This window comes from Candoia aspera, chromosome 3, assembly GCF_035149785.1.
Source record: "Candoia aspera isolate rCanAsp1 chromosome 3, rCanAsp1.hap2, whole genome shotgun sequence".
Classification (NCBI taxonomy): domain Eukaryota; kingdom Metazoa; phylum Chordata; class Lepidosauria; order Squamata; family Boidae; genus Candoia; species Candoia aspera.
In genome coordinates this window covers 54555866-54700044 of record NC_086155.1, presented here as the reverse complement: position 1 = coordinate 54700044, position 144179 = coordinate 54555866, and the positions used below count along the sequence as shown (strand labels likewise).

Below are 144179 nucleotides of genomic sequence, written 5' to 3'. Positions count from 1 at the left end.
TTTGCACCCCTAAAGTCTCTGACTATGGTCTGGCATCTCTAAGGGACCAAACAAGAATTCTGCCTAAAACCATGGAAAGCCACTGATAGCCATGGTAGGATCAAAGCTGATCTTCACAGATCATTGGTCTGACTTGGTACTAAACATCTTGTGAAGGGCATTTGTAGAAGATATATAGATTGTCATTACCATTAGATTTAAATGTGCCATTTTGCACAGATACTGTGCCTTTAAGAGCTCCATCCCAGATGGAAGTCTAGCAGAAGTCTAATAGGGCACTATTTTAGGTATGCTATTTCCCTAGCATACTTTCTAAGTACCTGTTTGGTTGTTTCTGGAGGTCCTGGAACCAATTGTTCAGGACAGAAAGAATATTGACACTTCTGAACTTTGGTGTTGGAGAAGACTCCTGAGAATACCATGGTCATCCAAGAAAACAAACAAATGGATTATTGAGCAAATCAACCCCAAGTTCTCACTTGAGGCACAAACTCACATTCTACCCCCACCCCTCCCAGTACTTTCTCCTATTGTTGGACAGCATAATGAAAATAATTCTTTATGGTTACAGCATTTTAGCTATGATTGTATGTGCTAGAGTTTGGTAAATTGCTAGCAGTTGTGGTGTACGTAGTTCTCTCTCCTTCTCTCTCCGTCCATATTTTCCAATAACTCTGTCAGGTAGTCTGGGATGAAGGATAGGGTAGATGTTCGTGCACGTACCCACACCTGCTTGTGCATGTGCACAAGCAACTGAATACAGTTGTTTACCAGAAGTCAAATTACTTTTGTAACTAATTTGATAATTAACTTAAACGGGGGAAGGAGGGAATTTCCCAAGGCATTTCACATTTTCTCCCTAGTCATCATGGTAACAGATGTTTTTAAGGCAATGGAGCTTACTGAAAAATTTCAGGCAGTGCTTGATTTGCTAATATAACTTTTCCAGAGTGTCATGTGATATATTCTTTGGGACACACAGTACTTTCTGCAATGCTATTTAAACAGGACACATACTTTATGTCATAAATGAGCATGCAGAACACTTCCTATTCAGTGGCATTGAATCTTTAGCTACTATGTTAAGCTGTACCTTCTTTTTATAAAATAAAAGTTGTGTTTCTCAGGAATCCAAATTCTTTAGAATCTGCAGTTTAAAAAATAGCTGGAACTTTGGAATATGAGTACTACTGGCAATATTTTATTTAGATGCTTAAGTCACTCTCCTGCGAGGAAGCTCCGTATTAAAGTTTCAAAAGACAAGTAGAGATCAGTGAGGTCTGGACCAGATCCAGTTCTGGAGCCCTGCCTATTGAAAAGAGCAAGAAACCTATGCACCTTTTTCCCCGGACTGTCACAAACTCACATTGCCCATCCTTCTCTGTCTTTGTCTGCCATATACTTGTACACAAATAATGCTGAGACACAGATCATACCAACACCTTCTCCACCCCTTCAGAAGAGCTGCTTTAGGTCCAGGATTTCCAGGGAAGAAATGGTGACTGAAGACCGCTCCACTAAAAGCAGAGCCAATGACTGCAGCAGAATGAAAGCTGGCGAGTAGACCACCTCTTCATAATTCCTCTCCGGACAAGGAGATGGCTTGAGATCACCCACAAGTGCTCCAGACAGCTGCTCCTTGCATGGAGACCGCAAGACAGCAGTCTCTGGTAGGTTTAGAGCTCTGGGAGATGAGGAAATAGCCATGTTTTTGCTCACACCGTGGTTGGCGCCTTCGAAAGGACACTAGGTTCACATACCTCCTTTTTAAATCGCTTTTGGAAATTGCTTATTAACTATTCTTCAGCTATTAGGAACCTCTGGATTGATAAGTTTTACAGCACTGGGTGAGTTTCCTTCAATCCTTAGTGAAGGAAGTTTTAAATACAAGTTTAAGGACTTAATTTTTTTTTCTTTTGGAATAAACACCAAAAGGGTGATTCAAACTTTGATTCTGGAAAGTTACAAATGGACTAAAGGTCTAGATGGATTTGAAATAAGATTCTGGAATTAATTATAAGGATCCTTCCTGTGGGAAAATGCTTTTGTTTTGAATTCTCTTCTTAAAAAAAAATGATAGGATGGGACTTTGAAGGTTGGACACTAGAGGGAACCAGAAGGAACTAAAGGTTACAATTAAAGGAGAAGAACACTTAAATTTGACTTCCTAATACAGAATGAAGCAAAATATTTAACACTGAACATATTGAAGGATATTTTTGAACAATGAACCAGAAGTTAATTTTAAGAGTGTCTGCCTCTATAGATAGACTGTGTTTAAAAGATGTTATACAAGAGGAACAAGTTTTAATGGACAAGACTGAGATTGATCTGAAAGTGCATTTAAAAATGACAGGTTACAAGAATGATAGGGAAAAAGATACCGCACTGGATATACAAATGAAACCAGCTTTTTTTTTTTTTTTAATTGTATGGCATAGCAGTTCAGTGTTCATGCTGCTTTTTCTTGCTGGGAATCCAGCTGATGTCTTGTTAATTAAAAGGGGTATACAAATAACAAACCAAAAGAGTGACCTGGATAACTTTCCTATGTTGGATTTACAAAAGAGGCGTGTTAATAATTTGAAGAATTTTTTGAGAATGGACAAAGAAAAAATGAAAAGAAATCAAATTCTAGGACATTATTTGAAGAGACTAAAGATCAAGGTTGTTAAAAGTAAAAGGAAGGAATATAAAGTTGGTTTATTTGATCAAAGTTAAAATGGATATGTTATTATCTCTAGTAACCCTTAATAGACTTTTGCTGATCAGGACTGAATGACAAGGCTTTAAGGATTTGTTTATAGATAAGAGATGGGATATGGGAAGAAGAGATCATTTGTTGTATTTTAAGAGAAGGTGATAAGTTACTAAAATTGTTTATGCTTGTTGTGATGAAGGTGAGAAGTCATTTCTTTATATATTTCTTTTCTTTTTCTTTACTATAGTCTTATTTTTTCTTTCTTTTCTATTTTTCTTTCCATTTTTTCTGCACTTTCCATTTTTTTCTTTTTTTTCTTTTTTTAGTTGGTATTGTAATTTTTAATAAAATTACTATTAAAAAAAAGAAGAGCTGCTGTAGGTTCAGACCCCTTGGGGTTTAAAATACAAAAATTTAAGTGCTTGTGTGCACCCCTATACTTCTCTGAAGGAGTTAATGCTGCTCTGTACTGCAGCTGCCACTGCAGTCAGCAATGTTCAGGAATGTTCTTCCCTTTGGTCTCAGCAGTAGAAGCCCTGCCACCTGCTCAGAATAAAATGCAAAGTCATGGTTTCAGCAGGAGGTATTGTCTTCCCATGAAAAAAAGAGGTGCATAGATAAGGTTGTATGATAACATCAAGATGAACAAACAATGACAAGATGCTTTACACCATTTGCTTTCCACTGTGGCCAATCTAGGATAATCTTTGCCATTGTGAGAATGGTCCCAGTGCATATTTTACACACTGTACATTTTAAAAAGCTTTAAATGCATTGTCACTCTCTGTTCTTTCCAAGGATCCTTGCCAGTTAGCTGTTGTTTATTTTTCCTCCCCTTTCCACCCATACATTGATGTAGGAGGAAGGAAAGGATGCATCTCAAGAAAGGGATTCTAAAAGCTCTTACCAGAATATTGCATTAGTCCAGCTTTTCCAGTCTGGTGCCCTCCAGAGGTGTTGGGACTGCAACTTCCAGGAAATATTAAGAAAACACCAGGGTGAGAAAGGCAGCTCAAATACTACAAATTGCTTTGTCTTTTGTGGCAACCAACTTGAATGGAGATCTTGATGAAAGCTGTAATATTAAGACTACCTTAGGAAAGATTTACTGTAATGTAGGCTTACATCCCCAACATCTCTTATATTAAAAATTGATTTCCTGCCCTTTTAAAATTTGCTTAAGATTAGTCAGGCAGGCTTTGCACGCCCAGCAAAATTTAGGAATGAAATCTTTTCTGTGCCAGAGGACATTCATGTGATTGCAGAGAATTTACCTTACACAATTCATCATCTATGGCTCCTTGTCACCAGCCTCTAGCAGAGACGTGACTGCTACATCCTATGTACATAACCTGTTTAATAGGTGTGATTTGTTTTGACTATAGCCTTACAGATTCCTTTGGATGTTCTCCTTTAGAATTCATGTACTTAGCACAACCTTGCCAACATTTTGCTTTCTGGCTTTTCATAGTTCTAATCCCTTGTTAAAATGGCAATACTGTACGCCCAGTCACACCGTCAGAAGTAGCAAAAGAAACTCACCTGATATAGGTAGTCATTCAGCTGGGCAAGGCGACTGAGAAAACACAAGAGGTGGTAGGTTGAATGATGAAAATTTGGATATCCAGGAAACCAAGGTACTCTGCAGCCAACAATCAAAGTGATCCAATGGATCAAAGAGATCCACCTCAGTTTTCAGGACAATTGCAGCACACGGTACAACTGATCCCCATAAAGACAGAACTTAAAAGCTGCACTAAATTAATAGCCAAATAAAATTGTTCATTTCTGAAGAATTTCAAAGATCATCTTCTGAATCAATGGTTGACCTGAAAGGATGCTTGAAGAACTGATCTTATACTGTACATAAATCAGAGAGCAAACCCCATTCCCTTCTAGCACTGAAGATGTTGCCTGGTCAGACAACAAAATGTCTGCAAGCAAACCACCAAGCTCAGAGAGCACCAGAGACTCCACATTTGAACCCTGAGCTACAGATATTCTCTTTATCTGTGAGCAAGTAATATTTTAGAACATAACACTGTGCAATTTGTGGGATTCTGGATTGTGGGAACAGGGAAATCTCTTTTATTGCAAGGACCAAAGAGACTCACACCAAGGTTCTTATTCTCCAATAGCAGCTTCTGAACAGATGCGTTCAGATCTCAGATATTTTCCTGAGGACTTCTTTATTACACTGTTCCAGCAACCAGTAGATTAATACAGTGCACATCCTTATCTGAAAAATTACATTTTTGAACATTTCATTCAATAATGAAATGAAATCCAATAAAGAAATAACATATTTACACATTATATTTCAGTGATTCAAATACAGCCCAAAAAGCAGAGCAGAAATTAGTGCAGTTTTTAATTTTAAAAGCAAAGTGCTTTCCTGATGCCAGTCATTCTGTTGCCCCATCCCAGTGCAAATCAGCGGAGGCTGTGAGCAAACCATTTGGTCTATGCCAAATATATCCTTTGTAAGCATTCCACATTAATGCATAAACATAAGAAAATACTGATACACCATAGGAGACATTATGGTCCTCCAGAGCCCATTTCTCATTGATCCAAGAAACTGCAAATAATTTGTGAAGTGCATCACCATCCCAAAAATATTGCTCTCTTTCTTCCTCTCTTCCCCCTCCCCAAACTTTTCAATTTAGGGCTAAAATAGATGTTCCACAAGCAAATAAAAATACCATAATAAATTCAGGCATCAGCAAGATATGCCTCTGTTTATGCCAGCTCTTGTTTACAGGCAATTAAGGTAACCAATCTGGAGGTCATTTATTGGTAAAGAAAGATGGGATTGCCTTTAATCAATTCTAATATAAGCCATAAGAACATTGACTGATATATGACCCAGATTGCCAATGGCAACTTGCAGCATACAGTATATTATATAAGAATATATGTCTTAATTTATGTGCTACCTGGCAGACAGATACAATGGTTGCTAGTTGCTTCAAACAGCCATCAAAAGTAGGATTTTTTAGTTGGGCAGGGGTGGGGTGAAAAAAATCACTACATCCCTTTCCTGTATTATTTTTTCCTAATAATAGCCATACTTTCCAAACTATCTTTCCACTCAGTAGGAAAAACAGAAACAAAGCATCCAAAGAGTATAGTTTTGAGCCGAAAAAATGGCTAGAGGCTTCCTACTACTCCATTTATGAAATGTGCAGCTTCCTGCAGCTGCATTTCCTTTCAATGTACAAATGCAGGTCATCTGTAACACCCATCTAGTGTGTCTTTTACTTTTATCATTGTCAGTTGGGATGGTTTTCAAACTCTGTTCTTAAAAAAATGAGCAAAATTAGGATCAAATCACATTGCACACATTTCCTTTCCTCCATTCTAGCAGATGACCTCTTGTAGTGAATATAGAGGATGGCCTTGAAGGACAGAGGAAAGATCTGTTACCAAGGCAACTATCAGATAAACAAGGCTTGAGGCCAGGCCAAGAAAGTGGTTCACAAAACCTTCAGACAGCATCTACCCCCATTCACATGAAGATAAAAGAGGGAAGAAGGGAAGCACATTCAGACTTGCAGGATTCTATTATTATAGCCGTTCTAATAAAAGTAGCTTTAGGTCTGCACGGTGTCTGTTTCTTAGTCTGGCCTACCTTATAGGGCTGATACATCTTGATTAGTTGTATTATTTCACCCAGCAGAGAGCTGGCACATTTGTAAATGTTTCTTGGTTTGCACTTATTTTAAACAAAATAGAGGATACAACAGCCATGATGCAGAACCCCCATTCACAAATATGTTCCAAGCTGCAGCTGTTCATCTTCTTCTAATAATGAAATAGGACCTGATGATCAGAAGGATACAACTCACAGAGGATTCCAGGAGCTGGGCTTGATGAACATACTGTAAAAAGGAAGGGAAGTTAACTGCTGCTATGCCTAATAATTAAATTTAGCCATTGAGAATGTCATTGGCCAGATCCCTTTAGGCAACTGGTATCCAACAGATTTCCATGAAGCAGCAGCTGCCCAAAAAAGTAGATACAAATGTAAGAAATAAACAATTTGTGAAAAGTTAATTTTTCTTTTTTCTTTTTAATGGTGAAAAACAAAAACTTACCACCACCAAGAATTTTCCTATTTCATTCAGGGCCTTGTTGGCTGGGCATCTGAGGAGCTGCAAACTAACACGTGTGAAGGGCACCAGTTTGAGGAAGCCTAGCTAGATTAATGGAGCTTGTGCAATCCTGCACCTTGTGCAAAGCTGCAGGGCAGATGAGGAGAAGAAGCTGAGGCCTAAGGGCTCTATTCAGCCCATGCAAGCCTACCCTGAAAGTTGTGTCAACGTATGACTTTTTTAATAGAAGATAAAAATGATTAGCCAGGTAGGTTCATAATGCATGCAACCATAGGCCGTTATGCAATGTATACACAGTGTAAGATATAAAACTGCCAAATTAATCTTCATCGATTGATATAGTACATTCTGCATATTAAGTCAGAGAATTTCCTCTACAATTAATTGCCGTACTTTGAGAGTTCTGGCCAGCATAATGAAATCCACAAGAAGTGATCAGCCTATAACATGTGTTTCATTAATTTAAGTTTAATTTAAGATCAATGTCAATTTAATCAAATTTAGTTTTTGTCCTGGCCCCTCCTAATTTGGGAAAGTGGCCACTGATACTAGGTTTAAAGGCAGAAGCGTCACCTTCTTCCCCCAAAACATTGTACATCCTGCAGTATGCTGTTGGCTGGGAAAGCGGTAGTACTACACCTCCACAAATCCCAGCTCTTCTAGTCAGCGAACCACAGCAGATGAACCATTCTCATGCTGAGAATGGAGTACACCTCTTTGCAGCTGGGGACAAATCGCTTGTAACCATTTCTATCCCCTGCTTGTAAGTGGAGGACTCTTATTCCCCTGTCTCAATATCCTACCTCAATAGCATTATTCTCCATCTGTTAGGGGGAATTCTCTAAATCCCAAGATTAGCTGTCTTCAGAAAACTGATCATAAGTTTCCTTCTTTCTCTATTTATTTTCTTTCTGTAATCTATAAGAGGCTTTTCTAATTTAGACAAAGAACCACTAATGTAACCAATAAATGAAAGAGAATTCCAGAACAGCTTTAAGTGCTCAGAGGAGCTGCTCAAGGTAGCAGTCCAAATTTTCATCCTTCTTCTTCTTCTTCTTTTTTTTTCTGTGTCTGGGTCTGTGGTTAAGACTAGTCCAGTGGATGATTTAAAACATATCCTATATATAAAAGGGTGAGTAGAAAATAGATCAAGGTCTAATGTTACGTCTGGGTGACCTGCAGAAGTTTTGACTCCAGTTGTTTAACAATAGCAGCAATGAAGTAAGGACAGTTAAGGCTAACCCTTGGCTATGAAAGGGTTATGAGTTCCATTCTGTTTTGATGGACATATAAATACATTTGCTCAGATTATGCTAGAAGGTACTAGGGCTAGTTAATTCTAAGCATATGCCTTTTGCATTAGCATCAACTTACACCTATGATCTTACTATTAAAATATGGTGTTTCTCTTGCAGAAATACAAATACAAATATTTGCATCTGCCATAAACAAGGCAAAAATCATATACAACAGTCTTGAAAGCATTAGACCGTAGGGTAAAAAAATCATGATGCTAAATCTATGGTATGCAGCATATGAATGAACTCATCCACAGAATTATAGAGCTGAAAAAATGAACTGAATTCTTGGTTAAATTCTAGCCAGAGGCAGGCTGTTGGAGAATCTTATGCAATGGTATGGTTGCCATTTTTTGAAATGTTGCAACATTCTGAACCACTTACCTGACTTCTCATGCAAGAACATTAAAATCTCATGAAAATTGGTGGTCTTGTGTGATTTGGACCTTTTAAAAATTAACTTACTTAATGTGGGCTTCTGAGGTGCAATCTAGGGGTATCACAGATATTCTAAGAACCTGTTCAGACCCTAGGGATGTAATTTTCCTAACAAAGTTTACATTAAAATCAGGATACCACTATATTCAAGCAGCAGCCTGGCTCTTTTAAAATTACTTAGACATCATTGGCACTTTGAATTCTTTCCATGTGACCTGCCCCAGAGGCTGGCATGAAGAGGCATCTGTTGTGGCTTACATCACTGCAAGGGGCTCCTGGCTAGCCCCCTGGACCATACTGCTCATCCTCACAGCTGCTGCCACAAAGCTTCCAAACAGAGGCAAATGTCGGGAGAGGGAAGTCACATCCATCACTTGCCTTGTTTTCCCCCACTGGATAATTATGTAGTTTTGCAGGAATAAATTTTATATTTTTAACGTAATGATTATTATATTTTTCTTTTAGCCCTAATATTGCAACCTCAGCTACATCTTATGGAAGAGCCCACAGACAATATATGTTCATTTTTACAGGAGTGGTTTTGCCAAGGCATTCAAGCTCTCTTTAGCATCATGCAGTTGATACCAGCCCCATTTATAAAAAAGTCTTCAAGAACACTGGTGCTTTAGTCAGTTTTTTCAGTCTTTGATTGATGCCCTTGAGATATTTCGTCTTTGTCTTTGGTGAATTAAGGAAGTCAGGCTCCTATTGATGTTTCTCTTTAGAACAGACCTTTCAATATGAGTCAAATTCCTTGGAATTCATCTGTTTTCCCAGCACTAATCCTCACCTCTTTCTTTTCTCCTTTTCCAGTATGTAATTGCTCAATAAGCCTCAAATATTTCATGCGTCAAACATTTATTACCTTTGGTCCTTCTCTTTCCATAGATATGTCACCGTAGCCTCTTGTTGCCATGTTCACTAGGGTCAAAGAATGTCAATAAAAATGCCCATTGTGCCTCATTTTAGTCCATATGAAGCCAGAGCAGTAGGAAAGCTTGCTAGGAACTTAGTCTTATATTTGCAAAAGAAACTGGAGCTGCATATATTTTATTAAAGAGAAGATAATCAGACATGAGGAAGCAGCAGTACTACTATGTTACAAAGAGAGGGCTCAAGTATAAATAACTGGAACATGAAAATATAAAACAAGGTTGTCACAGGGATTTGTAGGCAGCAGAATCTACTCCCTCCAGATATGAACCAGCCCCTTTATGAGACAGTTAGGTACCAGGTGAAGTTATTCCAAGCAAGGAACTTGGAATCTTCAGAGACACAGCACCTGTCAAGCCACTGCCCCAGGAATGCTGATTCGGTTTGGCGTGACTGATTCATTGATAACTCTCTTCCAGCCCAGATACCTTATCTTTCAGAAGATTTAATCCAGCAGAATGGGAAATCTGTTGCTCTCTAGTCTCAGGATGGGACTCTTAAGAGGAAGAAGAAGACAGCTCCTGGGACAGTGATTTTGCCAAGGACGTTATGCTCACTTCTGGGATTGTATGCATTGTCTGTGCATTTCCAAGCCAATCCCCAGTGTGGGGAAGGTTGCTGCTGGTGTCATTCTGGGCCTGTAGTTCTTCTTTTTCCTCTTTTTCCTCTTCTGTGCCATTTCTCCTGGCTAGGTTATGGTTATGTCCATTCCATTTGGACAAGAGATAAGTGCAATCTTGTGATATGGTTGTAATTTCTAACTTCAGATATATAGACAACAAAAGTACAAATAGGCATTATTACAAGGGAGAGTCATACCCTTCAGTTCTGCTTAGTTTTCTGAGATCAGCCAAGGCTGGCTAGGTACTGTCAAGCTGGGCTAGACCTGATTATTTGTTAAATTTTTTAAAGACATTTATATCTCACTTTCCATTAAAAATCTCAAAGCAGTTGGTACTAAGATGGGAGACCACCAAGAAATAGCAACGATGTAGGTTTGCAAAAATATCTTAGAAGAAAGAAGAAAGAAGTTTGTTATAAACCACTTCCATTTTGTGGCCAAACAAAACATATAGGAGTGAAGTTTGAGGATTGCTTTGTTAGTTTGGGCTTGAAAAATTATGTCATCACTGAGCTGACTCTCACTTTTCTTATCCATAATTCTATGTTGGGTTTTTTCCCCCCTGTGCTCTTTCTCTATATTGATGATACACTTAGCTCCAGCTCCATTCAGCAGGAATGGCAATTGGTGATCTTATAGCATACGGAAAATACAATATTGGGAGCATCCTTCCTTTGAGCCAGACTGAAGTGCAATGCACATTATAAATTCCTGAAAGTATTTCTTCTGTTGGGAAATAGGTTGTCCATCTCATCAGGCTGTGAAAAGTTTTGAAGGGACACTTACGTTAATGATTCCTTAAATGATGCCCTCCTTGGAAACTGTTCTGCAAAGCAACACAGTTTCCCTCTTCTGAACAGCAAAACAAAGCTTCCATATTGCTCTGCTTCATGTTGCACCAACTGCTTCTTATTGCTGGATATGCTGGAGGAGGAAGGTGGTGAGATAAAAAGCATTTCTGATGAAGTGAATAGCCGCACCTCTATCGTGCAACACGAATCGCTGGAGTGAACTGTAACCGCTTTGCACAAGCCAACCATTCCTTAACCTACTTTGAAATTATTATTATTATGTGCCATCCCATCTGTACTCTTGTGATGCATGTGTCATCTTATATGACATTTTATTCCTTCTTGCAGATGATCTAAAATTCATCCAAACTGCATCATTCCTACCTACTGAGGAAGTACAACCTAGTTATTCTAAACCAGTGAATTTATTTAGTAATTCTGCTGAGCAAGATTAGCCAGGATTCTAGGATAGGAATCCACCCTGCTAAAATAAAATTGCCAATGTCAAGATAAAAGGAAAGGTATGAATAATTCAACTCTCAGTCTTTTTTACTCAGCCCTGCTCTAAATATTTTAATAGTTCTGTGCTAGGGCATAGCTAGTTATTTGCTCAGGCACAGATACACAATCTATAAGTAAATGGAGAGAAAGGAATCTTCTAACACAATATGATGGAAGCAGCAACCTTTTCCATTAAGTTATGCCACAGACCTAATCTGAGAGAAATTTGAAAATAATGGACCTGGGGCAAAAACATAATTGCCAGCTCTAACAATTGTTCTAGTAGTGATCTATTGCATTTCTTGGTCTGCCCATGGTATTTTATGTTAAGAAGACCAAAAAAAAAAAAAAGGGGGGGGGGCACACTTAAAAACATTCATCGGATTCTATCTTGACCAATGCTTAAGTAGAAGTTTTCTTCTACGTGGCACCCTCCAGATATGCTGGACTTTAATTCCCAGAATTTCTCCCCAGAAGTTCAAGAGGCCAGGATGAGGGGGTGAAATGGTTCTCCTCTGTGACCCCACAGTATTGTTTTTATTCCTTCTTCCTCTGGTTTCTGTGGGGGAGTTAATCATGCCAGCTTCAGTCTAGAATAATTGAAGGGCTTCATCCTTGATTCTTGAAGGTCTTTCCTTCAGTGTCCTGAGTTTCTTGGTTGTGAATATTGCCACCCCCGGTAAAGGATCTGTCCATCAGAGGATGTAGCACTGCCATTTTATCCAATCTCAATCCAAGAACTGTGAATCTAGATTGCTCTATTTTTCTTCATCATGATGAGAATGTAACAAGAGAGGTTAGGTGTGTGTATATACCAGTGCAGAGACTACTTCTTTTCACTCATGAAATAGATCATTAGAACTACTTTGATTGCACTGTCATAAATAACACAATAAGAATGAATAAAGGTTATGTGTTTATTGCATTGCCTTAATGCTCTTATATGAAAAAACAGCATCACACATAGAGGTAATTACTTTCACACACACAGTTTGCATGCATCTGCTACTTACTACTAATAATCACAATTTTACAATGAAAAATCTTTGGTGATACATTCTTCTTTGTGATCAAAATATGATTTCATCCTTCTTTTGCAGAATCTGGAAAAGAAATACAAGTTTTGCATACATTCAGAACATCAGTACTTCTCCATTTTTCCAAAATCCACATCTATACTTTAAAAGGAAAAAAAAATCAAACCCTAGGAAGCTCAGACATGGTAAAATAATTTTTCATTATTTTGTGCCATTTTTTTATAAATTTCAGGCTTGAAAAGAAGATGCTTCTTTATGAACCAGAGTTGCAGTTAAGTATATTTCTATTTTTCCCTGTGTTATTCAAGGATAATTCAGGATCAGCATAGCTGTCATTAAGACATAAAATTGTGTATGTTTACAGATTGAGTTTTAGGTTCAGAACAGAATGTTGACTTTATGAAAGAGGAGCAACCTGACAGGAATCGTCAGGCAGAAGAAAATGGAAGATCATTAGCTTATGAATGTATTGCCAAGCTTCAATGAATTAAGTCAAATTGATAAACATCCAGTGAAAAGAAACATGGAAGATAATGCATATCACACCTCTTTATAGCAATGGTGCTTGGCATGACATAGTCATGGACAGTGAACATTTACATTTACTGGAATCATCACTAAAGACAGAGGAACCTTGTGCTGAGATGTACTGCATTGATTCTGAAACCATTATTATTTTTCTCCATATGCACATTAGGATGCCATCCTCTGTTCTTTGCTTTCTCAGCTTATTTCCTCTTTTTTGGCAATGTGTAAGGGGCCAACCCAGCTCAAAATTTAAAGTAATATTTTTCTGTATTGAAAAAAAAAATACAGAAAGAGGTCTCACCTAGGAGCTCCAGCAGCCTGGCTTTTGATGAATATGGCACTTTTCCCACACTGGCCACTATTAACATTTAAAAATCAACAAACACCACTCGACATGCTGTGTGCAGTGTAATGCTTAATCTGTACTTTGCCTTTTTCCACTCTGAAATTAAACCAATTCTTTTTTGCTTAGTGGAATTGAGACTTTTGTGTTGCCCATTGATATGTAGCCCTCCTAGTGAAATTAATGAGACTGAAGCAGCAGGTGGGATGGTGAATGACTTGCTGGATTTACTGGATTATATGATTGCAGGTGGTAAATTGGGTTCCATGTGAAAGTCTTGCAGAATGAGAAGATAAGGATAGAAAGGAGGTGGCTGTGGAGGGTGGGTGACCTAAAGGGAGATTTGGAGCTACAGGAAAATCTTGCTTAATAGAAGTTGCAAAATGGCTCCCACCATCCAATATTATACTGCTAAAATCTCCTGCTTAGGGTAGTCTTTATACAGAAAGTCGGGTCTGTTCAACTCTATTACTTGGACCAAGTTCCTGGGATCAAAATGTCTTAACCTTAAGCATATTTTGTCAATGGATCTTACATATCTAATAAAAAATAAAATAGATCTCACAAATCTAAAATCTGCTCATCCTTGGAACTAAGCTAATGCTCTACTTCTTTATATTTAATTTTTTATGCAATGTGCGGTAAAGTAGAACCATAACTTTTTTACTTTACTTCCTGTAAATATTGAGATGATAAAAGGAAACCAAATTTTCTACATAGCCTTTTTTTTTTTCTCTCTCTCCATTTTCAGAATCTGTTCTTTATACATTTGCCTGCTTGAGAGGCTGTTCTTTAGTCAGAGATCTAGAAAAAAAACCTGTGCTGAAAGCAGAGTCTGCAAAACTGTGTTATGGCTTTATTTGACATGGTAGCAAATACACACAAACACACACACACACACACAGTGTTAAGAGGAGGGGTTTTAAAAACAAAACACTAACTGGACTCTTGCATAAATGAAAAAAGAAATATTCTCAAACCTTAAAAAAAAGAAAAAACCACACAGTGGCACACATACAAAAGAGGTAGGGCTTTGATCACAAGGTTTGATCAATATCTTGTGGACCTGTGTTTGTTCCTGAAATCACATATGTCTGTGAGCTCCCACTTTGGCCATTCTGGCTGGGAATAAATGGGAGCTGAAATCCAAGCCATGTGGAAAACTTCAGATTAGCCTGTATCATGCTTTTCAGGGTGTTTTGTCTCCTGACACTGAAGTTCCCATCAAGGCTGCTATCAACTGAAAACAAAGGCAGATCAAACTTTGACCATCTTATTTTAGATTGCAACTGTGTCAATGAAATCTCAAGATGAAAGAATGAAACCAAATGAATCAAATACCATGAAGCCAAAAGTGCTTCCTTGTATCCTGGGTTGAGGTCTCATTGTTCTCTGTTGTCATCATTTGTCATTCTGCCAGGTAACAAACCAAAAGATCACCAGCAGATCAGAATGCAAAGGCCCATCCTGGTGATTCACAACAGTAAGCAAAGGTGCAGGAGACCTGAAATTAATTTGGACACTGACAGAGGGGAAGAAATATTATTTAACACAAGTCTTTAAAACGTTGCCTCTTGAGAACTGACAGAGGTGATAGTCCAAGAGTAATATGCTATTTATTCATGACGGTGATAGATTTGATTGGGAAATTAAGTTAAATTCACATGCCATGATGCCCATTGGACTGTGACAATGAGATTTGTTCAGGTTTAGATTATGAGCCACTTAATGGCATCATTTTCTTTCTGCCCCACTTTTCACACATGCCCTAGTGTGGCACCAGTGGCTGGTGTTTGGCTTTAAGAGGTGTAAATGGAATTTTTAAAGGGAGGGAGGGAGGGAGGGAGAGTTTGGAAATTATAGATTCGAATTATTTGAGTACCAACACACTTGTCTTTGTCTTTCAAATGTGTTGGGATTTCAACATCCCAAATTCATAGTTCATAATACCCACTCCCAGTGGAAGACAAGGACTGCAACACATCTGCAAGAGGCCAAGTTGGAGAAAAGTCTCCTAGTCAGTGTTTCCTTTTGGCTGCAGTGTACTTTATTTCTTGCTCTTGCAATTTACATTTTCAGTCCAACTTTTGACTGATTGTGTACCATCAAGTTTGTGTTGACACATAGATAGACCTTCTTGTCACAGTGTGACTGACGGTACTTTGATGGCTGTGGGTGGGTGAGTAGAACAATTGCTTCTCAGAGACAGAGATCATGGAAGCTTTTTTGTTTCTTTAATATGTGGAGGTATATATATAGGCATTAGGGGGAAAAACTGAACAATATACATCAGTGTGTCCAAACTTCCCAGTAGAAAGTCTCTTTCTCTCTCCTGTTTCGCCAAAGGCACTAACTTTCTCTACCTCTTTCCCAGGGCTACCTGCTAGCAATCATCCACTCTGTTTTTTAGCTACCATTTCCCCCCCACCCACTTTCTCCTTCTCCCTCCCCCCGCCCCCAAACCTTTGCATTAAGACAGTGTTTCTCAGCTTCAGCAACTTTAAAATGTATGGACTTCGACTCCCAGAATTCCCCAGCCAGCATAGTCCACACATCTGAAAGTGGCCAAGGTTGAGAAACACTGTTCTAGGGCCAGAAGATGGCAACTGCCCAGCACCTTCACAGCAACGTCTTTCTCCAGCCACCAATTTCCTGCACAGTCATTCTGAAAGCGCTTACTGCCTCGATGCCTCAGAGTGGCACAGGCTCAAAACTTGGCAACATGTCTCTCCTTTCTTCTCTCTCCCTCCATATGGTTCAGACCTGCAGCATTTCCCACAGCAGCTGAGGAGCTGGGTTCCCCTCCCCCCACCCCAGGGCTTTAAAACTCCAAGACCTGTATCCTAGGTTTGGCCAATGAGAATCTTGCCTCCATCTGCCCTACAACAGTCCTGGCGAACAGCCAGGGCAGCTCATCTGTTCTCCTAACAGCACAGCTGCCCTCCAAGGTCCTACCTGACCCGCTTCTCCCTAATTTTTTCCCCCTCTCCTGACTCATGCCAGCAAAGCAGCAGCCAGCCTGGCCACAAAAGCCATAGGCCACACTTCTCCAGGATATCTGACTCTACCCTGACCCTTCAGGTCACACCCATCACCACTGTAATTGAGTCTAGCCACTTGCTGCAGATTGTCTTCATCTTTTCCTTCCTTCCACCCTTCCCAGCCTTATGGACTTCTCAAGGGAGGTCAGTCTTTGCATAATGTATCCAAAATGTGTTAATTTGAGCTTGGTCATTTGTGCCTTGAGTGAGAAATCTGGACTGATTTGTTCTATGATCCATTGTTTGTTTGCTTGGCAATCTATGGTATTCTCAAGAGTCTTCTCCAACACCCTAACTTCCTAAAGTGTCAATATCTTTCTATCCTGCTTCTTCAAAGTCCAACTTTTGCTTCCATAGAGCTTCACAGGGAAAGCCACTGCCTGCACAATTCTGATCTTTTAGGTATAGACACGGCATTGCATCTCAATATCTTTTTCAAGGCCTTCATGGTTACTCCGCCAAGTGCTAGTCTGCAGCATATTTCTTGACTGTTGGTTCCTTTATTATTGATGTTGATCCTACAGTAAAAGGCAGAAACTCTCCACCACTTCAATGTCTTTTTTGTCAGTTCTAAGGCTGGTTGTTCTATCTGTTGTCATCCATTTGGTCTTCTTTATATTTAATTGTAGTCCCATATATTTCATTGTGCCCCTTGAGCAAGTTATTGATGTTTCTTCCTTCCATTTTAAAACCATATTCATTTTCTTCCAACACAGCCTCTCTCAATATATATTTACCATACAGGTTGAATAAATAATGAGAACGTTTACACCCTTGTTTCTGTCCTTTATTGGATAATATGCAATGGCAGATATTCACAAGCAAGCATGTGCAGGTTATTTTACAACGACTGAATTTCTTTTTCTCTGTTTCTGCACAATATGGAAATTCACAGACAACTAAACGAGAAACAGCTCTTGTATGAGTTAAGGAGAATTGCATTTTCTCTTCTGGTCAACAGATATGCCGCTAGAGGTCGCCATACATTCAGCTAACTCAGATAGCATGCCTGGCGTTTAGTTTAAGAACTAGCCTGAAATCATTCGAGAGGATTCAAAGCTCATGCTAGCTACTTATACTTTTGAAATTGATTGGCTTTTTAAACAAAAAGTCCCAATTTAAAAAAAAATCCATCCTAATTATTCTGAACAACCCCTTTGCTAGAGGTCTTCAAACCGGCTGGATCCTCCACTGGATCCAGCACTGAGCAGTGGGATGAACTAGATGATCTCTGAAGTCCCTCCCAACTCTGTGATTCAACGATACTAAATCCGGATGTAATGGAAACGCAGTTAAATGCACGCTCCTACAATCTGGATGTAGGAATATGCTGCCTGGCTCTGGCCCATTTGCTGACTGTCCTTGGCACTCCATGGCCATTGCCCATACTTGTGTGGCTAAGAAGGAGCAACCTGGTCTTGATTTTATGATGACTTTAAGGACTGAATTAAACTTATATTGATGCTAAATTGACCCTGTATGGATCTTCCGTTTTTTCGTTAGTTCTTTTTTTTTCCTATAATGTATGCACATTTTCCTATAATGTACAGTCAATAGCATTGTTTCTTGCTGTAGTATGTGCTTGTACTAGTGTGGTTAAAAAAGGTGTTTCAGTAATTCTTTTTTCAAAGAAAGGACAAAGAAAACCCCTGTTTTTCATAATATGTGGATATGATATTTTGCATGTATCAATGCAAATTTTAAAACAACGTCTATAGTTATATTGAAATAGAAATGCAGTTCGTCATGGCATCGTGGAGAAACACTCAGTCTAGATGACAAAGTGTGCCTGCTGGTCTAGCTGTAAGGTGGGCTGCCCTGAGGCCATCCCGTCTTTTGAGTTTAGACCTAGCAATTGTGTTACTCTATCGTGTGTTCTCCGGCCATTTGTTTCAGAATTGTTCAGGCACCAGTGGGCCCTCACCAGCATCCTATCCTGCATCCCTTGGATTTCATCCTCATTTTTTATCTCTGTCTATCTATCAGTCAATCAACATGGGGTGGAAATGAGTTATGGGTTGCTACTGCTTCTACGCTGAATCAAGTTCTTTTACTTCTTTAAGCCATGGGTGACATATATGTTGGCGATAGAAAATCTGATATTTTTTCCCCATAACTTCGGAGGCTGAGGTTCTAGCTTCCTCAAGAGCTGTAAATATAAAACATGATGAAAATAGTAGCATAAATACAGACTGATCTTTTTCCAAATCAGTAGGTTTTGCCCATCCCTAGTGGATGTTAATTTGCAAGAACTCAGGAATAAAGTTTTTGATTAACCAATGATAACAAATCAGTGGTTAAGACTCTTAAAGAACATTAGGTATATTTCTTGTGAATTAAGATGAGATTAATACAATAGATGAGAGCCACTTTGGTGTAGTGGTTAAGGCACCAGGCTAGAAATCAGGAGATCCTGAGTTCTAGTTCTGCCTTAGACACAAAGCCAGCTGGGTGACCTTGGGCCGGTCACTCTCTCTCAGCTCTAGGAAGGAGGCAGTGGGAAACCACTCCTGAACTCTTGCCAAGAAAACTGCAGGGTTTTGACCAGACAGTCACCATGAGTCAAGACTGACTCAAAGGCATCTCCCCACCACAAATGCAGCAATGAAGCGGCAAACCGACTAAGGTATGATTTCTTCTAAGTAACATAGTATGTCCTTCCTTCCTTCCTTCCTTCCTTCCTTCCTTCCTTCCTTCCTTCCTTCCTTCCTTCCTTCCTTCCTTCCTTCCTTCCTTCCTTTCCTTCCTTCCTTCCTGTGTCTTCAAGCTGTGTGGCCTTTTCTGTGGTGTATCGGGAATGCCTTTTCTTCTCTTTCCTCTACTCAAAAGGCCTTCTTCCTGAAGTTCTTTTGGAGATGGTTGTTTTTCTTTTTTCTCTTTCTGACTTTTGAATGAGTATTTTGGATTTAAGTCCTTTTGAAGGTGCTGATGCTGTGTTTGATATGATTTTTTCCCCATTGGTTGTAAGATTTTTTTTAAAATTATTATTATTATGGCGCATACACAATCCTGAGAACTAACCATAAAGAAACAACACTTTAAAAATAAGCTCATTTCAAGGGGCATAGAGTTTGGATCCAGGACAGTGTAAATTGTTAAGCAGAGGTGTGCATATGGCCTTTGTATGACTTGTTAGGGAACAATAAGGAGATGGAGCCTTAAGGGAAAAAATGAATAGAATTTAATGTAATGAATTTTATACATTCCTTAATAAAAGGAAAAATAGGGCAGGCAAAGAACGCCCCCCCCCCCGAAAAAAAGTGTCGGTGGGGGATGGGGGGACAGAGAATATCAGAAAGTGCCAGTAAGAAATATTTTATTGTACAGAATCCCAAAGCATTTTGGAAAGTTCAGAGGGATTACAGAACAAAACCTTATAAACAGCTTGGATAATTTTATTCATATATAAATACTTACAGTATATCTGAAATGAGATAGGATATAGCCAACAATTAACACACTTTCAACATTTTATCATTCTACTCATTTTATCTCTAAAATACTAAAACAAACATGTAAATACACCCAGAGGGTGAGGGGAAGGGGGGATAGTGCAGTCTTCAAAAATCAAATCGTAAGTCTTCATTTGATCTTTTGCACATTAAGCTATTTAGTGACAACATCCATTTCTTTTCTTTCCTTAATAAAGGTGTTTCCTTAGTACAGTTCCTAAGTAGGCCTAAATTGTAGCCCTAAACTGTGATGTATTTTTTCCCAATCAAATATTTTCCTAAAGAGGCTGGTACTCTCTGGGAACTTTATGCAGAGCAGGGCTGGCCCAAATCAACCTTGATTGTTTAATGAAGTACTTAAAAACTGACATTAGACATCCCTTCAACTGAATTGATTGCACTAGGATGGGAATTACTTTTCTAAACTGTGGCATTGTAGGCTGGATGACTTCATTTATGACATCATTTAAACAAGCACCAAACGTTAATGTTATCTGTTCAGTCAGAATCTCTTTATGAATTAGTAGCACCAATGTGAAGCCCAAATAACGTTCATTGGCAGAGATCTGCAAATGTCCAGAAGGTGGGCAAATCTTTTTTCCCAGAATCACATCTGCAAATATGTATAAAGAGGAAACTGAACTGATGTTGTAATGCATTTTTACAATATAGAGGGTTGCCTTTGAAGGGTAGCAATGCTGCAGTGGCCAGGATGCTGATGATGCTGATAGCAAATCATGTGACAAAGCTTCTCTGTCTGCTGGCTCCATTCTAAAATTTGGTCTTCACCTTTAAAACCCTAAAGCCAGTAAAATGTTGGCTAGGTCAAGGGAGATCCAGATTCAAGTTAATCATGGAGCAAATTGAGTAAGTTTTGGTCAGTTAATATCTCTCTGTCTGTTGTGAAGGTGAACTGAAACAACACACCCTTTTGTGCTGCATTGCACTTCTATCCAGATAATAAAGGGAAGGATCGATAGGTGAACTGGTTGGGACCATGCCTATATCCAGCCAAACTGCCCAAGTTTTAAGATCTGCCTCAGGAACTTTACTGTTTGGACTCTTCACAACAGAAATTGGAATGGGATAATGCCAGCAGGGCCTTTGGGGCAATAGGCTCTGTTTCTCCAATATCCTTTTCTAGGATATACATCCCTCCTTATTACCCTCTAAGTAGAACCTCTGGAATGGAATGGTTGCGTTTCAGTCTGACTTTGGTCAAAGTAAGCTTCATTCATTCATTCATTCATTCATTCATTCATTCATTCATTCATTCTGCCTTTATTATTTTTACAAATAACTCAAGGTGGGAAACATACCCAATACTCCTTCCTCCTCCTATTTTCCCCACAACAACCCTGTGAGGTGGTTTGGGCTGAGAGAGAGTGACTGGCCCAAGGTCACCCAGCCGGCTTTCATGCCTAAGGCAGGACTAGAACTCACAGACTCCTGGTTTTGAGCCTGGAGCCTTAACCACTAGACCAAACTGGCTCTCTTTTGTGTGGGTGTGTGCTCAAATCTTTTTTCCCTTAAATTTGGCTAGCATCTGAATTTGCTTTGATTTCTTAATAGTCATGATGATGACTGCTCTTAATATTTAATGCTACTTTGGATAGTTGTATTTGTTTCTATAGTTTTTGCTTTATTGTGTAAACCTTTTTAGGGAAAAATATTTTGAAAAGCAGCCTGAGTCTTACATGTCTGAGAAAATAGTATTACTCCTCCTCCATTTTGGAAAAGGCTGATACAGTAATATTTTATTGTAGCTCCCATTTGTCATTTTCTAATATCACTTGGTAAGGAGGGTATATAAACCACTGCATCTCAAATCTATGTAATTAGTTTAGAAAGCTCTGTGATAGTCAAAAGCCATTGATTCTTCTTTCATTTTCATTTCACTTTTCTGTTTTTTCAAAATAATTATTTCAGCATTAAACAACTTGTATAAGATATCCCTCATCTGCAAATCTCATTCTGCACCTTCTCCACTGGACTTCTCTTCTTCCAAACAATAATAATAAAAAAGGATCCTGTAAATAAGAGAAAAGGGTTTCTCATTACTGATATGGAAAAGCTTAACAATGTCCAGGCGGCTCTGCCCCACAATCTTACTGTGTTGGAAACTGGAATGACGTAGGAAGATTATGATGGCCCTTCAGGAAGAAGAGTGTAATTATTAATGGCACCATATCAATTTGAGGAGAGATGGTTTCCCTTCAGGGTCACAGCTGAGTTTGGTATTAATTACTATATTTTGAAATGAAGAGGAGAAGGAGAAGAGGAGAGAAGGTTTAGTTTCCCTGGTGACACTAAGCTGGGAGGATAGCATCGCAGATCTTGTAGACTAAGAAGTAAGACTGAAATGAAGCTTCAAAGAGATTGTCTGTCCCTATCAAGATGAGGCCCAGTAAACAGGGCCGGCTCTAGACATTTTGGCACCCTAGGCAAATCATATCCTGGTGCCCCCTGTGCGTATGGCAATAACTATATTTATTTAAAATTATAAATAAATTATGGTTAACCCTCAAGTGGGTGAGCTGGCATCCAGAGTGCACTGTTACCACTTTTCCAAGTGTAACTTCTATAAGCTGATAGTCACATGACTTGCTTGCTCAGTACCTTCCTATCAGATCTTGGCCTTGCTTCAGTAATATTATCAGCTTCTTGAGATCCACAGCTGTAATAATTCTTTTTCATGACTTGCAACATCTGTTAGAGTGCTGTCCGCTATCACTCTGCCGAGTTTTGGGGTAAATGCTTTTGAAAAGTGTAGAAAGAAAAAATTCTAAAGCAATGAGGAGAGATGATCAGATTTTATACTCATATTGTGTATTTCAGAAGTCTTTTCAATTTTGGTGCCCCCTAAAGCCATCTGGGTGACTTTGGGCCAGTCACTCTCTCTCAGCCCTAGGAAGGAGGGAATGGCAAACCACTTCTGAAAAACCTTGCCAAGAAAACTGCAGGGACTTGTCCAGGCAGTCTCTGAGAATTGGACACGACTTAACGGATTAAAAAAAAATTGGCACCCCCTAGGTCTGCAGGAAGAATGAAGGCTATGGGCTTATCCACACTGCCAGGTAGCCCCGTCACAAGTGCAGGACACCAACCTTTTCTGGAAGGCAGAAACAGATACTATGGTGCTCTATTCACTTCTAGCCCTCTATTCACCACTGTGAATACAATCTCTGCCCATGTTGTACTGCTCCCTGTTAAAACTAGTGTTTTCCAGCTTCTGTCAGCTCAAGTATCACAATCTGCTTTGTCTGCTGTACTTTATTTTTTTCTAAGCAAAGCCCTATATTTTGACTGGCTCCTGCACAGACTTTTTCCATGCCAAGCCAAGAAATGGCCACTGAGCCTGGATTCAAACCAAATCTTTTGGTGAGTTTGTAAACAGGATGATTGTCAATGGTCAATGGTCGCCACCCTGCAGGCTCTCTAAATCTCAGCTGCAGCTGCTATTACCAATACAACTGCTATTATTCCAGTAGTGCAGTGGAACTACATTTGCCTGGCATAAACTAGACTTAATAAGCATGGAGTTTGCCACATTAGGGTGCTTTGTAATTTGATATACATAACCTTCTACATAGTAACATTTTATACTCTACACCCATCTAATGCTCCTACCTCTTCCTTTAGATTCTCACTTTTTATATACAGGTAGTCCTCATTTAGTGACCACAGTTGGAACTGGCAACTCTGTTGCTAAGTGTCATGGTCGCTAAGCAAAACATCACATGACCATGACTTGAGATTTTACCTCTGCCTCCTCTTTTAACTCTGTTTGTCACAAGCCAGTTGAGAAGCATACAAATGGCAATCACACGACCATGGGACGCTGCGATGGTCATAAATGTGAGGATTGGTTGCAAAGCTATTTTTTTACAGTATCGCAACTTTGAAAAGTCATTAAATGAGGCAGTTGGTAAGCGTGGACCACCTGCATATACTTCTAGTTTTTAACTTGATGTAATGGGCTGGGAGAATAACCCTGGAAGACAGAAGGAAGAGGAGTTGCAGCATAGGCAACAGTCAGACAAGAGATATCTCAGGCCACAGAAGGAATGCAAGCATAATGGGGGCATGGGAAGTGTCTCAGACGGGACTGCCCCTCATTCTCTGGAAAGTAAAGGGGAGGAAGGGGAGAACTACTTTCAGACCTGCAAGATTCTGTTAATGTAACATTACAATAAAAGTAATGTTAGTATACATAGCTTTGGTTTCTTTCTTTTGGGTACGCATGAAAAGCAATGCAGTGACACTGGCAGCCATGAGCACACTATGCAAACAGCCTGGTGTATTCCCCATTGGTGCCTGCTTACTCTCTTGTAATCCTTTCTCTCCAATCTCTCTGCTTTGTGAGGGGGAGGGGGAGAAAAAAACAAGTGATTTCTGTAGGCAATCTCTCCTGTGTCTGACCCGTTTCTTTCTTCCTCCTCCTTGCAAAGCAGAGAGATTGGAAGGGAAGGGATTTCAAGAGAGTAAGCAGGCACACAATGGGGAATACACATCAAAAGGAGCACACTTGGGGCTGCTGGCACCACCACATTCCTTTCGATATGTATTCCCCACTGGGTGCCTGCTTACTCTCTTATAATCCCTTCCTCTCCAATGAATGTAAATACAAACATTAATTCCCTTCTTGCTAATTATCCCAGAGCCGGGGTGAGCATTCCAAAGGGCAGGGGAGTGGGGTAAAGGAAAGCAGTTGGGGTCATGTGATTTCCCACTTAGTAACCACTTCGCTTAATGACAGAGCTGCCAGTCCCAATTGAGGCTGCTAAATGAGGACAACTTGTACACTCTTAGAAAAAGAATTTATATTTAGTTATTGGGTGCAAACCAGAGCCCTTGAAATCCATATTTGCCACAAATTAGAGGGCACAGTTTTTATTTTAAACGTCCCCCCTTCTTTTGAATCAGCTGTAGACACAAACTGGAAGACATAAAGTATATTGATTTCATGATAAAACAACCTTGATTCCCTGGGCATTTCAGTGATAACCTTATGTATGTCTTTCTTCATTTTAGAAAATAAATTTACCCCTTGCTCTTTTTATTTTCAAAGCAGTTGAACTAGAAAAATATAAAACAGTATTAAAACATGATCAAGTTATGCATGCAGAGCACTTTCTGACCTTTCCATCTTTCTTGATTTCTTTGTATCCTTCAGAGGTTCAAGGATGTCAAAACTGGTTCTGAGACTAAGCCCATCCTCCAGTTAGCTCCTCCTAACTCTTCCAGGGCAGAAGAAAACACTTAGCTAAATGAAGACTGAAAACCTATCCTCCTGCCAACGAAGGGGGTTGACCTATCCTGACCACTCTTCAGCCATGATCAGTTTGCATTGTTAACCCCAACCCATGGTCAAACGGATACTTGTTTCTGTTGCTGATAGCATGATACCAGCAAACATAATCCAAGCAGTGAGAGCAAAATACAGTTTGATGGATGTGCCTTTGCAGTCTTTACATTCTAGACAGGTGAGCAATAGGCAAAAGCAAGCTTCTTTTTCAGGTAACTTCTCCCCCAGACCATTTGTCTCTGTCTCTCTCTTGTGTATGTGAATTTAGAATAAAAGAATTTCATTTGCCTTAGGATTAAATGTTCTTACAGTCTTTACTGAAGAGATTTCTATGATGATGATAAAGCAAATCCCAATTGTCCTTGGCAGCCCAAGGAGTGAAATCTTTAGCACTTTTTGGAAGAAAAAAAAACATTTCTTCTCCCCCAAAATAGTCAAATCTGGTTTTAGCCATAGTAAGATATAATACACCTTTGCAAATTATTCTGCCAAAGTTATTAACAAGAAGGCTGTAGCGGTTAAGATATCAGGCAAGGACCAGGGAGACCATGGTTAAAGTCTTCGCTCAGCCATGGAAGCTCACTAAAGTTATTTAGGGCCAATAATGTTTGTCTCTTTCTCTCCCAGGATGGAGAAGAATCAAAGGAAGAAAGGACGGATATAAATGTCATAAACCAAAACAACAGCACTTTCTGTTAGCCTGGCTTTCCTGTACCACTACCCTTCCAATATGGGGATAAATATTTGGAGAAGGCCATACTAAACTATAAGCTCAAATCATCATTTGTGTTTACTCCATTAAAAAGACGCCTCTCCTGATTCCCCCATTCTTAATCCTTGCAAGCTAGGTGAGCACATGCGTCCCCTCACTCCTCCCATGAGATTATTCAAATGAGATTATTTTGGGAAGGCAGGAACATCATCCTAATGTCACACAAATTGATAAGGCTAATTTTTCAAGTTTCAAATGGCTTCTTCTTTCCCTTTGTTGTTTTTGTTTTGTTTTGTGTCCGTGTGTGTGTTTGATGCTCTATGACTTAATTCACCTTACAACACTGGAAAATGATGGGAAATGTGTGGTTGATTTTCAGTGATTTTCTGCCAAATTTCAGCATCACAGTTCCATGCCTGGGGCCCTGTATTGCACATTGCTGCCCTTGGAAATTAATTTTGAATGGCGTTCATTTCATTTGGGTTTTATAGAATTGAAATGTGGTATCTCTCATAGGTTTTGCTCATCAGTTGCCACTCATTTTTTGGACCTGCTTCTTCAGAAACTAAGGAGGCAAAATCACCCTCCTACCCTAATGGGATGCATTAAAACAATGAAGGAAATCTCACTGACTTCATTTTTTAAACCGTCTGATGAAAAAAGCATAGCCAACATATGGCAACATAGCTGCCTTCTGTTCATGACCCAGAAATAGAGTTCTGAATTCCTTCCTACTAAAGACTTGATTCCTGAGGTTACACTCTAGTTGAGAAGCACAATGCAAGGCTACTGGCATCCACCTCTTACTAGAATCTACAGCTGTTCTTGTCACCAGATGGTAGGCAGGATGTGGTCACAGATAGTAAGTAGGGAGAACTTCATCATGCAAAGCTCTTATTTCCTTCTGAAGGCTCTGTTTTTAATTCCTTGTTTTCATGGAGATCTCCTCCTCCTCCTCCTCCTCCTCCTCCTCCTCCTCCTCCTCCTCCTCCTCCTCCCTGATGTTGAGTAGTATTATGACATTTTAGGGGGCAAACATTGCTGCAGATAAGCACGGGGCTTAGAAAGCAGATGTCTTAAGCAACTGTGCAAAGGATATTGATTATTCCTATCATTACTTTATACTCTCCAGTATGGTAGACATATTATTTCAACCCCATTTTATTTCTTTCTATTATTGCTACAAATCATCTTTATATTCTACTTATATTCCTTAATCAGTAATAGACAATAGTAAATTAAGAAGATAAGGAATCCATTTCTTGATGACCCCATAATGACTTTTCTCTTTTACTAGTGATATATTATACAGTCATAAACAAAAAATAAGACATGGTTGCATCTGACAGATTAAACAAAACAGGATTCCTTCAAGATTTCACCTCTGGGAAAATATATTTCTCAATTTTACACATATGCTTGACTGATAACCTGGGTATTTTTAGTGGGGGAGTGGGCAAAAGGCAAGTGACATCATGTGTGTCATGACACCATCATGCAAATTATTCAAATTACATTATTTGTATAATTTGCACAATGACATGACACACGTGACACCCCTGAGATTTCTTATGATGCCTGGGGAATTCTGGGAGTTGAAGTCCATACATCTTAAAGTTGCCAGGGTTGAGAAACACTGCTCCAGAGTAGATGTCCTTCAGCGTCTTTTTAAAAAGTTGCACTTGTGTTGTAAGCTGCAAGAGGAGTTCCAAGTAACCAGAGTACCTGTGTTTCAGGAGATGTGCCATTTTGTCTGTAGTGTAACTCCCTATGTACCAAATCTTGGAGGACTCTTAGATGGTACCAAAAAGTGTCTTCTGCATCTGTTTTCTACCATTTGGGATTTTTGCAGCTCAGATCTGGAAGCCCTAATCTTCCCCATGTTTCTAATCTCAACAGAACCTAATAACCTAGTCTCAACATCCACTCAGTCCCATAAAGCTTGGGAATTGGGTATTGCTCCATTTTTAAAAAAAAATTCAGAACAGACCAAAAAAGATGTCTAAGTATCTTAAAGGATAAATCATTGTTCCATCTCAGCCTTCACCAAACTGCAAATGTCAGAACTCCCAGCTACCATGTGAATTTAGGGAATGATAGATACCACAGATGAAGAGTTCCCTAGTTTAGGGAATACTGCCCTATCTAGTTTTCAGTTGTATTGTTTGTTTTCCAATCTGGGTAGAATCCAGAAGTGATTGGTTTCTTATTGCATTTATATGGTTTTAGCTCATTTGACTTCCAGGGGATTAACTTCAGTGCACTTATGCAGGTTTAAGTACTTTGGGGATCAAATTGCCTGTCACTTAAGCACCCAAGAACACTCAGTCTCTGTTTGAGGGTGACTACGTTTTGAGAATGCTTTCTTTTAAAGCCAATGACAACAAGAGGATAAGATTTCACTTCTGTATTGGATTTCTGAAACTGATTCTTAGCCAAAGCAAACTCTTTCTAATGCTTATCATTGTAACAGAGAAAACAAGTAGAGACCTGTCACATCTGGAACAATTGGAAATCTCCTGGTGTTCCCCTCATGCATTTTACTGCCTCTCAGATGAGCAGCTGAGCTGTATTTGAGGTGAGTTGCAGAATATTTGTATTGTGTTTTTTAAAAAAAGAGCTTAGGAGATTTGAGATAGCAGAAATGTAATAAAGATTATAACAGACAGGGCACAATAGGTTTAGTAAAACAATCCCTCATGGGATAATGTGATTATTTTAAACTGAATTTTAACAGTGGATGCTTTTAATCTCCTTCTAAATTTAACTTTTCTAGATTGCCTATCTAACAATGCCTACACTCATAGACATCAAAACTCTATACCCCATTTAAGATAATCTATAAGGCCCAGAAATTTAAATAGCTTTTCTCTCTCCTAGTTGATTACTTTACAGAATTTTTAGTAATTTGCATTCCCTTGGCGTTTCTTAAATGACTGCAACCGATGCTTGATGAAGAATATAAGGAAACAGGTGGACTAGTTTTTATTGTCCTGTGGCACAGACTGACCTGGGATAAACAATATACTATAATTAAAGTATTCCACTATTGTGAAGATTAATGCTTGCATCCCAGTGTTTCTTTTAAGAATGTGAAAATCAGCTTTGCCATCTCCAATGCCATTTTATGGTGTTTGGTGTGCTCTGCTGGATGATGGAATGTCTTACTGTTTATCAGTTACAAATAAGTTAGGATCACTTAAGTCCAAAGGCTTAGCTGGACTGTTGCATACAAAAGAGAAGCAGACAACATATCAACTCATCCAAATTTGGGAAACCATTTTCTTAGGGATGATACTGTTGGTACCAGTCATAAGACACCTCCTGCATATTCTTGCATCCTAGTTAGGAATCTTTGAAATACTAGTGTGGAGTATAGAGGGTTCTTCAGGAACAATGAAGGAGGGCATCATGGTAGGAGAAATTGGTGAAGGAATTGGCTACCTGCTCTCCCTGCTTCCATCAGTCAGAGTTTCTAAAACAGTTCTGGGCAAACTGTGGGCTGCATTTAACAGGGCTGCAATGTTCCAAAGGGAGCAGGGCTAAAGTATTTTATTTCATACCAAATTACTGAATAAAAAACAGTTTTAAATATGTGACCTCAAAATTAATGATCATAATAAAAAAGGGAGAAAGAAGTGGAAAAAGGCCTGGGAAATTACTATTTACAAAATGCCACAAAATATGACCATATTGCCCCAAAGTACTTTTTTTAACCCTTTGTAGGAAAAAAAAGCCTAATTCAAATGCTGAAAAACAATAGATACCAACGATTTATTGCTGCATATGAAGTGCTGGTTTGTCTTTTCAGTGATATACAACAATTCTTTAGACAGTCCCTCATGTTTGACAAATCAATAGCTTTTAATATCTGATAAATTCCAATACTGGGAATATATCCAAGAAAAAAAATGTTAACACACAGTAGTTGACCAAAAACCGTATCAGCAATCTTATTGATGTTAGCCCAGAATAGGACAAGACCAAACTATAGGAGTTAATGTTCCAACTCCTCAGCTGTATCTCCATCAGGAAGGAAATAGCAATTCATTAAAATACAGCAGAAACAAAGCTCCCCCTCCACCCGTATCTACCTCATTTAAATTTTTAGGAAATTAACATCATGTTATTTAAAGCAACTCACCACTGCTTTACCAAAATAAGATATTCAATCTCCTTAATTTGGAGGTCACATATATTAATATGATTTTTTTTGCAAAAAAGGGTTACTTATTTAGTACTAAATAAGTAACCCTTTTTTGCAAAAAAATCATATTAATATATGTGACCTCCAAATTAAGGAGATTGAATATCTTATTTTGGTAAAGCAGTGGTGAGTTGCTTTAAATAACATGATGTTAATTTCTTCAGAATCTCTAATCACTTTGAAACTTCTGAAGCAGCAATAGCATCTGAGCCAAACTGATGGAATAAGAAATGCTAAAGCAGAATAAACTGCCAAAAAGCACTAAATTAAACTTATTTCTTCAATTCTGCAAAGATTTGTAAAATGGTTTCCTTAGAACTGAGTCAATCCAAATTAATAAAATTGGTTTAACGAGTTTACTCACTTTTTTAAACCGAGGAGAATAGAATGCCAAAGGGAGAAAGGAAAGAATAGAATGAATTCTGCAAGGTGTATCTCAATGGCTGCTCTTTCAGCCAGGAATATATACAGTACATGCAAAACAAGACAGACCAGTTTTCAAGAGCTCAGCTTTTCAATTCTACAAAATCAGCATCAGCTCCTGGACTCCTGTTTTTTCTTCTTGGGCTACTGGGTCTTTTGGTTTATTTAAGATGGTTTGGAGGGCTTTAGTTGGTTTGTGTGCTACAGTGATGCCATGTGATTGCAATAGTCTGCTGGGTGTTTCTGAGATGTTTTTGCTGCATCAATACATCAAAAACATCTCAGAAACAACCAGTAGACTATTACAAAACATCTTAAGTAACCCAAAAGATCCAGTAGCTCAAGAAGAAAAAACAGGAGTCATCTACAGCATGCAGTGTAAGGGCTGTAACAGCCACTATGTAGGACAGACAGACAGAAGACCAGCAGAGCGCATCCATGAACACCAACTAGCAATCAGAAGACACAATGAAAACTCTCATTAGGATCTCATAACACATGGACAGACTCAGCCATAGTTTCAACTGGGAAATGGTGAGCATCCTAGACCAAGCTGAATCCAATAATGCTAGAGAATCCCTGGAAGCTTGGCATTTAGACAAATCAGCCATCAACAGACACATAGAGATAAATCACATTTACACACTATTCAAAGAGACATAAAAAAGCTAAGGAAACAAAAAAGACCAGAATGCATCCTCTCCAGCAGCCTACACCCAGATAAGCAGGGATTAACACCAGACAAACAATCAAGCAGAAAACAATACTCTAATTTAGGAACTACCAAGGAGAAAACACCCATACCCCCACCAACACTGGCAGGGCAAGTTACTGTATATAAACAGGGAACAAACCCCACACTCACTAACACTGGTGATGTTACCTACTCCGGTAATGAAATGTCTGCAAGCAAACAACCAAGCTCAGAGAGCACCAAGGACTCCACAGAGAAGGTAATAGATGGTAGGAATCAGGTAGTAAAGTTTGGATCCTGCTGCCAAGGCTGGAGGATGGAATTCAGGGTGAACATGGGCTCCAGTGGATCTGATATGTTCCTCTTTACCCATACTGCTGGCCCAAAATACTTTGCTGGATATAGAAAGGTTCAGATATCCCCACAAAGCTGGCATCTGCTATGCTGTTCAGACACTTATTCCCATCTTTATCTGCTTCTCTTGATGAGAATTCCCTGACCATCCTCATGTCAGGGGATAATGTCAGAGTCAGAGCTGGCTTAGCACCTGGCATCCCTGGGTGACTGCTGGATCACAACTGCTGTTGACATCCATCCTGGCCACTTCTTTTGAAAAACTGGCTATCTGAACAGGGTTGAGAAACCTCAGAATCCCAAAAGCATCACTCTGGGTGGGCATTGTGGAAAATTACATGGCAGCTTGTTTCAATCATTGACTGCTTATTATACTACTTCAACTAACACTGTGCTTTGCAATTTCTCCAGAGCTGTCTTTCCTTGCGAGCAAGAATTTTGTTTCAAATACGTCTTCTCAGGATGCTTCAGGATTTCTTGAGAATTGCTCTTTGGGTATTTAGAGGTTATTTTTGGAGGTGGTAGAGTATGTGACTTTTCAGTGTGAGAAAACCCCAAACTGCAGAAACTCGATGATGATGGTGATGATGATGATGGTGATGATGGTGATGGTGATGGTGAAATCTTGTGTGATTTAATTAAGCCTGGGCAACTGGGGATGGTTGGGGAGATGACTGTACAGTGAAAAACAGGACCTCATGCACGCCCCAGAGTCATCCCTAAGAGCAAGCATACGCTATTCATGAGTGTGTGTCACCAAGATCCCTTTTTCCTTTTAAAGAAATTTACAAATGAAATTCATTTTCATCAAATTGAATGACAGAGGAAAAAATGCTGATCTGAAGCTGATTCTAGCCAGACCTACTGTGGTCACCTCACCACAGCAGGAACTCATCCAACAAAATCTGAATGTTGAAACAAAAGTCACTGCTTGTGCAAAAACAGAAGCAAGAGAAAAAGTTGTACCCACAGCCTCATTGAACTTGTTGTTGTTGTTTATTCGTTTAGTCGCTTCCGACTCTTCGTGACTTCATGGACCAGCCCACGCCAGAGCTTCCTGTCGGTCGTCAACACCCCCAGCTCCCCCAGGGACAAGTCCGTCACCTCTAGAATATCATCCATCCATCTTGCCCTTGGTCAGCCCCTCTTCCTTTTGCCTTCCACTCTCCCTAGCATCAGCATCTTCTCCAGGCTGTCCTGTCTTCTCATTATGTGGCCAAAGTATTTCAGTTTTGCCTTGAATATCATTCCCTCAAGTGAGCAGTCTGGCTTTATTTCCTGGAGGATGGACTGGTTTGATCTTCTTGCAGTCCAAGGCACTCTCAGAATTTTCCTCCAACACCACAGTTCAAAAGCATCGATCTTCCTTCTCTCAGCCTTCCTTATGGTCCAGCTCTCGCAGCCATATGTTACTACAGGGAACACCATTGCTTTAACTATGCGGGCCTTTGTTGTCAGTGTGATGTCTCTGCTCTTAACTATTTTATCGAGATTTGTCATTGCTCTTCTCCCAAGGATTAAGCGTCTTCTGATTTCCTGACTGCAGTCAGCATCTGCAGTAATCTTTGCACCTAGGAATACAAAGTCTTTCACTGCTTCTACATTTTCTCCCTCTATTTGCCAGTTATCAATCAAGCTGGTTGCCATAATCTTGGTTTTTTTGAGGTTTAGCTGCAAACCAGCTTTTGCACTTTCTTCTTTCACCTTCATCATAAGGCTCCTCAGTTCCTCTTCACTTTCAGCCATCAGAGTGGTATCATCTGCATATCTGAGATTGTTAATGTTTCTTCCAGCGATTTTAACTCCAGCCTTGGATTACTCAAGGCCAGCTTGTCGCATGATGTGTTCTGCGTACAAGTTGAATAGGTAGGGAGAGAGTATACAGCCCTGCCATACTCCTTTCCCAATCTTAAACCAGTCCATTGTTCCGTGGTCTGTTCTTACTGTTCCTGCTTGGTCATTATACAGATTCTTCAGGAGGCAGACAAGATGACTTGGTATCCCCATACCACTAAGAACTTGCCACAATTGGTTATGATCCACACAGTCAAAGGCTTTAGAATAGTCAATAAAACAGAACTAGATGTTTTTCTGAGACTCCCTGGCTTTTTCCATTATCCAGCGGATATTGGCAATTTGGTCCTGAGTTCCTCTGCCTTCTCTAAACCCAGCTTGTACATCTGGCAATTCTTGCTCCATGAATTGCTGATGTCTACCTTGCAGGATCTTGAACATTACCTTACTGGCATGTGAAATGAGTGCCACTGTTCGATAGTTTGAACATTCTTTAGTGTTCCACTTTTTTGGTATGGGGATATAGGTTCATTTTTTCCAATCTGATGGCCATTCCTGTGTTTTCCAAATTTGCTGGCATATAGCATGCATTACCTTGACAGCATCCTCTTGCAAGATTTTGAACAGTTCAGCTGGGATGCCGTTGTCTCCTGCTGCCTTGTTATTAGCAATGCTTCTTAAGGCCCATTTAACCTCACTCTTCAGGATGTCTGGCTCTAGCTCACTGACCACACTGTCAAAGCTATCCCCGATATTGTTATCCTTCCTATACAGGTCTTCCGTATATTCTTGCCACCTTTTCTTGATCTCTTCTTCTTCTGTTAGGTCCTTGCCATCTTTGTTTTTGATCATAGCCATTTTGGCCTGGAATTTACCTCCAATGTTTCTAATTTTCTGGAAGAGGTCTCTTGTCCTTCCTATTCTATTGTCTTCTTCCACTTCCGCGCATTGCTTGTTTAAAATAATTCCTTATCTCTTCTGGCTAACCTCTGGAATTTTGCATTTAATTGGGCATATCTCCCCCTATCACTGTTGCCTTTTGCTTTCCTTCTTTCTTGGGCTACTTCTAGTGTCTCAGCAGACAGCCATTTTGCCTTCTTGGTTTTCTCTTTCTTTGGGATGTATTTTGTTGCCACCTCCTGAACAATGCTGCGAGCTTCTGTCCAGAGTTCTTCCGGGACCCTATCTACTAAGTCCAGTCCCTTAAATCTATTCTTCACCTCCACTGCATATTCCTTAGGATTTAATGGCTGCTGTTTTGTTAGCAGTCTTTTTTATGTGGAATTCATCTTTTCATAATTTATTACCATCTTAGACCAATACATTATATGTGGAAATTCTGTCTTTTATTTTGATTCTCGGATCTTTCTCATTTATTTATTCATTTATTACTCATATTTATATGACTGCCTGTCTCACACAAAGCAACTCTGGGCAGTGTACAACAATAAAATAAAACAGCAAATAGACAAAAACAATCATTATAAAAAGATAAAAAGTAATTATTAAAATCTTCAGCAAAGAATCGTTACCTTGTCGTGGTGCTGGAGCTTGAGCACCTCAATGATGCCATGAGCTAAACCGTGAAGGGCCACCCAAGACGGGAAGGTCATGACAGAGAGGTCAGACTAAATGCGATCCCTGGGGAAGGTAATGGCAACCCACCCCAGTATTCTTGCCATGAAAACTAAATGAACTCCATGGAGAGAGCAAGAATATCAATCACAGTGGAGCCATCTAAGAATGTCTCCAGTTCCCCAAAACCCTCAGGACTGATGATATAACAAGGTCTTGAGGACTTCCTAAATGATAGCAGGGAAGGAGCAAGCCTAACTACAGGCGGGGCAATGTTCCATAAGGAGGGAGCCATAGCAGAGAAGGCCTGCCAAATGCAAGTCCCTGGCCAATGGAACCCGTAGCATACCTCCCCTGCCAGATCTAATAGGATGGGCTGATGTAATCAGGGAGAGGCGGTCCCTCAGATACCCAGTCGCATGCCATGAAGGGCCTTAAAGGTCAAAACCAGGACTTGAATTAGACCTGGAAGCAAACTGGCAGCCAGTGCAGCTTGTGAAGCAGAGGTTTAACATGTGCTCTTCAAGGAGCACACATAACCACCCACACCGCTGCATTCTGCACCAGCTGAAACTTCCAGATATTCTTCAAGGGCAGCCCCATGTACAATGCATTACAGTAGTCCAATTGGGAGGTGACTAGGGCATGAATGACTGAGCAGAGCCTCCTGATCCAGGAAGGGGTGCAATTGGCATACAACACAAAGCTGTGCAAAGGCCCTCCTAGCCACGATTGCCACCTGCTCTTCAAGCAGGGGTTGCGAGTCCAGAAAGACCCCCAGATTGTGCACTGGGTCTGTCTGGGGCAGTGCCCGCCCCCCATCCAGCACCAAAGATGGCATGATCCTAGAATTGGTAGGATCCCAAACCCAAAGCCACTCAGTCTTGCTAGGGTTCAGTTGAAGCTTGTTGTTCCCCATCCAGACCCTCACAGCCTTCAGGCACTGGGATAAGACTGCTTAATTCAGTCTTAATGATTGCTTAATTCAGCAGGGGCAGAGATACATAAATGGGTATCATCAGTGTATTGATGATACCTCACCCTGTGGCAATGGGTGAACTCATCCAGTGGCCTCGTGTAGATATTAAATGGAGAGGGGAGAGCACCGAACCCTGTGGCACCCCACATAGTAGGGCCTGAGGGTGGGACCTCTCCTCCCCAATCATCACCAACTGGAATTGACCCCAGAGAAAGGAGGCGAACCAGCATAACACCGTGACACCCACCCCTAATCCCCTCAGCTGATCCAGAAGGATACCATGGTTGATGGTATTGAAAGCCACTGAGAGGTCAAGTAGGGCAAGGATGGATGCACAAACCCCATCCCGCCCATGCCAGAGATCATCCAAAAGCACGACCAATGCTGTTTCTGTGCCATTCCCAGGTCTGAATTCTGACTGAAACGGATCCAGATAATCTGCTTCATCCAAGGCCCTCTGAAGCTGTTGCACAAACACCTTCTCAACCACCTTCCCCCAAAAGGGGAGGTTAGATACTGAACAAAAGTTGTCCAGTATGGTGAGATCCATCAATGGCTTCTTGAGGAGGTGGTGAACCAAGTCCTCTTTAAGAGGTAAAGGAACAACTCCCTCACTCAAAGAAGAGTTCACCACCGCTAGAGCCTGCTCACACAACACCCCCCTATTTAACCAGCCAGGAGGGGCATGGATTTAGAGAGCAGATGGCTGAGCATACAGTTCGAAGGACCCTGTCCACCTCCTCAGGTCGAACGGGTTCAAACCATTCCTAGATAACCGGGCAAGATTCCTCCCCAGGCATCTCCTCTGGACCTGAAACACGACCAGCACCCAACTGTGAGCAAATCTGACTGATTTTATCTGACAGATGCTGAGCAAATTCCTCCACATGCCCCTGCAAGAGGTTCTCCAGGCCCCCATTACCCAAGAGGGCTCATGTCACCTGAAACAGGGCTGCAGGGCAGCAATCTGTGGATGCAATAAGGGTGGAGAAGTACAAAATTATTACATTATTAAATTGTAGATGGCATGATTAATCCACAGTTGATTAATGCACACTGAAAGGCTGGTATCCAAAGCTTTTTATCTTGTGGCTTGCACTTTGTGTGCCATGTTATTTTCTAATCTGTATTTTATTTATAAAGCAATAAATATGAAAAAAGTATGCAAGTAGAGAACAATCAAAGAGGTCTGTCTCACTCTTTCACAGCAAAACAGTACTTAAGCTTTACAACGAAACTGTTCTCAGAAGTGCTGAAAATGTTGGTGAGAATTTCATTTGCCATAAATTTCTTTTATGCTGTTGTGGCTGTACAAGCAGACTAGCACATTCATCGGTTCTTAAAAGGTCAAAAGTTTTAAATCATTCCTGCACAAGTGTCTGCCTTTGGTGTTGAACTGGCATGTGGTTTTTACAAGAAAAACTCAGATTAAAGTAAAAGGTGAATCAGGCTACACACTGTGTGGTTTGCTGATGAAACTCAGCTACTGATTCAAGATTGGTATAAATACAGGTACCAATGGTAATGGTAATGGTAAAGCGTTGCACACATGCCTACAACTGGTCTGAAGGAAAAAGAGGAAAAGGCATTTCAAAGGCAATATTGGATTTAAGAGAATATTGTATAGGTAGAACTAATTTTGAAAAAACACACACTTAAGATGTAGAGAAGAGTAACCTATCTGAGCCTGGTAGCCTTCAAGTGTTTTAGGACTGCACCTCTCTTTGGCCATGCAAGACAGGAATTCTGAGAATTGTTGCTCAGGCCAATGTAGAAGCCACCAACTAATTGAAATAGTGATCTGGACATAGTTCCAAGCAATTTAGCTTCAGGCACCATCTTTGGAATTGGATGTATCTAATAAAAACCAACCAACCCACCAACCTCTGTCTTGACTTTGAAATTTTCTCCCTGTTTACATATATGTACTGTAAATCACTTAACATGAGCACACTTCTGCATTCGCACAAAGAAAGAACACTATACACCAGGGTTTCTCAGCCAGGGTTCCATGGAACACTAGGGTTCCGTGAGAGGTCACTAGGTGTTCCCTGGGAAATCACAATTTATTTAAAAAATTGTTTCAAATTTGAGCAGCTTCACAAAATAAGTAAGTTTTATTCTTTATTTTCAGTTTAAGAACATTGTTAATGCATATTCACATGGCCTACACGTGAAACAAATATAAAATTTTGTAACTTGTGGCCTATATTTGAGCCTGAATGTGCAGGGGTTCCCCAAGGCTTGAAAAATATTTCAAGGGTTCCTCCAGGGTCAAAAAGTTGGGAAAGGCTGCTATACACACCAGGGATGGAGAGGCAGAAAACAAAACTCAGCAGTTAGGAAAACTCTAAAAGTGTAGAGCTGTTTGTGCAAGACATATATATGAGGGGAGGGGAGGAGAGAAAGAAGTGAAATAGAAGTGTTCTAGGCTCACCCAGGCTCAGAGCAATAGCTAGGAAGAAAAGGGGGAAAAGGCATAATCAGAAGCAAGATCAGGGAATCTTTTCCTCTGGGCATCAAGAGAGAAAGTCTACTTGTAAGTAAGCAAGAGCGAAAGGGAGAAAGCAAGAGACTCTCTTCCTTACAGCAGTCTGCCTATCCAGGGTTCCCTTGACTGTAGTTAATAGGGGTTGTTGGTTTTTTTTATGTGAGTAGTAAAACTGCTCTTCAGCAAAGGATCGTTACCTTGTCGTGCTGCTGGAGCTTGAGCACCTCAATGATGCCATGAGCTAAACCGTGAAGGGCCACCCAAGACGGGAAGGTCATGACAGAGAGGTCAGACTAAATGCGATCCCTGGGGAAGGTAATGGCAACCCACCCCAGTATTCTTGCCGTGAAAACTAAATGGATCAGTACAACCAGAGATATGTTGGTATACCATCGGAAGATGAGACCCCCAGGTCAGAAGATGGTCAAAATGCTACTGGGGAGGAACAGAGGATGAGTTCAACTAGCCCCAGACGTGATGACGCAGCTAGCTCAAAGCCGAAAGGACGGCTAGCAGCCGACGGTGCTGGTGGTGAACGGCGAATCCGATGTTCTAAGGTCAACACGCCATTGGAACCTGGAATGTCAGATCTATGAGCCAGGACAAATTGGATGTGGTTATTGGTGAGATGTCAAGATTAAAGATAGACATTTTGGGTGTCAGTGAACTGAAATGGGCTGGAATGGGCCACTTCACATCAAATGACCACCAGATCTACTACTGTGGACAAGAGGACCACAGAAGAAATGGAGTAGCCTTCATAATTAACAGTAAAGTGGCTAAAGCAGTGCTTGGATACAATCCAAAAAATGATAGAATGATCTCAATTCGAATTCAGGGCAAGCCATCTAAGATCACAGTGATCCAAATATACGCCCCAACCACAGATGCTGAGGAAGCTGAAGTAGAGCAGTTCTATGAGGATCTGCAGCACCTACTGGACAACACGCCTAAAAGAGATATTATTTTCATCACAGGAGACTGGAATGCTAAGGTGGGCAGTCAGATGACACCTGGGATTACAGGTAAGCATGGCCTGGGAGAACAAAACGAAGCAGGACATAGGCTGATAGAATTTTGCCAAGACAACTCACTCTGCATAACAAACACTCTCTTCCAACAACCTAAGAGATGTCTTCATACGTGGACTTCACCAGATGGACACCACCGAAATCAGATTGACTACATCCTTTGCAGCCAAAGGTGGCAGACATCAGTACAGTGGGTAAAAACAAGACCTGGAGCTGACTGTAGTTCAGATCATGAACTTCTTATTGCACAATTTAGGATCAGACTAAAGAGATTAGGGAAGACCCACAGATCAGCTAGATATGAGCTCACTAATATTCCTAAGGAATATGCAGTGGAGGTGAAGAATAGATTTAAGGGACTGGACTTAGTAGATAGGGTCCCGGAAGAACTATGGACAGAAGTTTGCAACATTGTTCAGGAGGTGGCCACAAAATACATCCCAAAGAAAGAGAAAACCAAGAAGGCAAAATGGCTGTCTGCTGAGACACTAGAAGTAGCCCAAGAAAGAAGGAAAGCAAAAGGCAACAGTGATAGGGGGAGATATGCCCAATTAAATGCAAAATTCCAGAGGTGAGCCAGAAGAGATAAGGAATTATTTTAAACAAGCAATGCGCGGAAGTGGAAGAAGACAATAGAATAGGAAGGACAAGAGATCTCTTCCAGAAAATTAGAAACATTGGAGGTAAATTCCAGGCCAAAATGGGTATGATCAAAAACAAAGATGGCAAGGACCTAACAGAAGAAGAAGAGATCAAGAAAAGGTGGCAAGAATATACGGAAGACCTGTATAGGAAGGATAACAATATCGGGGATAGCTTTGACAGTGTGGTCAGTGAGCTAGAGCCAGACATCCTGAAGAGTGAGGTTAAATGGGCCTTAAGAAGCATTGCTAATAACAAGGCAGCAGGAGACAACGGCATCCCAGCTGAACTGTTCAAAATCTTGCAAGATGATGCTGTCAAGGTAATGCATGCTATATGCCAGCAAATTTGGAAAACACAAGAATGGCCATCAGATTGGAAAAAATCAACTTATATCCCCATACCAAAAAAGGAAAACACTAAAGAATGTTCAAACTATCGAACAGTGGCACTCATTTCACATGCCAGTAAGGTAATGCTCAAGATCCTGCAAGGTAGACTTCAGCAATTCATGGAGCGAGAATTGCCAGATGTACAAGCTGGGTTTAGAAAAGGCAGAGGAACTTGGGACCAAATTGCCAATATCCGCTGGATAATGGAAAAAGCCAGGGAGTTTCAGAAAAACATCTATTTCTGTTTTATTGACTATTCTAAAGCCTTTGACTGTGTGGACCATAACCAATTGTGGCAAGTTCTTAGTGGTATGTGGATACCAAGTCATCTTGTCTGCCTCCTGAAGAATCTGTATAACGACCAAGCAGGAACAGTAAGAACAGACCACAGAACAACAGACTGGTTTAAGATTGGGAAAGGAGTATGGCAGGGCTGTATACTCTCTCCCTACCTATTCAACTTGTACGCAGAACACATCATGCGACAAGCTGGCCTTGAGTAATCCAAGGCTGGAGTTAAAATCTCTGGAAGAAACATTAACAATCTCAGATATGCAGATGATACCACTCTGATGGCTGAAAGTGAAGAGGAACTGAGGAGCCTTATGATGAAGGTGAAAGAAGAAAGTGCAAAAGCTGGCTTGCAGCCAAACCTCAAAATAACCAAGATTATGGGAACCAGCTTGATTGATAACTGGCAAATAGAGGGAGAAAATGTAGAAGCAGTGAAAGACTTTGTATTTCTAGGTGCAAAGATTACTGCAGATGCTGACTGCAGTCAGGAAATCAGAAGACGCTTAATCCTTGGGAGAAGACAATGACAAATTTCGATAAAATAGTTAAGAGCAGAGACTTCACACTGACAACAAAGGTCTGCATAGTTAAAGCAATGATGTTCCACGTAGTGACATATGGCCGCGAGAGCTGGACCATAAGGAAGGCTGAGAGAAGGAAGATCGATGCTTTTGAACTGTGGTGTTGGAGGAAAATTCTGAGAGTGCCTTGGACTGCAAGAAGATCAAACCAGTCCATCCTCCAGGAAATAAAGCCAGACTGCTCACTTGAGGGAACGATATTAAAGGCAAAACTGAAATACTTTGGCCACATAATGAGAAGACAGGACACCCTGGAGAAGGTGCTGATGCTAGGGAGAGTGGAAGGCAAAAGGAAGAGGGGCCGACCAAGGGCAAGGTGGATGGATGATATTCTAGAGGTGACGGACCCGTCCCTGGGGGAGCTGGGGGTGTTGATGACCGACAGGAAGCTCTGGTGTGGGCTGGTCCATGAAGTCACGAAGAGTCGGAAGCGACTAAACGAATAAACAACAACAGTAAAACTGCTTTTGTTTATTCACAACCAATTTTTTAAAAATTGAATTTGCAAAAGAGGGGAAACCCCACCCTTAGCTCTTCTCCCCATGGTTGAAAACTTGGCAGTGGTGTTGGTTTTAGTGAACTGCAAAAAAGCTGAGGAACACTTGCATGGGCATCTCAACTGAGCCAGCTCTAGGACTCAGGACAGCTTCTGTGTTAAAGCACAGCTGGCCAGTGGCCAGTCTGTTTCAGCTGCCCAGCTCCACTTGATTTAGCTAGGGCACAGTCTGTTTTCTCTTCCCTGGGCTGTTCTCTCCCTCTGTAATCTAATTATACTTGTCTAAGTTACAATTTGTTTGCCCCTGCTCATTTAATTTTTTTTTTTTTACTACAGACCTACTGAAACAGTTTATGTTAAAAGGACCAGTTCATACAAACTGCATCAGGTTGTAGCATTTGCTGCTGCTTTAGCCTGTGGTAATCAAAGGAGAACCTCCTTCATAAATGTACTTCTCAAAACTGATACTGTGATGTGGAAATATGAAAAACTGCTGCTTCTGCCGGTGGTCTAGATTGCAGGCAGCTGTGTTTCCCCATAGGCAAGGAATCCACCCCCTGGTTGCTTAAATAAAAAAAGATGCATGTGTGTGGAGAAGTCTGAGCTCATATGAACCAATAATGGAGGGTTTCTGTTGCTCAGCCCAGCCTGGGTCTTGAATTTAGGTATTAGAAATACCTGCTAAAACACAGGATAGTTTCTGTGTGAAAGCACTGGCTACAGCTCCCCAACTCTACAACATTTAGCCATGACACACTCTTCTCTGTTTCTGCCCTGGTGTCTCTTTCTATATATCTAATTGTACTTGTTCGAGCTACAAGCTGTTTGGTCCTGCTCATTTAATTTAAATATTATCATAGACACACATTTATGGCTCAGATTGATCTTCCCATATGTTTCTTCATCATGTCACATTATTTTTAAGTTGTGAGACACATAAATGGGATGTGGGAGGAGGGACAGACAACCATCTCCAAGAAGCCAACAAATACAAAAGTGTGAAGTGTTTCAAAAATGCCCTGATTTATGCATAGTTGTCTGCTGGCTGGTGATGTACTGAGCAGGGGATGCCAGAAGCTGGAACAAAAGACAGTTAATGTATCTATAATGAATGGCACATCTGGAAATCTGGACAACATAGTGTGGTTGGAAGTCATAAGAGAGTTAGGAATTGACGAAGCAGAAGCTAATTTTATGTTGGTTTTTTTTTTCATGTCAGCACAACTAGGGGTGGGAATGCCTTAAGCCAGTGGTGAGAAAACAGCCAAGGATAGATTTGAGATACCCAGCACATTGCTCAGGCTTTGGGCTTCTCTTCCTAAATCCAGTCAGGCAATGAGCTAAAAGCCTCCTGTTTGCTTTCTGTTCTGGAAGAAGAAACGGGAGAGTGTTCTGGATGCTATTTTTTGCCATCTCTTCTTCAGTATTTCAAGCCCACTTTGGATACAAAGTTAAGGAGCAGGGTGGTAAATTGCCATGTCTGCTTGTTCTCCATGTATCCTGGTAAGAAGAACTTTTTCAGGGCAGATGTAGGCTGATTTTTCTTTATGGTTTTGTTGGTTTTGGTAACAAACAAATGCAGAGACTTTTAGTGATCATGGAAAGTTCAGGGGTTAAGTACGCTGCAGAGATTGTTTGATTTTTTAAAAACAAAAATCCTTTTGATTAATTCAGGAGTTTTCATACTTTTTCATACAATTTTCATTCCCGAGGAAATCTGTTATAGAAGGGAAAAAATGGAATAGCTCCACAGTGCCTTTTGATTGGTACTTCTAGCATCTGGGAGCATCCAAAGATCTCCTCTGGAAAGAATTCTAACCTGGATGCTTAAGCTCAAATTCTTTTTTAAAATGTTGTGGATTATTATCATCTTGAATAGAAGATATGAAGGGATATTACGCAAATGATGTTTGTCATAGCAGATTACTAGGTCTCAGTTCCTCCAAGCTGCATGGCGTAATTTATGTACTATGCAACCCAAACATCTACTTATTTTTGGCAATGGCTCAATTGCTTTATATTTCCTGTGGACAAGGGAATTCCCACAGTAGAAAGGGACACAGCAGGAAAAAACCCATATCATTATTTCCTGTATGGATCTATCTCATCTGCCATGGACTGACAGCTGCTTCTTCCAAGGCCTCAGACAGTGTTTCCCTAGTTTTGATTTTTCAGAATTATACATAAAAGCTTATTTTTGCTTGTTGCTATCTCTGTTCTTGTGTGAATGAGGCATCTTAAGCTAGTTAGATAATCTCTTCTAGAATAGGTCATGGCATATGTCCAGCTGGTTTCAAGTGTAGGTAATCTAATCCAGTGTCTTGTACTGCAAGGCAAATTATTAAATCAGCTCCCTCCTTCTGTTTCCTAATAACAGTGCCTCACTGTGTGCTATGAACAGGTTGGAGGAGCTCCATGGTAAGGTGCTTGCACAAAAAATAGTTTACTGTTACTCTCCCCCCAAAAAGAATAGCTAGCATAACATTCCACAATATTTATTTATTTATAATTGTTAATATGTGTGTTGTGGTTATGGTTTCAAGCTAGAATCTGGGAGATGGTGAGTTCTAGTCCTGACTTAATCACAAGGCCAGCTGGGTGACCTTGAGTCGCTCTCTCTCAGCCCCAGGAAGAAGGCATGGGAAAGCCACTTCTGAAACACCCTGCTGAGAAAACTGCACACCATTGCAATTTCTAAGGCTGCCTACTTGTCAACAACTCTGGGTAGTGTTACAAAGGATTAAAAATAGTAGATAATACAACTAACAACAACAGAAAAGACTGTTCTGGGTGGATGGGGATTTATTTATTATTTGTTTGTTTGTTTGTTCAATTTATATAGTCACCCAGTGACTCTGGGTGGCTGACAATAATAAAAACAATCAAACAATTAAAACTATACAAAAATTAAATATAAATACAGCCAAGATGGACATAATTGCATCAAAAATAGCAGGGTCACGCATCTAGTGTACAGGTGATGTGCTTGTAGGAACGGCCAGGTCTTTAAGGCTCTCTTAAAGGCCAGCAGCGGTGGGGCCATACAGACCTCAGGGGTGGGGTGCATTGTTCCAAAGGACAGATGTGATGTAGACTTACCTTGTTATCTCTGGGATGTCTGCTCTGAATAGAATCTGCCCATCTAGTTCATGCATTACTGAGAATGCATGCTGTGGATTCTCTACTGAAACTGTCTTCAAGGTATTCAGGGGACGGGAGCCTGAAAGTGCATCTTCTTGGTTTCCCCTCAGTCTGAAGATAGGATGACCCTTTTTTTTTTTTGGTTAATGTGGTTCTTTTTGAAGCAGCTTTGAGCAAAGAGTGCTATTTGAGTGGGGGAAACCATCTCAGAGAGACTGGTTTTAAAGAAGTGGATAGGATGCTATTTATGGCTGGTTTTATTTATGATTTTTATGAGTTGTAAGCCTCTTGAAATCTTTGGATGAGGTGTCATACAAATAGTTGTAGAAACAAGACGTAAGACATTCCAGAGAGAAGATGAATGTACTTAAAATCACTGACTGAAGAACAACAATATTTTACTGACTGAAGAACAACAATATTTTACTTTGTAATCTCAGCATCACTGAATATGTAATGTGGAGGAGCACACACATTTCCTGGGAGAAAAATGCAGGAAAAATGCTGGGAGTCTATGCAGCCCAATGAACTGTAACTGCTATTGTGTTAAAAGTAGTGCTGAAATGTTCACTAGGAATAGTTTTGCTTTATGTTTAGCACAGAATCACAGTTCCCATCAGCCCCATCCGCTGTGGTGAAATGTTATGGAAGATGTAGCTCAAAACATCTGGAAAACAGCAAACACCAAAATTTTAGTTTGTGAAGCATTAAAACGGTTACAAAATGGTGCTGATGGGAGGTTGTTTTTCAAAGCTGGAAGCCCTACAGAGCTTAAAATGCTTATACTAAATTCAAAATTTAGTTTTTTTTTAAACTTTGGAGATCTACATATGTCAACATCTGAATGAAAATTTCCTAGGGTAGCATCATCTTTTCCATTTATTTCTGCTCCAGAATTTGCCATTCTTCTCTCTTCCAGCACTAAATAGACTACTTGAATTCTTTCTCAAAATATTTGCATTCATTTAATACTGCAAAGTTTCCATAATCGAGAAGCTTGTTAAATATTGGTGTCACTGAGCTATCAAATCTATTGTTTTTATTGTAGCCCTGTGGGTGTTATTTGGAAATTATTTGTGTTAAAAATGCAACATGTATTGACACTGAGAACCAGTGTCCACAAAATTCATCAGTTTTGGCATCTGCAAACTGCAGCATTTCTTTAGCCTGTGGCGCCCAAAGCAGAATCTTTCAAAAGTGTTAATGCAGAAATATGCAAAACTGCTGCTTCTGCTTGTGGTCAAGATAACCGTTTCCCCTAAGCAAGCAATCCATTCCCTGCTTACTTAAAATAAAAAGATGCATGCATGTGCAAATGTCTGAACTCTAAATTTATAATGGAGGGTTTCTGTTGCTCACCCCAGCCGGTGCCATGATAGCCCTTAAATTTAGGTACTAAAACCTATCTGCCAGGCAGAATTTAAAATACAAAATGAAAAACTTTTTACTCCAGCAGCCTCACTTTGAAGATGCCATTTGAAAGAAGTGTCTACAGTTCTCACAAGTCGGTGAAAAGATTATAGTCCATGGATTTCTGGGATCCATCCAAGGTACTGCTCTTGTAAAATCTTATAACCTTGGGCATTGTAAATTATGCTGGAAGAACTGTAGCTATAGCAAAATATGCATGCCAAATACCTACTAGAATCCTCCTTTAAAAATAATTCTGTTTGTTTAAAGAACAATTATCCTAGAGCCAGTATGGTCTAATGGTTAAGGCGACAGGCTAGAAACCGGGAGACTGTGAGTTCTGGTCCCACTTAGGCATGAAAGCCAGCTGGGTGACATTGGGCCAGTCACTCTCCGTCAGCCCTAGGAAGCAGGCAATGGCAAACCACTTCTGAAATCTTGCCAAGAAAAGTGCAGGGACTTTCCAGGCAGTCGTTGAGAATTGGACACAATAGAACTGCAGGGGAAAAAAAAATCCTTACTTCACATTTATTTCATTCTTTGCAAGGAAACAACACATATACATACAGTAAATCCTCTCTCTCTCTCCCTCTCCATTTGCAGTTAGCATGGGAAAGACACACACTACTGGTATCTAACCTGGGGATTTATGCTGCTCATCTCATTGCTCCCGTGTGATGGACGTGTCCACTTGGAAGGAAATGGAGGTGGCACTAGTTAGTTTTGACAACACTGATGAGATAATGGAAGATCCTTGTTTTTCAAATGACCTCAGTGCTGCTGAGCAACTGCACAAAGGGCGTCCCAGCTGTACCAACTTTTTGTCTAACTGCAGAATATTCCTCAATAGAGAGAACACCAACAATGAGACCATATTCTCCAAGTTGTCTGCTGAGTTCTGTGACCACCTGGGGGCAGAGAATGGGGGCATGGATGAGGGTGACCAGAGAGTAATAATCAACATTGCTGGACTGAAATTTGAGACACAGCTCAAGACACTTCATCAGTTTCCAGATACCCTACTTGGAGACCCTGACAAAAGAATACATTATTTTGATTCCATGAGGAATGAATACTTCTTTGACAGGAATAGGCCCAGTTTTGATGGAATATTGTACTATTATCAGTCTGGGGGTAAAATTCGGAGACCCGCTAATGTCCCTATAGATGTCTTTGCTGATGAGATCACTTTCTATGAGCTGGGTGAAGAAGCGATGGATCAGTTCAGAGAAGATGAGGGTTATATTAAGGACCCTATCACTCTTTTGCCATCCAATGACTTCCATAGACAGTTCTGGTTGCTCTTTGAGTACCCTGAAAGCTCAAATGCAGCCAGGGGTGTGGCTTTGGTCTCAGTTTTGGTTATTGTCATCTCTATTATTATTTTTTGTTTAGAGACCTTACCTGAATTCAGAGATGAGAAGGAGCTAAAGCATGAAACTAATAACCTAACCAAAGCTGCTGTGGCATCTAATACTTTCACAGATCCTTTCTTCGTGATAGAAACTGCTTGCATCATTTGGTTCTCTTTTGAACTACTTGTCAGATTCACTGTTTGCCCCAGCAAAACTGAGTTCTTCAAAAATATTATGAATATCATTGATATTGTATCCATCATTCCATATTTTGTGACCCTTACTACTGAGTTGGTTCAACACAATGAGCTGAATGGCCAGCAGAATATGTCTTTGGCCATCCTCAGGATTATCCGCCTGGTCAGGGTGTTCCGTATCTTCAAGCTTTCTCGGCACTCCAAGGGGCTACAAATCTTAGGACAGACCCTCAAGGCTAGCATGAGGGAACTTGGTTTGCTCATCTTCTTTCTTTTCATTGGAGTAATATTGTTTTCTAGTGCCATCTACTTTGCAGAGGTGGATGAACCACAGTCACATTTCTCCAGCATACCTGATGGCTTCTGGTGGGCTGTGGTCACCATGACGACTGTTGGCTATGGAGACATGTGCCCTACCACCCTGGGGGGAAAGATAGTGGGGACTCTATGTGCTATAGCGGGGGTGCTCACCATCGCACTCCCCGTGCCAGTCATTGTGTCCAATTTTAATTATTTCTACCACAGGGAAACAGAAAATGAAGAAAGACAAGTACTGCCTAGGGAGATAGAAAAAATACTAACCAGTGTGGTCACAGGGAATGGTAGTACAGATTCCCTGAATGTCACAGATGAAAACTATTCTCAAGAAAAGAAAAAGAAGTATTGAGTACTCACACCTTGAGAGATCTAAGGGGCACTGACTGACCAACTGACTGATATACCATGCCCACACTATGTGACTCTTCTCCCCTCTCTCTTTTTAAATAACATCGTTTTAGTCTTGAAGGCATTTATTTTTGCTTTCTGATTTCTTGTGACATTCTTAAATAAATAGGTTTCCTGTTTCTGCTCCCTAATATTCTGATTCTTTTTTGTAATCTATCCTTCTGAAGCTCTTTAATGTTTTCCTTGTTTGCTTTGATATCAGTAGATTCCTAATATAAGCATTTGTGATTTGTGTGTAAATTCTTTTCAAAAATGTGCCTCCTTGTAATGCTGCCTGAAAATCACACATTCAGGAGGACCCCTCCTTTAGTAACTGCTAGTCCAGATGGAGCAGATGGACAGGCTTGGAGGAGTTACTACAGTGCCAAAGTTGAGATGATAGCTACAACTGCCTGGAACAACAAGTAGTACCTTTTCAATGAACTGTCTCCTGCTATGTTTCCTGTTAGTCTTTCAGTGCTACTGATCCAACCAATACTTGCAAGTATCTTTAGTATGAATGAAGAAATATTTATCATGGTCTTGGCACAAAAATATAATATTAATATTAATAATAATAATAAAAACACCAGGGAATAAGCAAGGCATCTTACATTCAGCTACCAATTTGATATTACAACATTACATTAACAAATAAGTGGTAAAATGTTGTCTTACTGCAGAAGCAGTAGCCAAAATGTCCGTAATATTAAAATAATATCTGCGTTATTCCTTGCTTTATTATTACATGTTTCAGAATGGAATCTTGCTACTAAATATCTAACTGAAAATTGCTATGCAGTTGTACTTGACAAAAAATGGACCACTTGTGTTAATGCTTTTACTTTGTCTAAAAAAGAACTAAGCTGTAAACATAATTTGTGTTATATAAGTACAACTGCACAAATATGCTCCAGTAAGAAATTTGGAGTCATTTTGTGATTGTGACTCTTCCTTCCCTGCAATGTAAGTAATACACTTACTAAATGGTTTCATTAAGTGGCAAAGCTGCCAATTAACTGAAAGTGTATGTACTTTCTATGTTATTATTTTGTTTTAAGAAATTAAGAGCTATATCACCAACCATATGTAAGCAGAGTTATAAATTGCTCAGGGAAGTTTTAAATATCGCACTATCAATTTATAAAGCAATTCTAAAGCCTGCAAAACAAAATATAAGCATAATCACTAATCAAGTAATTGAGATCATAGGTTGGATTCTACCTTACATACTCTTAAAGTGTTCTCACTAAAACCAGTGAGACTGGTTAATCATCATCTTAGTAATTTCAATGAGCCTGTTCAAAGCATGATTGAGTCTGAATCCAGTCTAATAGGTAACATGTTTTACAATGCAAGTAAAATTGGGTGGGGCTTTGATCACATTGGTGAGGTCACCATCTTGACTTTCTTGATCTCCTCCCTGTTGGAGAACCAGATAGAGGGAAGATGCAGAAATTTAGTCTCTCACTGCAGTCCTATGGATACAGCCCAGGTACAAGCTTGACTACGAACTCACTGAATCTTTCTTCTGAATAGACATGTAGAGAATGGCCTTGTAAGTCAGAGAAACAGAGGGGAACTTATAACAGTATCAAGTTTAGCTACCCCAGCACTGACTATGAATATAACTATGTAATCTTTTATGTATATATCATATTATGGATATATATCCAGAACAATACAGTTCTAAAAAAGAATGAATTGCTAAGATCTGGTTAGATTGAGTTTTCTTGTGCATTTTGCTCTCAGAAAAGAGTTTTCTTCTCTGATGTGTCTAAATATGTTTCTGTCCCCAAGTTGTCTAATACCTCACTCATTCCAGCCTGCTTTTCTCAGTCCTTCCGTTGTCTCCACTCCTGCCTTTGTTTCTGCTCATTTACTTGAGTCATCTGGCCATTCCTTCTCAAGTTATAATTCTATATATTTTTATCTATGGAATTAAATCCCAATTTATTCTGTGAGATTTACTTTTGAGTAGACATGTATACAGCCATGCTGTCAGTCACTTACAGGCCCTCCCTCTTCCTTCAATCGATAGACATACTTGCTGCTTCACATTTCATTTCATATTTTCCATCCTCTTAGGAGGAAAATACATGTATGTTCCATAAAAGTGAACTATTTGAACAATTAAAATCATTAAACATTTGCATGTGGATAAACAGAATTAGTATTAACAAATAACAAAAAGAGTATGTTTCAATCATGCACATTCATCCTTGAAATAGAGGACTACATTCCCCACTTCTTGACAGTGGGTATCTTGCTCACTTAAGTCTGATGAAGACATCATAGAATTAGCATGGAACGAATCTTCTGTGACAGTCAGAAATAAAATAAGTTCAGAAGAGGCTGCATGAAAAGCCCTTGCAGGAAGAAAGAACATTTCAGAAAGATACACATTTTCTCTCTGAAGAAGTTTCCACACTTCTTTTTTCTCCCTTAACCCATCTCTTTGGTTGTGCCACTGTCATTTACTTGAGTTCAGTGAATACTTAACTGTGCTTTAATGCTGTCTATTCTTGCTTATACTCAGTTCAAATAACCACAGAATGTTTGGTAGTTTCTTTAAAGTTTTGTGTATGCTCTTTCTTCCTAGCCCACAGAGAACTGTGATAACAGTAAGACTGAGCTATATGCACACCATTGCAAGTACTTTTATAAACAACACACTGTCTCCTTCTGTAGAGTGCAAAAATAAATAAATCTGGCAATGATGGTGGCTGCAGTTGATCAGAAGTTGGTAGGCAGCCAGCCTGTTAGGGTGATGGATTTTCAGATGATCGTTACATGCCCAGTAGCCATCTGAGTTGCCCCTAGGAGAAGAATTAAGATGGAGGGGACAGAAGAATATATTTCTCTAAAGGAATCAGTGTCAACATATTCTAATCCAGATGTGCACTGGAAAATAGCAAAAACCTGAAACAAACACCTCTTGCCCCCCAGAAGTAGATAGCCATGGGTACTAAAACTGTCTCCTGGGAAAGACTGAACTGCTGTAAATTGTGGTTTGTTTCTGTGGTGTCTCCTTTCACTGCTGATTACAACTCTAAGGACTCTTCTTTTTATATGATCTCCTTTTTATTTCAGTTTTCTGGGAATCCTTCCCATGCAAGATGCTAGAACAACTATGAGAGACTTAATTAGATAACAGATGTGTACCTAGAAATTAGAGAGCCAGTTTGGTCTAGTGGTTAAGGTTCTGGGCTAGAAACCAGGAGTCTGTGAGTTCTAGTCCTGCCTTAGGCATGAAAGCCGGCTGGGTGACCTTGGGCCAGTCACTTTCTCTCAGCCCAACCTGGTGCAATGTAGACCAGCCTCCTCGTGGTGCACCCCAGGCAACGTGACTTGTCACGGCCAAATAGTCTACACATCTGGCTGCTGGACCTCACAAGGATTTCCCAGCAAGAAAAAAAGCAGCATGAACACTGAACTGCTATGCCATAAGATTAAAACAACAACAACCAGAAATTAGATTTAAATGGTTAGCAGCCTGGCATTATTCATAGAGAGATAAAGATGATAGAGATAGAGAGACATTTTTCTCAATATGTCCAGTTGCAATAACAACAATAATAATTCTACATTTCAATTTTGTTCAAAAATATGCAATGCTATGTTTTGCATTCAGGCTATTTACCTCACCTCAAAATTACAAAAATGTATAACTGACTTTAAAACAACAACAACAACAATAAAATCAATGCCTGGCTGGATGTCAGGATTATACTGAAAGCAAATACACAGAGGTCAGTCTAGCACCAAAAACGAATCAATATTTTTAAAAGTAGGGAATGGCAAATGTAGTGTCCCTTCACTATTGTGGTATGTTTGAGTTTAAGTGGCTCTGCTGATTATAGAATTGTAGAAGCAGACAAAGCCTGATCAAATCCAATGAACAGCTGTGAAAAACCATACACTTAGGATAGAGACACCCACACTTACAACTTCGTTACATTAATCCAGAGAAGTGTCTTATATAGAAACTTCCTCTCAAAAGGGCAATGGAAGTATTTGTTATCAACATAAATCCACCTACCCATTTGCCACAGGATGCTTTCTGCAAGGCAGATATATCTGGAAATGGTGGCAACATAGCCATCTGTTCTTCTGATTTCCTAGGATTTTCTAATCACTGTATCCATAGCCTACCAATGCAGAAGAACAGAAAAATAAACTTAGTGAAAACATTGCAAACCTGACCTCTAAATAGCAAAAATGCAGAACTTAGTTTTTCCAGAAGTAACAATGTAATTGTATAACTAGGGAATCACTTTGGACAATCACCTTGAACAAACTAACAGTGCTGAATTTCACCTACAGAGTATCATCAAGAGGATCATTAATGACCTCTTGAAGCAAAGAAATGTAGTAGGATGATGGAGAGGCAAGTAAACAAATCCCCTCAAAGAGGGATGGACTTCAACTGAGGTCTCACATAATCTTTCAGCTCTGGGCTTGTTGGCATGCTTTCCAGACAGCAGTAGTGATGGTGGCCGCAGCCTTAGTCTAGAGGAAAGTTTCAAAAATCAAATCAGAGGGATCAACGCTCACATGGATCAGGCTATTGAGCATCATCTACCTAGTTGCTATCCTTATAATTTCTGCTTCAGGCAAGGAAGGATGTCTACTTTTGTTTGGTGGCTGGCTGGGCCTCAAGAGTAGTATCAGAAATATGGCAGTTTCCTGGACTACATACAGGCTGACTTCAGTCAGAACTGGGGATGGGACTCCAGTGGAGAAAGTAAGAGAGGACAACCAGGTATGGAATATTGGCAGGATGCTACATGTTGTTCATGTTTCACTTCTTAATTTTCCTTTTACTGGTGCTGTGGCTGCTGAGGCTAATTCGTCTTCTACACATGACCTTTCTCTACAGCTTCAGGTATGGAAATAATGTGGATCAATAAAGCTATGGATGACTACTGCTGTAGTGAATGGGCTTATGTTACCATGGTTTTATTGATATTTAAGTACTTTACTTGTTGTACAATGCCTTGGCTGTGTAGCAGAAAAGCAATAGTAAAATACTGGCAGAGACTGAAGACTATCCTTCCACAGAGGACTTCCAATTCCATGGAGCATTTCTGGTGACTAAATGGGGTGGGGAAGAGCTTTCCCCTCTTCCCCTGCAATACCTGTTCACCCCTCCCCTTTGGAGGGATCCCTGGAAGACAGCAGAGTTGGTGCTAGGCTAGCAGTGGCTCAGGGAAGGAGGAATGAACAAAGAATATTTTCTTTCCCCTTTCTCCCAATGGGAGTACTGAGGTGGATGATGGAGATCCATCACTCAGGGATGATCCTAGTGATGGCCTAAATACCAGGGATATAAACTATTAATGATAACCATATAAACAAATACATAAATAGAAATAATTCTTGAATTTGCTGTCTAATCCATCAAATTTAAGCTTAGCATACTTGATAGCTGTCAGACTTCCAGCTTTCTATTTTATTAACTACATGCATAATTAAGATATCACTTGGACGTTTTTATAAAAAATGGACACAATACATATACTAATGGAAATATGGAAGTAATCATGTTCAGAATTATGCCAGTCAGTTTGGAGTTTTTAAACTCCATCCTTGTTTCACCTCCACTTTCTGGCAGACTCAAAAAAGCAATAAATCCAAGTTTAAAACAGGTCTATTACTCTTTTAAAAGAGCACTAAACCTGTGTATGTAATGAAGCTGTGTAAGAACTGACAAGTATTTCTCAAAATGCCAGTCACACCTTACATGGACAGCTGCGTCTGCAGAAGCCAGGTGTCCAGACTCTCCTGTAGCTAGAGTCAGAATGGCCACCGGGGGCAATGCCCATTGACTGGAGTGAAGGGAGTGTGCCCCAGCAGCCTGAAGTGGTAGATAGGAAATGGGCAGCTTGCAAGCCCTGAACCCATCATCAATCACATCCTTGCTGACATGTGCTAGACTGTGTCAGGAGAAAAGGAAAAACACCACAGGACTTTAAAGACAAAGCTGCCTCCATACTGAGCTGAGGTTGAAAGAAAGGCTGCCTCATGAGAACCTATCTTCAGAAATGGTTATTCATACCATGGTTACTGGGATGTGAGGATGAGCCCTATGACCAGTTAGCCATGGGTCTGATACACTCTGCTATCCAAATCCTAAATGTTGATAGGCAGCGTCAAAGCTCCTGTGCTCTATTCTTCTGGTTGTTTTAATTTTTTAATTTGTTCTGAACTCGGCAGCTTTCCAAGTGGCAGACTATCCTTAATAGCTCTTCCATTAGAGGAATAAATACACTTTGTAAGCACACAACAGCCTCATTGAGGATTTGACAGAATTTTAGGATATTTCTACACAACCAGTAGGACAATATAACAGCATTCCTTTGCAGTCTGCTATCTGAAGTGGGGTAATCTATCCATTGCTGAATGTGTAGAACTAAGACAGCATAAGATAGGCACAAGCTTTGTAAGACTAATTCAAATCTGTGTTTTCCAAATATAACCTATGGAAACATTATTTAACTTAGTTTCCAAGAATTGAGCAAAATGCCTAGACTGGGCTCACACATTGTGCTAAGCTATAATATGGTTTGTTTTCATTTGACATACCTTATTGCATGAACTCAGCCACTGTGGTTAGTAAACTGTGATTTATGATTAGCATATAATAGGAATTAAGCCAACTGTGCTTTGTCTAAAGAACTATGATTTAGGGCAATGTTGAAACCCCAATTTATACAGGTTCAGGAACAGTAAGGTAAAAGAACTAAGTTTTGCCAAAGGCCTCTAAGTAGCTATTAATTTTTAGTTTTCTGGTCTCATAAAAGGTAGAATCAGATTGATGATCCCTTTAGTAAATTGGTTTCTTAATATGGTGCTGATAAGGTGGGAAGTACATCATTTATACATTATATAGATGGCTATGGTATGCAGATTATAATGCCTAATTTCTATATTCAGTGGTGATCTGTTAAAGCTTACTTTTTTGAATGTTTCTCATTTGTTAGAGCCATCCAAGAACTCAGCAATTCTTTGTCATTCCAGTGATCCAAACTAATCTCATCAGTCCAGAATCCTTTGCAAAGAATGAAACGCTCAAGTTAGACGCTCAAGGAGACCAAATGGCCATCCACCCCAGAGCAGTGGCTGCCACGACCACAGGTATTTCTCTTTCGTATCTTGCTTGGTTTTCTAAAGAGCAGATCCAAAACGACCTTTACAGCCTGCTTTATTGCTCCCTCCCTGTCAGCTGCAACTCCAGGTTGCCTGAGTTTGCAGAGCCTTTGATCACACTGGTTTGGATGAGGGAAGTTGCAATCCAACCCATCTGGAAAGCGCTAAATTGGGCAAGGCGGGACTAAGAGAATAGAAGGTAGTTGGTAGCATCTATTTTACGAAAGAGTACTGTAAATGTATGGATCTACACTGATCCTTTCCTTACCAAGATTTGGCCAGGGCTGGGAAAACCATACATACTTCCTTTGTTTTTGGTTTGGGATTTTCCCTGCCTGATCTTCCTTCTGCCTCTTGCAGATCCGGTTGCTGTGGCTTTTATATCGTACAGTGGGCTGGAATCACTCCTAGAAGAGGCTTTACTGCAGAATGAAACTTTACTGGACAACGAAATGCTGATGAATGTTCATGCGAACTCTAGGCTGGTAAGCGCTTCCACCAGCAGCAGCATAAGGACATCTCTATCCCGGTCAACCTCACTTTTCAGCACCTCAAGGTATGCAAATGAAGCCTACCTGGGAAATCAAGCCTCTTTTTCTATCCATCTTGTGAAAAGATGTTTTAAAAAAAGCAGAATGCCAAGAAACGTGTAGAGCTGGATCAACGTCCTCGGTGGACCTACCTCCTCATTGTCACCCAAGCTCTATAAATCAGATGGGTCCGGCAGCACCATTTCACACTAATTACTGTTATAAAAAGGCATACATTTCCATGAGGTGCAGCTCAAGAAACCTTACGCCTTCTAATAATATTTGTTAGTCAGAAAAGGTGCTCCAAGATGATTTCTGGTTTTTTGCCACCATAGATTAACTAGACAAGCACGACTCTCCTACTACAATGTCTCCTTGTCCGTGCAATCTATGGAAGACACCTTGTTCCTTTCGCTTGTCTTACAGCTGTTTGCTTGTTAGTGTTCAATAACTCTGGATCTGTGCAGTAGAGGATAATCTACTGTAAATATATAGACTTTCTTCACACCTCCCATGAACCTTACCCCTCTCTTGCAGATCAGAGTTGCCCACCAAAGCTCCAAAAATCAGGAGTCTGATAGCACTTTTGCACAGTAATTATTTTTATAAAAAGGCATTCATTTCTGTGGGCTGCAGTTGATGAAAGCTTATGCCTTTCAATATTTGTTAGTTGGATAAGATGCTACTAGGCTGTTTCTAATTTTTTGCCACGGTAGACTTACACAACTCTCCTGCTACAATGTCTCCTTGCCCATGCAATCTATGGAATACACATTATTCTGATGCTTAGCCAGGGTACACCCTGAACCAGAGGTGTACTCCCTGGGTGCACCCTGAACCAGAGACCCCAAGGACCCACAGATCCCACTCCAGGAACCTACAAGGACCAGATGTTCAAGGAGTTCTTCATTAGGAGATGCAATCACCAGGCATCAGCAGGCTATTAGAGCAGCTGAAAATCACAGCTCCTCAACAGGCTCCATCATGCTGCAACCAGCATCTCTTTCAAACTGAAAGGACTTTCATTTGTATTTCTACTGTGTGTGAGTAGTTTTCCTTCCTTTTAAACAATAAACTTACTTAGGACTAGAAACAACTTTGGAGTGATTTAAGTTATGTAACATGCCAGGCCTGAGTAAAAGCATCACCAGTTTGTGAACTTTACTCACAAAGTCAAGGCAGAGCCATTATGTCTGCAGGGGTGGGAAATTAAAAAGGGGAAGTCGGGTTGCAATTGAGTTACTAAACAAAACCACTCAAACCCTTAGACACACAAGCCTTCAGGCAAACAATGCATATGTCCACATGTACCTTCCCCCATGCAAAATGTTCATACAACTTTTCTCATACTACAAAAAGGGGAAAACAGACAAAATGGAAACCTCCCCCCCAGTCAAATGCCCACACAATTACAGCAGCAAGACACATAAAGTAAGCAACCAGATTTTTATTTTTATAGCCAGCAAACACACTGGAGGTAGAAGGTGTTCCTGCTCCCCTCTGCAAATCCTCCCTTTCAGTCTTGGAATCCTTCCTCCTACTTTCTGCTTTCCATCCCTAGGCCAGCCTTTTCCTTTTTTTCTGAGCATCCCTGTATACCTGCCATCATGTCAGCAACGTAGTTATTTTAAAGAACTACATGTAGCATGCCAGGCAAATCTCTCCTTTTTCCCCACCCCCCCTACACAGCATGCATTCTGTATCTCATACCATAAAGGCGTAAATACCACAAAACCAAATATTATTGGATGGGGCTGCAGCAGTATTTCCACACGGGAGCCATCTTTTCCTAAGCCCAAACCAAGAAATACGCCTAAATAATGAGGGGTAACTTGTCATTGAGCAGCAAACTAAGCTTTCAGGAAACTTCTTTCCTTGACTGTAAGTTTCTATATGAAGCAAATTATTCAGTACAGCTGTATTTCTTAAATATATTGATGGATGCCATTAACACAGAGAGACTGTTTTCGATAGCTTTATATTGGGCATGCGCTCTGGCTGCAGCATATCCTGCTGCTGAGTTCTCTAAGGAGCTTCCAACCTCTATTATTGTTGTTATTATTTTATCATGCTGAAAATGCTTTTAGAGAAAGCATGACCATAATATCTAAGCATTTTGAAAAACAAAGTGCTGGATACTTTGGTTACCCAATACCTGCATCTTGCCATTTGGATAAATCCTTACTTCTTTAAGGCATAGGATAATTAGATTTGTGAAGGTTTGAAAATACACAAACGCCATACAATTTTATCCACTCTGTGGTAGGAAATACTTCCAAAATAATCTATATCAATGAGTAGCTCAAGTTTTCTCTCTCTTCAGGTACAAACGCAACTGCTGCCCTCAATACTCAGTTACTTCATCAGAATGTTTCCTTTATACAGTATTTTGATAAAGTCTCCTTTCCAATATAAAATGTTTCAGTTTCATATGATCCATCAAGATCCAGCTTCTTGTTCAACTATCATGCAGGGAAACCTATAAAGAAACTGTGCTCTGACTTCTGAAATTCTTCTTTGAAGATAGTAAAAGGCATCTATATTATTTTTTAAAGGATGAGCAACAGTTTAATTCTAACACGTCCACTTAATTAACCAATAATTTAAATAGTTTAAATCTAACAGGTCCACATAAAACTTCTTTATGGTGTCATATAGTCTTTGGATCATAAATTTCTCATGCAAAGCAACACGTTTTCTGCATGCAAGAGAACTAATAATTTATATACCTCTCCCTTGGATTTATTTGCTTGTCTACTCTCTCAGGTTTCGCAGACATACTTGTTAGCAGGATGATTTTCCAGCCAATCTAAGAAGGTTGGCAGATAGGTCAATGGACATATTTCCAGTTACTGCATCCCTTTGACATTTATTCTGAGAATATTGTTAGTGCTCTTGTGGGGTCAGTAATGATGTTGGAGGCTGTGCTTCATTTTGTAAAACATTTTCCTCTTTTCTTTTAAAATTAAGATTCTTTTAAAGAAGAAGGAAGTTCAGGGATCTGGTTAGACTGCAAAAGAACTCTCTTGAAACATGCTGGTGTCCTCTTCATGTAAAGCACAAGTTTAGTACACCTACTGAATTTACATCCAGAGTGTGCATAGTGCAAAGAACATGTCTTATTAATGTTCTGAGTTTTATATTCTGTATTTTGATATGGCCGAATGGCTAATCAATAATAATAAACTAAGCTAATGCAAAGAACATTAAGTAGGAAGATTAGAAACAACTCAGTGGTTTTATTATTTATTTACTGTTGCATTGTTTTTATTATTGTTTGATAGATTCACTAATAAAAATTATAAATAATAATGATAATATAATCTGAATAAGAAAGCAGTATTTTTTGGTAATGTTAATATCCCTCCCCCTGATTCTAGGAAGTACGTATTAATGCACTGTGGTATTCATAGCACTTCTAAGTTCCTTTATGCTTTAACTCTGAGAGATGGGGATAAAATCAGTCATTTATTCACTCCCTCACACAAGAAAGCAATGAGGAACACTCTCACTTGCATCATTCTGGGTGAGTAGACAATTCCTGGTTCAAGGCAATCAGGGTAGATGAGAGATAATAGCTCAGTGGTACAGCAGAGATACTCCAGGTGGAAGGTCCATCTAATGGGAAAGATTTCTTCTGAACCTTTGGAGGGTGGCTATTAGTTGGTAACAGACAATACTTTGCTAGAAAGTCTGATGATTTGGTATAGTATTATAGGAATATTTTCAACAGTCCCAGAGAGCAGTGGTAGTGCAACGTGATGTGGTTATGAGGTGGACGGCACTGCCCCTTTAACGTTCTGAGCCATGAGGCTAATTGCTCTGCAAAGACTGTGCCGCCTTGCAGTTGGAGGAAAGGGGAGGAGAGGGCATTCACACCTTGGCTCTCTTTGCTGCGGGCTTGACAAAAGTTGTGGCTGACCAACTTCCAACCCTACTGGAAAATCCTAAACACAGTCTTTGGAGCATACCTTTCTCATACAAAGCAACACATTTTTTGTCTGCAGAAAGAGAATAATTTATATACCTTTTCCTTGGATTTATTTGCTTGTCTACTCTTTCAGGTTTCATAGAGTGATTTTTGTTAGCAAGGTGATTTCCACCACTATTCCCTGCCCCCAACCGTGATTTTCCAGCCAATCTAAGAAGGTTGGCAGATAGGTCAATGGACATATTTCCAATTACTGCATCCCCTTGACATTTATTCTGAGAATATTTTTGGTGCTCTTGTGGGGTCAGCAATGATGCTGGAGGTTGTGCTTCATTTTGTAAAATATTTTCCTTCTTTTTCATTTAAAATTAAGATTCTTTTAAAGAAGAAGGAGGTTTGGGGATCCTGTTAGACTACAAAAGAACTCTCTTGAAACACGCTGGTGTCTTCTTCGTGTAAAGCACAAGTTTAGTACACCTACTGAATTTACATCCAGAGTGTACATAGTGAAAAGAATATTAAATAGGAAGATTAGAAACAACTCAGTGTTGTTGTTGTTGTTGTTTTATCTTGGAGCCACCACTACATAGACTTTAAAAATGCTGGGCAAGATGGATCTTATATTTATGAGCAGAACTTTAAGACCAAATGTACTTATGATTTAGGGATGACGTTCAGTCATCAGGAAACGTTATTTCATTTCAATTCATCTCCCAAGGAATATTTTAAAAAGAGTGGATATTGGGGTATTTTTTTTTTCAATTCTATTTTGTAAGAAATTTGAGGGCTGTTTAACTCTCCAGGTTTGGTTATATACTTCTATAGTTTGTTTTGATCTCAAGTGATTATATATATTAATACAATTTTCCTGTTGGCCTGGGTTAACTCCACTCTGTTAGGCTTTGCAAGTTGATGTAGCCACATAAATAAGTCTTTGATGGTTAGTCCTTATAACAAATAAAAGTCTTACAGTTTGTAAAGTATTCAAACCTTTGCCTCCCTCAAAACGTTCTTGCACTTGTTGGGATTAAGTGCTGCCTCAGTGTGGTTGCTCCTCTTCTGGTTGCTGCTGAGCTCTAGGCCAAGCTCCAGGCAGGAATCACACCACAATGGGCTGCTTACCATAACTTGTGGTTCTGGCAATTGACTGATAGCTCTCTTGGTTGCCTATAATAGCTGTACATTCCAGACATCGCTTCCCACTTCCTTGTCTGCTTGTTGTCTTCTTCCTTTTCTCTCATCACACCCATCCTTTTGTAGGCTAAGGACCTGGGTGCAGAGAGGCTGCCTATGGATGTTGGCACATTCCTAAAAATGTCAGGGTGTGGCTCAATTAGCCTGACACCTGGAACACTGGCGTGTATGCTTGTGAGTAAACTGTGAGTGGGGAATGAATGAATGAGCCCATCTCCTCTCAAGGTGTAAACTTTTACTGCCCTTTGGGAGAAGGGAAGACTTGAGCCTATCCTTGGGGAAGTGGGGGTGGGAAGCATTTCTGCATGGCTGCAGCTGCTTTTCCCAAATGCAGACAGCAACCCCAGCTTCATTCCCTCACACACCTATGTAGTCCAGTGGTACTTTTGGAAATAACAATGATGCTGGAGGCTGTGCTTTACCTTGTATAATATAATCCTTCCATTTCTTTCTAAATTAAGATTTTTTTTAAAGGAGGAGGTGTGGGATCCTCTTAAGCTGCGAAAGAAACGTCTTGAAATACATTGGTTTCCCTTTCATGTAAAGCACATTTAGTGTACATAATAAAGTAACATACACAGTGTAGTATCTCTATTTAAAGCCCTTTAGGTAGAAATATAGGAAAGACTAGTGTTTGTTACTACTACACAAAACAGAAAAGTCTGGATATGATAAAAATAACTCATAGGTTTATGAGCAGGACTTTAAGATCATAAGACAGTAATATTTTTGAGTGATGTTTAATATCCCTCCCCCCTTCCCTTCTAGGAAGTGCGTATTAATGCATAGCACTTTTTAGTTCCTTTATGCTTTAACTCTGAGAGGCTTGCAAATAATTAGTCATTTGTTCACTCACACAACCAGACAATGAGGAACGTTCTGACTTGCATAATTCTGGGTGAGTAGGCAAATCCAGGTTGAAGAAAATTAAGACAGGTAAGAGATAATAGCTCAGTGGTAGAGCAGATATATTCCAAGTGGAAGGTCACAGATTTCTGCTGAAACTTTGGATGGTTGCTATTAGTTAGAAGAGACAATACTTCGCTAGAAATACTGATGATTTGATATAGTATTATAAGAAGATTTTCAACAGAAGAAGTGGCTAACCAAGGGGGAAAATATTTGCTTCACAGTCCCAGAGAGCAGTGGTAGTGCAACGTGATGTGGTGGTTATGAGGTGGACGGCACTGCCCCTTTAACTTTCTGAGCCATGAGGCTAATTGCTCTGCAAAGACTGTGCCACCTTGCAGTTGGAGGAAAGGGGAGGAGAGGGCATTCACACCTTGGCTCTCTTTGCTGCGGGCTTGACAAAAGTTGTGGCTGACCAACTCCAAACCCCACTGGAAAATCTTAGACTAGGTTTAGGTTACATGAAACCCAAGCATTTCTATCCTATTTTTGTCCTATCATGCTGTCTAAGCAAAAATGCCCCCTTGTGGATGCTTTACACCAGCATTTCATAAATGCAGCCAAAAAACTGATGAAATAAGTTCTGATGCCATAGAAGATCAGGGAGATTCTTCCAGTGTTTGTTAGGAGAATTATGCAGGACTAGCAAGCCAGATGTTCACAAAGATGAATGGATTAGAATACAGTGCACTGGAAAATGCTGTGTTTTGCTTTGCTTGCCAACAGTTCACTACAAAGAATGCAAGTAGTGGTGGTGAACATATGTACTTTCTGCCAAGCGATACACCAACTGAGAAAAGACTACTGAGAATGTTTCAGATCTGAGGCTGCATAACAGACGTTAAATTTATACAGACTGCATGGCTGCTTGGGAGAACTACAGACTAACTTTCATCCCAGAATTTAGGGTAAACTACACAGTTTAGCTCACAAGCAAAGATACAAATCATTCAGTTCAATGTGTCATGAACAGAATGGTTCAAGAATAATTTTCCAAGAAGTCAGAGAAGCTGGATTCTCTTGCATTAATTGCTGGTTACATTAAAGACAGATATAAGCATGAACTAATTTCTGTGATAATCTGTTATTGCTGCAGAGACTGTGTAATATTTGAATGATTTGTTAGCTTTCATCCGTGTCATTTTCTATTTGTTATTTCTTTAAAGAACACTTATACATGGGGGCAAAGTAAGCAATCTGCATCCACTTGACATAATTATGTTTTTAGTGTACATGTGGGGTTCAGAGGAATTATTGGAAAGAAAAATGGTGTTGGAGGCTGTGCTTCATCTTGTAGAATTTTATCCCTCTGGCCCTGGTTCTTTTTAAATAAAGATTTTTTTAAAAAAACAATGGGAGGTGCAGAGATCCTATTAGGCTAAAAGGGAAATCTATAGAAATACACTGGGTTTTTTTTCTCTTTTCTTGCTTTACTTTATCTTACTTTACCTTGTCTTATCATGTTACTTATCATTGTCTTATCATGTCTTATCCAACAACCTAAGAGACGGCTTTATACATGGACTTCACCAGATGGACAACACCGAAATCAGATTGACTACATCCTTTGCAGCCAAAGGTGGCGGACATCTATACAGTTGGTAAAAACAAGACCTGGAGCTGACTGTAGTTCAGATCATGAACTTCTTCTTGCACAATTTAGGATCAGACTAAAGAGATTATGGAAGACGCACAGATCAGATAGATATGAGCTCACTAATATTCCTAAGGAATATGCAGTGGAGGTGAAGAATCGATTTAAGGGACTGGACTTAGTAGATAGGGTCCCGGAAGAACTCTGGACAGAAGTTCGCAACATTGTTCAGGAGGCGGCAACAAAATACATCCCAAAGAAGGAGAAAACCAAGAAGGCAAAATGGCTGTCTGCTGAGACACTAGAAGTAGCCCAAGAAAGAAGGAAAGCAAAAGGCAACAGTGATAGGGGGAGATATGCCCAATTAAATGCAAAATTCCAGAGGTGAGCCAGAAGAGATAAGGAATTATTTTTAAACAAGCAATGCATGGAAGTGGAAGAAGACAATAGAATAGGAAGGACAAGAGACCTCTTCCAGAAAATTAGAAACATTGGAGGTAAATTCCAGGCCAAAATGGGTATGATCAAAAACAAAGATGGCAAGGACCTAACAGAAGAAGAAGAGATCAAGAAAAGGTGGCAAGAATATACGGAAGACCTGTATAGGAAGGATAACAATATCGGGGATAGCTTTGACAGTGTGGTCAGTGAGCTAGAGCCAGACATCCTGAAGAGTGAGGTTGAATGGGCCTTAAGAAGCATTGCTAATAACAAGGCAGCAGGAGACAACGGCATCCCAGCTGAACTGTTCAAAATCTTGCAAGAGGATGCTGTCAAGGTAATGCATGCTATATGCCAGCAAATTTGGAAAACACAAGAATGGCCATCAGATTGGAAAAAATCAACTTATATCCCCATACCAAAAAAGGGGAACACTAAAGAATGTTCAAACTATCGAACAGTGGCACTCATTTCACATGCCAGTAAGGTAATGCTCAAGATCCTGCAAGGTAGACTTCAGGAATTCATGGAGCAAGAATTGCCAGATGTACAAGCTGGGTTTAGAGAAGGCAGAGGAACTCAGGACCAAATTGCCAATATCCGCTGGATAATGGAAAAAGCCAAGGAATTTCAGAAAAACATCTATTTCTGTTTTATTGACTATTCTAAAGCCTTTGACTGTGTGGACCATAACAAATTGTGGCAAGTTCTTAGTGGTATGGGGATACCAAGTCATCTTGTATGCCTCCTGAAGAATCTGTATAACGACCAAGTAGCAACAGTAAGAACAGACCACGGAACAACAGACTGGTTTAAGATTGGGAAAGGAGTATGGCAGGGTTGTATACTCTCACCCTACCTATTCAACTTGTACGCAGAACATATCATGCAACATGCTGGGCTTGAGCAATCCAAGGCTGGAGTTAAAATCTCTGGAAGAAACATTAACAATCTCAGATATGCAGATGATACCACTTTGATGGCTGAAAGTGAAAGGGAACTGAGGAGCCTTATGATGAAGGTGAAAGAGCAAAGTGCAAAAGCTGGCTTGCAGCTAAACCTCAAAAAAAACAAGATTATGGCAACCAGCTTGATTGATAACTGGCAAATAGAGGGAGAAAATGTAGAAGCAGTGAAAGACTTTGTATTTCTAGGTGCGAAGATTACTGCAGATGCTGACTGCAGTCAGGAAATCAGAAGACGCTTAATCCTTGGGAGAAGAGCAATGACAAATCTCGATAAAATAGTCAAGAGCAGAGACATCACACTGACAACAAAGGTCCGCATAGTTAAAGCAATGGTGTTCCCCGTAGTGACATATGGCTGCGAGAGCTGGACCATAAGGAAGGCTGAGCGAAGGAAGATCGATGCTTTTGAACTGTGGTGTTGGAGGAAAATTCTGAGAGTGCCTTGGACTGCAAGAAGATCAAACCAGTCCATCCTCCAGGAAATAAAGCCAGACTGCTCACTTGAGGGAATGATATTAAAGGCCAAACTGAAATACTTTGGCCACATAATGAGAAGACAGGACAGCCTGGAGAAGATGCTGATGCTAGGGAGAGTGGAAGGCAAAAGGAAGAGGGACCGACCAAGGGCAAGATGGATGGATGATATTCTAGAGGTGATGGATTCATCCCTGGGGGAGCTGGGGGTGTTGACGACCGACAGGAAGCTCTGGCGTGGGCTGGTCCATGAAGTCACAAAGAGTCGGAAGCAACTAAATGAATAAACAACAACATCATGTTACTACCACCCAAAATAGACAATTCTGGATTTTTCCATATTTTAAGAAGTGTACGTTATCAAAATGTTGTGTTCCTAGTATTTTGTAGTTCCCTTATGCTTTAACTCTGAGGGACCGGCATAAAACAAGTCACTTATTCACTCACTGAAGCAGATAATGAAGGGCACTTTCAGTTGCCCTGTTCTGGGTGAGTAGGGAATTCCTTGGTCAACAAACCAAGGAAGGTGAGAAACAATAGCTTAGTGGTTGAAGAGATATATTGTAGATAGAAAATCCTAGCCTCCATCTCTGATACCTCCAGTTAAAAGGCACAAATGGCAGAATGCTCTTCTGCCTCAGACCTTTGAGAATTGCTCCTGAAGTAGACAGGATGCTTTTAGAAAGGCAAATAATTTGATCTGATAGACCATGATAGTATGGCTTCTTATGGCAGAATTAAATGACTCCTTGGAAATCTATTCTCTTTTCGGAGAGCATAGAAGGAAGGACAGAGAGAGAAAGGGAACAACAACATGTAGGGAGACAGGAGGGAGAAGCAGATTATCCTTAAAGTCCCCAAGAATGCTACGGCTAAGTAAAATTGTAGTACTTTGTTTTGTTTGTCACAGTTGATATATGTAATATGACAGTCCAACTTTATACTTGAAAATCAGATGCAGAATAATGGGTGACCCAGTTGTTGTTGTATTATTACACAAGTATAGAATATATGTTCTTCTACTAGAGATAATTCTAAAACTTTGATAAAAACATGAGCATTCAAGATTCTGTTCACTCTCCTTTGGAATGAGTAAAACAGATGCAGCCAACAATTGTATTTGGATCTCAGCAAGCAACGTGTTAAGAGTACTTTTGCTAAATCCCAGGAGGATCACAAGGATTCTGTAGTAAAATAGACAATGAGGATTCAGCCAAAGCATTCTGCACCTGCTATTTGAAATGTTTAAGGGAGGAGGAGTTCCCATGCATGTATGAAATTGGTATGATATTTTACTGCACTTATCATACAAATTGAAGTTAAGAATCTCCTCATTTTGACTTAACAAACTGCTCCAAATGGACTGTTTATCTTAAGATTTCAGCAATCCTGTTTCTAATGAAAGTGTTGATGTTACGAGGATTGAATGAAAAGTAATGCCTCTAATGTTATAAGTCATTGACAGACAGCAGTGCTGATGCACTGGAAGCTTTCTATTTTCTTTAACATCTGTTCTTTCACTTCAGTTGGCCAAAAGTTGCTGTGAGAAAAGGTGATGTTGCTTTTCTTCATGAAAGTCAGCAGTGAGCACTTGCCAGTGCTTTTAAGCAACATGCTATGATTGAATTTTTGACCACCAAAGGAGTCCCTCCAACTGAAATTCACTGCCAAATGCAGGTTGTTTATGGTGATGGCTGTGTGTGTCCCTAGGCAAAAAATATTAAGATGGTGAACCAGGAAGAGCTGTGTGATCAAGAACGATTGCTGAGAAATCCTGTGCAGCAACAGATCAGTTTTGCATGAGAAAGGTTGATGAACTAAGTAAAGCCAATTGACAGTTCACACAAAGGGAAATTGCTCAAGTTTGGCATTTCACAGAAATGTGTGAGTCATCTTACTGATTTTCTTCAATATCAGAATATTTGTGCAAGATGGGTTCCTCGCATGCCAATGGCAGAGATGAAAGCTTCAGGAGATTAAAATTGCCAGCAACTATTGTCACACTGTGAGAATGAAGGTGAGAAATCTCTTCACAGCCAACAAAACATGGGCTCATCATTATGACCCTAAAACAAAACATCAGTCTATGAAATATTATTACTAAACTTCACCTGAGGAGAAAACAATAGAAAAACAGGTTTCAGCATGATTAGCTAATAGAATTTTTTGGAACATATATAGTGTTATTCACATGGATTTTCTTGAACCAGGCACTACTATCAACTCAGAACACCACATTGCAACACTCAAAACTTTGTTGGAAGCCCAAGAAGGAAATTTTGCTGCAACATGACAACGCTACACCTCCTACTCACAAGCCACCCAAGAGGCAATTGTGAAGTTGGATCTCACCATCTTAGCCCATCTACAGTACAGTCCAGACTTGGCACCAGGCAACTTCCACCTTTTCCCAAAATTGAGGGAATATGTTTGTGGGCCTATGTTTGACTCAAATGAAGAGGTGGAAAGGATTGTCAGGACCTGGTTGAAGAGACAAAGTGCTTTCATGACAGCTTTAAAAAGCTTGTCCATTGTTGGTAGAAGAAAGTAGGGAATACTGGTGATATGTGGACAAGCATATGCATGTTAAAAAAAACTCATTTCAAGGATTATTTTTCTGTTTCATTTATTAAAACAATCCTATTTAAGCTAAAGACTTGGAGACATTCCTTTTCATTCAACCGTCATATGTAATAATAGCACATGTTACAAATAATCAGTGACAAAGAGGAAGTGCAAATCAAGTCACTCCTGAACAATCAGAATTTATTACGGGAAGGCTATTTCAGGACAAAAAAAAGGAAAGAATGGGGGAAATCTACAAATGAATGCATTTTTGTAAAGATTTCTTGCTTAAGAAACTTTTTCTTAATTTCCAGGATTTACTGTCTTGGTAATATTTATTCAAAAAATTAATATGAATTTATATGACAGCACATTTTAGCATCATTTATGTTTTATTTATTTTAGGTCTTGGATTGGCAATGGTCTGTGCAGATGAAGAAGGTAAAACTTATTTTTATTCTGGAGAATAGAATAAAGAGGTGATACTAAATACGGATTGAGCTGTGTTCTGAAGACATTTGTGAAGACATTTGTTAATACTGGAGGCAAAGTCCAGTTCAGATATTTGTCCTCAGACTTGCATGTGGCTGGGAATAGAAATGGCCCATGCAATTGCACATAGTTTCCAGCATGTAATAGAAACTGTGTGTGTGTCCCAGGTATTTGCAAGTATGTGGAGCTAGAACAGGAAAATATCAGGATGGAAAGAGAGGAGAATTTATGGAACATGAATGTACTATATATATATATGTATGCATGGATATTCAGATGAGATATTACACCTACTTTGTATAGTAACAGCGTGTGCATCCCACCTGGATTCATTAGCCATCTCCAATGAATATACTGTAGCTAGATATGTCTATAAAAAAAGAAATGTTTGAAGAAGTCTTTTGAGTGGAGATAAGGCTATAGTTAACATTCAGTTCATATGGTATAGCATGATAGAGTTGTAAGGGAACTCAGAGATCATCTTGTCTAACCTTTTGCTCAATGCAGGATCTGCTAAAGCATTTTAGACAGATGCATATCCATCTTTTGTTTGAAGGGCTCCAGTGGAGGGTCACAGAGTGCTTCACAAGTCATCCTATTCCTCTGGTTGACAGATCTTATTGTCAGGAAATTCTTCCTAATATCTAGCCTGAATCTACTTCCTGTAGTTTCAGCCCATTGGTTCTGATCCACAGAATGAGGAATAAGTCTGCACCTATTCTATATCATAACTCTTTTGATATCTGAAGACTGCTATTATATCTCCTTTCAGTCCTGCCTTCTGCAGGCTAAACATATCTTTACCCTAAATATTCCTTTATCTGTTCATTATAGGGGCTGGTTTCCAGGACTCTCATCATCTTGGTAGCCCTCTTCCAAATTTGCTCCAGTTACCTATTCCTGACAGGGATTGCTTTCTAGTCTCCTCACATTTGGTAGTTTTCCTCTTAATTAGCTCCAATTTTGTTGTTGTCATTTTTAGACTGCCCAGAACTGGACATGTATTCCAAGTGAGTGTGATAATTATTTCCTATGATCTCCACTCTATGCTTTTGTTAATATACTGCCAAATAGCACTTGCCTTTTAACAGCTGCATTGCTGCCTCATGTTCAGCTTACTAGAACACTCAGATCCTTTTCAAATGTATTACTGCCAAACCAGGTTTCCCAGCCTATATCTGTGCCTTTTATTTTTTCTTTCAAAATACGTCATATTTCTCCCTGTTTAATATCATTCCTATTCATTTCAGCCCACTGTTTAAGCCTGTCTAGATCAGTTTGAATCCTCTCTTTATTTTCTAAAATATTAGCTGTTCATCATGGCTTTGTGCCATCTACAAATCTGATAATCTTATACTCAACCGCCTCATCTAGGTCATTAATAAAAATGTTGAACAGCATGGGGTTCAGGATCCTGTGGCACTTCACTCAGTATTCTCCAAGCTATAGTGGAGACATTTATGAATACACTCTTGGTGTGGTCATTCAGCCAATTATGAAGCCATCTAACAGTATATCATCTAGCCCATATTTTACCCGTTTATTAATAAAGATACATGAAGGAGTATGAGTGACTTCCTTCCATTGTATTTAGTTAGTAACTCTGTCAAAAAAGGACATAAGGTTTATCTGGCATGATTAGTTTGTGACAAACCCATGTTAATTGTTGCATTTCTATTAACTGCTCACAAATGTGCTGTATTATTTAATAATCTGCTCAAGGACCTTGCCCAGTATAAACATCAAGCTGACAGATCTCTAATTTCCTGCGTTTTCCTTCCTCACATTTTTGAACACAGGGAAAATATTTGCTCTCCTCAGCCTTCTGGGACTACATCAGTTCTCTAAAAGTTTTCAAAGACCTTTGTTAGTAGTTCTGCAGTCACCTCTCCTGGTTTCTTCAGAACCTTCATATTGAATTCATCTCTCCCTATACAACTAAATTCATTCAAATTAGCTAACTATTATTGTATCTGTGCTTGTATATCATGAGTAGCAGTTCTTTCCTCTTATTAGTGAAACAATGATGGCCAGTTAGGGCTTTCTTTCCCTTCTCAGAGAAGATCGATGTAAAATATGACTTAAAGTGTTCTGCCTCTCCTGTTACCAATTCACCCCTTTCTCCTTGCAACAGATCCATAGCCTCTTTGTCTTTCCTTTTGTTTCTGAGGTACTCAGAAAAGTATTTTTCAGATTTTGGGTATTTTTTGCAAGCCTCAGATGATTCTGAGTGTTACCTTTTCTGATGCAATCCCTACAGTTTCTGTCAAATGCCATCAATTCATCTTAAGTTATAAAGCCCTCCTCCATTTCCTATGCATATCCCTTTTTCTTTTCAGCATTTTAGAAAGCTCTGCCTGTATCCACACTGGTTTCTTTACATACCTCCTATTTTCCTTATAGTATTTTTTTAAAAAAATTACAGTTAAAAAGATACAAACTAATACAAACTAAAAAAGAAAAAAAAAGAAAAAAAAGAAAAATAGAAAGTGCAGAAAAGAAAAAATAGAAAGAAAAATAGAAGAGTAAGAAAAAATAAGAATACAGTAAAGAAAAAGAAATATATAGAGAAATGACTTCTCCCTTCATCACAAGTATAAACAATTTTAGTAAGTTATCGCCTTCTCTTAAAATACAACAAATGATCTCTTCTTCCCATAGCCCATCTCTTATGTTTATGTCATGATGAATTTGCTCTGAAAAGCTATACCATTTCCTGGTAAAATGTATGTGTGGCAGATATAGAGCCTGGAAGTCTACATATGAGAAAACAATTCAAACTGTACTCAAATATATGGACATTTATCTAAGTTCATTTATCTAAGTTATTTCCTGAAGACCATATGTTACTCATCTAAAGGATCAAAGTTGGGTAGGAATGCAGAATCTCAGCTTGCTAAATAAACCCTTTTCCCATCCTTTTATTCTTCCATGGGTTCAACCCACTTGCATTCCAAATCTTCTTAACTCCAGCTTTCAGAAGAATTCTGAACATTTCTGTTCCATCTTCAGCTTTATTTACATTTTTATGTGTTGTGCATGCTCTCCAATTTGGACACATTAAGATGGAAAAAGAAACCACTCCCAGCACCACTGAAGAGTTGCTACATAACTCTTACAAAACATACATTTCCTTCTTACCTCTGTCCCCCATCTCTATGTAAACTGCAGATCTCTAATTCTGGTAATACCCAGATATGTATAAGGAAGATCCTATGGATTTGCTCGATTGGACTCAATTTAATAAGAATTTTTTCTTCCTGTTGCAGCGGTTGTAGAAGAAAATGAATGGGCTGACATAGCAATCCATTGGCTATTCCCAGGTACATTTCATATCTTTTTTGCACCATTAGCATCCATAATCCCAAGATGCATAAATTGAAGAGATGAAAAACCACATTATTTAACTCAGCAGTTGAGAACTGCATTGTCTGGTGAGACTCCACAAAAATGAGCACCTCCTTCAAAAAGTGGGCAAAGTCTAAGATAAATTTGGCATAGTGCCTTGTAAAGCTGCCCTCCCTTCTTTCTCCTGCACATGTAAAATACCATCCAAATTCAAACATTTTTCTAAGTCACAAGTTGGATGCCATTGGGTCACAACGTCAAGCCATTAGATTCCTCTTTTGGCATAGGCCAAGCAACATTTAAAGGTAAAGTCTTCTCTGAATGAAGGTTGACCTCCATGTGCTTCTTTTCTATGGAACTGGTTTGCCATTGCCGTTGCCTTTTTTCTTTACTCCCCCCCGCCCCACCCCACACTTTTTCTAACTTTTTTCCTAACTTTTCAGTCTTGGCATTAATTAACACAATCATATCCAAAGCCATGGTAGGATCACACTTTTATGGCTTTTACATTAATGTACCAGATGTTCACTCCTAACCAAATGACGCCAAAATGAGATAACGTGTTGTGTCATCATAATGCAAGCTCCATCGTTTTGTACCTGCATTGTGACATCTGATGCCAGTATGAAAGGGACAAGGCTTGCATTGTGACATTGCAACACACATTTTGTCACTTCCCCCGCTTCCCCAGTTGGCAGACAATGATAATTGCTGGCTATTTCTTAATGAAAAGTGAACGCATATTAAGAGAGAATCAAGCCAAGAAAAAATATGGAAAATTTTAAAATATTATGCACATAATGCATTAGTCTTACCTTTCTGAAAGGTAGTGCATTAAATATTATGCCTCTATGACAAATCAGTAACATTTATAGTACAAGATTTTCCCCCCTGATCATCTGTATATTTTCCTAAAATCCTCAGTTCTGTTATACTGAATGGTTCTGGTTGAAGGAGAGCATAATATTATGTTGTTTAATTTTGTCGGAACTGAATTTTTCACAATGAAAATACTTTATTTCTTTTTCAGACTTTCACAAGCAAATCAATGAAAGTAATAACGGTAGTAGCAGTAATGATGGAATATATAATGAATCAGATGCTTCTTTGAATGCTTCATCTAATTGTACCTTTGAAAAAGGATACAGGATGGTTCATTTGCCAAGATCAAATGTCCCTATTTGTGAGAGTAAGTATTATTATTCCTCATCTCACTTCAACTGCATGTTCTTGAGATTAAATAAATGCAAAGAACAGAACTGTGATTTTCAGCCATCATTAATGTATTGATCAATGACATTATTCCATTATGGATTAGTTCAGCATTTTGTTTCTCACAATGGCCAGCTAGATGCCTCTGATAAACCTATTCTCCATGACTTTATCTAATCTTCTTTAAAGCCTTCCAAGGTAGTAGCCTTCATAGGGTCTTCTCCATTCCACAGGTTAATTATGCTCTGCCTGTGTGAACAAGCACTTGCTTTATCTTTTCTTGATCTTTCAATTATCTGCATTGGATGATTCCTGAACCCAGTGATTAAGGCTGTTTTTGAAAACACACTTATGAAGGGATAGGATTTAATTCTAAATAAACCTGCATTTTTTAAAATCTGTTCAGTCATGTCTGATTCTCAGAGACTGCCTGGACAAGCCCCTGCAGTTTTCTTGGCAAGGATTTTCAGAAGTGGTTTGCCATTGCCTCCTTCCTAGAGCTGAGAGAAAGTGACTGGCCCAAGGTCACCCAGCTGGCTTTGTGCCTATGGCAGGACTAGAACTCATGGTCTCCTGGTTTCTAGCCTGATCCCTTAACCACTACACCAAACTGGCTCTCAAACCTGCATTATAATAAGCCTAAACAAGAGTCTTAAGCAGACACAAATGCTACAAAATAAACATTAAATGGGCTGCGTGTCTCAGCATGTACAAAATGACTATTCCTTTATGAATCCTGAAATATATCTTTACAATTCAATTTTAAAAACAGTATGCCCAATCCAGACTTCATCGGACTTAGGCAGGTAAAATCAGATGAACAAGTTAGTAATGATTGACTGAAGTCTCACTGTTTTCGCTGGATAACTTTTTGATGTCTGGGGGCCACATGAAAAGGGGATGGTTTTGCAATGGGTTGTTCATTGATAAAAATTGGTTAAAGGGTCTCATACACATTGAAAAGGTGTTTTTCATTTTCCTGGTTTTGGAGAGGAGATTTTTAAACAAATAACTGAGGGAAGCCTATTTTAGGATTTGCACTACAAATGCAAAGGCTCAGTTATTTCAGAAATAGTGAACCCCAAATTCAACCACCTTGAACCTAGATTGGCTCAATTACTATCATTATTTAACCCAATCTGCCTAGCTATATAACCTTCTACCAATATATTTTGTAATTTTTAAGTGGGCGGTTTTGCATTGTATTTACAATTTTCTGTTTCCTTGCACAGAACTGCCCTTTCACTGTCAACAAGATTCACTGAGAGAAAATGTCAATTTAACTGTGTGTGAAAACGAAAGAAAACCAGTAAGTCTGTTGTGCTATGGGTTAAATTGGTATAATTTGTGAATCCATTTGTTTATGGTGATGGAACTCAGAATGAAGCACTGAAAGTAGATGAAGTGAACCTTGGTCGGGAGTATTGCTTTGCATTGTATTATATTCAATCTTTGTTATTAATTTGTTATTTGCTATAATTTAAAATTTTGAAAGCATCTAAGCCAGAAGGATTTCCATATTTAATCTTTGCAACAATTCAGAGAACACCTTTTTTTTCCTGAAGGAAGCCATGAAACTGAAAGTTGCTGATTTTAAGGGCAATTGTTGCATTTTATAATATAAAGCCTTTTATTTTTTCTAACCTGAATTTAGCAATATATGTTGTTTTAATTATTAACCAATTCTTTTCCTGTCATTGAAACTGAAAACAATGAAGACCAGGGAGAAATAGGGACAGGGGAAGAAATTACTCACTCCCTTAATTAATAGATAAAGTAGAAATGTCTGATACTGTTTGATACTGAATTAGACTACTGGACCAATAGTGTTGACTTGCAGTGGCTCCCCAGGATTTTGGATTGTTCTTCTAACCCCTCCTGGAGATGGCAAGGACTGACCATGGGTTTTCTGCCTGCAGCTTCTCCACTGTAAAAAGTTACCTTTTTGTCATCTATTGGAATTTTATTTTAAAAAGCAGAAGGAAATTTTTTGTGAACTGAGTTCCAAAAACAAGGGAAACTGAAACCAGAGAGGAAACCAAGTTCATTTATTTGTGAAGTTTGTGGATTATCAGCTAAATGTGTCCTAAAAAGGCCGAAATCTCTGAGCTAAGCATACCTTGGGGAACAATTCATGAATTGCAATTGTGTTAGCAAGTGGGACCTGCAGTTATTCTGAGCTGAGAAAAAGGTACTTTCAGCATACTCAAAAGATGTTTTTTTTCCTTCAAACACTGCAGGATTTGCCTAAGTACTGAAAAGAGATTGCTGGAGAGCTTTCCAAGAACCAGGGATGGGGGAGTTGAGAAGGAAAATATGATTAAATTGAAGACTTGCTGGAAGGAAAGGGATGGGTGGGAATCTGAAATAGGCTGTTTTGTGGAGAGGAAGAGTCTCTGGGAGGATAGAGAATACAGGTTGTTTGTCAAATCACAAACGTTCCTCCTGCGTTGTGTGCCTGCAGCCTGGGTGGTTAATTCATGGTATACTGTGGTATGTGAAGAAAGAAAATTGGCTCAATTAAATCATGGTTCAGACAGCCATCTGTAAATAAGTTGTGCTATCACTGCCAAAGGATACATCATTCTGAATGTGTGAGTAGGGAAGGATTTCATATGTGGACTGTGGCTTGTCTTGTCTGCTTTTGCCCTGCTGGAAATGTTGCTTGTCCATCCTTTTAATTCCCCCTTTCTATGTCTCCTTCTAATGTTGACACCACCTCTGGAGTCCAGGCTGGACTGCTTGGCTGCCTGTTATGTTGATTTTTGTACTAATACATTGTATTATATTAGAATTTGGGCAAAACTGGGTGGGTATGGCATTCTTTTAAATATGAACAGAGTTTTGACAAGTGTATTCAGTTAGACCTTTTCTTCACCACTATTTTCAGCTTTGCAAGGACTGAATAGAAGAGGGAGAACTGAGTAGCATTGATCTCTTTGAATTCATTCTAGGAGTGGCTCAGGAATGGGCCTCCTTTGGCATATATATGCCCGCTAACCCTCCTTGTGGCTATGAAGCCTCTCCAGGTCATGTTTCCAACTTATGGCAGCATGATTAGCCACTTTAAATAAAGGGGGTGGACCTTCTTTGTCCACTTGCCAACTGAACTTTGAGAAGAACACAGAATTTCTTTCTTTTCTTTTAGGAAAACAGTGTACACTGTTCGATGATGGGGTCTGCCCTGAAACTCTTGACATCTCTCTGTGCGAGTGACACACCTACTGAAACCTTCCTGAACGTGAGAGTTATTGGGAACTGGAGAGACAATAGTTAACTATAGCTTGTGCTTCCTGAGAAGCAAGCCTATGTGGTTTCCTATTGTGTGCATTAATGAAAAGTGGGTGGATGACAAACTGGGCATTTAAATACATAGCTTCTCAAATGATGTTTCAGAATAAGTTGTAACAATGTTCCAATATTTGAAAAACATAAATATAAGAGAAGGAAAGGAAATATAATTCTAAAGGAGACTTTTTTTCAATAGGTGGAGGAAATTAAATGAGGAAACTAAGTTCTGGAGCATAGGAGGAAATGAAGAAATATTTCCAATTGGGACGGATTCCATTCTTTGTCTTTTATCTTTTCTAAACAAATTTTATTTAATTTTGGTAAACAGAATCAAGTTTTATACCGAGTTTTGTAATTAGAAGTGTATAATTAAGAATCCAAGACCAATGAATACATTTTCATTGGGTAACCAAGTTAGTCTTTTGCATCAGCACCAAGAGAGACTTATGTCACCTTCAGTATTAAGAGATGCTCTGTAGCATATGGTTTTGTGGAACAAAATCCACTTCTGATACAGTGCTTAATAACTTTATTAGTCCTAAATATGTCACAAGGCTATTTTTGTCTTACAGTTAAAAGAAATATTAGGAAAAATAAAAATTCATAAAGTTGATATCTATAATAAGACAAAAAGATTAAAAAAAACATTGAGAAGAGTTTGAGCCAGTGTTCCAATATCTGATGGATATTAAAAATACAGGGAAGGAATGTAAGAGGAAGTTAAAAGTTTCCTTTTTGAAATCAACTGTGAAACTGATGCGATGTGTACTGTATGTTCTCTTCTCAGTTTAAAAGTGAAGAGGCTAGATATTTATATCCCTAAACAAAAACAGGCTGGGTTCCAAGGTTTGTTTCAGCTTTGATTTTTGGAATAAGCCACAGCGGCTGCAGTCATTCAAATCACCTTTTGGCTATGAACAGTGTATGAACTCAGCCATACAACTCTATAATAATGTAAGATCCAAGATGAAGTCTTTTATCTGTCTTCAACAATATCTTGAGAAGGGCTTCCTTAATGAAATCCTTGAGTAAAACTAAGTGAGATTTGCATGATTTGGTTTAGAGGATTTTGGTTCTTGTGATACTGCAGGACTCAGTGGATTTGTTTGAAAAGCTTTTTGACAACCATTCTCTTGGGGATATCAACATAAAGAAGAATTTTGTCACAATTTTGCCCTTGGTTATGGAGGAAGTAAGCTCAGTTGCATTATTAACAGCTCTTGCATCTCCAGAAAGGCAACCCCACACTGTAGTTCGAAACTCTACAGGTAAGGAAAAGAAAGAGGACCTTCTTTCTCTTTGAAGAAAAAAGAAAGGCATTTGCCTCTATGTTGCACAAGTCAGATTCTTTATCCTGAGTCTCCTTTCATTCATCAACTTGTGATGCATATGGGAACTCACAATTTTGACTTCTTTAACAGCAGCCCGGATATGAGTGATCAGATATAATTTTAATTCATTTATTTTATTAATCAATTAAATTTCATTCCCACTTTTCTATGAAACATTCAAAGCAGCTGTCACAATTAATCAAACAGCTCATAAAAAAATGAAAACAAAAACAATAGGATTAAAATCACAAGTACAAATAAAACCAGTATCATTGCAGTCAATTGGTTTAATGAGAATGCCCTTTTTCATGCATAACCCATTCAGCTGATAAAGGCTCTACTCAAAGCATCTGCATCCACTCAAAGAAAGTGCTATTATTAAGAATTTTGTTTCACTCTGGTATGACATGTGGTTCTGATTTAACATCAGCTTCTGGTAAAAAAAAATTGATTAGCATTCATTAGAGCCATCCAAGAACTCAGCAATTCTTTGTCATTCCAGTGATCCAAACTAATCTCATCAGTCCAGAATCCTTTGCAAAGAATGAAACGCTCAAGTTAGAAGCTCAAGGAGACCAAATGGCCATCCACCCCAGAGCAGTGGCTGCCACGACCACAGGTATTTCTCTTTCGTATCTTGCTTGGTTTTCTAAAGAGCAGATCCAAAACGACCTTTACAGCCTGCTTTATTGCTCCCTCCCTGTCAGCTGCAACTCCAGGTTGCCTGAGTTTGCAGAGCCTTTGATCACACTGGTTTGGATGAGGGAAGTTGCAATCCAACCCATCTGGAAAGCGCTAAATTGGGCAAGGCGGGACTAAGAGAATAGAAGGTAGTTGGTAGCATCTATTTTACGAAGAAGTACTGTAAATGTATGGATCTACACTGATCCTTTCCTTACCAAGATTTGGCCAGGGCTGGGGAAACCATACATACTTCCTTTGTTTTTGATTTGGGATTTTCCCTGCCTGATCTTCCTTCTGCCTCTTGCAGATCCGGTTGCTGTGGCTTTTATATCGTACAGTGGGCTGGAATCACTCCTAGAAGAGGCTTTACTGCAGAATGAAACTTTACTGGACAACGAAATGCTGATGAATGTTCATGTGAACTCTAGGCTGGTAAGCGCTTCCACCAGCAGCAGCATAAGGAACATCTCTATCCCGGTCAACCTCACTTTTCAGCACCTCAAGGTATGCAAATGAAGCCTACCTGGGAAATCAAGCCTCTTTTTCTATCCATCTTGTGAAAAGATGTTTTTAAAAAAGCAGAATGCCAAGAAACGTGTAGAGCTGGATCAACGTCCTCGGTGGACCTACCTCCTCATTGTCACCCAAGCTCTATAAATCAGATGGGTCCGGCAGCACCATTTCACACTAATTACTGTTATAAAAAGGCATACATTTCCATGAGGTGCAGCTCAAGAAATCTTACGCCTTCTAATAATATTTGTTAGTCAGAAAAGGTGCTCCAAGATGATTTCTGGTTTTTTGCCACCATAGATTAACTAGACAAGCACGACTCTCCTACTACAATGTCTCCTTGACCGTGCAATCTATGGAAGACACCTTGTTCCTTTCGCTTGTCTTACAGCTGTTTGCTTGTTAGTGTTCAATAACCCTGGATCTGTGCAGTAGAGGATAATCTACTGTAAATATGTAGACTTTCTTCACACCTCCCATGAACCTCACTCCTCTCTTGCAGATCAGAGTTGCCCACCAGAGGGGAATCTGTGTCCACTGGAACTCTGGTGCCTTGTCCCGTCGTGGTTGCCAAGAGCTCTTTTCTAACATCACTCATTCGGGATGCAGCTGTCGGTATCTGTCCAACTTTGCTCTGCTGATGGCCACAACTCATAAACAAGTATGTGAGATCCAAAAATGTCTCAGAAGTATATTGTAGTAAGCAACATGACAGAAATAGATGTTATTTTTTCTTCCTTACTCAAATATTCACTGTTTTGTCCTGCTGTTGTCATGCCAAATAACATGTTGAATCCCTCAAGTCTTAAAGATCCTGAACACTTTATTTTCAAACACAACCCAGTGAAACAGTCAGCTGATAGACAGTTTTGCATAGAAGTCAGATCTATGATCTAGATGAAGCGTAAAGACAACTTCCTTACCAAAAGGCAATTCACATGATGCTGAGAACAGTTGTCTTCTCTTTACAGGGAGATCCAATCCTCTCCATCATTAGCTACCTCGGATTGTCCATCTCAGTCATCTGTCTCTTCCTGTGTATTGTCACATTTCTCTTCTGCCGCTCCAGCCACAACAGCAGCACCTTCATCCACCTACAACTGAGCCTCTGCCTGTTTTTCGCTGACCTCCTCTTCATAACTGGAATAGATCAAACAAACAACAAGGTATTGCAGAACCTGGAAGAAGGTGTGATACTCTGCTCACCTGAGAGATAACCACATCTGAGTGTGTCTCCTACCTGGTTTAGAGGGAAGCCTTCATTTTTCTTTAGACTGACTGGATGGAGTCAGTTTTCTTTGCAAGCCCAATTCGTTTCCAAATTCTCTTTCGTTCAAATTCTAAGATTTAAACTAGTTAAAAAGAATGGAATGCACATTTGCTTCTACCTTACATCTATACCTGAAATCAGTTGACTAAACACAGCACTTTTGTTGGAGTCGTCATTACTGAATGTGTACATCTGAGAAGAAGGTAAATTACTATAGCTCTCTACCCTGATCATTCAAGGAACAGTAGAGGTCTACATGACATATCAGTGCCAAAATCTTTTATACTACCTAGAAGACCATTATCAGTCTTGTCCCAACTTCTGATAATAACAAAAGGCAAAGTTAGAGATTTCTAGCAAGTCTAGTTTATTTCACTGCAGTTAGCTTTTATAATGTTTCCATACCTGAAATGAAAGAAGGGTGACTTCGCACAGATTTTACTGTAGAGTTGTTGGTGGAAGCATGAATCTCAGAGAGATATGAATTGTTCCATTTCTCTGCTTTTTATAGCCCATTCGTGATTTTCCTTCAAAGCCAGCAAGTCAAGAATCAGTTGTTGATAAAGGAATGGCATTTTCTTTTTGATTCAGATCCTGTGTTCGGTCATAGCTGGCATGCTGAAGTATCTCTTCTTGGCCTGCTTTGTCTGGATGTTCTTGGAAGGGATCAATCTCTACCTCATTGTCAGAAACCTGAAAGTTGCAAATTACAGTGGGGCCAGCAAGTATATGAAGATATCTATGTTCCTTGTTGGTTATGGGTTTCCTGCCCTGATTGTCGCCATTTCTGCAGCAATTAATCCTGGAGCCTTTGGGACACATTATCAGTAAGTCTCAGCATATGGTTAAAAGCTGCTTCCCCCCGTCTGGTGCCACCTGGACGTAAACTACATGAACACAATTGCTAGTCTTACTCAGGGGGCACAACTCTGTACTCTATATTGAAGTGTTTGCATGTTTGTCTCAAGTTCTCCTGATGATATTTCTTTCTCCTTAGCTGCTGGCTTAACCCAGATTTTATCTGGAGCTTTATGGGACCCGTCTGTGCGATAATTGTGGTGAGCAAATATTTTTTTCTGAGATGAGAAAGAAGAGGAAGTAGGAACCTGATATCAATGTAGCTAAAATGGATACATCATCCTTCCTTGGTCTTTCTATCTTTACAATGTGTTGGAAGATGTTCACAAGAAACCACGGTTTTAAAATCAGTTTAAAATGCAGGAAAATCAGTTCTTTCTGCTACCCAGAAAGAAGTAATAAATTCCAATATTAAGAGCTGCAGTTTTATAGTGCAGGAGGAAGTGTTGGGGAGAGAGAGAAAGGGTGAACTGGAGAGAGAAGATTTTGAATCTTCCATTTTGAATCCAGATGCAGAAATTTCAATTCTTTCTGTCATCTGTAACTCAAATAGAGGTAGACATCCACTCACTAAAAACCATCATCTACCAATGTATATGATATAAAAGTAACGTGTTCTCTTTCCTTCAGCTCATATAGTCTTAGAGCATCATTTATTTGGTGTTATTATTATGACTGTGTCTCAGAAGAAGACTTGCTTTTTCCCCCCCAAAGGTCAACCTAGTGTTTTTCTGTCTTATTCTGAAGAATTTGCATAAAAAATTGGCATCTCTCAATTCAGAGATATCTACAGTCAAAAATACCAGGTAAGATCTACCACAAAGCAGGACATTTGGAATTCAGTTCAGTATGAATTCCTAGCATTTTTTTAAAAATCTGCTTCAAAATTCTATCAAAGATTTGAAAGATATGAAATGTGTAGTAATATAATTAGAACATTGGTGACCATTTGTGTTAACTTCTTGCTGTTGTAGGTCACTGATATTCAAGGCCATAGCCCATGTGTTCATCCTGGGTGTGACTTGGTGTTTTGGCCTCTTTCAACATGGCCTTTTGCAGGATGTTATGGCATACCTGTTCACTATCACCAACAGTGTGCAAGGAATCTTCATCTTTCTGGTGCACTGCTTACTCAACCAAAAGGTGATGTATAGAAGAAGAAAGGTCTGCAAACAGCATGATTTGGGAATTTAGATTACAACGGAAACTCTCATAGTCCAAATTTTCAAGACCGGCTTCAGGAGTTTGTGAGTTCCTGGTACAGATATGTTCTGTGCCCTCCTCCACCAGTTTCTCTCTTATTGGAAAAAAAAAAAAAGACAGGAGGAGTTATAAGCAACAGCAATGTCTTTGACTGATTGATATGAGGAGAGATGGAAGATCTGTTTGCTTCTCTTGTGGGTTTGAAGCTGTGTCTGGTAATTAGCATAGAGTAATTTCATTCATTTTTCACCTGAACATTTATGGAAAATTACAGTTCAGTTTTTTTATGGTATTTGCTGATAAATGCAGCAGGGGGCTTGAGAGGCTGCAAGGCTGATTTTTCAGGCTGCAGATTTATTAATTTTTTTACTTTTATGTTCAGCTATAACTCACATGCTACTTAGCTGATCATTATAGTTAGTATGACTATAGTAATATTCTGTAATGTCTGTGGGGTCTAGTGGGGATTGCAACAAACTAGGAATACTACCAAGTTAAGTTTTTTTAATAGGAACATTTCCCCTCTTTAGTTTAGCATCTTTCCAACTGACTGCCCACCATTGTATAATCAGACATTACTGAGTTTTCAGTTGCAAAAATGATGATGATATTTACATTTATTTTACAGAGGTTTAATGGGTTTGGAAAGGAGCAAAGAAAATAGAAAATTTACAATATGTCTCCTTGCATCCCATACACAGCAGCTTAATCCGGAACAGAGGACTGTGGATTAAATTTATTAATTGGGTTATTAGTGTGTAACATGTAATGAATAGGATGTGAAGGTCAGCTCCCTACCAAAGATTGGGCCAAAAATAGATAGAATAGGATGAACTAAAGATGCATTTTAAGAAAAGGCAATAAGGAAAAGAAATCTGATGGTTATCAGTGTAGTAATTGAAATACCAGTAATAAACAAGAACAGATATTGTTTTTTCTTTATTTGTTAAATGTTAACCTACTTTCCATCTTTAAAAACAAATCCCAAAACAGATGCAATTGCATAGCAGATCATTCTTCTGAGTGAACCTGTGTTTTGGGTCTTCAGGTGAGAGAAACTTACTGGCTCTGGATTTGTTGCATCAAAGACATCAAACCTCCTGTTTCTGAGATAACTATGACCTCTGTTCCCATCAGCAATCCTTCGGTAAGACAGATGCAAGACTGATAGATTTGGTCATACTTGCAGTGATGTGGGTAACTTGCTTCTGGAGCCCAATACAGGCAAGATATGTATGTCCAGGGCATCAGTAGATCCATTTTTCCAACCAGTTTGATCCTCACAATGCAAGCACCATCTATCCACAAGCAGCAGGCAGTGGGAGAAAGCCAGGTTATCTTGGAGTGACTACAAGCCTGCCAGTTCTGGGTCTTCTCTTCCTCTTTCGGTGCCACGCCAGAAGAATTCAGAAATACAGGTAGTCCTCATTTAGCGATCAAAATTGGTTCTGGCAACTCGGTCAGTACGCAAAGCGGTTGCTAAGTGAAACTGCGACTGTGCTTATGATCTTACTTCAGCCTTCCTTTGCTTTACAGACCTGTGAAGGTTGTAAATGTAAGGATTGTTTGCAAAGTTACTTTTTCATCACTGTCATAACTGCAAACGGTCGCTAAAGGAGGCAGTTGCTCAACGAGGTCTACCTGTAGAAAAAACAGAAAGAACTGAACCAATCCATTAGCTAAAATATTCTTTTCTGCCTTTGATCCAAATATTTAGAGAGCTGGTATTTCATGGAAAGTCCTGTAGGGGGTGCATTCATATATTTGCCGATGAAAGCCTGAATAGTTCTACGAAGTCCTAACTTTTAAGGGAAAATTTTTCCTGTCTGCCCTCTTGTCATTTCATTTCACTTGTCATTTCCCCTAAAAGCTAAAAGCATCTAAGCAGGTTGTTAAAAGTGGAGACTGTTGCTAGAACATTATGTTAAAAACAGGAAGGTTCCCATCCTCTATGGCTGAGTTCCCACAACCTTAATGACTCCTTCTTTATTTGGGTATACTATACTATATAAAAATAGGATTTGTGTTTTCTTTAGTTTAGTTTGCTCTGTAAGCTTTAGCCCAGTCTCTGTTTACTATTGTGTATTGCTTCCACATTTTGCTCATGGCCTAAAGCAAACTCTGAGGTGCTTTTTTCCCCCCCAGGTAAATATACCAAGTGCTAATGCAGTGGATAACCAGAAGATGGGATGGGGAGAAGAACCATAGCACACTGACTCTCCTTTGGACTCTTTGGTCCGCGTGAATGAAACTGAAGAATATTGGAATATATTTAGCCATGTTTTAACTCTTCGTTTTCTTTTTGATCGCTGGAGCCTCATTGGCTCCAGAATATAGCAGAGAACATTTTTTTTTCAACCCATTCCCTGTTCTAATCCATATTTTAACCAGAAATATGGTGGTTAAAGAAATTATACTGGGGGCAGCTCCCCTTCTTGCCACTAGCTAGAATATGTCTGCTTGAACATATCCAATGGGAGCTAACCTCTTCTCTCCAAGCAAGTGGGTCCACTGTTCAGCTTAAGGAGAGGAAGAACGTTTTCTTATAACATTCCACTGGAATTTGCCTTTTGGTAACTTAGGTTCATGATTTCTTTTCCCATACTCTGGAAGAAGAGGTCTTTTCCCAAGTCTTCACCCTCTTCTTTGTGGCATCCTTGCAGGGATTTGAAGAGTCCTACCAGAGTAACCCTCAATTTTCTCTTCTCACTGCTAAAATGTCCCAATTCCTTCTACCTCTCTTCATAGGATTGTGGTTCCTGTCCCATAATTATCCTCATTGCCCTTCTTGAACCTGCTCCATTTAGTTTGAATCATTCCTGAATGTGGTGCCCAAAATTGGACACAGTGTTTCAGGTGGGGTCTGACCAAAGCAGAATACAGTGGAATGATTATTTTCTGTGATTTGAGAATCATGATGCAATTTAAAAATGAATTTGTCTCATGCAGCAGCCATTTCACACTGCAAAATCACATGGAGTTTCTAATCAACTCCTGTTGCAAGATCTCTTTTATAAGTATCATAACCAAGTCGGTCTCTTCCATCCTATCCTATTGATCATTCAAATGCATCTTGATTATTCTGTTTTTAAGCATGAGAATAAATGCGTTCAGTACAAAAAAATGAAAAGACAGAAAATTTCATACAATGAAAGTCTTAATTTTTGATGGAAACCCTACTGAATATATTTTTCAAAAAGCAAGTCCACAAGTATCTTCATAGCTTATGAATTATGTTAAACATTCCTCAATAAATCTCACTGGAAGTATTTGTGATACAGAATTTCTTTCCTGTATAATTTATCATGTTTTCATGAACTCACCTCGAATAAAACCCACAGTATCACTACATTTTGCTAAAATTGCACTACAAAAGTTATCCTTTTTCTGGATTGTATCAATGGAGTTGTAAGTAAGTTAATACATATTGCATTACTTATGATGCATTATAAATTACTTTATACTTTTACTTTTCATAGGAAGTTTTTGATGAAATTGGTACTATCATCCAATAATTTTTCACAATGAATCTCATTTATTTCCATACTTCATAAGGCATATAAGTTGATGCATCATCATAAACTGATTCAACTCCATTTAGTAACTGCCAAATTTATTAACCAGCATTGAATTAAGCTAATTAGTAGGATATAAAAGTATGGGAAATTGCTTTGACTGAAAAATTAACAACAAGGAGCTTTGAATTACTCTATAATGAAGGATGAATTTAAATCTCTTTCCCATCTATTGTCTATATTATCAGTATTTTTCCTAACAGATTGCCTTCTTGAGTATTAATATCATTGTGGATAGAATATTGAATGAAATGTTTTTATTTCTCAGACAGATAAATAGATAAATGATGTTCTGCAAATTATTCGAAGAGGCACTTCACTTATGACAACACTGTAAACAAAGCGTCATTCCTTGAACTATCAAAGTATCTACATCTTCCTCAAGATTTGACTCCTTCCCATGTTACTGATATGTACTGAATGCTCTTCTGCCATTATTTGGTTGGTTTTTCAAGGAGAACTATATTGCTTAAGGCATTGTCAAAAGAGAAGTGCCCCTTTGAGTGATTTGTACCTCCCATAGGTAAACTAAAAAATTTGCTCTGGGTTTTATCCTTGATTTTCTTTTTTTTAACTAATTGTTCTGAATATTTGTTTTGCTCTCTAATAAGAATAAATATTTAAAATGCATTAAGTAGTTGAACTTAACAAATAATTTCACTGGTTAACATTTAGTATATTTATTATTTACTTCATTCCCCTCCCTTTTAGGGCTTTTATACATGTACAATTAAAAAAGTGATATACTTTACATTTGTGTGTTTGTGTGTTTGTTTTGTATACCACTGTAATCAAAAAGGACTCTCAGTGGTTAACTAAAAAAAAAAAGCTTCAGGCCTATGATCCCAAGCTCATCAACACCATAATGCATCACCCACATGAATTTGTGGTATTTTAAATATTGGTCATACTTAAATACTTCAATGAGTATTTGTGGTTACCTTCATTAGCTGCAGATATTACTCCATTTTAAGGTCAAGTCACTTTGTAGAACTGCCTCTAATTACAATGCCAGCAGAAGGATAAATAGAAAGATAATGGTGCCCAACGTAGTTTGAATTGACTGATTGATTGAAGCTAATATAAATCCCAGTTGGCTGCTATTTAGCTAGGGAGTCAGATTTGAGGTTCTGCTTTTGATATACCAGACTATTTAGGGAAAGGATACTTATCAAATTACCCTCACATTTATAGATCTGCTCAGTCCCTGAGATGGTCAGGGAGCTTTGCTGGGAAGCCTTGGAATCAGTTGGAAGTTCTGCTATTGTACTGGACTTTTGCCATTGCATAGCAGCCTCCCTGCCTGCTCTGCTCAAGGCTGTCTCCAGGCTGGTGGTGGAGTTCTCCAGTCTTATGTTTCTGTGGGACTTCAATCTGCCATCCTTGGGGTGGACTTGGAGGTGGCACAGGAGCTCATGGCCACCATGACAACCATGGACTTGACCCAGCTTATTGTTCAATACAAGAAATGGAAAGGCAGAACATTTTATACAGTTAGAATCTTAATTGTTAATTGAAACCCTTTTGAACATATTTTTCAAAAAACGTGTCCAGAAGTATTTTCTGAGTTTCATATGAATCATGTTAATCATCCCTCCCCAATATTCAACAGGCAACCTTTAGGAAAGCAGTTAAGCTGGGTGTTCCCCTAGAGGCTAGTTGAGTGGAGTCTCCTTTTGGTCATTTTGTTTTGGTGATTGATCATATTTTCATATTTTGCATCTTATATTTATATACTGAATGTTTTAATGTGATATGGTTTTGTTTTGTTTTGTTTTGTTATTTATTTGTGAAATTTATATGGCCACCCATCTCACACAAAGTAACTGGGCAGCGTACAATAAAACCAGCAATTAAAACATTCTACAAAACCAATTAAAATAATAAACATAGATAAAACAAGACCAAGAGAGGGGAAATATTACATATAATATACTCAGTGCCCGTTTGGTTTATTGTTTTTTTTTTTTTGTAAATCCTCATTTTCAGCATGGAACCTATCAGTTTCAGATGATCCATTAAGATCCTACTTCTTGATCAGCTATGATGCAGTGAAACTTCTAAACAAACTTTGGTCTCACTTCTGAAGGTCTTTCTAGAAGATAAGACAGCCATATTATCTTTGTTTTAAAGTATGAAGAATGGTTTAATATAACAGGTCCATGTGGCAGTGTTTGGATCATAGATTCCTTATGCTGAAGCAATATTTTAAAAATATTGAAAAAAAACAATTTATATACCTACCCCTTAGATTTATTTGCTTGTCCATGTTCTTGGGTCCCAAACAACTTCTCAGTTCCTCCCATTTTTGGAAATCTGGTAGAATAGTCTCATTATCATCATGTGAAATACGAAACAGCATTTAAAGCCACCTCAAATATTAAGAATCTTCTCATGTACTACATGCTTAACCATCAAATTGTTACATATTCCAGAACTTTCTGATTGCTGCAATATATAAAATAATTTCTTTTTAGACAAGTTTTTAACTTTTTGTTACTTTTCTCAGAATGATAACAGAGATCAAACATACATTATAAGGATTAAAACAAAGTTGTTCCTATCTTTCGAACAAAATGCACAACCAACATCATAATTTTTCCCACCATTAATTTCTTCTATAGCAGCATCAGCATTTCATTATGCTCGCCAATATTTATGGAGGAATTCTCTGAGGCAAAACTGCACAATTCTCTGGGTTGAATCCTGAATCACAAAACATTTTTCAGGGAATTTGCAATGTTGACAAGATCTCCATGGTTTACTGTTGGCCTAAGCAGAAACCGAGCCCTACGGAAACGTGATAATCTCTAAAGGTGACTGAAAAGCAGCTGTCAAGCTTGGCAGAACTTCCATATGTACTCAGTGAAAATGTATTTTGTTTTAACCATCAGAAATTTGTGATCATGCTTTTTTTCCCCAACGGACGAGATAACTGGCTCCTGTGCTTTCACATACATGTTTCTCAACTATTTCACTGGAAAGAGTCTGCCCACTAGTTTACCAGAACTGTCATTTACAAAAAATAGCAAACTGTGCTGAAAGAGAACCATAATAATAGTCTGAGAAACATAGTTCTGCATTTACTGTCTGTCACTTGGTTGCATGGATTCAGTCAAGAGGTCACCAGCACTCTGGTGGGTATCAAACCCTTTTGACGGTCTGCACTGGCTGTAGACTGACAGTAAACTTATGCCCCCTTACCTTATGATGCCCACCACAAGTCACTGAGGAATCACGAGCATCAATTTCACAAAGGAAAAAGAAGAAGAAAGAAAATGAAGACCTGAACACAGTTGCAGGATGTTTCAACTGGAGCAGATTTCTGTTGGGCATGGTAAAATAAGATTTTTTTCAACCAAATTGACAAATAGGAAGAGAGCTTTATTTCATCTGTGAGGTGTGTCTTTGTCTTAAATATATAATATAGTTTTGCATAAGAAGAGTCCCTCCCCTTAACTATCTTTTGAAATTATGATTACGATTATTCAGAAAGAGTCTTTCATCAATTACTGAGTAATCTGCACTCTTTTACTGAGTAAAAGAGTAATCCCATTGGCTTCAGTCAGTCTCAGGCTCTCCTAAAACCATCAGAACCTCAGACTGCACAGCACCTTCGGGGATCTCATGGTCAGCAGCTTCCCCTATATAGCCTAATTCTGTCAACTCCCTCTTCCTATCCATTGGCAGCATGTCCGTGGGGAACATGGCTCATCCCATGGGCCAGGAAGTCTTCTCTTGCACACTTCCTCCCTTTCCCAAATGGGCAGCCCCAGTATGTTTGAGACATTGTTCAGTCCTGTGCATCAGCCTGGCTCAGGTAAGTTTCACTGTGGCTGCATAGAATTGCTCTCTACTTGTTTCCCCACCCTGGGGGCTACATAAACAATTTGGCATTTTCCAGAGTGAGCGTAATCTGTGCGGTCAATATGAGGCAGGAGGGAGTCAATAAGTCTTTTTTGCAGCTGGCCAAACCGGGGGTATTTCGGTAATTGGGACGAGGCTTCCCTTTGGGAGTGGTAGCTTTTCTGTACCTATTTATGTGGTGGCTACTATCTCCCTCCCCCATCTAAAAAAAGCAGGCAACTGTGAGAAAACAGAAAAGCTTCCTCCTTGCCAGCTTCCCCTTTTTTAATCACTGGCAATTCTGTATAAAAATGTGTGTAAGGAAACCACTGCACTGAAAAGATCACCAAAACAAACATTACGTGTATCAGCGTTTCTCAACACTGGCAACTTTAAGATGTGTGGACTTCAACTCCCAGAATTCCCCAGCCAGAACTGGCTGGGGAATTCTGGGAATTGAAGCCCAGACATCTTAAAGTTGCCGGTGTTGAGAAACACCGACATGTATGATTGTATCTAGTTACATTTTGTAGGAAGAGGTATATCAACAAGATTAATGAGCTAAAACCTGCAACACGCTCTACATTTGTGACCCTATCAGATTGAGAAACAGAACAGAAACTTGATAAACTCCTAATGCAGAAATGAGGCAGAGAGTATTTTCAGAACTTCCTCCCCAGTCCCTCTCATTGTACAGGCATCAATTACTATAGGTGTACAGACAAACCAATGTCTTTTTTCCCCCTTTCTACCTCTGCTAAAGTCTACTTGAACTGTAGAGCTCAAATGAGGAACACATCTTCATATGAATGAGGAAGAAGGCCTAGCACTCTTGCTCAGGAATTCTTTCATCCTGTAACAGCAGTTGTTCCACCATGGAGTGTTCAATACACTGGAGTGCATTTCTGTTTGGGCCTAGTAACACCATGGGATTTTGAAATGAAACTACTCTTTTGGATAAGAAAAGAACTTTATTTCAGCTCTGAAGCAAGTCTAAAATATAAGATGCTCTTTTGGATAAGAAAACCCTTCTCTTCACTAGTTAACAAAGACCTGGCTTTGTGCCCGGGGCCTGGGGTCTCGAGCGTGTGGGTGGTCCCGTCTCTTGGCTGTATTAATATCTATGCATTGCTCACTTGGCAGCCAAGTATATTTATTTTGTATTTATTTTATATTTTAACTGTTTTAATTATAATTGTTTAAATTGTTTTATGGTTTTATTGTTGTAAGCCGCCCAGAGTCACTTGCTGAGATGGGCGGCTATAGAAATCAATCAAACAAACAAACAAACAAACTAGTTTTTGAATATTCTTCTTCTTTTTCTTTTTGTATGAAGAGAAGTCCTTCATCTTTTTTTTCATTATAGGAGTAATCAGTAAATAAACCCATTAGTTTAAATCACTCTCAGGCTCTCCCAAAAGTTCTTCTGCTAATAAAGAACCTTCCAAATCCAAATCTCAGATGGCACTGAATTTTGGGGCATCTCATGCAAAGCTTAATCCCAACAACTCCATCTTCAAAAGTTGTAGACTAAAAATCCTCCCACTGCACCCATTTGCAATGTGTCTGTGGGGAGCACATCTCACCCAGCTGGCCAAGGAGTGCTTTCTTGTATCCTTTCTCCTTCTCCCAAATAGCCAGACTTCACATGTCTAAGACTTGGTTTAGTCCTGTGCACCAGCCTGTTTCTGTGCCATTTTAACAGGAAAGTAGGAGCTCCCACTGTCACTGCACAGAATTCCGTCTAGTTGTTCCCCCACATTTGGAACTAACAATCCAGGATTTCCCAGCATGACTTTGGCCAGCAGGCGGATTCTCCAAACCATAATTGTTCAGCCAATCCATGACATTGAGCAGATAGGTAGTGGGTTATATTTCCAAACACTGAATTCCCTTGACATATTTATTTGTTAGGGCAATGAGGCACCCTTGGAAATAAGGAAGCTGAAGGCTGTGCTTCACCTTGTAGAATATAATCCTCCTCTCTCTTTCCAAATTCATATTTGTTTTGTTTTGTTTTTTTAGAAGAAGAAGAAGAAGAAAGAGAAGGAGAAGACAGAAGGAAGAAGTCCTCTTAGGCTACAAAAGAAATGTCTTGAAACAGACTTTTTTTTTCTCATGTAAAGTATGTACTACATAGAGTAGAATCTCTATTCAAAGAATCTTAGGTAGAAATACTAGGAAAGACTAGTGTTTGTTCCCACCAAACAGTCTAGAAAGAATGGATATGACGATAAAAACTCATAGATTTATGAGCAAGGCTTTAAGGTCATAAAACAGCATTAATATCCCTCCCCCTGATTCTAGGAAGTACGTATTAATGCACTGTGGTATTCATAGCACTTCTAAGTTCCTTTATGCTTTAACTCTGAGAGACGGGGATAAAATCAGTCATTTATTCACTCCCTCACACAAGAAAGCAATGAGGAGCACTCTCACTTGCATCATTCTGGGTGAGTAGACAATTCCTGGTTCAAGGAAATCAGAGTAGATGAGAGATAATAGCTCAGTGGTACAGCAGAGATACTCCAGGTGGAAGGTCCATCTAATGGGAAAGATTTCTTCTGAACCTTTGGAGGGTGGCTATTAGTTGGTAATAGACAATACTTTGCTAGAAAGTCTGATGATTTGGTATAGTATTATAGGAATATTTTCAACAGTCCCAGAGAGCAGTGGCAGTGCAACGTTCTGAGCCATGAGGCTAATTGCTCTGCAAAGACTGTGCCGCCTTGCAGTTGGAGGAAAGGGGAGGAGAGGGCATTCACACCTTGGCTCTCTTTGCTGCGGGCTTGACAAAAGTTGTGGCTGACCAACTTCCAACCCTACTGGAAAATCCTAAACACAGTCTTTGGAGCATACCTTTCTCATACAAAGCAACACATTTTTTGTCTGCAGAAAGAGAATAATTTATATACCTTTTCCTTGGATTTATTTGCTTGTCTACTCTTTCAGGTTTCATAGAGTGATTTTTGTTAGCAAGGTGATTTCCACCACTATTCCCTGCCCCCAACCGTGATTTTCCAGCCAATCTAAGAAGGTTGGCAGATAGGTCAATGGACGTATTTCCAATTACTGCATCCCCTTGACATTTATTCTGAGAATATTTTTGGTGCTCTTGTGGGGTCAGCAATGATGCTGGAGGCTGTGCTTCATTTTGTAAAATATTTTCCTTCTTTTTCATTTAAAATTAAGATTCTTTTAAAGAAGAAGGAGGTTTGGGGATCCTGTTAGACTACAAAAGAACTCTCTTGAAACACGCTGGTGTCTTCTTCGTGTAAAGCACAAGTTTAGTACACCTACTGAATTTACATCCAGAGTGTACATAGTGAAAAGAATATTAAATAGGAAGATTAGAAACAACTCAGTGTTGTTGTTGTTGTTGTTGTTTTATTGTGGAGCCACCACTACATAGACTTTAAAATGCTGGGCAAGATGGATCTTATATTTATGAGCAGAACTTTAAGACCAAATGTACTTCTTATGATTTAGGGATGACGTTCAGTCATCAGGAAACGTTATTTCATTTCAATTCATCTCCCAAGGAATATTTTAAAAGGAGTGGATATTGGGGTATTTTTTTTTTTCAATTCTATTTTGTAAGAAATTTGAGGGCTGTTTAACTCTCCAGGTTTGGTTATATACTTCTATAGTTTGTTTTGATCTCAAGTGATTATATATATTAATACAATTTTGGTAAAAATTGTTAAAGAGATAAACATGATGCTATACTATACTCCAAAAATGTGTAGTTTGACAATTTATGAAGACCTTTCACTCTACTGAACCCTGAGACTGGCTCAGATCATAATTCTATACAGGTCAAAACAAAACAACACTCCAGATGTTGAAGAGTAGATTTAAGACATGGTTCTTTGTCAATTTCTGAAATATGTTTATATGTAGAAATTTAAAAAACGCTCCATTTCAATAATGCATACATTTACTAATATGTCAAAGGACTGAACTGCATGTATATTTAAATCATATGGAGCTTTTAAAAAAGTTTTACTTTAGAAATATGTCTGTATGTGTATTCTCTTTTGAATGTTTTGTCACTGTTGTACTGTTTTTATTACTGTTTGATAGATTTACTAATAAAATAAAAATAATAATATAATCTGAATAAGAAAGCAATATTTTGGGTGAATGTTAATATCCCTCCCCTTGATTCTAGGAAGTACGTATTAATGTACTGTGGTGTTCATAGCACCTCTAAGTTCCTTTATGCTTTAACTCTGAGAGACGGGGATAAAATCAGTCATTTATTCACTCCCTCACACAAGAAAGCAATGAGGAGCACTCTCACTTGCATCATTCTGGGTGAGTAGACAATTCCTGGTTCAAGGCAATCAGGGTAGATGAGAGATAATAGCTCAGTGGTACAGCAGAGATACTCCAGGTGGAAGGTGCCATATGATGGGAAAGATTTCTGTTGAGACAAGAGATATCAGTTGGATCGCGTTGTTTCTCTGAGGCCCTACAGCCCATTGCAATTGCTGAGAATGGAGGAGTGAGCATTTACACCTTGGCTTTCCAGTGCAAAGTCGTAAACTATCCATTTCAAAGCCCTGCTAAACATCCTTGAGTACAATATAGTTACATTAAAGCTCAAGTATTTCTACCCCACTTCTGTTGCATCATGTTCTCCAAGCCAAAATGGTCATTATCAGAAGCTTTAGATCGCTATTTCGTAAATCCAGCCAAAAAACTCCTGAAAGAAGTTCAAAGGTCATAGAACACTAGGGAGATTCCTCAGAAATTCTGAGATTCTGTTAAAAATATTTACCAATCTGTTAAAAATATTCAAGAAGAATCAATATTGGCATTGCTCTTCAAATGCCTTGATTCAGGTTTACAATCTTAATTCTTCCCCCCAGTCATAATGCTATTTTCATCCAGGCTTTAATATCCTTTTTCATTTCAGGGGTACATTTTTAAATGTTCTCATTGACTACACCAGATATTTAATAACTTCTGGACAAAATAGAAAATCTAATCTTTTCCCTATAACCTCTGGAAGCTTCTTCCCAATTGGCATAATATATTACTCACTCCAATTTATTCTATAACCAGAATGTTTACCCTTTAACTGTATAACTTCTACAGATTTAGGTAAAAATGGTTGGTGGTTATTTGAAAAATATTTGATGATTTTGTCAATGCTGATGGTGTTCAAGTGGTGCTCCAGATGTTTTGGGATTGTACCCAAGGCACCTATTACTATTGGTTCTATATTTGCTTTCTTTAGCCACAGTCATTCTATTTCTATTTGCAGGTCTTTATATTTTGTGATTTTTTTTCCAGTTCTTTCTCTTCTATCCTGCTGTCTCCAGGTATTGCAATGTCCACTATCCAGACTTTTTTGTCTCTCTTATCAACAATTGTTAAGCCTGGGGTGTTATGTGGCAGGTACTTGTCTGTCTGAATTCTAAAGTTCCAGAGCCCTTTGGCTTCTTCATTTTCTATTGCTTTGTCTATTTTGTGGTCCCACCAGTTCTTGCTTGCACGCAAGTGGTATTTCTTGCAGATATGCCAATGTACCATTGTTGCTATTTCGTCATGCTGTTGTTTGTAGTCAGTCTGTGTGATCTTCTTGCAGCAGCTAACTAGGTGGTCCACTGTTTCTTCAGATTATTATTATTTACATCCAATGAATATCACAGTTTTTAGACTGGGAATTGGCTTATAACCAAGAGCTAAGGAGTCACAGAGTGTAATGGTATGTGGGAATGACCTTGGGAGATAAAAGGAACAGCTGCAGCCTAGACAACTGTCATGCAAAAGGTATCTCAGCCCACAGAAGGAAAAGAGGCTTGGGAAGCATTTCATAAGGAACCCTCCCTAGTTTTCTGGAAAGTAAAAATAAAGGAGGGGAAAAGTGCTTTCAGACTTGCAAGATTCCATTATGGTAACCTTACAGTAAAGGTGGTGTTAGTACTCATGGTTCGTGCTTCTTGTCTGGCCTACCTCAAAAGGCTGACACAGAGTATCATCGTAGTATCTAGGAAGTTCCAAGCAAGGAGGTTTTATCAAGTCCAGGAAATTTAAAACATCCAAATATTTAGTGAAACCCTTTGTAGACCAGTATTTACTACTGGTATTCCATAGTAGAGAATATATGTAGCCCAGGGATGAATTATTGGTTTCTTGGTGTTTTCTGCTCTTGCAAAGCATCCTAATCAAACCCAAGGACCCAAAAGGCAAGGAAGACAAAACAGGAATCATTTCCAACATACAGAGCAAGGACTATGAAAACAACAATGTAGGGCAAACAGGTTGAGGACTGGCAGAATGCATCCATGAATATCAATTAGCAGCCAGAGGGCATTATGAAAACTCCTTAATTTCACAATACACTAACAAGTTCAAACACAGTTTCAATGGGGAAACTGTAGACCAGCCAAACAAGCCAAAAATACAAGAGAATCCCTAGAGGTTTGGCAGTCTGACAAATCAGCCATTAACAGATACATTGCAAGAACCTCCATCTATAAACCATTAAAAAAACCAGAAGAAACTAAAGGTCAAGGAAATGAACAAACAGCCTTAAGCACATCCTTCTTCATCACATCCCTATTAACCCAGATAAGCAGGAACCAACACCTGATAAACAGAATCTAAGAAGGAATAATACCCCATTTAATACCCATTTAATTTAATAATAACCCACTGCATGGTCTCAGGAATTTTTATTAATAGTAAAGTCAAACTTTTTACATAAATTCCCATGCAAGATTTCATAGTGATGTTTATATTTGGTTTCAGCAATTTTGCTACAGCCACTAATGAGGTAAGCTACAGCTTCAACTTTGACCTTACATAGCTGACCTTTGCTGTCATTTGAAATATGTTTACTTTTGGCTTTGATTATGTTTGTTTGCATAGCCTGTTCTTGTGCTGCCATGGTGGTTCTTTCAAGACTCTTTTTTTAAGAATTCCAGTTTTCAGCCACTGCCAAGTCAAATTTTGATATGATTGTCTTGTGGAGTCCTTGGTGCTCTCTGAGCCTTGTTGTTTTCTTGCAGATGTTTCATCGCCAGACTAGGCAACATCTTCAGTGCAAAGAGGGAGTGGGCCTTGCTCTCAGTTTATATACCGTGGCTTGCCCTGCTTGTGTTGGTAGGGGTGTTGTTCTCTCCTTGGGAGTTCTTTGATTGGGCTGTTGTTTGCGGCTTGGTTGATTGCCTGAGTTAATAGTTCCTTGATTAGGGTGTATTGTGCTCTTTGATGGTTCATCTGGTGTTGATCCTAGTGTTGATTTTTGCATATCTGGGTGTTGATTGCTGGCAAGGGAGTGTACTGTCTTTTGACTTTTCTATTGTCTCTTTTGAATGGTATGTAAATGTTGTTTACCTCTATGTGTCTGTTGATGGCTGCTTGGTCTGAGTGCCAGGCCTGGACAGACAGGCAGAAGACTAGCAGAGCGCATCCACGAACACCAACCAGCAGTCAGAAGACACGATGAGAACTCCTTAATCTCACAACACATGGACAGACTCAACCATAATTTCAACTGGGAAACTGTGAGCATCCTAAACCAAGCCAAATCCAAAAACGCCAGAGAATTCCTGGAAGTCCAATAGAATCTTAACCTCTTTGTTCTTGATTACTTATTGTGATTCCCCCCATTCTTTGTTGCTGAACAGTTGTAATTTTTACCAAGATTTGAAAGAATAAAGGAGGCCTCTTTATTGTATCTTTCTAATACTCAGTCTACACAATCTTCTAACAACCACATACAAAGTGTTCAACGGTCTTCTCCTGTTCTCTGCATAACTGGCATTTATTATCATACTAAGTTTTCTCAATTTTAGTTTTCATTACACTTGTACATAATGAGTGTTCTTGAGCTACTAAAATGAGTCCTTCTGTTTCCTTCTTTAATGTGCCTTTTTTAAGCATTGCCAATTTTTTTTCATTATTAGCCATCCCTTAGATGTTGGTAAAGTGCTGCCCATGTAATGGCTTCTTTTGTCAGTTTTGCCTAACCCTAACCCTAATGCATGTGTGGCCAAAACTCCATGGCAATTTTATTATTAATAATAATATTAATAATATAATTAATAATGATGTTATTGTCATTGCTATAAATTTGAACTATATTTATTTATTTCTATCCCGCCTTTATTATTTTTATAAATAACTCAAGGCGGTGAACATTCCTAATATTCCTTCTTCCTCCTACTTTCCCCAGAACAACAACCCTGTGAGGTGGGTTGGGCTGAGAGAGAGTGACTGGCCCAAGGTCACCCAGACGGCTTTTATGCCTAAGGCAGACTAGAACTCACAGCCTCCTGGATTCTAGCCCATTGCCTCAACCACTAGATCAAACTGGCTTCATATGAAACACTAGTGACTCAGTTTCTAATTGTGACTTACTGTATAGTTTCAGGTCATACATATAACATATAGAGGAAGTGGGAAAGATTAGCTGAGCTGACATCCGATATCCATGTCTCATTTTATTCAAAATTATTAATAGTGGAATCAATAGTATTATTAATAGTAATAGTGAGAGGGGATCTTTGAAATGTTTATCTTTTGATGTTAACTTGGCCAATTTGTTCACCATGCATTATCAGCTGTGTTTTCCCACAAGCTTATTTTCTTTTTAACGAAGTTTTTTGGAAGTTATCACTTACTCCTGTCATTTCCAAGCACTTTAAAGTCCAGTTGTGTGACTGCGTCAAAAGCCTTTTTATAATCAATCGAACCAACATGCAGATTTATCCTTCTTCTTTTGCAATTTTCCAAAATCATCTATTGATTAGAAGCTGATTTTTTTTGTCTATTTCCTTTCTGTTGAGCTGGTGACAAATTGTTGTTTTCTAAGTGATCTGGTATGGCATCTACTATTATATCAGTAAAATGTTTAAATGTTGTTGGAAGACAAATTATCAGTCTCTAATGCTTGGTACTGTACATTTTCCATAATCTTTCACAAGGAGATATGTCTTAATGAGGACTTTTTCAACAAAATTAAATTTGAATGGGTCAGTTTTACTCCCAGATAAAAGAAACACACAGCACAACAAGTACTTGTCTCAAAATAATATTGCAACTTTATTTGCTTAAGCAATACCACAATACACAAGTATGCACACACACACACCCTCATATACCAACCCTTCTCAGTTGGTGCACTAGTAGGAGTAATGGAGAAAATGGAGAGCTTTCTTTAAGATAGAAGTCTTCTAGCTGGTCTTTTAAATCTGGTCTCTTTTATTACACACACACACACACACTTTCAAGTCAGTTGACTCCTGGTGACTGCCTGGAGTTTTCTGGCAAGATTTCAGAAATGGTTTGCCATTGCCTCCTTCCTATGGCTGAGAGAAAGTGACTGGCCCAAGGTCACCCAACTGGCTTTGTGCCTAAGGTGGGACTAGAACTCATGTCTCCCAGTTTCTAGGCTGATGCCTTAATCACTACACCAAACTGGCTCTCTTGGTCATAATAATTAGCCACATTTCCTTCCTGACAGTTGTTTCTTACAATGCCTGTTTTTCACCAGAGGTTGCTTCTTGTGGTTTGACCATTTACCTACTTTCCTAGAGGCATACAGCCTAGCAGATATTTTTTACTTTATATTTATCCTGTAACAACCTGTTACAGGATCTCATCCCTGTTTTCCTCATAATTGTAGTTTGTGCTTGGGTCATCATGGTTCCTCTTTTGCTCATAACACACCGCCTTCTGATCTCAGCGAGGAACAGCTATGTTAAGAGTACTTTGCAAGATCCCTAGAAATTCATATGAATCTTCACCTATTATTTGAAACACTTCCTATAATTCTGAAGGGAAAAATTTCCATGCATATATGAAATCAGCATGACTTTTAATATAGTGCTCATAAGAATTGGGATATACCATCAGAATCTCCTCATTTTGACACAATTATCTGCTCCATGAATCATTCAGCCTAAGATTTTAGCAATCCTTTTCCAACAGATGGTAGGTTTTTTTATACTGTAATGATGATACCTAGCTCTTGCCAACTTAGCAATTCGAAAGCATGCAAATGCGAGTAGATAAATAGGTACCGCTTCGGCAGGAAGGTTACAGTGTTTCCGTGATCGTCATGCTGACCACATGACATGGAAGTGTCCTTAGGCAACGCTGGCTCTTCGGCCATGGAAACAGAGATGAGCACCGCCCTCTAGTGTGTCATTAGCCACAACTAAACGGGAATCTTTACCTTTTACCTTTAATGATGATAAAAGCTTTGAATAAGCCATAATACAAGAGGAATTGCAAACCCAAGTTTATGCCAAAGCAACTAGAAATTAACAGGTCAAAGTTATTTCAGCTAAAAAAGTAGGGGGACTATCTCATATTTGAAAGACAATTATACATATAATATTATAATTGTATTTCATTCATTTTAGGTCTTGGATTGGCAATGGTCTGTGCAGATGAAAAAGGTAAAACTTATTTATCTTCTCAGGAATAGTATAAAGAGATTATGCTAAACATTGGTTGAGCTTATAGTTTGAATGTCAGCTAATACATATATTTTTCTCCTTTGCAATGAAGTGCAGTTTCCATGTGCAATAAAGATTACATGTGTGACCAAGGATCTGTGCAAAACAAGTGGTGCAGATAAGAAGTCAGGAGGGAAGGATGGAAAAATTAGGGAAACTGAGTGTGCACTTGTACGCATAGATCCTCAGGTGAGGTTACTTTCCCTTTGTATGGTAGCATCATATGTGTACAACTTGAGAGTCATCCCCAATAAGTATAGGCAACTATAGTAATAAATCTTCTGAAATAAAAACATTTTAAAATGTAGGTATTCATAATAAATGCTCTTTTTCTGCAGAGAAATAGATGCTTTTTTATACATCTTTCCCCAAGAATGTCCAGTTTTAGACAACATCTTTGTACCAAGACTGTCACTTATTATGCATGCTTATGTTTATGTCATGATGGAATCTTTATTGACAGATATTACTTCTCCTGATAAAATAAATCTATAGCAGATATAGAAATTAGAACTCTGTATAGGAGAACCCTATCCAAACTATGGAATATATTGGTATTTATCTAACTCTCTAGTGAAGATTATACAGTGTTTTACTGATTTATAGAGTTAAAGCTAAAGGCAAATGGACAATCTGAGTTTTCAACTATTTGCTAAATAAACCCTCATTCCATGCTTTTACCCTTCTGTGGGTTCAACCCACCTGCATTCCAATCCTTCTAATCTCCAGCTTGTAGAAAAAAACTAGAATTAATACCAAGTTCAGAACACTTGCATTTGATGCACATTTCTGTTCATCTTCATCTTTATTTACTTTTCCAAGTGCCATGCATGTGCCTCAACTTGAAGACATTGAGGTGGAAAAAGAAGCTTCTCTTAGCAACACTGAAGAGTTCCTACATAACTTGGAGAGAGTCAATAAGTCTTTTTGAGCCTGGCCAAATTGGGGGTACTTCAGTAATTGGGACGAGGCTTCCCAATGAAAGTGGTAGCCTTTCAGTATCTATTGACGTGGTGGCTACTATCCCCTTCCCCCTCCTCAAAAAAAAAAAAGAAAAAGAAAAAAGAAAAAAAAACAGGCAACTGTGATAACTAAGAGAAGCTTCCTTCTTGCCAGCTTCCCTTTTTTTAATCACTGGCAATTCTGTATAAAAATGCATGTAAGGAAACCACTGCACTGAAAAGATAACAACAACAACAAAAATAATTAACTGTATCAGTGTTTCTCAACCTTAGCAACTTTAAGATGTCTGGACTTCAACTCCCAGAATTCCCTAGTCACCATAGGAAGAGAGATATCAACAAGATTAACAAACTAAAACCTGTGACAAGCTCTATGTTTGTGACACGATCAGACTGAGAAATAGAATGGAAACTTGGTAAAGTTTCCTGATGCAGAAATTAGGCATAAATAATTTTCAGAACATCCATACCAATCCTCTCCCCCTCCCTCTCTTTCTTTGGTCCATTTGAATCAGTCTTGGTTCTGGCAACCACATGGAGCATGTAGTCCATGAGAGAGGGCAAGAATGACTTTCCCAGATGAAACGTTGGCAAGAAAACAACAAGGCTCAGAAAGCACCAAGGACTCCACAGTCCAATCCTGAGCTACAAATATTCACTTCGATTGGTTTCTCAAAGCCATCCAGCTGGCTATTTCTCAGCCCTAGGAAGGAGCTAATAGTAAACCCCTTCTGAAAATGTTGCCAAAACTGGCATGGACCTGTCTCATAGTGTAGGCATCACTTAAGTCCTTGGATAAACTTCCATTTCTTCTGGTTTCCCATTCCTTTCTGGTTTTCCTTTCCTTTTTCCTTTCTGCTAAATATTCCATAATGTCCATCTAACCTGCAGTTACCTAATGTTGATTATATCCTTATATCCATAAGGAAGCGTAGCAGTCTGCTCAGCTGGATTTGGCTTAAAATTGACAGAAATTGCTTTCTTCTGCAGGAACATGTGCTGAAGAAAATTGGAATTTCCTTAACTGGTTACAAAAGTTATTTGGATTTGGTAAGTTTTATACTGTGCCTGCATCCTGATCACTTATAATCCCCAAATGCATAAAGCGAAATGAAATATAATCACATGTTGCACCTGATGTAGTTCAGGCAGAATTATTTAATTCAGTGTTCCTGAATTGCCTGATGAGCCTTTACCGTGGCCACCTGTAGGATCTTGCAGCTATTTTCAGAATGATGAAAGTAGCATTGCACTGTCACATTGCAAGCTCTAGCCCTTTTATATGTGCATGTGATAACATGGTGTATATAAAAAAGGATGGGGCTTGCATTGCAACAGGGCTTTTGTCATTCTGCCTGTTCCCTGCCCCCACCCCATGCCCCTCCTATGGACACCACTGGTCTTGCTGAAATGAGTACCCCCTTCAAAATGAGGGGAAAGCCAAGGTTAAAGTCAGCTTAGCCATCCTATAATGGCCACCCCCTTATCTATCTATCTATCTATCTATCTATCTATCTATCTATCTATCTATCTATCAAATTTATATGGCCACCCATCTCACAAGAGATAACTGTGGGCAGTGTACAACAATTGAATAAAAAGATACACATATAAAACAATCATTATTTAAAAATATAAAACAGTCATTATTAAAATATAAACCACCAGCTACAGGAGCAAGTAAATCACATTGATGGAGCCATCTTAGAATATCACCGATCCCCAGGGACCCCCAGGCCTGATGACATAGCCAGGTCTTGAGGGACTTCTGGAACTGTAACAGGGATGGAGCTAACCTCACTTCGGGTTGAGAATGTTCCATAAGGTGGGCACTGTCCTGCCTCCTGGGACCCGCCAAGTGTAAGTCCCTATCAGACAAGAACTGAAGCATGCCATCTCTGCCAGATCTAATGGGATGGGCTTTATACAATGGGACATTATCTCTCTGACCCATAAAATACAGGCTGGATTCAAAAACTTCCTAAGCTGGGAGTGGGCAGCCAATGGGCCACACTCAGCTTCTCATCCCTGAACCCCTGTCCAGATTCCTCTTTTGGTATAGATCATGCAACATTTCCTTTAACTGAAGATCAACTCCTGGTGACTTCATAGACACACCCATCTAGTTTTCTTGATTATAAGACAGAAGATATTTGGAACTTCCCACTTTACCTACAGCCCTGGTATTAAGCAATACTCAAATCATGCGAAAACCAAGATGGGATCACAATGTTTTTATGGCTGTTGCAATAATTTACTAGATATTTAAAAATAGATAAGGTATATCTATCAGGCATCCAATGTATTGAGCTATATTATTGCACACTGGCTACCATACTGTAATAGTATGTGAGTATGTGAGTATGACCCTGGGGAACAGGAGGAAGTCACCTCTCCAGACATAGCTGTGTTGCAGGACATCTCATATGATTTTGGGGAGCTACTGGCAGAAGAGTGGAACGACACAGCTGCACTTCATTCTCATAGCCCAAACTCAGATTCCACTGGGAACTTGGCAGGTGGGACTGAGGCTGATGAGGGAAGTGATGTAATGGTATGTGGGAATGACCTTAGGAGACAGGAGGAAGAGCCACAGCCTCGATAACGGTCTGATAAACAAAATCTGAGTCTGAAGGAAGGATGCGGGTGAAGAAAGCATCTCAGAAGGGACCCCCCACCCTTAGTTTTCAGGAGAATAAGGGAGTAAGAGAGTAAGGGAGAGGAGAGGTATTTTCAGACTTGCAGGATTCTGCTATGTAACCTTACAATAAAGGTAGTGTTAGTACTCATCGTTGGTGCTTCTTGTCTAGACTGCCTCAAAGCATTGACACAGACCAAGCGCAGGTTAGGCCCTTTGATATCTTATCCCACTCTGGACATAGTTGCTTGTCTGACTCAACTGCCTCTTCCACCCAATGCCACCCTTGAATGCTGCTGATAAATTTGTTTAGGGCCTGTCCCCCTCCACTGAAGACAGTTACCTGCTTCCTTTACTCCATATCACTGGCTATTTCTTAATATAAACTGGGTGTATGTTAAGACAGAATCAAACCATGGTAAAATGCAGAGAATTTAAGTATTTATATTCCTAGCATATTACTCTTGCCTTGTTATAACAAGATGCATTAGATGATACTGCTGTATAATAAATCAGGACCATATTTGTAGTGTAACTCCCACCTGCCAGTCATCTATATCTTCCTAAAGTCTTCAGTTATTTTATGCTGAATAATTGCGGTCAAAGGGAGACACGATGCTGTGTTTAATTTTGCTTGAAATGAATAGTGTCACTGAACATGCCCTGTTTACTTTTCCAGGCAAAAATAGGAGCAATTGTCATAATAATGATGAAGGTAACGGGACAGAATCAAATAATGCTACTCTTGAGAGTAAGTGTATTCATTCCTCATCTCTTTTCAATTGCATCTTCTTGAGCTTAACTGAATGAAATAAATAGAATTGTAATTTTCAGCCATTATAAATGTCTTGATCAATGACAACATGGTGAGGAGTTTAAAATAGATACAGACTAGTAAAGGACTATGGCATAATTTTGGGCTTGAGAGCAAAAGCCTGCAAGACCTTCACTGATGGCATTTTTCTCAAAAGAGAAAAAAGTTAGAACTTCTGGCAATTATTAACATTTAAAATCAGCCAGTTGGCTTACTCTTTTCATCCACTGTAGACATCAGAGGATACAGAAGGTTTTAAAAAATGGGACAGGGAAGAAACATTGCATCTTGAGTTTTGCATGGACAGTACATTCTCTCTAGCACAGAAATAAAATAAATAAAATGGGATTATTTGGCTTTTTGGTTTTTGCACATAAATATTTTTCTTACAAATTAATGCAAACAAAGAGTACCCCAATGATTTAGGGCAAGTCCATTTCATCCAGCATTTTGTTTCTCACATCAGCCAACCAGATGCCTCTGTAGTTTCCACAATCAGCAGATGAAACTCAAACCCAACATGATAAACCTATCCTGTGTGAATTTATCTAATCACCTTTTAAAGCCATCCAAGTTACTGACCAGTACCAGATTTTGTGGTAATGAATTCTTCAGGCTAATTATGCACTGTAAAAAGAAGTGCATTTTCTATTCTAACACTCCTTCTAATCAATGTCACTGAATGACTTCAAACACTTTTTTGTTTATTTGTTTATTATATGATTTTATATACTACCCATTTCCAAATGATGCAAAGTGGTTTACAAAAGATACATATAATAAAATGGCGGCAAGAAGCACCTAACAATATCTCTAAAACACAGCTCACAAAAGTGATCAGCAGAACAACCTGTTCTTAAGCAATTTATGAAAAGAAAGGAGGTTCTATATCTTAGGAGAAAAGATCTTCCACATCGTAGGCCCATACAAGGAAGTAGGAGTGGGGACCCTCTAAAATCCCTTCCTGCTTCAGGCAGACTGTATCATCAAAGGAGAAACAGTCCTGTAGCTATCTGGGAGCCAAGCTATGTAGAGTTTTAAAGGTGACAACCAACACTTAGAATTGGATTCAGAATCAAATCATATCCAATGCAGCAACTGTAGCACAGGTGTAACATAGCTGAATATTTTACCTCGGCTAAGCAGATAGGGTGATGCACTTCAGGTCATTTCAAAGGCAACCCCATGTAGACTGTGTGGCGACAGTCTGAGAGGTGACAAGGGCATGAGTCGCTGTGGTCAGAGCATCCCTATCTAAGTAGATCTGCAATTGGTACATCAGCCAGAGATAGGCAAAGTCCCCTGGCCACAGATTTCTCTGCTGCTTCAGCAGGAGCGGCTGAAGGGAGGGCCCTAAAATTGCAGAGCTGTTGCTAATGGGGGAGACGACTCCATCAAGACTTAAAACTGGGACCAGGATAGAGCCAGATCTATCACCAACAAACAGCAACTCTCTCAACTTGCAGGGATTTAATCTCAAGTTGTTTTGTCCCATCTAGACACTCACAGTCTCCAGACACCAGGTCAGGATTTCCACAGTGTATATGGCTCAGCCTGGGGTGATGATGTATAGATAAATATCATCAGCATATTGTTGGTATCTCATCCAAAACTGACAGATGATCTCTCCCAGAAGTTTCATGGAGATAAATGGCATGGGGGAGAAGATTGAACCCCATAGTACCCCTGTCTCAGAGCAACCACTGTCTCGGGGGCTTTTCCCACACACAGCAGCTGAAGTTGCCTAGTAAGGAAGGAGTGGAATCACTGCAGAGTTCCTCCAATTCTCAACCAAAGGAATTTGAAGTCAGCAGGAGCCTTTGTTAAAGGATATACTCATGACATAAACACATGAGGATAGAAAAGCCTCACTTTTATCTAATTAAATCTTGAAAAGAGGGAAGCAGAAGAGAAAAAGAGGGAGAGTTAGTTCCCTGTTGTCTCTTAAACAAAGTATCACTTAATAACAGTAGGCTTGGTGCCAAACAGACCAAGGACAACATGTAAAGATCCTATCTCTCATCATTTGCTCTAATGATCAAAACAGCTCATAGGTGCAAAGAGATGATATAATCTCCAACACTACCCTTGCATGTGCTCCAGAAGAATAAGTTCTCCAGAACTTATTGTAAAATGGAAGATTGGAAATGTATAATTGTTCATTATACATTTTGTTATAATTGACTAGATCAAGAGTTGTCTTTTTAAAAGAGGGAATAGGATTTATTTCTGAGTAAAGCTGCATAAGGTCAAATTGTAATAAGCCCACAGAAGAATATGAAATAGATTATTCTGTCTCTCAACAATAACAGAATTATTGTTTTGCTCCAGTGGGTCTCCACAGGGGATGGGGCCCCATGAAATTTGCAGGAGGGGGTGGTTTGTGCAATTATAAAAAGTAAGCAAAGTCATCTCATATACAAGGGAATGGCCAGGATTTTCTTTTTTCCCCCTGAATTTGAGAGATGTCATCCATCAAAATATTTTAATTTTTTAAATGGATAATTCACATCGTGCTTACAGTTTTATATTTTCCTTCACAGAAAATCACTTTAACTTCCAATTAGAAAAAGTGAAAGAAAATGTCAATTTAACTATGTGTGAAAATGAAAGAAAACCAGTAAGTGTATTACATTATATGTTAAATTTGTATAATTTTTTAAGCAAGATGGTTTTAATACCAATACCACAGAATGAAGCACTGAGAGTAGCTGATATGAAACATGTATTGGCTAAAGGACTAATCTGAACAATTACAAGCTATTAACCCCAAGGAACCTCTGTATGTGTTCTTTGTGGCAGTTCACAATCAATTGTGGACCTGTCTGATCTCATACTATCAGCTGGGGGTGGGGGGAGCTGAGTCAATTTATTGCTCCCTGTGAATGACACAGGGATATGTGAATGATGGTAAAGCTGGTCTTTTTTCTTGGTGCTGCAGCTCAGCAGTGCTCTGGGTGCTCCATTGTCATGAAGTCTTGTCTGACCCTACCTCCCAAATCCTTCCCCCCTCCCATTTTGATGCTGACTCTACCATTGCCCACAAGGCAATGCCTTGTTGCTGAGTTGTCTAACTATGCCCATATTCCTACTTATTTATGTACAGAGAAATCAAAGAATGGGCATCCTTTAGGATACATGTGCCCTCCAATACTCCTCCTCATATGTGGCTTTGAAGCCTCTCCAGATCACAGTGACAAATTATGGCAGCAAGATTATCCATTTTTTTTAAAAAATCAAATATTTTAGGTTAATTAATTTTCTAAGATGGTTTATTATCTTTTTAATCACTCTAAAACAAATTTTAAACCAGGTGTGGAAAACCCTGCCACTAACCTCCCTGTGACATCATTTCTACAGTTTCTGTTGCTTTTGGCTGCTAAACAAAGCATTCAAAAGAAATGTGTGGTAATCCCTATCCTGCACCAAAAGTTTGCCAGGCCCTAATAGATGTGTTCAGAACATTGTTTCTGAAGAAAAATAGAGCCCTGGATCAATATGTCCAGGAAAGACATTTAAACTGATATGGCTTTGAGGGTCTGGTGAATTGATCCTGCATCTGTGGCACAGATGGTTTCTGTTGATCTTCAGTCCTGCCCTGAACAACTATGAGGATATTCTTTCTTCACTTGCCATCTGAGCTCTGAGAAGGACACATGATTCCTTTCTTCTTTTCTTTTAGGAAAACAGTTTATACTGCTCATCAATGGGTTCTGCTTTGAATTTCTTGAAATTTCTTGGTGTTAATGGCACGCCCACCGAAACCTTCTTGAAAGTGAGATTTATTGAGAACTGCAGAGACAACAGTTGACCACAGCTTCTCTTTCCTGAGAAGCAAGACTGTATGGTTTCCTATTGTGTACATTGATGATGAGTGGGTAGATGAAAAATTGGGCAATTACTCTAGAAATTAAATAGGTTTTTCAAATGAATTTTCAAACTCATTTCGTATCTATGTTCCAATATGTGATTGGCATTGTGGAGGGAAGGGAAGGGAAAAGAAGGGAAAGGAAGGGAAGGGGACTTTTTCAATGTCACTGGAAATGAGATTGGGAAACTAAATTCTGGAAAATAGGGTGAAGGTAAATACATCAGTTCCATACTTCATTAGATCCCATTCTCTGTCTTTTAAATTTTGTGACTAAATTTTATTTAATTTTGGTAAGCAAAATCAACTTTTATATACACTTATGTTAATTAGAATTAACAAATAATTAAGAATCCAAGAGCCATGGATACATTTCCATTGGGGAACTATGTTAGTCTTTGGATCAAAAACAAGAGACTTCCATTACCTTCAACATTAAGAGATGCTCTGTAGCATAAGCTTTTGGGAGTCAAATTGCTTTGACACGGATTTCTGAAATGAGTCACAATGGCTGTAATCATAAAACTACCTTTTGCCTATGCACAGTGTGTAAACTCAGCCACATGGCCATATAATAGTATAACATCAAGGTTGAAGCATGTTGTGTGTCTTCTAAAATATTCTGACAAGAGCTTCCATAATGAAATGCTTGGGAAAAACTAAGTGAGATTTGAATAGTTTAGAGGTCTGTTTGCTTCTTATGATGCTGCAGGACTCAGTGAATTCCTTTGAAAAGCTTTTTGACAACCATTCCCTCTGGGATATCAACATAAAGAAGAATTTTGTCAAAATTTTGCCCTTGGTTATGAAGGGAATAAGCTCAGTTGCATTATTAACAGCTCTTGCATCTCCAGAAAGGCAGCCCCACACTGTGGTTCGAAACTCTACAGGTAAGGAAAAGAAAGAGGACCTTCTTTCTCTTTGAAGAAAAAAGAAAGGCATTTGCCTGTATGTTGCACAAGTCAGATTCTTTATCCTGAGTCTCCTTTCATTCATCAACTTGTGATGCATATGGGAACTCACAATTTTGACTTATTTAACAGCAGCCCGGATATGAGTGATCAGATATAATTTTAATTCATTTATTTTATTAATCAATTAAATTTCATTCCCACTTTTCTATGAAACATTCAAAGCAGCTGTCACAATTAATCAAACAGCTCATAAAAAAATGAAAACAAAAACAATAGGATTAAAATCACAAGTAGAAATAAAACCAGTATCATTGCAGTCAATTCGTTTAATGAGAATGCCCTTTTTCATGCATAACCCATTCAGCTGATAAAGGCTCTACTCAAAGCATCTGCATCCACTCAAAGAAAGTGCTATTATTAAGAATTTTGTTTCACTCTGGTATGACATGTGGTTCTGATTTAACATCAGCTTCTGGTAAAAAAAAATTGATTAGCATTCATTAGAGCCATCCAAGAACTCAGCAATTCTTTGTCATTCCAGTGATCCAAACTAATCTCATCAGTCCAGAATCCTTTGCAAAGAATGAAACGCTCAAGTTAGAAGCTCAAGGAGACCAAATGGCCATCCACCCCAGAGCAGTGGCTGCCACAACCACAGGTATTTCTCTTTCATATCTTGCTTGGTTTTCTAAAGAGCAGATCCAAAACGACCTTTACAGCCTGCTTTATTGCTCCCTCCCTGTCAGCTGCAACTCCAGGTTGCCTGAGTTTGCAGAGCCTTTGATCACACTGGTTTGGATGAGGGAAGTTGCAATCCAACCCATCTGGAAAGCGCTAAATTGGGCAAGGCGGGACTAAGAGAATAGAAGGTAGTTGGTAGCATCTATTTTACGAAGGAGTACTGTAAATGTATGGATCTACACTGATCCTTTCCTTACCAAGATTTGGCCAGGGCTGGGAAAACCATACATACTTCCTTTGTTTTTGGTTTGGGATTTTCCCTGCCTGATCTTCCTTCTGCCTCTTGCAGATCCGGTTGCTGTGGCTTTTGTATCGTACAGTGGGCTGGAATCACTCCTAGAAGAGGCTTTACTGCAGAATGAAACTTTACTGGACAACGAAATGCTGATGAATGTTCATGTGAACTCTAGGCTGGTAAGCGCTTCCACCAGCAGCAGCATAAGGAACATCTCTATCCCGGTCAACCTCACTTTTCAGCACCTCAAGGTATGCAAATGAAGCCTACCTGGGAAATCAAGCCTCTTTTTCTATCCATCTTGTGAAAACGTCTCCTTGTCCGTGCAATCTATGGAAGACACCTTGTTCCTTTCGCTTGTCTTACAGCTGTTTGCTTGTTAGTGTTCAATAACCCTGGATCTGTGCAGTAGAGGATAATCTACTGTAAATATGTAGACTTTCTTCACACCTCCCATGAACCTCACTCCTCTCTTGCAGATCAGAGTTGCCCACCAGAGGGGAATCTGTGTCCACTGGAACTCTGGTGCCTTGTCCCGTCGTGGTTGCCAAGAGCTCTTTTCTAACATCACTCATTCGGGATGCAGCTGTCGGTATCTGTCCAACTTTGCTCTGCTGATGGCCACAACTCATAAACAAGTATGTGAGATCCAAAAATGTCTCAGAAGTATATTGTAGTAAGCAACATGACAGAAATAGATGTTATTTTTTCTTCCTTACTCAAATATTCACTGTTTTGTCCTGCTGTTGTCATGCCAAATAACATGTTGAATCCCTCAAGTCCTAAAGATCCTGAACACTTTATTTTCAATCACAACCCAGCGAAACAGTCAGCTGATAGACAGTTTTGCATAGAAGTCAGATCTATGATCTAGATGAAGCGTAAAGACAACTTCCTTACCAAAAGGCAATTCACATGATGCTGAGAACAGTTGTCTTCTCTTTACAGGGAGATCCAATCCTCTCCATCATTAGCTACCTCGGATTGTCCATCTCAGTCATCTGTCTCTTCCTGTGTATTGTCACATTTCTCTTCTGCCGCTCCAGCCACAACAGCAGCACCTTCATCCACCTACAACTGAGCCTCTGCCTGTTTTTCGCTGACCTCCTCTTCATAACTGGAATAGATCAAACAGACCACAAGGTATTGCAGAACCTGGAAGAAGGTGTGATACTCTGCTCACCTGAGAGATATCTGATCACATCTGAGTGTGTCTCCTACCTGGTTTAGAGGGAAGCCTTCATTTTTCTTTAGACTGACTGGATGGAGTCAGTTTTCTTTGCAAGCCCAATTCGTTTCCAAATTCTCTTTCGTTCAAATTCTAAGATTTAAACTAGTTAAAAAGAATGGAATGCACATTTGCTTCTACCTTACATCTATACCTGAAATCAGTTGACTAAACACAGCACTTTTGTTGGAGTCGTCATTACTGAATGTGTACATCTGAGAAGAAGGTAAATTACTATAGCTCTCTACCCTGATCATTCAAGGAACATACATACATACTAAATGACTCTATTAAAAATGATCACCCAGGAGAATATACATTTATGGCTGGGACTAGGAAAAGTACTATTGATTATATGCTAGTCTCTATTAACTTATTACATTCAGTGGAGTCCTTTAAGGTGCTTCTGCATCTAGAAAATGACCACCTTCCTTTATGTCTACACTTGAAGTCAGATGCGACCAGAGACATATTTTACCCCTGTCATTGTTCCAGCAGGACAAGTAAGTTGTTGTGCCAGATGGACCTTACAACTTGATCAAAGGGTGAGGAAGACATTGGCAGAGGATGATTTACAAACAATTCGATCATCGTTTATGTCTCCCAATACCTCCCAAGACGCACTGATTTTGTATAAAAATTTAATACAAAAATTACAACCAATATTAACTTGCATTACTAACCCTGATATCCAAAGTGTTGTGACTTTCTCTAAGACATGGTTTGACAAAGAATGTGTCGAAGCTAAGAAAGCCCTCACTGCAGCTTATCACCTATATAAATCTGAGACAGAGTCTAATAACAATGCAAATACAAAGTCTCTTGAATACTTTCTTGCCATCGAAAAATGGTATAAGAGACTGGTGGCTGATAAGAAGAAGCAGGACATGAAAACCATGTGGAAACATCTTATTGAAGCTGCCAAACTGAAGAACGCCTCCCTTTTTTGGCAATTATTATCCAACCAGACAGTCAGATCATCTACTATTCTAGACTCTCACATTTCACCAGAGGTGTGGGAATATCATTTTCAGAAAATATATGAGGATCCTAATAATATGATGTTGACACAAATGAATGAAGGTCTAACTGAGTGGCCTCCAGTCTCAGTGAATGAAATGAAATTTCTTATAGGACAACTTAGAAAAGGGAAGGCTCCGGGAATGGATTTTATTTCAGCAGAAGTATTAAAGAATAATGTTGAATGGTGGTCCCCAATTTTAGCATCATTTTTACTTATATTGATAATTCAGGGAGAATCCCAGAGGATTGGGGCCTGGCTATTATAGTCCTGATTGTTAAAAAAGGGAAGACAGATGATCCTGCCAATTACAGGCCTATTAGTCTACTGAATACAATTAGCAAGCTTTACGCTAGACATTTGCAACAAAAACTTAAAAGACTGGCTGGACCAGAGAAATCTTATAGTGGATGAGCAGGCTCGCTTTAGAGAGGGTAGAGGAACTATCGAACAATGCCTGATTCTTCAACATTTGATTGAAAAATATTGTACCAACAAGATAACATAATTGTGTGCTGCCTATATAGACTTAAAGGCAGCTTTTGATTCTATATCTAGGCCTAAGCTGTGGGAGAAGCTGGAAGCTGCCTCAATAGATAGCAGGCTTCTCTATCTAATACGTGCCCTACACTCTGATACCACCTTGAAGGCCAGATGCAATAGATCTGGGTCACTTTCCAAGCCGATTAAAGTACAAAAGGGGGTGAAACAGGGCTGCATTTTGGCTCCCCTACTTTTTAACTTTTACATTAATGATATGGTAATTTGCCTAAGTCACCCAGACTTTCACCCTCCTAAATTAGGGGACCAACGTATTGCACTACTGCTTTATGCAAACAATGAAATCATACTTTCTAGGACTCCTCAAAGCTCAAGAGAGCTTTGACATCCTTGGCCCAATATTGTATTAATAATCAGCTAGAAATAAATTATCAGAAAACAAAGACAATGACTCCGCTAAAAGGCTGAAATTTCGCTCATGGAATATAAATGGGCACAGAATAGAGTGTCTAGCTTCAAATACCTAGGGGTAGTTGTGCATGCCACTGGATCTAGGAAACCTCACTTTGATTATGCAGCTGATTCTGGACAAAAATCAGCCAATGCCATTCTAAAGTTTTTCTGGAGTAAAGGAGGACACTATATTCCAGCAGCTCTTAAGCTCTTCCAGGCGAAGACATTAGCCCAGCTCCTCTATGGGTCCTGTGTTGGTGCTCTGACTTCAAGCATTACACCTCTAGAAAGAGTGCAATCAAAATTTATTAGAGCAGTACTTCAAATGCCCAAATGTGTGTCAAACGCTTATCTTCGATTGGAAGTTGGCATGATAAAAGTTGAGGCAAGAGTGCGTCTAGCTTCCCTGAACCTTTGGCTAAAACTCAAGCATTATCCCCAAGGTTTAGCGCCACTCATTTTCCAAGATTACTTCCAATCCTCTTGGTTAAAGGATATTGAATTTAGTCTCACAAAGCTAGGATTTTCCACGGATTTAATTCTTAGCATGGATTATGAACAGGCACCTGAAATGAAAGAAGGGTGACTTCGCACAGATTTTACTGTAGAGCTGTTGGTGGAAGCATGAATCTCAGAGAGATATGAATTGTTCCATTTCTCTGCTTTTTATAGCCCATTCTTGATTTTCCTTCAAAGCCAGCAAGTCAAGAATCAGTTGTTGATAAAGGAATGGCATTTTCTTTTTGATTCAGATCCTGTGTTCGGTCATAGCTGGCATGCTGAAGTATCTCTTCTTGGCCTGCTTTGTCTGGATGTTCTTGGAAGGGATCAATCTCTACCTCGTTGTCAGAAACCTAAAAGTTGCAAATTACAGCGGGGCCAGCAAGTATATGAAGATATCTATGTTCCTTGTTGGTTATGGGTTTCCTGCCCTGATTGTCACCATTTCTGCAGCAATTAATCCTGGAGCCTTTGGGACACATTATCAGTAAGTCTCAGCATATGGTTAAAAGCTGCTTCCCCCCATCTGGTGCCACCTGGACGTAAACTACATGAACACAATTGCTAGTCTTACTCAGGGGGCACAACTCTGTACTCTATATTGAAGTGTTTGCATGTTTGTCTCAAGTTCTCCTGATGATATTTCTTTCTCCTTAGCTGCTGGCTTAACCCAGATTTTATCTGGAGCTTTATGGGACCCGTCTGTGCGATAATTGTGGTGAGCAAATATTTTTTTCTCAGATGAGAAAGAAGAGGAAGTAGGAACCTGATATCAATGTAGCTAAAATGGATACATCATCCTTCCTTGGTCTTTCTATCTTTACAATGTGTTGGAAGATGTTCACAAGAAACCACGGTTTTAAAATCAGTTTAAAATGCAGGAAAATGAGTTCTTTCTGCTACCCAGAAAGAAGTAATAAATTCCAATATTAAGACCTGCAGTTTTATAGTGCAGGAGGAAGTGTTGGGGAGAGAGAGAAAGGGTGAACTGGAGAGAGAAGATTTTGAATCTTCCATTTTGAATCCAGATGCAGAAATTTCAATTCTTTCTGTCATCTGTAACTCAAATAGAGGTAGACATCCACTCACTAAAAACCATCATCTACCAATGTATATGATATAAAAGTAACTTGTTCTCTTTCCTTCAGCTCATATAGTCTTAGAGCATCATTTATTTGGTGTTATTATTATGACTGTGTCTCAGAAGAAGACTTGCTTTTTCCCCCCCAAAGGTCAACCTAGTGTTTTTCTGTCTTATTCTGAAGAATTTGCATAAAAAATTGGCATCTCTCAATTCAGAGATATCTACAGTCAAAAATACCAGGTAAGATCTACCACAAAGCAGGAAATTTGGAATTCAGTTCAGTATGAATTCCTAGCATTTTTAAAAAAATCTGCTTCAAAATTCTATCAAAGATTTGAAAGATATGAAATTTGTAGTAATATAATTAGAACATTGGTGACCATTTGTGTTAACTTCTTGCTGTTGTAGGTCACTGATATTCAAGGCCATAGCCCATGTGTTCATCCTGGGTGTGACTTGGTGTTTTGGCCTCTTTCAACATGGCCTTTTGCAGGATGTTATGGCATACCTGTTCATCATCACCAACAGTGTGCAAGGAATCTTCATCTTTCTGGTGCACTGCTTACTCAACCAAAAGGTGATATACAGCAGTGTTCTTCAACCTTTTTTTGCCCGTGGCCCCCTTCCAACCTTGCTTTTCTCCTGTGGCCCCACTGTCCATTCCCATTACCAGTGAAAAAGAGTGCCACTTACACACTTGGCTTGTAAAAAGAATATTATGTTTTTATTTGCAATAAAGACAGTGTTTGCAGCGTAATACCCTTTGCTTTTCTGTGGCCCCCTGGGGATATGCTGTGGCCTCCTGTTATATGTTCTTCACCTGTGGCCCCCTTGAAATATCCATGTGGCCCCCATTTGAGAACTGCTAATGTAGAGAACAAGAGAGGGTTACACTTTGAGCAAACAGTATACTTTAGGAATGTAGGTTAAAAAACAAATAACCAAACAAACAACCTAATGTTCCAAATTTTCCAGACTGGGTTCAGGATTTTGTGAACTTCTAGTACAGAAATAGTCAAGGCCATCTCCCACTGCCAGTTTCTCTCTCATGCTAAAGATGTGATATTAACAAATATTACTTCAAATTCACTCTGCAAGTGAACTGAGCTTCCCTTTGCACAAAACCCTGCCATATTGTTAGCAGCAGTACCACTGACTGATTGGGATGGGGTGGGATCTGTCTGCTTCCCTTGTGGATCTGAAGCCATATTTGTAATGTGTATAGAGTAATTTCATTCATTTTTTCACTGCAAATTTGTGGGATATTGCAATTCAGTTTTTTGAGGCTGTTTGCTGCTAAATAACAGGGGGATCCAAGAGTGATTTTGCAGGCTGCAGATTTTGTTTTTATTCCTGAATACATCTATAACTCACATGCAATTATCCATCTCTATATACAGTAGCTGGCCATTACAGATATTTTCTAGTCTCTGTGAAGTTTGATGGAGATTACAGACAGACCAGTGATGGAAGTTTACTAAACAGATGTCCAAAATATGTACATTCCCTTTGCTTTATTTCAGCATCTTCTCAAATGACTACCCACCATTATACAATCAGACATTACTGGAGGTTTCAAAAGTGGCAAAAATGTGTATAATCTTTAACTTTGTTTTAGAGAAGTTTAGCAGACTAGGAAAATAGAAGAGAAAATGCACCTCAACAGCTCAGTTTGTTTGTTTGTTTGTTTATTTATCTAATTTATCCCCGCCCATCTCCTCCCATCGGGGGCCTCTGGGCGGTTTACAACAATCGATTAAAACCATCACAGTAATACAAAAAGTAAAATACAGTAAAAAATACTATAAATAGAAATAAAAAATAAAGAATAAAAAATCCAAGCAGTGAAGCATCTAAAACAGTCCAAGTGTGGGAGGAGTGTCTATAACAACCATCCCCATGTAGCTCTATTCCTCTCTCCACCCCAAGTTGCACTCCACCTCAGTTGCAGTGAGAACACTGTGGATTTTGGTTACTAATATGCACAAAAACAAACAAACAAACAAACCAAACCATAGCTGGTTTGTTTGTTTTGGAGTATTTTGGAGTATTTCACATATGGGTAATCCTTGTTTAGCAACTGTTTGCAGTTACAATGGTGATGAAAAAGTAACTTTGTGACCAATCCTCACATTGATGTCCTTTGAAGGCCTGTAAAGCAAAGGAAAGCTGAAGATCATAAGCACAGTCACAGTTTCACTCAGCAACCATTTCACTTAAAGACCAAGTTGCCAGTTCCAGTTGTAGTTGCTAAACAAAGACTACCTGTACTAATTGGAGACTAAGATACTGGCAAAGATGGTTATTCCTGATGTAACTGGGGCCTTGGTTATCTGCCACAACATTTTTGTATAAATAGCAAGAGAAATGGTGATGGCTGTCATGCAAACACAGCCACTGAGTGTGGAGACAATAAACAAAGCACTCTCAGATAATGAAAAGGCCAGCTCCCTCCTAAGATTTGGATCAAAAATAGAACAGGTAAACTGAAAATGGAATTTGTTAAATAAACAGTCAGAAAAAAAGAATCTGATGATCATCAGTGCAGTTATTAAAATATTCAAGAATATATGGATATGTTTTTCTGTATTCATTACATTTTCATTCACTTTTTGCCATTAAAACATATCCTAAGGTAGATACAAAGAAGCAGTTGAAACAGCACAGTAGATAATTCTTCCTATTGGCTTTGTATTTTGGATCTTCAGGTGAGAAAAGCATACTGGCATTGGATTTGTTGCATCAAAGACATCAAACCTCCTGTTTCTGAGATAAATGTGACCTCTTCTCCTATCAGCAATCCTTCGGTAAGACAGTTGCATGATCAAAAACTTTTATTAAATTTGCAGTGGCATGGGTAAACTGCTTCTACAGCCCAATATTACAAGGATAAACATGTCTAGGGTATCATATTTCTGAATTAGAATTATTTTTCCAGCTATTTTTATTCTCACAGTGCAAACACCATGTATCCACAGATGGTAGAAGGGGGCAAATAGCTGGTTTATTTTGGTGTTACTATAAACATGCCAGAAATACAAATGCTGAGATTTATTTTCACCCTTATCTTTACCAAGAGGCCAAGGAAATGCACAAAAGAGCTGAATTAGGTCACTGTCTGTCTGTAAAATAATCTCTTGAGGTTTATTCATTTATCTGCCTTTTGTTGAAATATTGTAGAGCTCTGGTATCTCATTGAGAGTTCTTGTAAGTTGTTCATTGATCTATTTGGAAATGGGAAGCCTAAGGGATTCTACAAAGTCCTTTTTTGAAATGAACAGTAGCCTTTCACTTAAATGCTAAAAGCATCTGATCAGGTTGTTAAGAGTGGAGATTGTTGCTACAAATTTGTATGTGAACAACAGCAAAGCTACCCTTCCTAGAGTTAGTTCCCAGCCCTTGTCCCTACATGTTACGTGACTCAAGCCATCACAATAAGCCATAGTTTAACCCTTAATTTGTTTGGATGTATATTATGCAAAGGTAGGAGCTGCATTTTGTTAACTTTAGTTTGTTGCATAAGCCTAAGCCTAGTTTAGTTTTCTGTGTTGTGTTGCTTCCACATTTAGCTCATGACCTAATGGAAACCTTGTGGTGCTTTTCCTTTCTTTTTGTCAGACAAGTGTACCAAGTGCTACTGCCGTGGATAAACAGAAGATGGGATGGGGAGAAGCAGCATAGCTCACTGTCTCTCTTTTGGACTCTTCTGTTCTGTTTGAACAAAACTGAAATAAATTTGAATATATTAAACACTTGGTTTTCTTGTTGCCCTTTAATGTAACTTAAAATCCAGACCCATGCTGGAAACATTACTTTTAACTCATTCCCTACTTTCATTGCCATTTTCTCCCTGTTCTCTCTCATAGTATAGTATACTGTAGCATAGCATAGCATTCAGCTGTTTCAAATTCAAACAGAGTATTTCAACTTTGCAAAGGTACATATTCAAAATGTTTTATACAGCCCTAATATAGTACATTTCAAACATTCTTTTTTTGAACATTGCTCTTTTAGGGAATATGTTGTTGTTGTTTATTCGTTTAGTCGCTTCTGACTCTTTGTGACTTCATGGACCAGCCCACGCCAGAGCTTCCTGTCGGTCGTCAACACCCCCAGCTCCCCCAGGGACGAGTCCATCACCTCTAGAATATCATCCATCCATCTTGCCCTTGGTCGGCCCCTCTTCCTTTTGCCTTCCACTGTCCCTAGCATCAGCATCTTCTCCAGGGTGTCCTGTCTTCTCATTATGTGGCCAAAGTATTTCCGTTTTGCCTTTAATATCGTTCCCTCAAGTGAGCAGTCTGGCTTTATTTCCTGGAGGATGGACTGGTTGGATCTTCTTGCAGCCCAAGGCACTCTCAGAATTTTCCTCCAACACCACAGTTCAAAAGCATCAATCTTCCTTCTCTCAGCCTTCCTTATGGTCCAGCTCTCACAGCCATGTTACTACGGGGAACACCATTGCTTTAACTATGCGGACCTCTGTTGTCAGTGTGATGTCTCTGCTCTTAACTATTTTATCGAGATTTGTCATTGCTCTTCTCCCAAGGATTAAGCGTCTTCTGATTTCCTGACTGCAGTCAGCATCTGCAGTAATCTTTGCACCTAGGAATACAAAGTCTTTCACTGCTTCTACATTTTCTCCCTCTATTTGCCAGTTATCAATCAAGCTGGTTGCCATAATCTTGGTTTTTTTGAGGTTTAGCTGCAAACCATCTTTTGCACTTTCTTCTTTCACCTTCATCATAAGGCTCCTCAGTTCCTCTTCACTTTCAGCCATCAAAGTGGTATCATCTGCATATCTGAGATTGTTAATGTTTCTTCCAGAGATTTTAACTCCAGCCTTGGATTCCTCAAGCCCAGCTTGTCGCATGATGTGTTCTGCATACAAGTTGAATAGGTAGGGTGAGAGTATACAGCCCTGCCGTACTCCTTTCCCAATCTTAAACCAGTCCGTTGTTCCGTGGTCTGTTCTTGCTGTTGCTACTTGGTCGTTATACAGATTCTTCAGGAGGCATACAAGATGATTTGGTATCCCCATACCACTAAGAACTTGCCACAATTGGTTATGGTCCACACAGTCAAAGGCTTTAGAATAGTCAATAAAACAGAAATAGGTGTTTTTCTGAAACTCCCTGGCTATTTCCATTATCCAGCGGATATTGGCAATTTGGTCCCTAGTTCCTCTGCCTTTTCTAAACCCAGCTTGTACATCTGGCAATTCTCGCTCCATGAACTGCTGAAGTCTACCTTGCAGGATCTTGAGCATTACCTTACTGGCATGTGAAATGAGTGCCACTGTTTGATAGTTCGAACATTCTTTAGTGTTTCCCTTTTTTGGTATGGGGATATAAGTTGATTTTTTCCAATCTGATGGCCATTCTTGTGTTTTCCAAATTTGCTGGCATATAGCATGCATTACCTTGACAGCATCATCTTGCAAGATTTTGAACAGTTCACCTGGGATGCCGTCGTCTCCTGTTGCCTTGTTATTAGCAATGCTTCTTAAGGCCCATTCAACCTCACTCTTCAGGATGTCTGGCTCTAGCTCACTGACCACACCGTCAAAGCTATCCCCGATATTGTTATCCTTCCTATACAGGTCTTCTGTATATTCTTGTCACCTCTTCTTGATCTCTTCTTCTTCTGTTAGGTCCTTGCCGTCTTTGTTTTTGATCATACCCATTTTGGCCTGGAATTTACCTCCAATGTTTCTAATTTTCTGGAAGAGGTCTCTTGTCCTTCCTATTCTATTGTCTTCTTCCACTTCCACACATTGCTTGTTTAAAAATAATAATTTCTTATCTCTTCTGGCTCACCTCTGGAATTTTGCATTTAATTGGGCATATCTCCCCCTATCACTGTTGCCTTTTGCTTTCCTTATTTCTTGGGCTACTTCTAGTGTCTCAGCAGACAGCCATTTTGCCTTCTTGGTTTTCTCTTTCTTTGGGATGTATTTGGTGGCCGCCTCCTGAACAATGCTGCCAACCTCTGTCCATAGTTCTTCCGGGACCCTATCTACTAAGTCCAGTCCCTTAAATCGATTCTTCACCTCCACGGCATATTCCTTAGGAATATTAGTGAGCTCATATCTAGCTGATCTGTGGGTCTTCCCTATTCTCTTTAGTCTGATCCTAAATTGTGCAAGAAGAAGTTCGTGATCTGAACTACAGTCAGCTCCAGGCCTTGTTTTTACCGACTGTACAGATGTCCGCCACTTTTGGCTGCAAAGGATGTAATCAATCTGATTTCGGTGTTGTCCATCTGGTGAAGTCCATGTATAAAGCCGTCTCTTAGGTTGTTGGAAGAGAGTGTTTGTTATGCAGAGTGAATTGTCTTGGCAAAATTCTATCAGCCTATGTCCTGCTTCGTTTTGTTCTCCCAGGCCATGCTTACCTGTAATCCCAGGTGTCATTTGACTGCCCACCTTAGCATTCCAGTCTCCTGTGATGAAAATAATATCTCTTTTAGGCGTGTTGTCCAGTAGGTGCTGCAGATCCTCATAGAACTGCTCTACTTCAGCTACTTCAGCATTTGTGGTTGGGGCGTATATTTGGATCACTGTGATGTTAGATGGCTTGCCCTGAATCCGAATTGAGATCATTCTGTCGTTTTTTGGGTTGTATCCAAGCACTGCTTTAGCCACTTTACTATTAATTATGAAGGCTACTCCATTTCTTCTGTGGTCCTCTTGTCCACAATAGTAGATCTGGTGGTCATTTGATGTGAAGTGGCCCATTCCAGTCCATTTCAGTTCACTGACGCCCAAAATGTCTATCTTTAATCTTGACATCTCACCAATAACCACATCCAATTTGCCCTGGCTCATAGGTCTTACATTCCAGGTTCCAATGGTGTGTTGATCCTTAGAACATCGGATTCGCCGTTCACCGCCAGCACCGTCGGCCGCTAGCCGTCCTTTCGGCTTTGAGCTAGCTGCGTCATCACATCTGGGGCTAGTTGAACTCATCCTCTGTTCCTCCCCAGTAGCATTTTGACCATCTTCTGACCTGGGGGTCTCATCTTCCGATGGTATACCGACATATCTCTGGTTGTACTGATCCATTGAGTTTTCACGGCAAGAATACTGGGGTGGGTTGCCATTACCTTCCCCAGGGATCGCATTTAGTCTGACCTCTCTGTCATGACCTTCCCGTCTTGGGTGGCCCTTCACGGTTTAGCTCATGGCTTCATTGAGATGCTCAAGCTCCAGCACCATGACAAGGTAACGATCCTTTGCTGAAGTTAGGGAATATAGTGTGTACTAATAGGCTGAACATGGGTTGAAAGAATACAAAGGAGATGCCAACATAGCAGTAGCTTGACAGCAGCATTCCTCCTCATAGCCACAATGTATTTTAAATAAAACCAATCAATAGATTCTTTTTTGTGCTGCCAAAACTCAAGGTATTTATTGCAATCATAAATCCTTAACTGTGGTAAGATAAACACATTGCAAACTACAGACGTTTCTGCTTAGAGAAGGAAAACACAACTGAGATGGTCCAGAGAGACAAAACACTAGTTTAGAAATGATCCAAGAGTGGTCAGTTTCCAGACCCAAATTCAGCCAGGTTATCCAAGAAAGCCAAAGCACCACACAGTTAGGCTAGGAGGTAGGCGGTATGTGTCTGTGTGTGGGGGGATGTGTAATGTTGATTGCCACAAAGAACCAGTCAAGGTGCAGTTTCCTTTATACAGACCATACTTATACAGTATAGACCAGTGTTTCTCAACCTTAGCAACTTTAAGGTGTTTGGACTTCCACTCCCAAAGCTGGCTGGGGAATTCTGGGAGTAGAAGTCCACACACCTTAAAGTTGCTAAGGCTGAGAAACACTGGTCTATACCTATTAGTATGGCTAATTTGCTGAGTCACACTTCTTTCTTTCAAGTGGATGACTCAGCTTCCTTTGCTCCTCTTTTCTCAACTTGTGGTGTCTTCTTGGGATGGGACTTGCCTAGCTCAGGTTCTGTGTTAGCTGACTTAGCCTGCACTGCACCTGTACCTTCTCAGCAATACTCTCTTCAGCCAATTCCTGTGGTGGGGCTGAGGCTCAGATTGGTCAAGCTCTTCAGCTTCTGAACCTGAAGACTCAGACTGATCCCTAACAGATTTAAATTGTGGTAAAGATTGGAAGGTTCTACAACCATGCCAGTACAAAAAATTACAATTCATTAGTAAGAAACAGCTTCAGGATCATATCAATCCAGATAGATTTGAATATTTAGGAATAGTTTATAAAAGGTTGATGTTGATTTAAAAATGCAATCAAGCTCCTTTTCTGTATAATTGAAAATGGAGCTTAAGTCATAGCAACTGCTTTCATTATCATTGCTTGTAAAAAGATTTTTTCCTACAATATTATTTTTGTTTTAAGCTGTTCCCATCAGCCCCATAGCTTGCCCCAAAGTGTTTGTTTTGTTCTGTAATAAAAAAAAGTATTTAAAATTCATTAATTCGTTGAACTTAGCTAATAATTTCACTAGCTGATGTTTTCTCTATTTATTGTTTACTTAATCCCCCCCTTCTTTTTGTACAAATATTGTTTCACAATAAAGGGGTATACTTTACGTGAAATATACCCACAACCTCATATGTTGCTAGTTCCTGAGTCTGAGTTTCCTGCCTATATTTTTCAGAAATAAATTAGGTGGTGGATTATGTTGTTGCTAAGCCTGGGACCATAGCTCTGGATCTATTTTTCCTGAGCTCTAAATTTCCACTGAGGTCAATAAAAGTGTCCCTCCTCCCCCCACCTCCAATTAATTTCTATGCAGATTGAGTTCATGGGAGTTGAAAGTGAAGAAAGAAGAATTAACCTTCCCCTTTCACTTGGTACAATCTCTCCTGTGAAAATCATATCTACTGTCCTTGCCCAGGAGTCAAAAATTCCTGCAATAAATGTCAAAAGATGATCCCCCCTTACCCAGGAAAAAAAATATTGCCATACAAATGAGGTGTCCTAGTTAAAAGTAAGGCAGAACTGGGAAGAGAACAGTTGGCCATATGGCAAATTCAACTAATGTAAGCTTTCTTCTTCTTCCTTCTTCCTTCTTTCTTCCTCCTCCTCCTCCCCGATTGTTCTTTCTGGAAATGAGAAAAAAGGGGAGGGAAAGAGAATGTTGATTATCTGTTTCTTTCTAAAAGATGGTTTAATCTTCTAAATGATCTTGCATATGTGGCATGACTCCTCTTGATATCTGTGCACGGCCTGCTTTGCACACTGATCATACATCAGCAGCACCCTCTTTGTTTCTCTGCAAATAGAGAAGAATCACAAGTTCCCTCCACATAGAAACAACCTCATACAATTTAGAGCAGAGGAAGAGAGAACCAGCACCCTCTTTCCAGGTTCCCTGTCTCTTCCACTGGACCCAGTTACTGCTGCCCCCTCCCTATCCCAATTCCCCTTTCCTTTCGTCTTTCCTTCCTTTCCCCCTTTTCTCTGACTTCTGCTTCCTTTTCCTTAACATAGTCAGTTCCCTCAGTCCCCACTAGCACTTACTTGCCAGTCTCCTGATCACTTCAGAACGTAAGAATAGCCCTGCTGAATTAAGCCAAGGGCCATCTTAGTTCAGCATTTTGTTTCTCATAAGGGCTAACCAATGCTTCTGAACAGTATCTAGAGCACTCCAGGCCCCAGGGCAAACCTCATAAATGGTCTCTCCCATTGTTGAAAGAGGACAGGGGCCAAACCTACTCCCCAGGTTTTGGCAATTAAAGGTGTATGGGAGAAAGCCTCCATCAATAGCATCAATTGATAACCTCAAACTTTCTGAGCTTTAAGCAAACTGAAACAATTTCTACAAGTCTAGATTGCCCATATATATACTTTTTTGGTGACCTATCACTCCTTTCATATGAGCTAAGTTTATTTTGTTCAAAAAGATTTGGGTAGGAAATGAATTGGCTTTGTCTTCAATGAAGTGTAATTTTTCAAAGGACTCACGTTCTGCTTGCTGTGGCATGAAGACACCCCGCTTATTATTTGCCAAGGACATTCTTCACAATGGAGCCTTCATCATGTTACCAGCCTGCTGGTGAGGCAGGCTAAGGTGTTTTAACACAAAAAAGTCTTTTCTATCTTTTGTGGATTTTTCACGAGTTTCTAGGCTACATGGAGCTCTACATGGAGGTATAGCTGTCAGAGGTCCGCTAGGCTCCAAAAGGCCCACTCTAGGACTTTGTGCTCCATGGCCATTTTTGCTGTGGCTGTCAGACAGATGGGCACCTCACCTTATTATTATTATTTTTTTTAAGTTCTGTCCATAAGACTAACCAGATGTCAATTATCTTATTTTCAGCTTCTGACTCAGGATTGAAAGGTTGAAATTTAGGATACTGAACATCCAACACCACACAAAATGTTATGCTCAAGAAGCTCCTTTAGCAAAGCACCAAGGCCAGCTGGAGCAGAGATTCAGTGGTAGAGCAGGACCCTGACTAAGTTGCTGCAGGGACTGGTCCCATAAGGCAAGGTAGGCAGATGGTTCAAGAAGGCCAGGTAGATTGGTGCCAGATTATAGAGAGGAGACTGGCAGGTGGTCACTGTGCTGAAGGAGTAGTTGAGAGATGACTAAAGGGGTGGCAGTGAAGCCAGACCAAGGGGCTGCTGAGGCAGGCAGTTCAACATGAAAGTGAAGACAAGGAGAAGCAGTGAAGCCATGGGGTGGCTTAGCCTGTATTTTCCAATGAAGCAGTCTTGAAAACTACAGGGTACTTTGCCATGGGAATATCAGCCTTCCAATCATTCAGGAGCCTGAGGACACCTATTCCTATGACAAACAAACAGACAATAAATAAAGGTTGATTGTGAACTACCAGAAACAAACCATCCCCAGATAATATTCTAGCTGGCCGCAGAGGAAGGTCAGGCCATGTTTGAAGTTCCCCAACCTTGGCTTGCCACACATTCAGGGAGTGATTGGCAAATCTGTAAATGACCCTGATGGGACAGGGATGGACATCAGAGATTCTGCCAACTGTTGCCCTGAAGGTCCCACAAGTTACAATGTGTGTGAGCAGCAACACTGGCTTGGTTGCTAAGGTGCTGTAAAGGTAGGCTATGGGGGCAGTGCTTTTTAGGCCAACATACTTTCCTCCCAAGTTAAGGGTGGAAGAAAAGTACATTTCTGCAGATGTAAGGAAGAACCTTAAAGTTGCATTGCCCGTTTTCTACTGATTTGAGCCTCATAATTCTGAGCCCTACATATTTTAAATATCTGGCAATGCCATAGCAGCATATGGGAACTTAGTAAGAAAATATTTTATTTCAAAGACCAGTCTCTTCTATCTAACAAGGAACACATATAATCCTTTCAAAGAGTCAGTTGGGAGGTAGTTATGACCAATGTGCAAGTATAATCTCTACCTGGAGACTGTCTTCTGCCAGTCTAGGAATCTAATATATTTTTATTATAATTCATGCAAGCTGGCATGAATATATTTACTCTTATTATTTATTAAGAAGACTACTGTTTACTGTAGTTTTTACTGTACTGTTTTACTGTTATATTGTATTTTAATTAATGTTTTATTCCTGTTTTATGTAACCCACCCAGAGTCACTCTGAGTGAGATGGGTGGGGAATAAATTTGATAAATAAATAAATAAATAATATGCAAACAACACAACTTTGGAACAAGGTATTATTTATTTTTTTGCATGCAGTGGTGAACAGAGCTACCTGAATAATGCTATTATTTGCAAATTATTGAAATGTATCAGCTATTATGTTTAAAAGGACATGACTAGAGTTAGCTCAATTCATTGCTGTGAAGTTGAAATACAACTGGATGGGTTGATTAAACAAACAGGTACAGTATTCAGTATTGTAAAAAGCAGAATTTTTTCTAGATTGCCTTTGCCAGGCCAACTTGATTGTTGCCTCTGTCAAAAATGCTATAGTATTCTCTTATGAACACATCTCCCAGGATCCAGAGATCCTGACCAGTGGGTTGGAAACCGCTGCTGCAATAGCCTGGGGCCATCTAGAGAGAAAGAAGAAAACAACAACAATAAAACAACTTTAAGATTGAATCTGTGCATGGATTATTCAGTGAATTAACTTCATTCAAAATGTACCAGATAACATTCAAACACAAAAAGACAAGCAAGTGTTCCCTAGAAAAAAAATATAAAGGAAAGAATAAACTAAATAAAATAGTAAACTCTGGTGTATGCTATGTAGACAGACTGTTAATAAAATGATATCCAAAGGAATAAAAATCCAATTGTCCACATAAGAAAGCTCTTTAAAAGCTGCACGGAGATTACAGACTTGCAACATGCTTTGTGTACTGCTCCACTGAGAAAATCACTGAACTGCAATATTATCCTATCTTTAAACTGTGCCAGCAGATATACAGTGGGACAGGATAGCATTAAAACTCTTTCTGCTAGTACAGGAAAAAAATTGCCAGTGAATTTATGTGGACATTGTAATACTGTTGTTTTGGTATTACTTTTAATCCAGAAGGGCATTGATAACACAAGAACCATCAGGAGTATAAATTTTCAGGAGAATAACACTGTTGAAAGTCAGTTAAAAACTTTACAGATGCATCCAAACCCATGGATAAGCTTGGTTAGTGTAAACCTTGGTTTGATTCTTGCAGCTTAGCATGTTGTGCAAACCAGCTTGTTCCATTCATTTATAGTTTAAGTGTTATGTGAACTCAAAAATGGACTAATTCACTAAGCACATATACTGTATACATACTATAAGGAGATTCAGGTTTGGAGGTGGGCTGTCTTTTCCACATATCCATTGAGCCATGAGATGCTATAATGGAGAAGACTCCTTGGCAGCCTATTTTCGCACAGGGTGATGGACTTGGTTCTATGTTATCGTTTTGGTGTAATGGTTGCACAGGAAGTACTCACTGATCAGTATCCTCCATGCATAGGTAATATAGGCAGGCCCCTCAACCTATGTTACTCAGATGTGTTGGGACAATGCCTAGAATTCCCAGACAGCATAGCTAAAATTACGGCCCATGCTATTTTAGAATTCCTGGAATTATAATCCCAACACATTTGGAGAGTTGAATTGGATAAGATGTCCTAGTATATTATCAGCAAGCATCAATATTTGGTAGGTCTATTGCAGATAGGTCAGGAATGCTGGGAAGGATCTTCTAAGAGTGTTACATTGGGGCTTTTGTTTTACTGCTATTCTTGTGCTTTCATTTTGCTGTGGGAACATAACTATGCTGTGTTAGCATAGTTTTGTATAGCAGTATCTGGAAGAGAAGTTCTTAGTGGTATGGGGATACCAAGTCATCTTGTATGCCTCCTGAAGAATCTGTATAACGACCAAGTAGCAACAGTAAGAACAGACCACGGAACAACTGACTGGTTTAGGATTGGGAAAGGAGTACGGCAGGGCTGTATACTCTCACCCTACCTATTCAACTTGTATGCAGAACACATCATGCGACATGCTGGGCTTGAGGAATCCAAGGCTGGAGTTAAAATCTCTGGAAGAAACATTAACAATCTCAGATATGCAGATGATACCACTTTGATGGCTGAAAGCGAAGAGGAACTGAGGAGCCTTATGATGAAGGTGAAAGAAGAAAGTGCAAAAGCTGGTTTGCAGCTAAACCTCAAAAAAACCAAGATTATGGCAACCAGCTTGATTGATAACTGGCAAATAGAGGGAGAAAATGTAGAAGCAGTGAAAGACTTTGTATTTCTAGGTGCAAAGATTACTGCAGATGCTGACTGCAGTCAGGAATTCAGAAGACGCTTAATCCTTGGAAGAAGAGCAATGACAAATCTCGATAAAATAGTTAAGAGCAGAGACATCACACTGACAACAAAGGCCCGCATAGTTAAAGCAATGGTGTTCCCTATAGTAACATATGGCTGCGAGAGCTGGACCATAAGGAAGGCTGAGCGAAGGAAGATCGATGCTTTTGAACTGTGGTGTTGGAGGAAAATTCTGAGAGTGCCTTGGACTGCAAGAAGATCCAACCAGTCCATCCTCCAGGAAATCAAGCCAGACTGCTCACTTGAGGGAATGATATTAAAGGCAAAACTGAAATACTTTGGCCACATAATGAGAAGACAGGACACCCTGGAGAAGATGCTGATGCTAGGGAGAGTGGAAGGCAAAAGGAAGAGGGGCCGACCAAGGGCAAGATGGATGGATGATATTCTAGAGGTGATGGACTCGTCCCTGGGGGAGCTGGGGGTGTTGACGACCGACAGGAAGCTCTGGCGTGGGCTGGTCCATGAAGTCACGAAGAGTCGGAAGCGACTAAATGAATAAACAACAATCTGGAAGAGGGGAATAATAAAACTTGCCAGACTATAGCTTTACATCTCATTCTCAGAGACTGCCTGGGCAAGTCCCTGCAGTTTTTTTAGCAAGGTTTTTGGGAAGTGGTTTGCCATTGACTTCTTTTCTCAGCCCTAGGAAGAAGTCAGTGACAAACCACTTCCCAAAAACCTTGCTAAGAAAACTGCAGTAACTTATCCAGGCAGTCTCTGAGAACTGGACATGATTGAACAGATTTTAAAAAATGTCCACATAAAATATATCATGATATATCTAGATTATATGTCCTTCCCTTTTCTTTAGCGTAATCCTCTGACTTCAAGTAGTAAAAATTAGAACAGCAGGTGGGCATTTTTTTTTCTTTTCTATTGCAAGAATACACACTGTGGTCTTAAAAAGAAAATGAAGAAAGTGAGATTTTGCAATTTTTCTCTGCAAAGAGGAACTGAGGGGAAAACAGCATTATTTTCTTGCACATTTTGCCTTTCCTAGAACAGCTAAACAAACACTTGCAACATCATATTTCAACTTTTGGATCAAAAAGTATTGATGGTGATAAGCATGTACCTGGCAGGACAAAATTACTAAAAATCAAAAACCTTATCCAGATCAAGCCTGTGCTGATGTAATACTATGTGAGTGCAGGTGTGGTTGCTCCTCCAAAGAGCATCTCCATCCTTGAATTTGAGATGCTCTTCAAAAGAGCATCTCCAATCCTTATGACCCATTTCTTCCAAAAGATTGCTTCCATCTTTCCATTTTCATCTCTTGCCTTTGGAAAGAGTTATGCACTTCTAATCTGCATAGAACCAGCTGAACCTGTAAACAAGTACTGAGTACAAACCCAAATCTATTACGTACCTGCAGAGTATAGGCTGATGGCTTTAGTGGATAGTGGATTCCATTGATCACAAAAACAATATTAGGCATATTGGAGAGATTGCTGCAGCTGATCATATACTACAGGAAATAAGGAAGAGTGTTCTTGAATTATTCTGATCACAATGGATAATAAATTAAAAAATCACAAAATGTAGCACTTTTGCTCCACTTATGAAATCTCAAGAAAGTAAAATTGATTTCCTAAGCAGTAACTCATTATTTAATTCAAATAACTCTCCTGAGCCACTTGAAAAAGTTTTATGCTTGGGGTGAACTCCACCTTGCAAATCAAGATAGTCCCAGTTACTTTGGCAGTTAACCAAAGAGGAAGAAATTTCTTCAAGTGCCTCTCCCTCTTCTTGGAATAAAATTACAATTGTAAGATAATTAACTAATTGACATTTAATGACTTCTGAAATTAGGTGCCTGATGCAGCTGCTGCACTTGCCCAACAATAGCAGTAGTCCTGTATCCCCTATAATGCTCAAAACTGAGCAGTACACGGGGATACGTGTAGAACAGACTGAAAATAATAATCAAACCAGAGTTTCTTTACTGCGTCATCATCCATCAATTCACCAACTAATAACTAATTCATTCATTACATTCTCATTAGAAACTAGATTCCCTATTCTTAAGGAGATGCTATCAGCTGCTGAAATTGTGAACCAAGATATAATGGCCTGCATGAAAAAAAGCTTGTTCAGGGAAAGAAAAGTGATTTTTTTGTTGCCAATAAGATTATTCTGAAGTGAGCTTGGGTGATTACATGATAAATCCAGGAAGTGTTTCAAAAAATAAGCAATCCCTAGGGAGATTTAATATTCTTTGCTGTTTAATTTTTTTTAGAGCCACAACTCATGGCCATCTCATACACTTTATGAGTACAACCCAGCTCTACCCCAGCAGGACCATCAAATGTACATTTGGATTTTTAATGAAATATCCAGGCAGAAATTTGCTGAAATGGAAATCCATACTGCAAATTGAGCAGTAACACAAATCAGAAATCTACCAATTCACATATTTCTAAACCTAACCCCTAGCAGCCTGGTATTATATGGACATCAGTGTGATAAAGATGAGTAGGAGCTTCTTTCAAATGCAGCAAATGGCAAATACAATGGCAGAGAATAAGGGGTTTAATCTTACCTGACCATTCAGCCCCTGATACGCTCCAATGGCATTTTGGATGTTCTTTATGTCAGATGGTGGGCCAGCCAAGAGGGAAGTACCTGTATCAACAATTGCTTGACAACCACCACTGCAGGCAATGTTCTGGCCATTCACTAAAACACTAAGAAATAGAAATCATGAGATGATGATGATGATGAAAAAGGCTACCACTTATTAAAATATAATAACCATGTTCCTAAGGAAGCTATCCTGAGGGTGACTGATATGGCTCTGTACTGTATTAAACCAGGATATGTGTTTGAAATTGCAGAAAGCAGTTAAAATACACATAGCTGGGAAGCTCTTTAGGGCAGGAACCTCTGTTCTTCCAGTATGTAAAGTGCCATGTACAATCAACAGCATTTTTCTTCCTAGCAGTTGCCAGCTTGATTTATCTAAAGTAAACTAAAGTACAGCAGCTCAGTATTATACCTCTTCCTTTCTCTTCCCTTCTTATCCCTTTAGGTCGTGATCCCTTTAGGTCGTGACCCTTGGTAAAACTTTCCAGTGTAAAGTCCAATAGTACTGAAGAACTCAATCAATTTTTCTCAACAATATCAATAAATTATCTATTACAAATAACAATACCTATAACAATTCTTGTTTACCTGTCCACTGAAATCTGCCAGTATCCTTGTGCACTAACAGGTATCCAGTTAATAGAACCAGTATAATGAGACTGATCTATTCCACCAAAAGTGATCACGCTCCCAGATGCGGTTCTGAAATGTGAATATATAATATGAGGTTGGCAAACCATTCATGCACATTAAAAATGAATGCTGTGTGAGCATTTATATTCCAATTTTCAGCTAGGATGGAAAAGAGGTTACTGGTTTTTTGCCTTATTCACAAGGTGCCTTAGAGTTTGTTTAGGTGACTTTTTAAAAGTCTATTTTATTGTTGCAAAGTGCCAGATGATGTTGATGTCATTGTTACTCTGACTTTCTGGCTATATATCTCTCTTTCACTCTGCAGCCTCCCTGACTTCCTGATCTGGAAAAGCCCTACAAGAGGGGTTTTCTCATGATGGCTTCGTGAGAGTCTAACAGAACTGGGGGAAGCCAGAGAGATTGCAGACAGTTAAAAGGGTTGAATAAGAAAAGATAGGCCCATCACACATATACACATAGACACGTATGCTGTGGCCACTCTGGCCACTGTTTAACTATGATGAGTATGAGAAATCTGCAATTCTCTCATTAGAATTTCACCAACATTTGTGGGGGGAAAGGGGAGGGTGTGTAAGAAAGCAATTTCCTTTCCATGATGTTGAACAGGAATGACCAGATGCAGAATGAAATATGGCTTAGCACTATTAAAAAGTAACTGTGCATTTCTTCAAATGCTCTTATCAAAAGAGTTAATAACATGGCTAAATATCTCACACTGAATCAATGTCTGTTGGTGGATGAATTCACCTCTTTTACCAAACTTAATGGTGATCTCTATCCTTCTGCCTTCCAAGGTCCTGCTATCTATGCACAGTTTAAATTTTCACTGAACAAATCCCTAGTACTGTTACAGCTTCAAGTTAATATATTGTTGTCTTCAGAGCTGTTGACCTTGAACAAGAAGGAAAGAATATCAAATAATCACTGCTACCCTCCCAGACCCTAGAATAATAATAATAATAAGTTCCTCGTCTTCACATGCAGCAAAAGAAAACAAAGGCAATTGCTTGCACTTTCCCTCTCCACCCATCCATTCAAGACTTTTCTGCATATTGTGCATATTTGTCCAGTTACATGGGGGAAAAAATCTGAGTGGTTGAGCTGCAAAGCCATCAAGCCACCATTCTCTGTGAAGGACCAGCTCAAGTCCAGGATCTGGGGTATGGCAGAAGATCTCCCCAATAAGGAAACAGTCTGTTCATAAACTCTATGGAGTTCCAGCATTTCAAAGAATTACAAAAGAAAACATTAATTTTAACAAAACCACAGCTGACTCAGAAATACATTGGCTCAGCTCTCTACTACTGTTGACATTGCAGAATCACAGAGATCCCATGCTACATTAAACCTAATGCAGAATCCTCATGAGAACTTGCCATGAGAAGCTTGGCCTTTGCACAAATGCAAGTTCAGTAGAACAACAGCTGTCTTATTCAGGTGATGTCAGACCCAGCCCAAGAACAATGAAGAATCAGTCCGTTCAAACTTCTGTTCTTTATTTGCTCACACCATATTGACAGAATCTTGCCAGACTAAAGCTACTCTACCTAAGCTAAGGGGAAATAACCTGGGAGGCTCCAGGGTGGGGCTATCCTGAACCTCTTTGTTTTCCCACTATTGCCTCCCAGACTGTGCCTCCTCTTATCTTCCCCACCTCCTTGGAATGTGCTGCCTCCTTCCTGAGAACCAGTGGCACCACCGAAATTCACCACAGGTGACAAGATTGGCCTGCCAAAGGAATCTGTTCCCTGGTGCTAACCACTGACCACTAACCACGACCACTAACAACAAGGAATCTTACTGGTAGATCAAAATATTATTTACCTGCTGAGATAAACAGAAAACAAGTCTTGTTGCACTAAACCTTCTTGCATCAAATTATCAAAGACAGGAGTTACTTGGTCAACAGCAATACAAGGGTAGGCTAAGCCCAGGATTCCATCAAACTCTGCGTAGGTAAAAACATTTCCTGGCTCTTTGGTGCTCAAACCAAATGGTTGATTGGTATCAATATAGCTGGACACCTAGAAGAGAAACAGAGTACTCCTTTATCTAGCAAGCCGGTGAATCACAGAACAGACTGTTACTACTGGTATCATGAATGATGGCCACTGCCATGAGCATCATGTCATATTCTTCAGAACACAAGTAAAATAATTATTCAGGACAATAACGAGTCAGCCAGGCCCTTTTACTAATTAATTAAAATGATTCAAGAGGCTGCGTCTGCCCAAAATGAGCATAAATTCTATTTCATCACACTCTCGGGCTCTAAGGTGAAGGTGTAGCTGCTGGCATCATGCACAGAACTCAGCGTGAGCTACTCTGTGCATGTCATCTCTGTCATAGAAATGATCATTTGATCTTGCTATGGAGATGTCGATGGGGGTGGGTGGGTGTCAATAAAGTTAAGGTGGTGCCCACAACTATGAATTTGAAACCCTGCCCCTTTTTAAAAACCCACCCCAGCACATTTTTTAAAAGGGCAGGAGCTTCAAACACAAGGTTGTGGCTGCCATCTAGCCTTTTTTGAGCACTAACCCCAGAGACCCTTGCCTTGCTGTCTCTAATATGTTCAGATAATATAGCCCAGCATGGGAGGTTGAACTGTAAAGCCATACAGACTCTGGACAGTGTACAACTTTAATAGATAATAATTTGAAAAAAACAGTAAAACAATAAGAAACACAAACCATGTCCATCCAGAAAAAACAACCCCCTGGACAAATGAAATCCTCTAGGGCTCAACCCTACCCCAAGGCCTGTGGAAACAGCCAGGTTTCCAGAGACTTCCTGAACATCATTGGGGTGGGAGTCATACAAATCTCTGAGGGATGCTAGTCCAGAAGGCAGGCATGGAGAAAGAAAAGGTGCCCTTCCTGGATTCCACCAGATGTCATTGTTTAATCAAGAGGATCCAATTAAATTCAGTGAAACTAATTTCCAAATAAACACCTTCAAGGATTCCAACAATGCTAATTTAAAAAAAACTATATGGATGATAAAGTTTTCTCTAAATTAATTCCTTAACATATATACTCATAACAACTATCACAAATCGTTACCCAGTTTTAAACGTAATAGCTCACCAGTGATGGACAAAGCATTTGTTTAGGGTTTGGTTTTTTTGTTTCTGTTTTGCTTTCTTTTTAAACTCAAGATTCATTTTCATCAAGAATGATTTTTCTCCAAACTGCAACATGTAGAGAGCAGAAATTTAACCCTTTCTTTTTCATCTATATTGCAAATAACATTTAAAATGGGAAGCGGGGAAATTCTCTTCATGGTAATGGCGTTCCTTTTTCTATTTCTTTTTCACTAGGGGCATCTGCAGGAGGATCAAAAATGCAATGTACATAAAAAAAGAGGTGGGCTTTGGTCAAATTGTCATGACTGCCATCTTCAACTCCCCCTCCCCCATGAATAGCCCTGGGAACCAGAAAGTTGGAAGAAATTTTTGTTAGGTTTGCAGCTAGAAATGAAAGAGTTAAATCTCAGGTTCTGCCTGTGGCATATGGGTTTTTAGTGGCCTGGCATGGCTGCTGTTCTGCTGGCATGAGCCAGCCATTGGAATGAGTAATGGGGAAAGCAGCTCAGTTCTGGCCTTGAAGGGCAGCTGTGCTGTCATAACCATTGATGAGCTGACCTGGCTGTCGGCCAGGACTGTTGTGGGCAAATGTTGAGACAGCAGTCCCATTGGTCCAGCCTGGCATATAGATGCTGGGAACTGGAGCCCTGGGGGGACACCCACCTCCTCAGTTGCTGGGGGACATCCTGCCAGTGTAACCAAAAATTGGACAGAGAGAGGAGGAGTGGAGAGAAAAAGTCTGTGCACTGAGAGGAGTAGATGGAGAGAAAAGTTGAAGAGAGAAGATAAGGGGGCAGAGCAGTTGTCAATTCCTGGTTGGGAAGGGAGAAGAAAGGTCCATGAGTGGCTTCTCTGGAAGAAGGGAAGTGAAGACCCAGAGAGACAAGATCTCCACCCAAGGCCCAAGAGGGGAAGAAGGGACCCGGCTGCAGGCAGCAGCTTCACACAAGACCCAAGAGGGGGATGGAGGGGATCAGCTGTCAGTGGCAAAGCTCTGGTCTCTGGGGAAGGACTGGGCAGAAGACCCCGAGAAAGGTTCTTCCCCCAGTGGAGAAGCAGTAGGTGTTTGGCTGAGCAGATCCAGGAGAAGGTCAGACTGTGCTGAGCACAGTGAATTTCCAGCCCATTCCATTCTTTTCTCTCTCTCTCTTGTCAAGCCCAGAAATGGGCAGGAGGGAGACAGACAGAAAGGGGGAGGAAGCAGGCAAGATAGAGGGGGATAGTTTCTGTGAGAGAGACCTTGGAGGAAACCCGACACCAGGTGTTGTATACACCTGATCTAAATACCTGGTGTAAATAACATCACTGTATATAGTTAAAAGCATAAAAGCCTCCACTGTCTTTTTTTTCTGTGTCAATTGCCACACTTAACAGAACAAACTACACCACCAGTTCAAAAAGAACCCAGTCACACTGTGATACCACAGTATTAGAACCCCAGGAGAAAGAAGAGTTAATGAGGAATATCCTTTTTTAACTCCCAAAATTGCTAAGAACCACAGTTGTTGGAAATGCATTTTATTAGCCATATATTATCTTCTCATCTTTTAAGCACCCATATAAAGCATGGTTTTACCTTCACTGTGTCATATCCTAACATGCCTTCCATGTATCCTGTACCATACTGAATGGACATAGACTGTTGTGTGCTCGTGAAAGTAGAAGAAAGGTTTGGATTAAACCGTCGATGCCTTGCTAAAAGTAAAAAACAAAACAAAATACTAGCCATTAATTAACATTAAAACAGCTTTTGATCAATGGTGGATATCAAGCTCAATACAGTATAACATTTCTGCCCAAAGAAAAATATTGCGACACTTTACAGTGCAGAGCATTTGAAAAATGCTAGTTATTATTAGCCTATTAAGGAAATGGTTTCATAAAACCAGTGGATAGAATTATTTTACTAGAGGAATATCACTTAATATAAAAAGCATTTTATTTCTGGAAAATATGATCTGCTACTATTTGTGTCAGTCTTCAAAGAAACAAATTGATTTTAACATGACCACCTTGAAACCTTCAGCTGAAAATTACCCTGTGCTTTTAGAAACTAAGATTTACATGTGCAGTCATATAAATGTCTTCTCAGAATCAAGTCCCATTATATTCAGTGCAACAGACTCCTTAGAAGATTGCAGTCTGTTACCCAAATTCTATGCATGCTTATTCTTAGAAGCCAAGATACGTTGCATGCAGTGGGCTTATCCCTAAAGCTAGAATCAAACCCTTCTGATTCTAATTTAAAGTTCATGTGATGTTGTTCTCTGCCATTCTCTACCATTCTAAATCCTTTTGAACCTTGGAAGTACATGTGGAGGTGGAGCATTTACAAGTTGGGAACGCCCAACCAATGAGTGCTTGCCCTTTATGGACAGTAGTCTTGCTCAGAGAAAGGCAAAGTAACCAGTGCTTAGTTGGTTACCAGAAATCAACTGCTTTATCCTGCCCACTTAGCTTCATGCCTAACCCTGTACCTTTCCACCAATCTTAAAAAGTAAAGTAAAGTAAAAAGTAAAGTAGGCATATTTCTACTCTTGGGCTCACCACGGTAGCATGATAATGTACCTAGTTTTGTTCCTTTAATGTATCATTTGGTCTGCTTTTCAAGCCAGCATGTTGCTAAAGAGTGGTGAAAGTAGGGGAGGGACGCAGGCAAGATGTCCTCTCCATGAAAACACAGGCCACCCTGGGTATACAAGGCAGTGAAAGGTTTTCCCTCTGCATTGACCTTCGCTGCTGCAAAATGAGTTTTCCTCATTTTTAAGAAAGCCAATGTGCATTCTTCTACAACTGCATGCCTTCAGGACAGTTAGTGACGTTTCAGGGAGCAGGGCATTGTCAGATCTGCACCCCTGTCTAGAGAAGTTCTTCATTAAATAGAGTAATGGCTTCAATCATTTTTTTCATCTTGCAGGATTTTCTGGCTGTAATGCAGTGAACCTCTATCTGTTTTTGCTATCACTACCATCCAATAAAGATCATATAATTTAGCATATCTATGAATCCACTTGATCTACTTGGATGAATGCAGTTACTTACCACATGCTCGACTGTTACAGAAAATGGAAGGCACCCAGAGATTTGATGATCCAGTGTCAAACACAACAGTGAATTCCTGCGGTGGTGTTCCAATGTAGATTGTTCCATAATATTCTGTCTGTTAATTTGTAAATAACAAATATACATTGCAAGGCTTGACTTTATCCTGTTTTCAGTGTTTTAATATTGATGCATGTGATAAACACCATAAACCTAAGTGTTATGAAATAAAACAAGAGGAAAAATGTCTCCCATAGAAGGGAGTAATACAAAAAGGTAGGAATCACACAAAAGGAGACAAAATGAATAAACAGAATGTAAACGCTCTGTTTCTGTGTGTGTGTGTGTGTGTGTGTTGCTATTTTAGCCACATAAATAAAAGTAATTGAGCTGGCATTATTTCACTTGCACTTTAGACATCTATAATGGTAAAATAATTTCTTTTTGTTCAAATACAGTTTTTATCACAGGAAATTAATAAAATATATTTGGGGAAAAGTTTTTCCATGTCAAAATGTAACATCTGGACACAGGCTGAAATGGAGCCTAGAACAAGCATATTTCTCAGTATCTCAAGGCATTATTCTTGGAAAAATATGTTTGCTTTCTCTCACGCTATAAACCTCAGGCAAGATCTATAGAAAAGTTAGTGTATTTTAACCTTTATTAATTTTGAGTCAGAGTTAATTCTGGAACTTAAAAGTGCTTCATTTTGACTAAGTCATGACCCAAAGGAGCACAGAGGGTGGCAACAGAAATATCAAAATAGCTGGATTTTTTTCCTAGAAAGAAATCAAATCAAGAAGAGAAAATCACCAACTTACATCTAAGTAGTTCAATAGCGGTTCATCAGCCAGCTGATCAGGACTGAAAACAAATGGAGACTGTTTTGTATACTTAGTACCAATGTCATAATGATGTTTCTGAAGGAGGCTTCCCAGCAAATTTTTCCTCCTGAGAATATCTCTAGGTTTCTCTCCTTTCTGCAGGTGAATCCTGGTATACAAGAACAAAATGATTAGATTCTGTGTTGCTGTTGTTCCTCTCTATTTACTGTATGTGTTGCTTTATAATAAAAAAAACGTTAGAATGTTTCACATTGTCATCTATCCTACCTATAAATTAAATGAAAACATTTATGGATTTAAATCAAATATCATGGGCACTCAACTTGATTGATGCCTCCTTCAGCATCAAAAATATTAATAGAGCCCACAATCATGAACATAATAAATCATACATCCAAAGGATTTACACAATTGTAATAGATGATACAACTGCATAAAGAAAGTACTGCAAGTTAATTCATTCCACCTCTAAACTTCAAAACCATTAGTTGAAATTTTAACTAGTTTCTAGATATTTAATATCTGACTCAGATAATATTTAAGATGACTTTTACATCTTACTGAAACCAATACTTAAAAGAGTATAACAATGACTTTAATAGTGGCTCAGTACGCTCTCTCTTTGCATGATATCAAATAAAAATGTAATTTTAAATCTGAATACACTATCCATAGTTTCTCCCCTTGTATTGATAGAGTAGAAAAGTCAGGAATAAATCAAATAAACAAGCAAACAGCTGCAGCTGTCAGGGATGGAAATATTAGTAATAAAATGAGGACTAACTGAACAAAACATTCAGAAAGAGCTACAACAGCGAAGAGAATTGCTAGGCACTTCATGCTGCTCCTTCCACTGAGGATGTTCCAGATGTGCTGGTGCCTGTTCTACATCATGTTGCTGTTTTATAGCTACTAGAAATACCACCTTCATCTGAATAACAGGTTATCATAATTAAACAAAGGAAGTCTAATCTCTAGTAACCAATTCACTTTACTCTCTGTAAATATATTAAAATCTTATCAGCATCTCCGATGGGTATCAATTGCTGTAGTGACTACACTGCCATGCATTCTGTTTCACAGTAGATCGTTACCTGATCCTATGGGTAGGACTAAGCAGCTGGCTGCTTATTGCAAGTTAGCAAACTATTTTTTTCGAATAACATCACTGGAATCCTCAACAAATTGTAGATGCCATACTGGTAGAGTTGTTTAGGACTGGGATACAGTTCTGTGCCTTAGAAGCTATGTCTTTATCATTTTCTTTTGGAATCATTTTTGTTCTCTTTACTCCAATATTACTTTCTTTGACTAGCCACGATGCACATAAACATAAAACATGATGCACATAAAAAGGTGAATAAACACTAATCAAAAGATTGTAAAAGCCAGCCCAAAACATTCTGTTGTTCCCATTCTTGGATCATCAAACATATCATGAAGGATTTGTGCACAGTGAGATAACAGGTCATTGTGAACGTAAACCACAATTTGTGAAGAATATATACATAATCTGTGTATAAAGAAAAAACAAAGTGCATTTCTGGTCCACATACATTCTCTCCAACAGACTACAGGAAATGTCCATACCTTTACAGCATATAGGATAGGATAGGATAGGATAGGATAGGATAGAATAGAATAGAATAGAATAGAATAGAATAGAATAGAATAGAATAGAATAGAATAGAATAGAATAGAATAGAATAGAATAGAATAGAATAGAATAGCTTTATTGGCCAAGTATGATTAGACATACAAGGAATTTGACTTTGGTGCAAGAGCTGTCAATATATTTACATAACATCAAAAAATAAACAATGGTAAAGTAATAATGTTATTTACTAAAATTATACAATCAAGAAATGCATTTTGGGCATTAGTTGATTTATTGTGTAATCTCCAGCACGTCTTTACTATTACGTAAATACAGACTTACTCTGCTTAGAACAGACATATTGAAATTAATGGGGATTTATTTGTTTGTTTGTTTGTTTGTTTGTTTATTTATTTATTTATTTATTTATTTATTATTAAACCAATTTATATAGCCACTCATCTCCCAAACAAGTGACTCTGGCCTGTGTACAACAAGGTATAAAATACCTTTATACCTTTAAAAGGTATAAAATACCTTATACTTTTTAAAAGGTATAAAAAGGTATATAAAAAAACCAAACTAAAACAAAGAATAAAGGACAAAGGGATGTTAACAATTGAGGAGCCACCTTACTAGGTCACCTGTCCCCTGGGGTCCTCTAGTCTGTTGAGATAACCAGGCCTTGAGGGACCTCAGGAAGCTCAACAGTGATGAGGCCAACCTCACCTCAGAGGGGAGAAGATTCCACAGTGTGGGCACCACAGCAGAAAAGGCCTGCCATCTAGGGCCCACCAAATGTAGCTCCCTAGGCGATGAACCTTGCAACATGCCTCTCTGCCAGATCTGGTAGGACGGGCAGATGAAATTGGGTGAGGTGGTCCCTCAAATAACCTGGTCTAACACCATGAAGGGTTTTAAAAGTCAACACCAGCACCTTGAACTGGACCCAGAAACAAACTGGTAGCCAATGCAGTTCGCGAAGCAGAGATGTAATGTGTATTCTACCAGAAGCACACATAATTGCTTGCGCCGCTGCATTTTGCACCAGCTGAAATTTCTACTCTTCAAGGGTAGCCCCATGTGGACTGCATTGCAGTAGTCTAACTTAGAGGTGACCAGGGCATGAGTGAGTGAAGTCTCATTTATTTCAATGGATCTTCCATGTGGTTAGATTTCTTTCCAGTGCTATGTTATTGTTCACACAAAAAACCCTTATATAAGCAGCCCAATCTTAAATAAATTTGACCAGCATAGCTCTTGCTCACTTCAAATGGACTGAACTCTCTGTTCACTGAGCATTAGACTGCAGTCTTACATTTTCATAAATGGCAAAGACTATGAAGAAAGTAAATGTACTGGGGGTGGGGGTGGGGAGTGGTGGAGAATGCAAGTTCTACATGACCTTGTGTATTTTTCCAGGTCTTATGGTTCCAAAGCAAATGTTCCACTTTTATCTGCAGTCCTTGGCACATGTCTTTTGAGCATAACTGCTGAGAAAAGTTGAGATAATATTAAGATATTGATATTTATTACTTATTAAATATCGTTATTTAATACTAATATTAGTTCTGTGTTAGGGGTAACCCAAACCTCTTAATAGTCCTTGCTAGCTGTAATACTGTATTGGTGACTTATATCTGAATGTATCGTAAAAAGCTTTTGCATGGCATCCTGTTCTTTTTGCATTGGTGACAATTAAAGTGCGAGTAATAGAACCTTCAGATTTGCATAGTAGTCTCACTCATTACAGTCTTCAAGCCTCTTAATGTTTCTGATGCTTGAAAACCACACCTGAACTATATCACTGCTATTTACTTGTCCCACCAATATAATCTTAGTTAGATTTGCTTGTTGTAATATTTTTCCTTAGCCATTCCATAGCCCAAGTCTCAGTCAAAGAATTGGTGTATCCATGAGTAGTCTTTTCATGATATATCTGTCATTCTCTGCTTCTTGTTTCTCAACAATTGCCATACACTTCTTTCAACAATATTCTTTGGGCAAATCCAACAAAACTTTTGACATGAAATTTCTGGTTGGCAAAAGAAAGAATTACTGTTTTCTCTGTGTCCTTTTACTGATGTCTATTTTTATGTATTATAAAGAGTTCTAACCAACACAAGCTTAGATTATTATTTTACTATTTCAAGTTACAATTAATGCCAAACAAAGGGGCCAGATGCACCTATTCACAGGAGGAGGGATGGAATTCAAAAATTGGGTCCATCAATAGCATCCTGGAACATCTCCATTGATGACTTTGCTTTTTTTTTCTTTTTGGAGTTTTCGAAACCTGATTATTTGTGGTGTGGGAAAGAATATAGGAAGTCAGAACATGTCCATGATGATCTCTAAGTCCTGTACTGTATAAAATTGACCAGAAGGCTGTTGTATGTGTTTTGGGGAGGCTTGTTGGAATGTACGTTTCAGGAGAAATATTCACACCAAAACATCTGTGTTTATGAGAAATATGATAAATTATACTTTTGTAGTCTGTCCATATTATTTTCAGACAAGGGATGCCATAGTTACATTAGTTAGACAACATGGGTGAGAAGATCCAACAAAAATTATTAGCAAAGGACAATATCAGGTATGATGTATCTTGGCAGGAAGTGGGGAGGAGGCACTATTCGCAAAATGTGTTGATCTATCTTAGTTGCATGTGGATTTTGTGGCCTGGCATGGCTGCTGTTCTGCTGGCATGAGCCAGTTTCTGGAGTGGAAAAAAAGGAGAAAAAGCAGTTGACTTTGGTCTTGAAGGATGGCTGCATTAGCATGAAGCCTGATGGGCTGACCTGGCTGCTAGCCAGGGCTGGTGTGGGGAGATTTTAGACAGTAGTCCCATTGGTGCAGCAAAGTATATGGGTGTTGGGGACTAGAGCCCTGGGGGGACACACACCTCCTCAGTTGCTGTGGGACATGCTGCCCCCTAACCAAAAATTGGAGAGAGAGATTGAAAGAGAGAGAGAAGGAGTGGAGAGAAGAGGAGAGTAAAAGTATGTAGTAGGAATGAATAGAGAAACTGGAGAAGAAGCTGGAGAGAAAGGCTGAACAGAAGTTGGAGTGAAGTGAAGTGTGCAGGGCAAGTGTCAGTTCCTGTTCAGGGAAAGGAGAAGAACAGTCCAGAGGTAGCTTCCCTGGAAGAAAGGAAGTGAAGACCCAGAGAG

At 39.3% G+C, this 144179-nt stretch overlaps 5 protein-coding genes across 7 annotated transcripts; 4 read left to right on the top strand and 1 right to left on the bottom strand.

Annotated features, from left to right (window-relative positions):
- The first annotated feature begins 46975 nt into the window (after positions 1-46975).
- Positions 46976-48546, top strand: KCNA10 (potassium voltage-gated channel subfamily A member 10). The gene has a single exon (XM_063299840.1). It carries the CDS (start codon positions 47005-47007, stop codon positions 48544-48546), a length of 1542 nt encoding a protein of 513 aa, XP_063155910.1. The 5' UTR covers positions 46976-47004.
- Positions 48547-73215: 24669 nt separating this feature from the next.
- Positions 73216-84827, top strand: LOC134493307 (adhesion G protein-coupled receptor E3-like). 3 transcript variants are annotated; one of them, XM_063297743.1, is made up of 14 exons: positions 73216-73371; positions 74627-74703; positions 76543-76635; positions 77776-77953; positions 78519-78635; positions 79008-79132; positions 79716-79874; positions 80185-80379; positions 81075-81310; positions 81481-81541; positions 82056-82147; positions 82316-82484; positions 83593-83691; positions 84690-84827. In XM_063297743.1, the coding sequence occupies exons 1-14, from the start codon at positions 73332-73334 to the stop codon at positions 84750-84752; spliced, it is 1704 nt and encodes a 567-aa protein (XP_063153813.1). In that variant the 5' UTR covers positions 73216-73331; the 3' UTR covers positions 84753-84827. The 3 variants fall into 3 exon arrangements, with proteins under 3 accessions (XP_063153813.1, XP_063153812.1, XP_063153814.1); XM_063297742.1 differs by having other exon boundaries at positions 79008-79204; XM_063297744.1 differs by lacking the exons at positions 83593-83691; positions 84690-84827 and having other exon boundaries at positions 79008-79204; positions 82028-82147; positions 82316-82428.
- Positions 84828-89881: 5054 nt separating this feature from the next.
- LOC134494587 (adhesion G protein-coupled receptor E3-like) lies at positions 89882-111851 on the top strand. The gene is made up of 13 exons (XM_063299839.1): positions 89882-89939; positions 100354-100389; positions 100502-100638; positions 102402-102461; positions 103792-103930; positions 104729-104800; positions 107407-107483; positions 108546-108638; positions 109444-109621; positions 110187-110303; positions 110676-110872; positions 111101-111259; positions 111570-111851. Exons 1-13 carry the CDS (start codon positions 89882-89884, stop codon positions 111849-111851), a joined length of 1605 nt encoding a protein of 534 aa, XP_063155909.1.
- Positions 111852-114427: 2576 nt separating this feature from the next.
- On the top strand, positions 114428-119297 carry LOC134493308 (adhesion G protein-coupled receptor E3-like). The gene is made up of 6 exons (XM_063297745.1): positions 114428-114812; positions 114983-115043; positions 115558-115649; positions 115818-115986; positions 118118-118216; positions 119028-119297. The coding sequence occupies exons 1-6, from the start codon at positions 114601-114603 to the stop codon at positions 119088-119090; spliced, it is 696 nt and encodes a 231-aa protein (XP_063153815.1). The 5' UTR covers positions 114428-114600; the 3' UTR covers positions 119091-119297.
- Positions 119298-127046: 7749 nt separating this feature from the next.
- Positions 127047-140289, bottom strand: LOC134493306 (embryonic pepsinogen-like). Its single transcript, XM_063297740.1, has 9 exons — positions 140194-140289; positions 139386-139557; positions 138562-138679; positions 137096-137214; positions 134256-134455; positions 132366-132479; positions 131734-131878; positions 130561-130659; positions 127047-127402 (listed from the first exon to the last, which is right to left on the bottom strand). Exons 1-9 carry the CDS (start codon positions 140247-140249, stop codon positions 127265-127267), a joined length of 1161 nt encoding a protein of 386 aa, XP_063153810.1. The 5' UTR covers positions 140250-140289; the 3' UTR covers positions 127047-127264.
- Between the last annotated feature and the right edge of the window lie 3890 nt (positions 140290-144179).

Excerpts from the sequence above, each read along its gene's own strand:
- KCNA10 (XM_063299840.1), top strand. The coding sequence starts at position 47,005 with ATGGACGTGTCCACTTGGAAGGAAATGGAGGTGGCACTAGTTAGTTTT.
- LOC134493307 (XM_063297742.1), top strand. The coding sequence starts at position 73,332 with ATGGTTCATTTGCCAAGATCAAATGTCCCTATTTGTGAGA. Across the intron at positions 82,148-82,315 it reads TCTACAGTCAAAAATACCAG|GTCACTGATATTCAAGGCCA; the intron begins GTAAGATCTACC and ends TTGCTGTTGTAG. Across the intron at positions 82,485-83,592 it reads ACTGCTTACTCAACCAAAAG|GTGAGAGAAACTTACTGGCT; the intron begins GTGATGTATAGA and ends TTGGGTCTTCAG.
- LOC134494587 (XM_063299839.1), top strand. The coding sequence starts at position 89,882 with ATGGGCAGCCCCAGTATGTTTGAGACATTGTTCAGTCCTGTGCATCAG. Across the intron at positions 108,639-109,443 it reads CCACCGAAACCTTCTTGAAA|GACTCAGTGAATTCCTTTGA; the intron begins GTGAGATTTATT and ends ATGATGCTGCAG. Across the intron at positions 110,873-111,100 it reads TCACTTTTCAGCACCTCAAG|ATCAGAGTTGCCCACCAGAG; the intron begins GTATGCAAATGA and ends CCTCTCTTGCAG.
- LOC134493308 (XM_063297745.1), top strand. The coding sequence starts at position 114,601 with ATGCTGAAGTATCTCTTCTTGGCCTGCTTTGTCTGGATGTTCTTGGAA. Across the intron at positions 115,044-115,557 it reads CCGTCTGTGCGATAATTGTG|GTCAACCTAGTGTTTTTCTG; the intron begins GTGAGCAAATAT and ends TCCCCCCCAAAG. Across the intron at positions 118,217-119,027 it reads CTCCTATCAGCAATCCTTCG|ACAAGTGTACCAAGTGCTAC; the intron begins GTAAGACAGTTG and ends TCTTTTTGTCAG.
- LOC134493306 (XM_063297740.1), bottom strand. The coding sequence starts at position 140,249 with ATGAAGTGCCTAGCAATTCTCTTCGCTGTTGTAGCTCTTTCTGAATGT. Across the intron at positions 138,680-139,385 it reads CGCTATTGAACTACTTAGAT|ACAGAATATTATGGAACAAT; the intron begins GTAAGTTGGTGA and ends ACAAATTAACAG. Across the intron at positions 131,879-132,365 it reads TGGCAGATTTCAGTGGACAG|TGTTTTAGTGAATGGCCAGA; the intron begins GTAAACAAGAAT and ends TCTATTTCTTAG.